This window comes from Rissa tridactyla, chromosome 2 (genome assembly GCF_028500815.1).
Source record: "Rissa tridactyla isolate bRisTri1 chromosome 2, bRisTri1.patW.cur.20221130, whole genome shotgun sequence".
Taxonomy (NCBI): Eukaryota; Metazoa; Chordata; class Aves; order Charadriiformes; family Laridae; genus Rissa; species Rissa tridactyla.
Window position 1 is genome coordinate 78549183 of NC_071467.1, and position 131977 is coordinate 78681159.

A 131977-nucleotide genomic window follows, 5' to 3' on the forward strand; every position below is an offset into this window, starting at 1 on the left:
CAGCAGGAGCAGACATCTGATCCCACATGCATCTCACCACTGTAAATCCTGTCTTCATGCCCAGCATCTCTAATTGGGGGTGGTTAGGGTGAAAGGAGAGCAAAGGACTCGCTCTGCTGTAATGCAAGTCTTTGCCTGCACACCGTGGTTATGTTTGACCTGCAAACTCTAAATCATTTAGATCTCCCATACCTGAAGAGTCTGTCTCTTTCCCTGTAAGATATAATGCCCTCTGTAATGGACTCAGGATTCTGGAGTTCATTGCACCCATGCATTTCCTACAGTTTCAAGCAAATCATACTTTTTTTTTTTTTAAACCCGCTGTGAATATCTCTATTTTTAGGGTTTTCAAAAAAAAAAAAAAAAAGAAGAAGAAGACAGACAAGGGTTGGAATGAGCACAACAGATTCTTTTGTTCAAACACACAGTGGTCAAATTTCTCCTTCACCTGAAACACACAGCTGGTATTTGTTTGGGTTTGTTGGGTTTTTTTCCCTGAAGGTTTGCACCAATGCTCCTCCAATTGCTCTTCCTGGTTTTATAGAAATGGGTGTGGAATAAAACCCCAAAGTAAATCCGCACAGCTGTTGGCTGCGTTTTCATCTGTATGTTAACATAAGAAACAAGATCCTAGGACATGCAAGAGTGCTGTCCCGAGGCAAAATAGAAAGGTATTCTCTCCCAGACAACTACTGACAGATAAAAACCCAGAAAGCCAAGTACTCTGCTGGCATCTAGTGCAGAAGTGAAAGAATCCAATGGAGAGACCACTGGACAGGCTTAAACATGGCCTATTTACTATCACCTGGTACAGTATTTGGAGCGCTGCTGTTAGCAACAGACTTGTCAGAAAGCTGATATCATTACAAATGTTATATTTATGTTGTGGAAAACCTGCTCAAAGCACCTGAGATGACTGATGCTCTGCTTGCCCCCGAGAAGCTGCAGAGGAGACAAGAGGGATGGTGAGGCTCCCCTTTCCTCTTGTGCGGGTCTTGCTGTCGATAGCAGCCTTGTTGAGGGGTTACCACCGCTGTGGGCACCTTGCGAGGACGCGGTGGAAGGGCTCTCAGGAAGGGTTAGCGGAGAGGCATGGTGGCATGGGGCCAGAACAGCTCAGCTCTGCGGGGCCAGCTGTAATGGCAGTGAGGGCTCCGTACCCAGCACCTGCCCTGAGAGCAAGAGGCATCCTTTGGGACTTGGGTGGCTACAGGAGGGGCGCATAGCTAGTCCTTCTCACACAACTTCACTGAAAAGAGAGGGCCTAGTTCATGGGCTTGTAATTTGGAGCTGGGTTTGCAGCTTTTGTTTCTGCATGTTATTCCGATTCCTCTCCCTCCATCCAGTAAAAGGCTGCACTCCTAAACTTATCTACTGAGTCGTCGCTTGGGAGGGAAGAAATATAGTTTAACAAATTTGGTTTCGTTTTCCAGGTTTCTGTCTTCAGTCTCTAGTCAGTGTTTGAATAAAAACACTTGGAAATTGGGCCAGCTCTTGTTATTGCAAATCAAGGCTTGGCGGGAAGCTTACATGTACAGATACTTTCACTGTCATTGGTGAAAACTAGTCTCACACTTACCATCTTGTTCTTTACCATGTACCTGGCGTGGCAGTCTGGAGTTCATGGCTGCCTTTGGCTGGAGCATTAAAAAAAATCTCCAGGAATTCTGTGATTAGGTTAGTAGTGAGCCGTATCCCCACTCTTTCCCATGCTTTCCCATGTGTCTAAGAAGAAAGGCTCCAAAGTCTCTCCTGCGTGGAGTGACCTTATCTGCTTCATCTGGTGTGGCGCGGGGAGGCACGGCCGCATTCCCTGCACCCAGCAGAGCACCTGCCATTCCTCACAGGGCACCTGGACCCAGGCCAGGGCCATGGCTGCTTCTTTGCTATTAATCTTTGCATCTCTCGCCATGCTCCCACTCCCCTGCCTTTTTATTTGCTGCTAAAAATTAATAGACCGCATCTGTCATCATCTCTCCCCTTTGTCCGTCTCCCCTTTGTATCCACTCCCTTTCCTGGCTTTCCACTCTGCTCCATTTCTCTAAGTTATTTGAAGCCACCGGTGTCAACTGGTTTCTGGTTGTCCCTTTTAACGTCCCCCTGAGTGTCCTGCCTTTCTTTTAGGTAGGCCAGGGTCGGCTCTTAGAGCACACAACTCCTTTTCTCCCTAAAATCCAAAGTATGGCTCTGACCCAGGGACAGAAGGATGATTTGCAAAAAATTATTTTAAATAGGTGTGTTGCTAATTTGCCTCTTGGCGTGTAGAACTGGTTGACTCAACAGCTTCTAGGTTTCTCCTGTCTGGTTTGGATTAATTTTTACCTAAAATGTGAATGTTTAGCCTCAGATTTCCTATTTTTGCCGAAAGAGCTTGTGGGGTTTCAGAGGGTGTGTTTTGTGAACTTTATAGAAAAAGGGTGGAGTATAATTTTAATTATGCCAAAGTGATAACAGAAAAACTATTTTAATATTGTGGATGACATGCAAAGAGGCGTATTAAAATTACCTAACACTGTCCAGGTGTTTCTTATTCAGTAGTTCATAATTTATAAAAAAAAAACCCTTTTATTGTAATTTCAGTACAAGGCACATGATTTCAAATATTACAAATAATAATGAATATTAATAGCAAGATATAGGGAAAACTGAAAAGTTTTGGAGCCGTGACTTAAGAATAGGTACTCAAGATCAGAGGCATCATTATTTTTGCACTGAACGCTGTAAATAGACACATGAGCAAGACAATAGAATTAAGATTACTTGGATAATTACATGGATTAAGGGCTGATTTCCTAATCTAAAAACCTGAACATCTATTTTTGCATGATTTAAGAATATGTCTATTATTTTGTATTACCAAATATTTTGTCTTCTTCTCTAAAACTACAAAAAATGTCATTTATAAATGCCTATAAAGTATTTTTCTTTGCAGTTATCCACCTTTCAGAGTATTACCTTCAAGGATGAATTATTCCATATATTTATGAAAGCTGAATTTTGTATGCAGAGTTTTCTCCATAAAACAGTGATTTAAAAATCCATATATTTCATTTGTTCCATGACACAAGTATTTTTTCCTTTTCTTTTTATTTTCTTTTTTTTTTTTAATTTACTTTTCTTGGTATGAGTTGTCTCCTTAGACAAAACTAATGCTTATGTTATATTTCAGGAACTTTCTTGGGTTAATTAGCTGGAAGTGGGACATTTTCTTTGCTTGTAAATAAGGCTGTGTTTACACTAAGATATAAACACAATTTCCTTCTTTAGTACAAATAAGTTGCCTTGGACAAAAAGCTGCACCTTGTGCCAGTAGAATTTACCCCACTTTTCAGAAGAGGCAATTTTCAGGAGTAGATGTCTGACTTCTCCACTGTAAACTCCAAGCGTGCACTTGAGCAGTTTGACTTGCCTGAGAGGTTTTCCAAGAGATCCTATTTAAAGCCAAGAGGATCCCAAAATTTCCATTTAGATATGTTACCCCCATAGACTATACATCTTCTAGATGAACATTTAGGGGTTTTTTCCTAGTTGGAAAAAGGGGAGATGTTTGCTACTATCACTGATTATTGAACAGTTCTGGCAAAAATGACTGTATTCAATCAGTGTTTTAAACTCCAAAATTTTAAACAGAGTGCCAGAAAAAAACCCTTCTTCTTCCCATGTTTGCTCAACTTTAAAAGTCCTGTTTTGCAAACATGTCTACGCATTAGTAATCTTGGACTGGATCCAGGCAGCTCTGGACTGTGTCCCACAAAGCAATACAGATGCTCAAGTGCAACATCAAAGCAGCAAGTTTAAGGAAAGTAAATATAAGAGCTTCTAATTATATTACAAGGTAATTACCATACATAAATCGATTCAGAGAAATCAAGGTACTTTATTAAATATGTTTGCAGAGAGCACCTGTTTTTACCCTTTTTCTAAAGCAACATAATGAACTTTGGCCTAGCAGAAAAAAATTACATTTCAGTGTAATCCTGCAAATGGTTGAGTCCGTGCTGGGCGTGAGTGTGCCTACCCCACAGTCTGTGCCAGTTTAACGAAATCCATTTCTTGGAGCCCCTAAGGATATACTGGAGCAAACGCATAAGGGAGGATCTCAGGAGAAAGGGTCCAGGCAGGGAAGGGGCCATCCCACCACGTGTCTCCTGGCCCTGGGCTGCCCCATGGGCATTACGGGCATTACGTGTGGAAGGGAACGCTTGGGCCAGGACGACCAGCCAGACTGCAGTCACTGGCCGCCCTCTCTGGTTCAGAGAGGACATCTGCTGCGTCTGGCATCATGTGGAAGAGGTTGTTTCCCCCTGCCCACCTGGTCATCATCTGCCCCTGCCCACTGGACAGTTAAAACATTTGTAAGGACTATTTGTGCTGTAGCAGCTCTGACAACAGGGGGAACTCCCAGGCTTGCTCTTCCATAGCTCATTTGTGAGCTGCGAGTTTCAAACTGGAGATTTCAGCAAGGATAAAAGCATGAGCTTAGGCACTAAACTTAGCAGATTTGCTGTTACAGAGATGATATTACCACCTCCAGTCAAGACAATTTCCAGCATACTGCTTCCTTCTGGTCTGAAACAAATGGATCTCAGGTACCTGATAGACCCACAATGAGGGGGCCCATTGTGGCAAGGCAAGGCAAGGCAAAAAGCTTAGGGCCACCTTATGCAATCCTTTGCAAGGTTCCTCTCTCAGGTGTTTTGATTTTCACTTTTTTTTTTTCCCAGAAAGCTATGGAGCCTGTCTGTCTGTACTTGACACAGCAGCTCCTGTAAGTCAGGCCCCTTCCAGAGCCCTGTCTTGAGCTGCAGCTCAGACCTCAGACGAAGCTTGGCTGTTCATTACAGCCTGTTCTTCTGGTTCAGGAGGCAAAAATCAGCCCAAACCTGAAACCCTTCCCCAGCAAGCTGGAATCAAAACCCCAGTCACCTGCCTCTCTTCAAAGAGACCAACAGCCTGTACCACAACTTATTAGCTTCCTCAGTTCTCCCAGCTTGCTCGTAGGTTTGCTTGGGGAGCCAAGATCCATTTTTTTTTTGAGTGAATTCACCGCTTGCCTCTACCAAGCCAGACCCCAGTGGGTTTCCTTTTCTCCTTGTGCAAACCTTCTCATAAGCCCAGATACAAACAATGAACAAGTTCTCCAGGGTGCGGATGATCTTCGGGCTTGTTATCTGGATAAAGCAGGGGGAGGGAAATTAGCCATCTTCTCCGGAGAAGAAATTCACAGTGCGTCTCCGCCATCACATACGCTTTCTCATGAGAGAGTGATAGATTGACATTAATGGGTTAGCATTTGTCTGAATGTTCACACAAAAAAACAAAACTTGGATATAAAGGAGGTAGCAATAACACTGTGGGAGGAAGTCTTGGATAGGCTGGTCCTGAAAGAAGGACCCAGGACTTTCTATCCAAGACATATGCCCTCACTATAGCATTGAAGATTTAAGATAAATATGCTAGGTTAGAGATGCATATTCAGGCTACTGCTCCACCATGCCCATTCGTGTAGAGACTGCCATAACCACATGGCTACTTCTTACCTTCTGTCTTCTCTGGGACACCCTACCTTTGTACAGCCACTTCTGTTTTCACGTAAACAGGAACCAGAAGCCTGATTCCTCTCATTCCAGTCAGATACCAGTAAACTATTAGCTATCCCAACACTCCCTCTCTGATTTTAAGCAGAAGTTGGTGCCTGCTAGTGATCTCTTCCCCTGAAATTTCTTCAAAAGTGGCACCAAAACTGAGTTTCGATCACGTGTATTTTTCTGATGATACGTATTTATCCTTAAAAAAATCACAGCCAGCTCATTTCAGTTCCTCAGAGTTAAAACCCATGGTTCAGCTGAGCACAGCCATTTCTGTATATTATGCAACAATCATGGTAAGTTCTTTCCTGTGAGAAAAGACATAAATGCTAATATTTTCAAACTTAAAGCTCTGAGAGCTAAATGAGTTCCCAGGGACAAACACATATTATGTGAGTTGAGAGCAAATATGGCATGACTCAGAAGAACAGCCATGAAACTGCACATTCCTCAGAGAACTTGTGAATTATGCAAATAGAAAGTCAGAAATTAAACAACAGACTCATGCCTTGGCATTTGTAATTAAGGCTCTTCATTACCACACAAGATGCTTTTATAATATAAGTTTGTTAAAAGGCCTGGTTTATGTTTTATGCTTTGATGGGATAAAAAGGATTTGTGAAGTTTGGGAAACAACTGGTTTCCCTAAATGCAAACTAGATTCTGCACGTTTCACCTGGGTACAGTTCAGAGTAATTTCTCATGTGTTTATGTTCATCTTTCAGGCAGCTGAACTGCTGGCAGTCGTGTAGAAGAAACCTCCCAGAGAATCTGCAGACTTTAGAGGCAGTTAGGAATTCTTTGTATTCTTTAGATACAGTATATTTTTGAGGAACTCTTTCTTTCTGTGATCTCCCAACAGCAGCTGAAAGCCAACAATTATAACATCCTTGTCACACTTGTAACTTTCTTTTCTCTTGTACTAAATGGCTCTCCAATTATCTTAAATACAGATTTTACAAAGAAGAAAGTACATTTTTTTCTGGATTTGTTTTTTCTGAAAACAAGAAATATATGGGTTTTTTCCAGCTTGACTGAGATGCTGAAGAAGAAGCCAAGCCAGTAGAGGACCCAGTCCTACAATGCACACCACTTTCCCAAGGCCCCAATCACTTTATTCCGTGGGTTCCAGGAGGGACTTTGATTTGCCCATGGAGCACAACACTAAATACATATGGTGATTTTGTAAGTACAATGGATTTAGGATGGACATCCGGGTGAGTGAAAATTTGTATCTTTCAGCTTCCAACTTGCATTAAAATATGGTCATATTAAATAACTGAAAATCATTAGGCAAAGAATCTTACTGCGTGTCTGTGATTATATGTGATAATAAAGTGCAGGACACTAGTAAATACCTTTGAGAAGTTGACAGAGATCAACACAGCAACTGGAATGTAGCAGGTAGGAAAAGTGTGACGGAAAAATAGATGGAAAAGTCACTGAACTGTAATTACATTTTAGTAAATGGTTTGTTGGTCTGCATATTATAAATATGGGTTTTCAAAAACAGAAAAAGGTCTTTAATGTCTGTCTTCTCATGTGTCTTTCAGTGACAGTCTAAATTCAACCCTTTTTTGGTCATGATAGCTGATCTGGAATTGATCCTACATCCAAAATCTACAAGCCAATCCAAAGCATACCGCAGGTCCAGGAACATTTCAGATATAACCGTGAAAGATATATTAACATAAATATATCAACATATTTAACATAAGCATAAATTTTCACAATGCGGTTTTGGACTGCAGTAAGAAAATCTAAAACAGAAAACCAAGCGCAATCTCGCATTGCTGTACAGATTTCCAATTCACCTACATTCACTGATCCCCATTGCTTTGACAAACTAAATGGCTCTGCGCCCCCTCTCTCTTGACCTACTTGGACTTCCTCCTGTCATTGCAAGATAAAGGCTGCTGGTGAGAACACATCGATTCACACACACATGCTGCTCAGTAGGGCTGCGCTGACGTGCTGCCAGATTACATCCAATCCTTTATGGCCAGGCTCACACAACAGGCTCCTTGCGTGAGACCATTTGGTCGGTCAGTGTTGGAGCGCTCCCACACCCCTGTCCCTGCCCCCTGCCTCCTTCCCAGTGGGGAGCTAAAGCCCCTCTCTTTCCTCCTGACTTTGTGCTGTTTGATACTGCTGACAGGACATTTTCCCAGGTAGCATTTTCCATGGAATTTCCTAGATTTGAAGCAAAAGTTCACTGAATGGCATGAGGGTGACAGTGACCCCTACCTGGGCCCCCATCAATAAGGTAATTCTTCCCGCATCACCCTGAACAGAGGGACAAGGGCCAGGCCCTGGGGCAGGAGCTGGGACTGCTCCTTGCTGGAGCTCAAGGATTGTAGCACTTTCTGCAGCTGACTGGAGGCAGAGACCATGAGCCATGGGCACATCGCCCAGGCACTCCTGGAGGAAGTGCTAAGTCCTCAGATCTTTCTCCCCAACCACCTTCAGACCCAGCTGGAGCACAGGCAATGACTGACCTGGCTGAAGGGGGTTTGGGAATCGTGGGATATGATCTGGGGGTTATTCTAGTGAAGGTACAGGAAGATACGGCAGCCTGAGGCAGGACAGCAGATTGGCAGCCCCTGGTGACTCACTTGTTCAGTTGCCACCAGTGGTGGCAAGGTGCAGGTCAGCTCTGCAGGATGCTGCTTCAGATGGTGAAGGCTTCAGACACCTGGAAATGCCTGAGGGCGGGGGGGGGGGGGGGGGGGCAGGGGAGCTCTCAGGTATTAGGCTTCATCAGGTGGCAGCATTCCAGGCAATAGGTTTTCTAGCATCTGCAGCTGCTCATTTCATGGCCCATCAAATTGCCAGATGACCCCAGCCAGGTGCATACCACTGTGGTCACTGCCTGGCTGCCCCACTGCAGGCCCTAGAGATCCTCTGCTCCTCTGCCACCCTCTTCTCAAAGTCTCTAGACCACCTCCTGGGGCTGGAGGAGAGGTGCCCTCTTGTGTTACCCGTGGAGCTCTGTCACCTCTCTGGATCTGCCCATGCTCCTGCTCCTGGTTTCCAGGTCTCAGCTACCATGAGACCCTTTCACCCCACGTTCCATAATATTCCTGTGGACCGGGGTTAGGCTGACTGACCTGTAGCTTCCTGAATACTCCTACTTCACCTTGAGGGTGGCTGTGACACTTGCCTTTTCCCGTTTTCCCCCCTATTACCAGTTCTTGATGACTTCTGTTCTCTCTAGCCCATGTCCTCCTAGTCACCTGCACAAATACACCCCTCCCCATTTGCCACACTCATCTTGCCCATGCTATTCACCATAATCCTTTCCACCATGCTTTGCGTCTGTACAGCTCCTGGCCACTCTTCCCACACTCCTGCACGGCAGGGCTCTGATACAGAAGGAGAAAATCCATTTGCCCAGCTTCAGTTTACCCCCATCAGGAGTGAGGTTGGGGGAGGAGGAGAGAGTTGTCCATGAGCCTTTGCTTTCCTTTAAGTGACTGTGAGGTTCAGGCCTCCCAGAGAAGTCCCTGCTCTTTACTGTATAAATTCTCCCCTTCTCTTCCATACAAGCAGGATCAGGAACTGTCTCAGGGGGACCAGGAGTGTGTAAGAAAAGTAGAGACAGTGCATCCCCTCAGGAGGCTGTAAATCATTTGAAGACCCCTGCTTTCCTTCCTGGTAGAAGATTATTACAAGAAGAGAGAAAAGGAAAAAACTCAAAGATAGAGGAAAAAAACTAAAGAGGACCCCATTTGCCATCCTGAATATGAGAGTCCTGACTATAAAATTTGGTTTCTGACAGCAATTTGTGTTCTCAGGGCTCAGCTGATAATGAATCGGAAAATACAGGCTCTCAGAAGACTCTTCCTTCTGAAGTAGGGATAAACTAGACACTTACTTCTGAAGTAGGGACTTTTCCACAGGTTCTCTTTTGAAAAGGACAGATTCCAAATAGGCTAGTTCTCCAGAGCTGAATGGGGACGCTGAGCTGAGGTGAGGATATAGAATCATAGAATCATTTAGGTTGGAAAAGACTCTTGGGATCATCGAGTCCAACCATCAGCCCCACTCTACAAAGTTCTCCCCTACACCATATCCCCTAACACCACATCTAAACGAGTCTTAAACACATCCAGGGATGGTGACTCCACCACCTCCCTGGGCAGCCTATTCCAATGTCTAACCACTCTTTCTGTGAAGAATTTTTTCCTAACGTCCAGCCTAAACCTACCCTGCTGCAGCTTGAACCCATTCCCTCTTGTTCTGTCACTAATTACCTGTGAGAAGAGACCAGCACCAACCTCTCTACAATGGCCTTTCAAGTAGTTGTAGAGAGCGATGAGGTCTCCCCTCAGCCTCCTCTTCCTCAAACTGAACAGTCCCAGCTCCTTCAATCGCTCCTCATAAGATTTATCCTGCAGGCCCTTCACCAGCTTCGTTGCCCTCCTCTGCACTCGCTCCAGCACCTGGATATCTCTCTCGTATTGAGGTGCCCAGAACTGGACACAATACTCAAGGTGTGGCCTCACCAGTGCTGAGTACAGGGGGACAATCACCTCCCTACTTCTGCTGGTCACACTGTTTCTAATACAAGCCAGGATGCCATTGGCCCTCTTGGCCACCTGGGCACACTGCTGGCTCATGTTCAGCCGCTTGTCAATTAGAACCCCCAGGTCCCTTTCTGCCAGGCAGCTCTCCAGCCACACTTCCCCGAGCCTGTAGCGATGCATGGGGTTGTTGTGGCCCAAGTGCAGGACCCGGCACTTGGCCTTGTTGAAGCTCATACCGTTAGCATTGGCCCATTGGTCCAATCTATCCAAGTCTCTCTGTAGAGCCTCCCTATCCTCATGGAGATCAACACTCCCGCTTAGCTTCGTGTCATCTGGAAACTTGCTGATGATACACTCTATGTCCTTATCAAGGTCATCAATAAAGATGTTAAACAGAAATGGTCCCAACACCAAGCCCTGAGGAACACCACTTGTGACTGGCTGCCAGCTGGATTTAACTCCACTGACCACCACTCTTTGGGACCGCCCATCCAGTCAGTGCTTGATCCAGCAGATCGTATGCTCATCCAGGCCATGAGCCGCCAGTTTTTCCATGAGAATTCTATGGGGGACAGTGTCAAATGCTTTTCGAAAGTCAGGTAGACAATGTCCACAGCCTTTCCCTTATCCAATAATCGGGTCGTCTTGTCATAGAAGGAGATCAGGTTTGCCAGGCAGGACCTGCCTTTCATAAACCCATGCTGACTAGGCCTGATCCCCTGCTTGCCCATTATATGACTTGTAATGGCACTCAAGATGATCTGCTCCATGACCTTCCCTGCTACCAAGGTCAGACTGACAGGCCTGTAGTTTCCCGGATCCTCCTTTCTGCCTTTTTTGTAGATGGGCACTACATTTGCTACCCTCCAGTCCATTGGGACCTCCCCAGTTAGCCATGACTTCAGGTAGACCATGGAAAGTGGCTTGGCGAGCACGTCTGCCAACTCTTTCAGCACTCTTGGATGTAACCCATCCGGTCCCATAGACTTGTGCGCATCCAAGAGGTGTAGCAGGTCACTGATCACTTCCTCTTTAATTGTGATGACCTCGTTCAGCTTCCCCTCCCTGTCTCCTAGCTCACGAGGCTGGGTGCCCAGGGAACAGCTAGTTCCCTTTAGTTCCCCTAAAGACTGAGGCAAAGTAGGCATTGAGCACCTCAGCCTTTTCCTCATCCTTTGTGACTATGTTTCCCTCTGCATCCAGTAAGGGAGGGAGATTTTCCCTAATCCTCCTTTTGTTGTTAATGAATTTATAGAAACATTTTTTGTTATCCTTAACAGCTGTAGCTAGGTTGAGCTCTAGCTGCGCTTTGGCTCTCCTAATTTTCTCCCTGCATAGCTTCGCTATATCCTTATAGTCTTCATGAGAGACCTGCCCCCTCTTCCAATGGTCATAGACTCTCCTTTTGTTCTTGAGGTCCAGCCAAAGGTCCCTATTTAGCCAGGCCGGTCTCCTTCCCTGCCTACTTGTTTTTCGGCACACAGGGACAGCCTCCTCCTGTGCCTTTAAGACTTCTCTCTTTAAGTATGTCCAGCCTTCCTGGGCTCCTATATCCTTCAGGGCAGCCTCCCAAGGGATTTTGTCCAGCAGTCTTCTGAACAGGTCAAAATTTGCCCTCCAGAAGTCTAAGGTGGCAGTTTTACTAACCCCTCTCCTTGTTTCCCCAAGAATCAGAAATTCAATCATCTCATGATCACTGTGCCCTAGACGGCCACCAACCTTTACTTCCCCCACAAGTTCTTCCCTGTTCACAAGAAGCAGGTCCAGGAGGGCACCTTCCCTTGTCAGCTCACTTACCAGCTGTGTGAGGAAGTTATCTTCCACACATTCCAGGAACTTCCTGGATTGTTCCCTCTCTGCTGTGTTGTATTGCCAGCAGATATCCAGGAGGTTAAAGTCCCCCACAAGAACAACGGCAAGTGACCACAAGATTTCCCCCAGCTGCTTATAGAAAGTTTCATCCGCCTCACTGCTTTGGTTGAGATGCCTATGGCAGATTCCCACAGTGATATCAGCTTTATCGGCCCTTAACCTAATCCAAACACTCTCCACCCCATCATCAGTATACTTGATTTCTGAGCTCTCATAGCATTCTCTAATATACAGGGCCACTCCTCCGCCTCTCCTTTCCTGTCTGTCCCTCCTGAAGAGCTTGTAGCCATCGATTGTGGCACTCCAGTCGTGTGAGGCATCCCACCACGTTTCTGTGATAGCCACTATGTCATAGTTTTCCTGGTGCATCTTGGCTTCAAGCTCCCCCTGTTTGTTGCGCATACTGTGTGCATTGGTATAGATGCACTTCAGATGTGCCAATGACTCCAGCACCTTTTTGTGAGTGTGGGCCCCATTTCCCACCAGACCCCTCTCGGGTGCTTCCATGATTTCTAAGCGTCTGTCCCTTCTCTCAAATGAAATGGCAGAGTGAGAGTCCTCGCTAGTCAACCATCCTTCAAGCCCTGGCATGCCTCCCTTGGATTTATTCCTGACAGGCCCAGTTATCTCCCCTTCCCCCCTCATATCAGATGCTCAGATACTCTTCAGACCCTCTGAGAACAAAGTCATGAGAAACAAATACCATGCACTGCCATTTCTGTGTATATCATCATCCTTGTGAGATGACTCTTTCTTTAGCACCTTTAGCTAGGCTGAGGCCCTGGCAGAGGCCCATCTGACATCATGACTGCATCGAAAAACAAGTAAAACAAAACATTTAACTGATTCACAAAGAAGAGCCAAGACAATATAGCTTCTGAGTAGTAAATGTGTTTGATGTTCCATGTCAGTCACCGAACTGAAAATCTATTTCACTGAGCCAAGCATTTCGCTCTTCCTGTTAGACATCAAAAGCATTAAGTGGTTTCTTAACAGTACTCCCTGATCCTACAGTAAAGTCTGTACACCCAGCAAATGCATTATTGCCATAGGGAAACAAGCAAATCTGGGGTTTATGCCCAGATTCTCAGTGTGCAAGCTACAGTGAAGTGAAAGTTACTACAGAAATCAGACCTCATAAACCTCATAAAACAGAGGTCATCGACTCCGATCAACCCATAACAACTCTGATCTTCAGACCATAGCTCACTTTTCTCTGCCAAGAAAACGCCCATACTTTTTCCTGTTGCTGAAAATGTTTGAGAAAAAATAACAACAATTCATTAGAAATCTAAACCCTTCTGTATTTCCCTCCTAGTCAGTGCAGGAGAAGCAGAGGCAGTAACGTAGGTGTCATTGTAGAAAGTATCTGTAGTGACTACGTGGATCATTCTCCACAATAGACATGTTTTCTTGTTGGCAATGCTCACAGTTTTAAATGAAATAGAACTGAACCCTGCCCTGAGGAGTTCAATTTAATTTGGTTGGCAGTCCTAACCTCCAATAACATCTGGAAGGTCACGAAAAAGGTTTCTGGCAAAATAATATCGTTCCTGCTAAATACAGAGGATAGTCCCTAACTGCTGGGATCTGTAAGAATATTTTCACAGATGTTTGAAGACATGAGAACCAACATGTCCTCAGAAGAACTTATAAGCGGTCACTTGACAACAGTAATGTGTTTCACACAACACCCTCTATTACCAAGGAGAACAAGAACTGTGAAGAAAAAAAATAAAAAAATCACTCTAATCTAATGACACCATCTAACTACCTAAAAGGTTCACTTGAGGTTGATGGAAGTGTTTTAGGTAAAGAACCATACGTCTCAAATGATACCACAGTTATTAGGCACAGGATATTCTGGAAGACAAATACAGCCCTTTTTTTTTTGTTTTGAACCCAGGAGTCCTTCACTGAGCAACAGCAGCTACAGAGCTCTGAATCCCAGGTAGGTTAACACCTACCTGGTTAATGGCCATCGGCTCCACTCTCGGTGTAACAGTGGGGTCTCACCAAGTTGACAGGGCCTATGTTTTAAACAGAAAATCCACTGCAACGAATATATGTGAAAAGATCCCTGCTGCATTTCAGCAATGTAACTTAGTGATGACCTTCTGCAGATCTTGAGAAGAGTTGTGCAGTTCTGCAAATATTTCTTTAATGCGTGGAAATGGATATGCGTCGATCAGACAAATATTACCTAGCTTCTTGAAATCTAGACATAGAGAAACAGTCTTGATTTTCTTCTCAGTCAAACCTATTCAACAGCGATTTCTCCTGTAATATCATTTTAGACTCGGTTTTTTACACTCTAGCGGAACCTCACCTTTCACCGAAAACGGTAGCAGACATAGTTTCTTTCCTGGTTGAAACATTAATAATCCATAGAACAAACCCTGGTGCGTAGCCAAGCACCTCCTCAGGAATATTTTCTAAAATAAGCAGATCTGGAGCCTATATCATGGCTGTCTCTGATGGTGCTGAGCCATTATGTCCATCCCTAGATGTATGTCTGGTGCAGTACTGCTACACCATTTATAGCATACAGCAAGTGTGCAAAACATGAATCACAAGTCACATTTTCATTCAGGAAGTTTGATTTGTCAGGTAGCTCCTAATCCTAGCCTAGGTTCGATAAGAAGCAAACACCAGCTGAAAGGAAACGCATCGGTCAATACCGAGGCTTCAGAGTCAGTATCTCGCATCAATCCAACGGCCTGGGCCATCCTCCCGGTGCAGCAGTAAACATTATTGCATACGCAGTGCTTTTGAGACTACTTCTCTCTGTCTCTGAGCCAGGAACCCACTGGCACAGCAGCAGCTGCCTGCTAGTTAGGGGCAGCCATATGAGATGTGGTGGAAAAATGGCCAGTCACCAGGGAGCAGGTCCTCCAAAGGCCCTGTGGCTCACAGGGAAGATCCAGCGTGGCAGTGCCTTTTACCATGTGATTCGTAGCCCGCAGACCTTTGTGCTTTCTGGTTATGCCAGGCTAATTTTTCTGTAGGCCATACTTTGTGCTGTATACCAGAGTGCCTGCTCTAACAGCTTCTCTCTTGCCATGGAATCATAGAATCATAGAATAGTCTAGGTTGGAAGAAACTTTTCAGATCATCAAGTCCAACCATCAACCTAACACTGACAAAAACCATCAGCTAAGCATCATCTCTGCCCGTCTTTTAAATACTTCCAGGGATGATGATTCTTCCCTGGGCAGGCTGTTCCAACGCTTGAAGTTCTAGGCCTCCATAGTGGTGGTGCATCAGTTCTTTAGGAACCAGATACATGTTCACCCCAAATACTGCCTGATTTTTTAAGATAAGCTGGCATCTGCTTGGTTTTCCTTAAGAGAATCCATTATGTTTTCCACATTTCTGTAACTTGCTGTTCATAACCAGCAGAACCACTTTTGTGGTGAGAGTCAGGCAGACAGTTGAGGAAAAAAACTAGGACAGCGCTGAAAAAAAACAAGCAACTGGTTAGGAAAATAAATACATTTTGAAATATTCAGCTAAAGAAAAACTGAAAAGCATTAACTTTTGCTGTTTGGCTTTTTCAATGCTCCCAACTTTCAAAATAACTCTAAAAGTGTAAGGGAATAATTTTCATGAAGTAATTTTAAAATGGGAGAAAAGATGGAAATGTCATAGTACAAATGCTGGATAGTTTCAATTTTGCAATATTTATTGTGTATTCTCTTAAGAGAACTTTTGAAAAAATTACCATATATTTTTCTAAGCATTTAAATGTTACAAAACCAAAATATTTTCCCAAAATAAAACCATGTTCAAAAGAATCTTGTCTTTTTTCTGATCCTCACACCGGCTCTAAATATGCCCTTCCTTTTGCCATGACCTTCAGTGATTTGGAGGTACATCTATTTCTGTCTTTGGTTTCCACCTGAAAAATTTCCATATTTCCTCTGTTATCCAGGTAATAACTTATTTGGAGCAGAAGTTTTTTTTCCCAGTATGTTTGTTCAGTGCTTGTGAACTTGATGACAGTCAGAAATGAATAACAATCTCCTAACATTCTCCTCTGTACTGAAAATTAAAAACAACTTAAGCTGTGGGTATTTCTTAGGTGAAGACCACCTATTACCAAATAGATGAGGACTAATAATACGTTCACCAAAAACACCGAGAAGGCTGAAAGAGAGAGATTTAATTTAACTTAAAATATTTATTTTTTTTTCTTTTCTGGCTGGCCTTCAACTCAGGTTTACCTGTAAGCTATTTTGTAGCCCATACTAAAACACTGCACAGAAACAAAATTTTGGCATTAATTCTCTCTAAATGCCGAGAAGATGGTATACATGTAGGGCTTGATAGATAATTTAAATGGCTGAATAGATTGATACAGACAGGAATGAAATTATTCACTGGTAACATATTGCGACTTATTTCAAAAGCTTTCATCTAATTTAAAAAGTCTACCATGAAAGACTGAAATTGGAGAATTATACACATTAATCATGCAATGGCCTTTTTAATGTGAATGATAATTTAGAGACTTTTTACATGACATTTAATTTATATTTATCACAACAGAGTAACAACAATGGTTACATGTTTGGGAAATAAACAGTGGTAATTACAAATATACTTGGAAATTGAAGTGCCATGTCTTGTTTTTTTCATGGTTTTTTTCATCAATTTTTCCTTGTTCAGACAAATTGAATATACTGGCATTTCTCATATCCTCAGTCTATGCTGGCACTTTGTTAATACGCCAGGATAATTTGTCAATTAGAAAGTGAGCTTACTTTTAAAATAAACTGTTTTTTTTTTTAAGTTCTAAGCGGGAGTTTTTTCACCTTGCCTTTCTGAGAGGGAGGACACAGCAGAGCCGAATGTGATATCGTAGCCCGCGTGTTTTATTGCAGCACTTTACTCTAAAGGTGTGGCCTCTGGAGAGCCACACCACACCTTCACATTTCCCTGCATTTTTTGTTTTCCTCATGCAGGCCAGTATCATATATTCCACAAGCAGCTCTGGTGCTTGAAGGTCATCTTGAAGGTACTAACATGGTTAAAGTTGAGGAAAAAAAGAGTTATAAAACTGTACCCTGGGCACGCGCCACCTCTGCACTTTTAATCCAGACTTGAACTACCACCCACTCTACCGCTGACGCCATGGCCCGAGCCTTAATGCAGGGGATGTAATGACTGGTTGGAGACAAACGGTCATATGTCAAAGAGAGCTGAAAGCTGCTACACCTCGTTGATCGACTAGAGGGGGTTAAGATAGCTGCCACAATGGAAAACTAACATAATGCACACGTGCGTTTCATCAAGATAGAATTTCTGTTTACCCTTATTACAATGAACTTCTGTTTTCTTCCTTAATAAGATTCGTGCCCGCTCGCCAGAGACCACCTGAGAACTTTCTGCGCAGCGGGCAGAGTACAAAGTTTCAACCTACGCTGCCTCCACTACTTATGCCAGAGAGACCCCAACACACAAATGATTAAGCTGAAAAGAGATTTCTTTTTTCTGGTGTTTTACCGAAGAGTTTATTAGTTCTGTTGGAAAGGTCAGGCTCGGGAAGGAGAGAGGTGGGATTTGAAGGAGAGGACAGTAATGACTGCCCCCTGAGGAGGAGGAGGAGGAGGAGAAGGAGGAGAAGAAAAAGGAGGAGGCGAAGGAAGAAAAGGAGGAGGAGAAGGAGAATGAAGAAGAAAAGGAGGAGGAGAAGGAAGAGGAAGAATAAAAAAAGGAGGAGGAGGGCTGTTTCTAGGGCCACCAGAAACCCCGTGGGCTCCGGTCCCCTCCGCTCCGCCAGGGGGCGCCCGCGGCGGGCGCGGCGCTCTCTCCCCGCCGCCTCTCTGGTGCGGTCTCTAGGGTGCCGGCGCCGCCGGGCCGCGCGGCCCCGCCCCCCGCGGTCACACCACCCGCTCGGCCGGCGCTGCGTCAGCCCGACAAGATGGAGACCGCCGAGGAAGGTACCGCGCTCCCGCCGCCCGCCTCCGCGACCCGGGGCCGGCGGCGCCTCTGCCCGCGCTGCCTGCCAGGGGGAGGGGAGAGGCGGGTGTTGGGGGCGACGCGCTGCCCGGTAGCCGGTTGGGCTGGGCGGGGGCTGTTTACGCCCGGAGGGGCTTTGCCTTACCGGGGTTGCAGGTGCCCGGGCCCCTCCTCCTCCGTCTCCGCCGGGCCCGTCCGCCACGGCGGGAGGTGCGGGGGGAGCGGTGGGACCGGTGCGCAGGCGGTGCCCCTTACATAACGGCGGCCGTTGGGAGCCGGGGGTGGGGTGGGGGAGGGGAGGGGAGGGGAGGGCGGCGCTGTGGGGACACCCTGGCGCGGGGCTGGCCGGTGCCGGGGCTGGCCTTCGCCAGGGGGGCCCGTCGGAGCCTCAGCCGGCTGGCACCTTCTCCGGATGGGGCTTTGCTGCAGGGGGTTCGGGGGCGAGTTAGGGGTTTTGCGGAGGGGGATCCCGGCGGGGCAGGCGGAAGGCGGGGGGCTTGCACAGAGGAAGGGGCCGTGAGGAAGGGGCCGCCCGGAGTAGGTCCTGTAATATCCACTCCCGCAACTTAGCGACTCTTAAATTTCCACTTTCAGCGGTATAATAATAATAATAGCAGCTTTATCTGCTGGTGCTTCTTTGGCAAGGTTGGCTTTGTTACATATGCTGTAAAAAAATCTATTTGGGAGATTGAAATGGTAAAGCGATGCAGGAACTGGCACGTTTCTCCGTCTCTTCCGTCTCTCTAATACATAGTAACTTACCTCATTTTTAAAAAAGAAGCTGTTAAAGAGATCATAGTCATGTTTTTTTAATGTGTAGTTTCCTTTTCTTAAGAGTATTGCTTTACTGGAGGCCAAATGTGGATATGTTTAATCAGCACTTTTGCTCTGCTCAGATAATGTTGAGGAACTACGTAGCTCAAGCTGATAATGCAGAGCTTTCATAAACCAGGACATCATATTATAGCGTGAACCAAAATAAATAAAGGATGTGTGTTGTGCTATGTTTCTTGCAGTATTTGAGCTTTGTTTGTCATCTTAAGCAATAACTACAAATACATGTTGCAGTAGCAAGGCAGTTCCAAGGGAATTGTTCTGTGTCTTGGCTTTTGTTACTTTGGCATCATTTCGAATGTAGCTTTTTTATCTAAAGGCACTTGACTTTCCGGCTTGAGAGTATTAAAAAGAAAAAAGCTGGAAGAACATGAAACACCAGATGAAATAAGACAGCACCTTTGTAGAAATGTCCGTTGGGTTGTGCTGTAGACGTCTCTAGTACTTGTGAGAACAGATGGTTTAGCAAACTTTTTTTTTTTTTAATCTAACTACCTTTAAAACTGCTTGCTGCCAATCTGTCGTGCCTCTGTAGACCCAACAGTTACTTATACTGATGAAATTAACAATGTCAAACTTTGATTGCTTGGCCTCTGGTTGCCCAGAAAAATCTGGATTGTAGCAAACTGTGAAGTGGATAATCAGAAAAGAGCAGCTGAGTTCCCACCACTCTAGTAGCTGGTAAATCCATCTCAGTGGATTTAATTCAAAGAGCATAGTTGATAATTTGTTACAGGCTGTCAACAGTGGTAGTCTTTGATCATACCTGCTTTTACAGGGCTTAACTTGGTGGACAGAGAGACCAGGAAGAGAAAGAAGAGGGGGCTGTTAGTTACGTCTTAAGGTGTTGTCTCCTTTAACTAAACCTTCATGTTAAACTCTACATTTGGAATTTGGACTTTTCTGTTTAAATAGATACATAAACACACACAAAAACACATGTAGCCTTAGATATTATATTGTAGTCTTATCAATGTTACCCTCGAAAGCTCTGAGTAGTAGGATGAAGGTCTATATGCTCACTTTCCATAAATACCCCTAGAATGTTACAACTTCTTCTACAGTTTCAAACTTCAGTTCCCACTATTAGAATTGCACCACGCTTGCCAGAATGCTGAAGAGACTTCCCAAGGTTAGAAAGCTTTGAACGCTAGCAGCAGCAAAGACTGCGTTAGTGCCTTAAGGAAGAGGAAGTGCGTGCTCTAATAGTACTGTGTGCCTGAATTTCTGCTACAAAGTGTCACATGGGCTTTCCTAACTATTGGTAGCCCATTAACAATATTATGGCCATTGTGTTCTTGTTGGGTTTTGTCCTTGACTGAATTGTATTGTGGAGCTAGAAAACTTAACTGAATGGTGAAAGCTCAGGTAAGAGAGGCAGTTTAGGGTAATAACGATCAGACTGAAGTGGCAGCTTCTTCTCCTTGGAATGAGTGTGAGAGTTGCATCTCTGTAGCACCTGAAAAAAACAGATATCATAACGTAATCTTCACTTTTGGATATTACGGTGGTGAACATCCAGTTAGAGAGGTGATAGGCAGAGAATAATTCTCCAGGGGAACAAAAAAGAACTGTATTGCCCAAGGTCACGCTTTCCAAAACATATGCATGATGAATAGGATGCAAAGTGTGCGTGCAAGTAGAAAAATAGCATCTATTACACAATGACATTACCTCTGAAGATGACAGTAGGTCATAAAGTGCATAGCTTTACATATTGACCCTTAGCAGGGTTTATTGATTTGAAGCTGTCTACTTCTTAACAGTCTAGGTTGTTACTCTTGTATATGTTTATTTGGATTTATAAAACAAGGGTGTCTAGAAGTTCTCATAGCCTTTGAAAAAAATAATATTTAGACTTGAGTTATTTTAGTAAGCTAACAGAGGAAATCCTTTTCCAAACAAAGAATCTATTTGCTTTCAGTAAAGCAAATTATGCTTTCTCCCAACGGTCTTGAGAACAAGTGGACAATCTGCTGTGAAATCCAATGGCCCCTTAATGAGTGGGTTCGGAGAGCTATGGGGGTCTTTCAGAGAACAGTGTGCTTTTAACTTGCTGTCTTTGGTGCCGGAGAGTATTCTTAAAGCAGCCGTTTCACGTGCTGGCTTTAGTGCTTGTCTGACACTTTCTGAGGCTGATCCAGTGTACCAAGTTGCCAGCTTACTGTAATGAAATAGGTGTGTTTGAACGAATGCTGCAGGACGGTGGGAATGCCACAGCTAGTGGGTAGAACCTGCCTGTCAGTTGAAGAGACCTGTCCTGTGCAGCCATCGGGAAATACTCTCTGTGATAAAAGAATCATTTGTGAGATGGAGTAGTGGTTCTGGTCATTCTCATTGGCAGAGAAACCAGGGGTGCTCGGTGTTTGCAGCGATACATCGTTGCTTGATATGGCTGTGATGGAAGTTCTCTTTATGTCTCTCTGTAGCATCATTGTTGTGGTATTTAATACATGTTTCTGTTAATTCTAGGTTTTTGGCCTACACGAGTGAATTCAAATCTCTTATAGATAGAAGATTATTTCTTTTTCTTTGTAATCACTTAAATTCTTATGCTTTATGTGTTAAAATTGTTCTAAGACCATGTGAACTATGGATATGGTCATTTTGTGACCTCTTTATAGAAAAACATTAATATTTTAATGTTTGGTACCTTTTAGAACTTTTTGTAGAAAAACATTAACTTTTGGAGATTTCAACCAAGAAAGAGGATGGGTGATTCAGACTTGAAATTGCATGTTTTCAGTATCCTTACACCCGTTGGTATTTTTCTAACAAAGATCTCTGATGCGTATCTGTTACGCTCTTGCAGGTTTGCTGAGTGGCGGTTGATAGAGAAATAACTAACAAAAGAGAAAATCCAAAACTTAAATCTTCTATAAAAATGGACATTTTATGTTCATTTACTTAATAGAAGTAGGAGGAGGAATAAAGGGAAGATACCATTCATCTGTCAATAAGCAAATAAAATGCTTGATTTTTATTTATACTTCATTGTGTGTTTAAATGCTGTGGATAACTGAATGGTATTAAAGTAGGCATCTCTTCTTTAGAGGGAGAGGTTTACACTCACTTCTTTGCCCACAAGCATCTTGCAGTCTTTAGTTCTCAGAAACTATCAAAAAAAAAGACAATACAGAAGGTGCAGGATCTATTGAAATATTGTTGATATTGAAACTATGAAATAACAAATAGAAAATGTCTTTCCTCTTGTGACTGGACTGTAGACTGCTAAATGGATGGCCGTATTCAGCTCAGGTAGCAAACTCGGAAAATACCTATTTGTTTGTTATGATAGGGTTTTTTCCCTTTCATGTAGAGCACGAACGAACATCCATGTTAGATTCAAGAATAGCAAATGGTGTGTTTAAGTAAACATTAGTAAATCTCTTCTGCTCAGCCTTGCTTTTAACTTCTTCAAAACTCAGATGGAATTTTTTCATTTCAAAGTCTCCAATTCCAGGAAGATTATCCTTAACAATCTATATGTTATTTTAGTGATAACTTATTTAGTCAAAGAACACCTCTGCATGTAGTTTTACTGTGTCTATTTCCTAGAAATCTTAAAAACATAATAAGACATGGTTTGGGGGTTTTATAATGTGACCAGGCAGATAACATTCTTGTTGCTTTTTCTGGTGATCTCTCTGTCTTCATGTCTTGCATCAGATGAAATCTCTCTTTCATGCTCTTTCAATTTATTCTGGCTTCATTTTGCTACATGGCAAGCTTTCTGGAATTTAATTGTACAATTTGTCTTGTAAATTTGAGTTCTTTAAACAGTAGTGTAATAAGCTTTATGTCCTTGTCAGCAGATATATGCAGAGTCTGTCGGTCTGAAGGAACTCCTGAGAAACCCCTATATCATCCATGTGTGTGTACTGGCAGTATTAAATTTATTCATCAGGAATGGTGAGTTCTGTGTTTGTGGGGGTTTTAATTTTTTTAATATTTTTTTTTTAATAAAACACATTAGCATGTTTCTAAAAATAATACGAGTAAGTAGTAAGAAAATCCAATTTTCAGTGGAAATGCGTTAGGGGTTTTGATGTTTTTTTACATGATGGCTCATTACAGTTTAGTAATTATATATGAAAAGGAAGTATTGATAATTGTTTGTATTCAGGACTACAGTTCTGTTTGTATGTCAACTTTATGAAAACTAAGCAGAAAAATCAGTATATTGGGTTTTTTTTCTGCCCACTTATAGTTGTGAATAAAAAGAATATGTAACCTCATAGCAAGAAATAAAAATACCCCAGTACTTTTTGGTCATTTTGAGGTGTATGTTTGATCAGGGAAATGCTAAAGTGAAAACTAATTCTGGTCTATAGCATGCATACCTTTTGATGGTATTTTAATAGATATTCTTTCACAAATAGAAGAGTCTGAATCTTAGCCGTGTGCATATATGTGTCGTATCTTGAAATATTTGTAAGGATTGGGGTCACTAGTAGGTGTCCATCTTGGGATCTGTGCTTTGAGTTATTATTATTAGCCTTTTCAATAATGTACTCAGAGAATGTAATTTATCAGTAATGTAAGTGATGTAATTGAAGAGTCGCTGTTACTCGCAGTCAGCTTACCTTTTTTACTCTTTGAAACTTACTTGATGGCCTAAATGGACTTAATAAACATGCTAATTTAAGTCCTGCTTGATAGTACCGATACCCTGATTTATGTTTGAAAACAGAGAATTGGTGTTTTTTCCATAATGGAGGGATAAGGTGGAGAGGTGTAATACTGTGTATTAATATGATCACTTTTTATTGCAGCTTAGTTCAGTGGCTTAAACACAGCAGAAAAGAATACTGTGAATTATGTAAGCACAGATTTGCTTTCACACCAAGTGAGTATGTTTTACTGCTCCTATCTTTTCAGAATTTTTCTTTTGTTCTGTTGGTATGTATGAAGTGATTACTTTTTCATTCAGCATGATAGATCCATACTTGTGTTTTAATTTCTGTATTCTTGTTGGAATTGCAGTTCTTATGCATATTATTGAAGACTGTGTGAATTGCTTAAAAATGGATAATCTGGTTCTTTCATAATCTTACGTGAGCCATAAAAGAAGTGTTATTCTATACCTTTTCTGACTGCCTCGGTCCCGTTCTTTTGTTAACAGTGTTACGTGTATGGCATGATTTCAGCTTCATTGGTGAATTTGGGTGTTCGGAAGTCTGAATGTTAAGGTGAAACCACAGCAAAATCTGAATTGGAAAATCAGTTTTCAGTTACCTTTGAACTATCCACCTGCACCACTACCACGTGACTACTGTCAGTTTCGATTCAAATGATCTTGGCAGATAATGCAAATTATAATTATGCCACTTGCATTTCAGTCAAGATACAGTAACTACCAAGTATTACATCTCCTTTTATGTTAGACTCAACTGAGTTAGGCAACTTGTGTTGAAGAATGACTGTATTTTTATATAGTTCCCAGAGGATTCTTAATTACATTTTAACCAATAGTAGTAGAAATAAGTGAGGTCCTTCGGCTTGGTGACAGGCTAGGCTCATTATTTATTATTGCTGTTGCCAACGTATTGCCTGTTGAACAGGTAAAGTGGTTCTTGTGCTAAGTATTTTTCTCATTAAATTTGTTTTTGCTGATTAATTCTTCACAGCTCGGTTCTTCATGGTGCAGATATGTAATTTTTTTTTTTTAAGCAGACAACTATCTGCACTGTAGAAGCTGTCTTGAGTTGGGAAAGATAATGAGGTTTGACTTTTAGGTGTGTGGTGCGATAAAAATCAAAGCTCTGTTTCAAGTTAGCTGGTCCCAGTTAGAAGGACAGACCGCTCATCCCATCTCCTACTACCCTTTCACCTTTTTTGTTTTTTGTTTGTTTTTTTTTTACTAGTTTTGTACATTGGTAGGGAAAACTGAGGCTAAGGAGCCAGATGGTTTAGTTCATGTATTTTCTGTTCCAAAAATCTTGTAATTCACCTTCCTTCTGTATATTGAACCTCAGAATTTTCCATTTCTGCCAACAATTAATTAAACACATTAGGCCATTTTTTTAGATGATCAGCAGTGAAATGTGCAATGTTAACTCTTACAACTGTGAGGGGAACAACATATTTTATGTTGATCGTAGCAATGCTTTCATGTTATTTTTTTTTTAAATGCTACAGAGACCTGTATAAGAAATATGAGAGATGTCATCTGCTTGCAGGTTTTATTTGTTAAACCTTTTTATAAAGGCATTACATTCTATTTGGAAGCTTTGCAAATTAAGAGTGATCCCCAATTCTGGAGCTCCCTACAAGCTAATTAGCCACTTTCAAAATTGCGTAATGCTACTAGGTCCTCTGCAGAATTTAGTGTGCAAGACCATAAAACTGCATTTCAGTGGTTTACTAGCTGTTAAAAAGATAGCAGACTTTCTAGTTTGGTTTTTTTTTGGGAAAAAAAAAGACAAAAGTGTATAGTGTTTTCCTTAGGCTATAGAAAAAAGAGGATGAGAAGTTCTAAATAAATCACACTTTATAAGTGTGTTACTGTTGATACTAGAGAGCTTACTCACTGCCCTTATTCAACCCCAGGAACAGAGGGGTTCCTGCAGAAGTTTAATCCCTGACTGACATAGGTGTTACCAGCACAGCTTGTAATGTAGTTGCAGATTACAAACACGTGAGAAAACATAATGGAGTTACTGTGGCTTAAGTTACCATTTGTCTTAAGAGCCTTGAAATTAGTAGCAAGTAAATGTCTTTCTCCCCCATGTAATAGGGTACTTCCTCCACGTTCAGCCTCTAGCAAAGATCTGCTTATCCTCCTGTCACACACTGGCCACTCCCCAGACTGAGCACCCTCAGCTGATAATGTTTTCTTCTTGGCTTTCCACATTGGACAGCATGGTTTTGGGGTTTTTTTCCCTACGAGGCTGCACACGGTGGTAGCATATGTCAGGTACCTAGCACAGGTTCCTCCAGCCCTCTACCCAGCCTGTCTTCGTTTTTCCCTCGCACCCAACACTCCTACAGTTATGGTTTCCTTAGTTTCTCTCATCCCTCTTTATTTGGAAGATAATGTGGATGCTGGATCTGCTTGTGGGAAAAAGTCACAGGTGTTGGAGAGACAATGATATGGCAGAGGTGGGATTGATGTATACGCCAGTCATCTAAAACAAAGTTGGATCTGGCCTATGACCATGCCAGGTTTAAAGCACTTTAAGAAAGTTAACTCACCACAGGATGTGGTCAAATAAATGCATTTACATAATTAGCATCTGTCCTTCAAAAGACAGGCACTAACTTGAGAATAATAGTACGGTAATACCAGCAACTCCTCTTTTAGTTTAGCTTGGTTCGCTTGTTAAGGCTGTTGCTTTCATTCTGTCAAAAATGCCCTTTTGCTAATACAACTTTTTGTGTATAGAGTATCCATAAAATATTCCTAGTGCGTATATTCTCTAAGTCCTTTATTATCTTTAAGTTCTGTAACATCCTGTGACTTCTTTAGCACCTGAACTACTAGGTTAGTTACTGTTTGGAAGGAATAAGAGAGTAGAAGATTCAACTTGCATCTTGGCAGGTGTACAGAGGAACTGATTTTTCTTTTGAATAATTGAATCATTCTCTAAAAATGTTTAGTCACGTAGGCAAATGACTCAATTTTTCAAATGCACACTTTGAAGCTAGATTTTGTATGTTTTAAAATTCATTAATTTTCTGCAGTTCTTCAGCTGCAGAAATTAATGCAGCTATTGAATTAATCCATGAATTAATGCAAATATTGAAAAAGTAGCTTTGGACTTTTTTCTTAATTATGTCAGGGTGCTTGTTCATTTTTAACTTGTATGTTTTCTTTCTGAGTTTTTAAAGAGCAACTACTCTATATTCTTTTCCTCCCCACACATGCACTTTCCTTTGTCATGTGCTAGGATGGACTTTTCTTGATGTCGCACTAAACATTCATAAGCACTGACCCATGAAAGATGGTGACTCTCTATTTCCCATGAGAAGATAGTTTTCAAATCTTCTCTTTTCTGTAGAAGCTAACATTAACATAAATATTTTCAAAAATACAAGTATGGAAGTAGACTAACCTGATCTTTGGCTGGAGGTTGGGATAGGTTCATTCCTCTGCTTCCTAAGCAGCTGTATTGCTGGTAAGTGGTTGATACAACGTCACAAGCTTAGTTAATACAAAGTCTGTAAAACAGAAGGAAGCCACGTGGGTAGGATGTTCTTCAGTTTATAAATTATTACCTGAAATAAGCTTTTGATTTATGCTCGCAAAGTTACTAATTCAAGGCTTGCATGTGCTTGGACCTCACTGTTTGTATTGTTGTGGTTGTGGTTTCTTACTGTTCTTCCTGTTTCTTGTTGCTTGCCACCTTTGTAACTGTTAATAGGAAAGTTTGTTGGATCAGGAACTACTTGTTCCTGTGAATCATTTGGATTGATTGAGCTCCTAAGATATCCTATAGCACACCGAGATTCTCAACATTAAATACCTAAGGTTAGGGGTTTTTTAATTAATCCATAAACCTTGATACTTTTTTTTTTATCTTAAAACCTTCTGGATGCGACTAGCATGTTTAGCTTAATGTGAAAGAGTTCATGGTTCATAGATTTTAAGGCAAAGAAAAATAAGTATCACTGACATAATTGTAAAATATTAAATTATATATTCATATTTTTAAGTAACTTTTGCAAAAACCATTGCTTAGTAATTGCTTGTTTGTAATAACACTTAATTTATTAAGTTCCAAACTTTTGGATCTTTCGTTTTGTACAAAATGTAATTATACTGAGTGACCCATTTTGTTGGGCTCATCGTTCGAAGTAATTAAGGTTTTATTGAAGGATATAATGGGCTGATTTTTTTACTTGTTCATTTTGACAAACTTTAACACAGTAGTTCACAGCCTCAGCATTTCTACAAAGTATAGTTTGGAAAAACATAAACTTCTGGAACAAAATACTGCATGCTGGCACAGAATTCAACATCTCTGCTGCCAGCTCCAGGGTGTGGGGTAAACATGCAGTTGAGATACGTGTGCGTGTCATTTCATATATTTTTGTTTCGTATATTTGTGTGGCTTGCATGAGAAAGGGATGTGTCTTTTTCTCATTTTACCTTAGCAGTCTGGAGCAAAGTCTGTATGTCTGTGAGTGTAAAACATAGAATGGTGTGGATTGGGAGGGTCTTTTGCAAATCATCTAGTCCAACCTAAAGAACAGCTGGCAACCTGTGTTTTACCAAACCAGTGCTTTAGCCCATAAGCTATAAAACACACGCTTTTTACTAATGAGTCATATAGTCTTGTTTCATGGTCGGTGCACAAGGATGATTGAGGTGGCGTATACATGGCTTGCAAGTGTAATAATAAATATAAAATCTATCGATAAGAGGACTGTAAGCGTGGAGATTCTGTGAAGTAGGCGAAATGACAGTTTTACCTAATCAAGGAAAAACAGTTTGCTTTCTTCCACAGTAGGCATGCACCTGTTTAGGTTATGGGCAAATAAATAGGCTGACTTGGATGGGGAAAGAGTGAGAAATGAAATAGGACACAGTTACATTGTGACAGCTGTCGAGAAAAATAAGACTATTAAAAAAAAGTTTGAGCCTTCATAATAAATAGTGGTAGGGATTTTTTGACACAGCATGTGTCAGAACGCTGTTGCTTTTCTAGTGTCTTTCTGCAGTTCTGCTTCCCTCACTGAAAAGTAAGATGATGCATTATAGGAATGGACTTTGTGGGAGGCGCGAAATCTGTTGGTGTAATATAAACTGGGAAAATAATATAGGATCTTCATTTCTTTCTAGGGGGAAGATTTGCATTTTCAAAATGTTACTGGCCAGTAACATGAAAACTATGGATAACTTTCTTTGTATTTTATACTAGTTCATAATGATCATGTATCTGACATAAATCTATAAATGTTTGCATGCTTCAGAAAGTGTCCACTTTTTACCTTGTGGCGGAACTAGCCATAAATGCAGGATATAAACATATTTAAACCTGCACCTATTCTCATTCATTGGTAGTAAGCTCTTAGGAGACAGGGAAAGTCTTGGACCATTGCTCTGGGACCAGTTACATATTGCTGATGATTCGTTGTGGAGGTGGATTTGTACAGGGATTCTACTGCTGGTGTTGGACAGGAAAGAGGAGCAAGAGAATTTCGGGAGGAGGAAGAGCCTGATGTTCTCTCTGTATTGGTCCTTTTTTTCTGTTGTGCAGCTGGCATTTATAACTGCAGAGTGCCTGTGCTCCTGATGTTGCTCCTCCTTTTTTTCTTGTTTTTTCTTTTTTTAATACAAGCAACAAAAGTGAAGTCTGAAACTGTCCAGGTTTGCTAATATTTATAATTATCATTACATCTTATGTTATCATAACAGAACGTGGGGGTGTTCAAAAAGCCCCTGTTACTGCTCAGATACCGCTCTGATGAGAGCTTCTTTCTTTACTGCCCAAGTTATGACTTAATATTGCTCATGTCCCCGTGCAAGGGAGACTGCGGGCAGTATAGTTTTCATCTGGATTAAGTTTTGGTACTTTGAAAAGATTGGGAGAGAGAGGTTAAATTGAAAGTGTTAGTTTGTTTTATTTCTTTGTAAGTTTGGTGGGAATTGTAGCATTCAGGTTCAGCAGATTGTCCCTGTTGTATTTGTCAAAGTACAGTGATGTGATGTTTGTACTAAATAGCCTCTGAGGAAATGGGAACGATGAGAAAGCTTCCTGTAATAAACTTAAAGGTATCACTTTGGAACCTAGAGCACTGGGAACTTTTTTTTTTCCATTGTCCTGTTCTGGATTTTTTTGTCACCTGAAATCTGTTGACAAACTGTTTCCCTGAAAACTACTAATTACTGTCGTCTGCTTTCTTCCTTAGTTTTTCTAGGAGAAGGAAAATTTCTAAAGACAGCCTTGTGTTTTTCCTGCCTTATTTGTGTCAGTGTTTTAGGAGATTTTTGTCCTGAGCTGTCTGCTTTGGAGAAACAGAATTAATATTTGTGTTCCTGAAAAAGTTAGGCCCAAAGGAGGGTGGAGGGGGTAGGGAGGGTGGAACAAAAACCCACCACCCAGCCAAACAAAAAAACCCAACCCACCCAAATCTAGTATTCACAAGTAAAATAGCAATTACACTGCACAGGTGTGACTTGGGTATCCAAAAAGCTTTCTAGTAGTTTTCCTATGGCCTGGACAGCTCAAAGTTGAACTAAAGGTATGAAAGCTCACTTATGCTCAGCCAAAGTCTGTTTGAATTTCATGCTGTAATAGGAAAAAAACCAAAAAACTGTTGCTTTAATTGGCCTCTAGTAGGGAGATTTTTATTTGGAGGAACTGTGGTAAATAATGCAGGAAATTGAGTTGGGAAAGTTTACTAGAATGGGAGTTAGGGAGGGAGGAAGGAAGAGGAGGACAAGTGTGCCTAAGGGAATGAAGAGGATGTGCAGTGCGGTGGCAGGGGTCAAAGTCTCAGGCCTCACAGTGGTAGTGGGGAGTGGATAAAAGGGGGTGGAACGTGGAGAGAAAATGGCAGTAGATGACAGGCACAAATGGGGGGATTAGCTATGAAAATCACTGGCAGCAAGCTTCAGTGTTGCAGTGTGCTTGCACACCAGGGGTTCCTGTCATGCTAGGAATTTTTACATTTCACCTACCCGAATGTTGTAGGACAGAGAAGGGCTTTATCTTATCATCATGGTATAAAGCTTCTAGTGGTAGCAGCTTTATGTTTTGAGGTGTGGCAAAGCAGAGGAAAAACAGCAGTCTTCCCCCACCCCCAGCTCCTGAAATCATCAAAAATCACCAAATTGTTAAAATTTAGAGGATGTAGCTTGTCTTCTGTGAGTAGTAGCTATCTTGTGCATTTATTTGAATGCTCTGCTGTAATCCTGAAGCCTTTAGGAAAATGAGTATGTAGAGGTGCTAACATTGATAACCACTTCAGCTTTACCAAGTTAGGATGGGCATCCTTTTTTGCAATCCTTCGTGTGAGTGTTCAGTGATTCTGAAAGATGCATTTTTTTCAAAAACTTTAACCCTCCCAACTTCCCCCTAACAAATAAACATTAACTTTGCTTTAATGATTTTTCTTGTAGCCTCTGTTGCAATTCCAAACTGATGATCAAAATAAATTTTTTTGTAAATAAGAATAATAAGCCTCAAAGTATCTGCTGAGTTCAGTTATGTCTGACTGATACCATAAATGTGTAACACATATACTCTAGGTAGGTATTCTTTTAGCACTCTTAACAAATGTCTGCTGCTCTCCTCTGATAATTTTCCAGAATGTTTGTTCAGTGTGAGCTGAGAGATCATTAGTAAATCTTCAATTGGCATTTTCTACGGTACTTACAAATTGTATACTAAATCTGTTTCTGTAATAAGAACACCATAAATTGGTAGACAGTCAAAATACATTTGTGTTCTGCTTTCAATTTACTGCTCTATGTTCTTTCAGCTAAACTTCCCTAGTGTTATTTTTAGTCCTTTTTTTTTTTTTCTACAAATTCCAGTTCCTTGCCAGATACCTGACAACTAAGAACCTTTGAAATTTAAAACCAGTTGCTATTTGTCTTATGGTTACTGTTTTTTTTGTTACTTTGTCAAATGTAATCCGCATGTTGAAATGCACCAAACTCTCCACATTCTTTGGCTACTTCTTCATGTTGATGCTGCTTTTCTGTGTTCTTAAGTTCTCTTTACAATACAGAAACTTCGGGAAGTATCCCTGGAGAGTAAAGAGGAGGGTTTTAATCCTGTAGAGGCTTCCTCTCTGAGATTAGTAAATGGATGATTAGGAATGTAGGTGAAGGTAGCAGCGATGTTTATTAGAGAAAAGGAGGGGATGCAGGTAGATGGCATGAAGCGGTATTTCTCAGACTTCTAAGTCAAAGGATTGTCAATGAGAGGGGAGAAGTCTTTTCACTAGTACTTATAAAAATTGAGTTTCATTGTGTAGTTAAAAGTATGTGATGTTTTAAAAAATAGCCCATTAACTAAATGTGTTAAAGTCTTCAAGCTCAGCTGTTTCTAACATAACTGTTAAATATCCAGGCAGCAATGTCTTTGTGCAATTCCTAACTGTAGTTTATCTTATTTATTCAAATCTGTTATTGATACTGTGCATTACCACTTGTTGGCATCCGTATAAGCACGTAGAAGCTAACTGAATATAATGAAATTGTTAGAGATAGATGTTTTCTAACTGTTTGCAAAAGAAGAAGCCCTGTCACTGTTTTTCTTGGCTTTTGAGTAGGGTTGGGTTTATGTAATATATAGGTGTTGAATTTAAAAAGTCGAGAAAATTTACTATTATGAAAATGTTTATATGGGCTGAGAGATTTGCGTTATGTTCTATAATAGCAGTGACCTTAAAAGAAATCTTGCATGGTATGAAATAGGTATCTGTTGAAAGTAAAAGTCATTCTGTGTAAATTTCAATGTTTGTAGTTACTTAATCAATTCCCTTCAGATTTCCTGTCTCTGTAGTGCTTTCATTTTGCTGATTTTTGTATGTGTGTGTGCTCTTGGATAGCAAGTGGAATCTCACTTATCTAGCACAAGCAAATTGACAGTATGCAAAGTTGCTAATTGCTCTTCTTTCTTGAACTAGGTTTATAAATAACAGACAGGGGTGTCTTTGAGGTAGCGCTGAGTGGGAGGGCTACTGAACTTAGAATCTGATTTTTCTTGCAGTCTTGAGCTTATTTTGATATAATCGGAATTTACAATTGATAAATAAAGCTATTAAGAAAACTTCTCTGAGTCAAAAACTAGCATGGAGTTTATTAATTTTCTCATTCCACTCAGTACACAATGTAACAAATGCATCGTTAAGTTGTTTTTTTTATTTGTTTGGGGTCATCTCTTGGGAATCTATAAAATATGCTTATTCTTTTAGTAAGCTTCTGCCAAAAGCAAACATTTTGTAGTTGGCAAGACTTTTACATAAATGCTTCTTTAAAGGAAGAACTGTTTCATAAGTGCCTTTTCTACACAGTTTATTCCCCAGATATGCCTTCACGGCTTCCAATCCAAGACATCTTTGCCGGACTGGTTACGAGTATTGGCACAGCAATACGATACTGGTTTCATTATACACTTGTGGCCTTTGCATGGTTGGGAGTAGTACCTCTTACTGCATGTAAGTATTAATTTTTTGTACTGTAATAATCTTATATGCAGGAAAACATGTCACCTCCTGCAACAAAGTTTTGTGAGACCACGGTTGGTTTATTTAAAAAAAAAAAAAATAATCATAATTTCAAAGACATTATTTCACTGATTTTTCACTCAGAAGTTCTAGCTATTTGACTCTTAAGCCAGTAGTGCAATGCAGGAAGGTGTTAAGAGATAGAAGAAAATGCATAAAAGGGATTTTAAACTTCTTATTCCAATAAAGGGCTTCTTTTCAATCATCTTCTTTAAAATCTACATGGAAGTTTTTATTTGATACCATTTATTAATATTAGGATAGAAGAATTGTCCTAGTTTTTCTAACCATCCATAAATGAAGGGGCAGGCTTTTTTTAGTATGAAAAGTGAAATTCCTTTACAGATGTACTTAAATTGATTAGTAAAACTCCTCTTAAAATATCTTAAACAAAGTAGTAAAGGAATTTAACAGAAAAAGAGAGCACACTTAAATTACTGTAGTGTTCAGTTTGAAATTCACTTTTCAAATACTAATGGAAAGAGAACGATTGTTTCAGCAAGCTAAAAATATAGAGAAGAGGAAAAAAGGCAAAAGGTATATAGTGTTCAGTCAAGGAAATGACTGGAAGTGCATCTTTTTACAAAGAGTAATATATGCCTTGAATAAAAGAGCAGGGAGCTAGTAAATGCATCTCCCTAGACAGTTTCTCAATATGTTCTGTGCTTTTATTTGTAGCTGGCACTGGCTTAGTTTGAGAATAGCACAATACTGGCATTAGCTATAAAAGAGTGATCCTGTTTCTGCAGTCTGTCCTTCCTGTGCAAGAAAAAGAGCTTTTCTGGGCATGGAGTAAACAAGATTTACCAACTGCGCTGCATAAAACTAAAAAAATATTGCAAATTTCTTCCTTGAATTTTTAGATGAGTCTTGGTTTTCTACCGTTGTCTTTCAAAATGCAAATGTTGTATACTTTTCTTACTAAAACTTCTGAAGGACAGTAAAATCATATTCAATAGATTAATTAAGGTAGTTATGTTTCATAACTGTCTGAAAACTTGATGCTGGCTCTTCAGTAATACTGAAATGTTACCAGAAGTCACCACCTACAATTTACTTACGTAAGACTTGATTGGTTGGTTGGTTTTTTTTACAAATGTCCTTTCAGGGTTTTAGTACGCATTTACTAAGCCAATATAACTGACTTCTGATTTTGATTTACAAGTGACTGTTTGTTTTTTTTTTTTTTACTTTGTCTTAATTTCTATCTCATAAGATTGCACGTGTACCCCTATTTGTGGATTCCTTTAAGAATTAATGTACCGTGAAGGGTAACATATTTACAAAGGAAGGTGTCCAACATGACAGGGACATTCAGTCTTAACAAACCCTGAAAAATCCATTTACTTTTGAAATTTGTCAGGATCTGGCTTGTGGATGTAATTTTGTGTAGGTCTTGTTTTCTTACATTAAATGCTTTTAATGTAATCTTTAATTTTCTGTAATATTTAAATATTAATGTAATCTTTTGCCTTCCCTGTTTCTGTCATATGGCTCACATAATGGTGTGTTGCTGGCTTCACAAGAAGTCGTCTTGTTATTTTATGTCAGGAAGAAAAAGGTGCAGCATAAAACACTTGTCAAACATACCAAAGGAGATGCATGGTTGAACAAATCTGTGTTCCAGATTAACATGCTAGTCATGCAGTTATCCCGTTGTGGGATAAATTCTACATTCATTTTTGGCAACTTCACTTTACTGCATACCCATCTTATATGGTTGAGTAAAAGGAATTTATCTGTCTGTGTGTACCCTCAGCCTCATCCCAGCAGGCTGTTGCTATTCTGTTAGCACAAAGCATATTTATGTTAGTGGATGAAAAAAGCCAGTTATACAATTTGCTATGATCTGTTCAGAGAAGTAGGATTAATTGGGCCAATTGAATCTAAAGTGGTTTTATTCTTTGTGATATTTATATTTAATTGCACGGTTCCTAGAATGAAATAGCCAAGGTACCTATGCAGTACACGGGGTAAGAAATAGGTGTGTATCTACTGAGTAAAGTGAATGTGTACACTAATCAGTAGGAAGTGCTAGAGTGGGAGTTGGGTTGTCTGAAGTGCCTCCTTTATCTATAAAACACCAATATAGCTGAAAAGAATGGTTGTATACACGTTTCATGTAATTGTGTAGAGGTTAAAATGGTAGAGATGTATAATAGAACTACTTAAATTGGAATGAGTAAAGTATAAATGGAGTTGCATATGTGAGCACCAGAAGAACCAGCAGAAGAAGGGCTAAAAGGAGTATTTGCTGTTTGCCAAAGAGCACCGTATATGTAATTTCATTCAAATCAGGAGGGAAAACAAACAGACTAAAAATAAGGTGTCAAGAAGGAGTTATAAGATAGATAAGGAAAAGAGGAGAACTGTGAATTTTGCCTCACTCAAGAGGGATGAAAAACAACGGGGCAAAGATTCCAAATGGCATCACCTCAGTAAGAGTATGAAAGGCAAGTCTAAAATCAGTTCATAAATGCCAATCAAGAATAATCCAAGAGATAAGATAAGGATTTACTAGCTGGTGTGCTTTGTCTTGAGTGTTGTCCACAAGTGATCCTGTCCAGACCCCTTGGGCATGTGTTTTAGTGCTTGTATGAGTGGGCAAGTGAAATCTGTGAGGAAAAACAGCTTGCTTGGAGATTAGTTTGCTTAGAGATTTTGTGTAATAAAGTCCCCTCCCTCATCCATAAAATCTCACAGTGAGTTTTCTTACACTGGTTTCTTACCAGTGTAGTGTAATCAGGAGTTGTAAGGCTTGTATTCTTTGACCTTTTCAGCCTGCTAGAGTTCACAGCGGTGTCTTGCCCCTTTGAAGTTCCCCCACCATGTAGCTAGATAGTAGGCAGAGGCAAACTATTGAGTCTCACTGGCAGCAGAGGATCAGTACCATCTTGCTAAATTTGATTTGGTGACTGTTCAATATGAAATATGCAAGTAGTACTGACTGCGGTGAGACTGAATGCTTTCATTAGATCAGCTACAGCCATTGTCACTTTTGTGTTCTAACTTACTCTAGACCTTTGAATTTTCTTTTACTATTTTGTATTATTTTGTGTCCAATGTCAGAACTTCAGCAGGAGGGCTGGGATTGCACTGGGGATATATGCTTTACCTTCCTCCACGTGCTATATTATGTCTTATATAAAAGGCGACCATAAACAGTAGACCTTTTGGGGCATTTCTGGTGGATTGATTCACGAGAGATATAGAAATATAAACTTTCTGTAAATCCCAAACAATTTTATTCAAGAGGTAATAACTGAGCTATTTATTCTAGGTCACAGACACCATAGTGTGCTAGTATATACTTGGGTACCTATGCCTGCCTAGAGGGTAGAATGAGAATCTTAAGAATTGCATTTCTGGGTATGGGTGTCTTAATTCTTCTCTCCTGTTCTGAGCATCTGTCCCCTATGTCATCCTCCTATGGATCTGAAGCTAATTTTCTGAAGCAGCCTTATATACACTGTTAACCTACTCTTAAGATTATGTGCCTGAGGAATCGTGGTAAAAAACTAACTTTAATTAGCATCAAGTACTAATCAATAAAACAGTTAATTAAAATGGATAATGAAATTGTGAGACTCCTTGCTATAATACCAAAAGTTTATGCAGGTTCAAAATATGATTGAACAAATTTATGGGGGGAAAAAATCCATCATGGATTAATTATTACTGAGATATTATGGCACAGGAACTGATCTGCTTTGCTGGAAGCATATAAGAATGTACTGAGGAAGTATTGCTGCAAGTGTCTTTAATCCGTTTTCATATTCTTCCTTAGGCATCCATTGGTGTGACCAGTGCTGGAGACAGGTCTAGATGAATCTTGATTCTAACCTAGTATGACAATTCTTACACTTTGAATATATACTTTATCAAAAATGTTCAGCTAAAATTCAGCTTTTTTTTCCACATGGTTGTATATGGTTTTGAGTTCTGTTAGCTCACTGATAGTTGAGGTATTATTTTTTTTTACTTGTCATAAATTTAGTTAGGACACCAGGTGAAAAGAGGGTACCTATGGTCTTTTCCAAGTGAAGCTATAACCAAAGTTGAATTTATACCACACTTCCATTTCTTCATGCAGGTCGTATCTACAAGTGCTTGTTTACTGGCTCTGTGAGCTCACTACTGACACTGCCATTAGATATCCTGTCAACGTAAGTATTTAAACAGTTTGATACAAATAACTTCTAGTCAGACTACCGTGAAAATGGTTGCTTTGGAACTTAGTGTCCGTTTCTTCCAGCTATGTTTATCTTCCATTATCTTAGGCGAGCAGCTGCCTGTTGCCCTTTGCGTAACGAGATGTATAGCCAACAGTATTACAGTAGAAATCTTTCACTTTGAAGTTCTGTTATTCAGGTTCTTTGGAGATGGAAAACTGACTTTACAAAACGGTCCAGGTTAAAGAAATTTGAATTTGATGTGAAGAAAACTTATGCTGCAAAATTACACTTAATAATTAAATTAATTTCCTACAGTTTAAATCAGATGCCACATAGTAGAATATTCATATATATTGCTAATAATATTAACTTCACATTCTGTTTGCATTGTTACATTTTTATATTTTGAATTTAATTATATCCATCCTGTGTCTCTTATGTGATAGGGATTTTTTTTTTTATCAGATTGCCTTCTAGCTGACACTTTTAATGCTTCAGTCACCATATGCTATTGAATATTGCCTATCTTTGTCTTTTTTAAAACAATTTTATTTAAAGTATCAGTAAATACCAACACAGGGTTTCAGGCTGGTTCTTACTTTTTTCGTTATCTTGAACCTGAGCAACTGAAACTCAGTTTGAGTAGAATCAGGTGCACATGAAGCAAATTTTTGAATGAATGTCCTGTGTGATTCAGCTAAGTCATCTCAGCTGAGCATCGTCATGCTCAGCTAATACATCATCAGATTTGAGACATCAGGTCATGTTACATTTCATTAATTTTTATTAATGGAGAGAGATGCTTGCTTGAGATGAATAACAGTATTTTTCCTTTTATCTACCAGTAAGTGTAGATTTTACTTTTATTTTTCTGAGAAGAATCTGAAACAACTGAACCTAGAGCACCTCTTTTTGCATCTGTTACAGTCTAGGGAGAAAATAAAGGACTCAAGTATGTGTCAGATTTTAATGACGTGGAGCTTTGACATGTATTTCTTTGACAGAGTCAATTTCAATAGCATCTCATGTCGTCTTTTCATTTTGGACTTCTTGTCCCTATGGTATTCACTGTACTCTGCAGACGCAAGTGTTTGTACAGCTGCATGGAGAGCCAGAGTGATACTTCTTGGGGGATGGCAGGGTGCTGTGGTGGCATATTTCTTATTTATTTTAAAGAATGTGTTGCAGTTGGTTAGTTTCCTGAGCAAATTCACTGTGGTCAAGTAGTGCAAGAGTGGAAACACAAGTGGGAAGGGGTACCTGGGATTTGGGATGAGGGTTGCTTAGGCCAATTTAAGTGCCTTTTGCATTGTATGAAACCCTAGTTTCAGTTGGCTAACTGAAATTTGTTTTGCTGCTGCTTTACAGTTATGTATGACTTGATAGATTAGGATTTTTAAAGTATAGAAATGATATCTGGGGTAAAAGACCACCCAAAATGTAGAGCAGTTGAAGTCAAACCCTGCAGTCCCATTCTTTTGGTTAGGGTAGCTCAGCAGATAAAATGTTTTGGTGGACTAGGTATTATGCGTATAGCCATTTAAACAGATCTTTTACTGTAGCAAATCATTTACTTCATGAGTATTGTGTTTCCTTCGCTATTCTTGAAGATTGTTTTTCCTGAACTACTCTTAAAGCTTTTCTTCATATTGAGTCAGATCCTGTTTTGCAGGAATATTTATGTTTAAACAGTAGTAATTTCAGAAACCAAACCAGAAGGAAATAAAACCTTTTCCAAATCATTTAAAATCATTTGTACGTAGGTACGTACAGCCTTTCTAAAAGAAATCCTTGAATAGATTTAAAAAAAGATTAAATAAAAATTACCTCTAGATACTTTCTTCTCCTGGACACATAAATAAATTCAGCTTTTTGCATAAATACCAGTTTATTTGTTGATTTGGACTAGGAGGGCCTGTTTGTAGTAGTTAACAATGACTAAGTTTACTCTTAGTAGTGAAACACATTTGTCATAAATGTGGGTTTTTTTCTTTCTTTAACAGGGAGAACTTACTGGCTGACTGTTTGCAGGGCTGTTTTGTGGTAACATGCACCCTGTGTGCATTTATCAGCCTTGTTTGGTTACGTGAACAGATCGTCCATGGAGGAGCACCACAGTGGTTGGAACAAAATCAGCAACAGCCACTCAATGGTGTTGGTCAACAAAATGAGGTAAAACTTAACTGCTCAGCAGTTCATGATAAATTTAGAAAATGTGGTTTTGTGAATAAATATTATCAGAACCCAACAGTAATGTTATTTTACTGAAGGATATCTTTATTTGTACATTAGCAGAAGTTGAATGTGTGTTCCTGTATAAACTCAGTCACCCCACTGTTACGTTTTTGAAGTTCTGTAAAATGGAGTGTTAATGGATTTATTACACTATCATTTTTGTAAAGTAACTTTAACATTGTTTAGATTCTTATGTTTGTATCTTTAAACTTATTTTAAGATAATTTTGTGCATATAAACCTGAATTGTCAGCCGTAGTCAATGAAGGTGCAGCTTCCCTTTATTTTGTCTTTTTCATAAGTATTTCAGTAGTTCATGAGGTGACAATTCACTGTTCTCACAGCAGTTGGAGCTTTTATTGAAAACTCTGAAATTGGAGCTTCTCTGCCCTCTCCCTGCCCCTCAACACCCCACACACGTGCACCCTTTTAGTGCTTACAGGAGCCTCTTGGGCCAGGAGAAGAGATAAGCAATATGTGCGGGGGGGGCGGGAATAAAAATTTTGTTTTCTTTTGTAATAAATGTCAATTTTTTAAAGACAGACATAGAGATCCACAGCTTGATGACTGACTTGTGTTGTCCTTGCATTATTGTCTATCTAATGTATTGACAGTTTTCGTAAGATTGAGAGAGTTCCCCTCTATTGAGCACTGGTGAGACCACATCTGGAGTGCCTTATCCAGTTCTAGGCTCTCCCAGTACAAGAGACATGGACATACTGGAGTGAGCGCAGTGAAGAGCCAACAAAAATGACTGGAGCATCTGACATAGGATGAGAGGCTGAGAGCTGGAACTGTTCAGCCTGGAGATGAGAAGGCTCAGGGTGGACCTTATCAGTATGTTTAAATGCCTGATGGAAGGATGTAAAGAAGACAGAGCCAGAGTCATCTTCGTAGTGTTGCATGACAGGAGAGCAGGCAGTAGGCTCAATTTAAAATATAGGAAATTCCATTTAGAGAAAAACAAAAACACCCACCAAAACAGAGGTGGGGTTTTGATTTTTTATTTTTTTTTCTGTTAATATAAGTGTGATCAACTACTGGAACAGGTTGCTCAGATTGGTTGTGAAGCCTCCGTCTCTGAAGTTACACAAAAGCCAACTGGAAACAGCACTGAGCAACCTGCAGTAGCTGACCCTGCTTTGAGTAGATGGGTTGACTAGACAATCTCTAGAGGCCCTTTCCAACCTCAGCTACTCTGTGAAGAAGTCTGAATGTTTGTCTTCCCCTTTTAAAAGGTTTAATGGTCCCAAATTTAATGCATATCTAAAAATACATATTTAACATTTTTCTTAATGCTGTTCACTTTTTCTATATACAGGATAAAAGTACAGAGAGAGGTTGATCAATTTAACAGAATACTAAATCCTGTTTCTGCAGGCTCAGGCTGTGGTAAATGGAGGTGTTGAAAATGCTGTCCTTGATCAACCTGCCAACCCAGCTGCTGAGAATGCAGTTGTAGGTGAGAACCCTGAAATTCAAGAAGAACAAGTAGATGAAGAGGAGGAGGATAATGAAGATGAAGAAGATGCCGTAGTAGAAGATGCAGCAGATGCAAATAATGGAGCACAAGGTAACAGGTGACTCAAAACAGTAATGTTCTAGTTCTTTTTAAATATAAATGAAACCACTGAAAATAGAACTGTCATAATTCAAGGAAGCTGTGTAAATTCCCACTTCAGCTTATTTATCTTGTTTTTGCAAATTTCATATATTTCTTTTGAGTGCTGAAGCATGTGCTTGCTGAAAAGCTATCAGCAGTTAAGAGCTGAATGTTATGCGCTTAAGTCTGTTCATTTAAAACATAGCATGGAGTGGTTATGTCTTGGTTTGGATGAGTCTAACAGCTGTAAAAATGGCCATTGTCCCCTCAGATGACATGAACTGGAATGCTTTGGAATGGGATCGAGCAGCAGAAGAGCTTACTTGGGAGCGAGTGAGTAAGAATAATGTTCTTGAATTGAATAACTCGGGCTCATACTTGAAATAATTAGTAGTATTGTTGTGTTAAAATCCATTTGAGATAGTTTTCACACTAGACATCAGTATCCGGATCTATCAGTAAGAGACTTTTGTGACCTAAAAAAATTGTCATATTAAAAACAAAATGTTATGCTACTTGTTAACTATCAAAAAGGCATTTATTTGATTTGAAATGTAGTAGCAGCTTAAAACGTGTTTTAGCACAGACTTCTCTGAAGTCTTCAACTTGGTCAGGCTTAGAAATGAATTGCAGCTTGCATTGAGGATGCTCGGCCAGATTAGGAGCATGTAGGTGTTGCGTTACATATTAATGCTTAAGTTTTGTATTCACGAAAACACTAAAGAAAAGAGAGAACCAGAAATTTTGGTTAATCTACTTTATTTACATACTTCTAAAGGACGAATGTTTTCTTAAAAAATGATGGAGCATTTTAATACAGCATTGCTTCTGTTTTGTTTATGGATCACAAATTCCGTAATTAGAGCATGAGGCGCATGTACACTGCAATCACAGAGTAATGTAGCGACTCAAGAACCTAGTGTTTTGTAGCTGGTTTAGAAGTAGCCAACATCTGAGTTCAAAGCTCACCACATGCAGCAAAACCTACTTGAAGGTAGATAACAGCAGTTTCATGTGAGGTACCAGCATCACTGGTGCCTATGGCAGACAGTCGTAAAGCTTGTCACTGTGTTCTAGGCTGTGATATAGGTGTTACTTTTGATTGCAGTGTAGTAGAAATACAGTTTTCATCATGAGGGACAGGTCTTGGTCTTTGTTTTCTATCTAGTGAAAACTTCGTGGTTTGTTTTGAAAGACATTTGGTGAAAAAGGGCCTAAATTCAGGTTTCTGAACCATTCTACAGTGTATCTCAAGACAAAAGTATTATATTTCTGAACCCAATTTATGTGATGGGAAATGTTGACGTACTCCTATTGAAAATATTTTGATGCCTCTCCATGAGCATAGAAATCAGTGTCGGCAACCTCTCATAACCATTTCCAGTCAAATGTGCTGGCATAGGCAATAGACATCTAGTTGGCATTTAGTATCAAAAGTGAGGTAGGCTTTTCTGCTACTTCATCTTGTGAAAATAGCACGCAAGCTTTCTGAATTTTCAAAAATATTTGCATCTTGGTTTACTTTCTAAGATATGTGCAACTTTAATATGTTGGAACTTAATGCAAAATCCTGGTACAAAATAGCCTTGAACCTAATACTTTACAGTAGTAATCGTGGAGTAGGAGTGTTTGTATTGAAAGAGTGAGAAATCCTTGAAGTGGGGGGAAAGGACAGATTATTTTTTCTTAATAGATGATCTATTTTTGGCTGTTCTGTGGACGCTTTCCGTAATAGCTGAGTGGAGTGATGGAGGATTTGTTTCCTGTCTTCCCTAGCTGTAAACCAGTTCTGTTCTAAACTTTATAACACACAACATAGCAACATTATCCTGTTACTAGTTGTTTTTATACGTTGAAGGTAAAATGCTAACCATTGACTTTTCTCAGTGCGACACAAACTGATACTTAGAAATTAGGAAAAAAACCAAATTGCTCTTGTATTTTAACATCGAGTTGTTTAAACATGTTTTTAAATAACAGTTCAATCACTAAAATCTTTCATAAAGATAAAATCTTTGTCAGAGTCTTCAAAGGCTTGGGAAAAAATAGCCTATAAATTAATTATATGTTTGGTTTGCCATATATAAATACACGTATATTAAGATATTCCACATATATATCACTGCCTTTGATCAACTGAGTATACTGTGTTGAACAAGAACTTAGTTTCTGTCTCAGTCTTTAAGAATTTATGTCCAGGTTCTGTTGGTTGAGCAATAAAAAAGACTCTTTAGACTGTATCAGCCATTAAAAGTTGGTGTGAAAGAGGCTTCTGTGAGGCTTATTTTAGATGTGTGTTGCTTAGTTCTTCTGATGGATAAATAAAATTAACTTTCTTATCTTCACAGATGCTTGGACTTGATGGTTCTCTGGTTTTTTTAGTAAGTGAAATCCTGCATTTCAAGCATTTCTATAGAAGCCACTTTTTTAAAATAAACTGTATTTTTTGAAATTACATCATTCTATTTGAAGTCATTGTTCTCATATATATTCTTTAAAGAGACTTTCATAGGATGTCGTGTTCAAGCAAATTGTCTTAAGAATTTCAGAGTAGTGGGGTGGGTGTGCATCATAAAAGTGGAATTTCTTAAAAGACATAGGTAACTTTGGATGATGTACTGCACTGTAAATAAAAATTAAACACTTTAAAAAAGCATAAACTGAAAGTACATATCTGTTCTAGCCTTAAGTTTTGCTCTTTATGTTATGATTAAAATAGTGTGCTCATTCAGACTTCTCTGATTTGCCTTATTACCACCAGAACACCACTAGTGAATTTTTAGTGTAGACTAGATTTAAAAATTTAAGATCTTCAGTTACATTTCTTGACATAATTTGGGATTTTTTTGTTGTTGTTCCTCCCTAGAATTTTTTCCCCTCTTGAATACTATTTTAATCAATATCAGTATCAAATTTCTATTTATTTATTTTAAATTTTCACAGTAGTCAGTCTGTCTTGTGGAGCACTTATCTTTTAAATTGGTTCCAAAAATCTTTATGATTACGATAATTTAGCAAAGCACTCCTAAAAAAGCTATTGTTTTTTTAACTGTTGACTGTGAGTGAACCCATGTTGGTTTTCACCCTGACAAACTCTTACATATATAATGGGTATCTTCTAGTGGGCTTTTTTATCGTTTATTTAAAGGGCTCTCTCTGCTGCCCGTCCTGCCTGAGCGCTGGAGATGTCTAGCTCTGATTCAGTGCCAGGGGAGAGAGAGTGCAAAGAGTCAATGGCAACAAAACTTTAACCCATCATAACTACATTCGTTGGGTATCATCTGCCAGGTGACTGACTTTAAAAAAATAAGTCAGTCATATTTTAAAGGGAAAAAAGATCTGTGCTCTTTTCCAGCAGGATAAATTTTACTTTATTTCATGTGTGAAAGAATGTGTGATTGACCTTAAATATCAATATCAAAAGAATTAAAGTTTGAGTGTACTTACGGCTGAGTTCATATCTTAGCTAAAAGTAGCAATAAAAAAGAGACGTGCTGTCATTTCTAGAGTGAGAGCTGTCAGTTTTGTTAGCAGATTTCTTGTGATAAAGTCAAATTGCCAAAAGTTCAGATGAGTATTTTTTTTTCATTTATAAAATAAATATCCACATACATTTCATATAATTGTTTTTAAGGGTAGAACTATTAATTTTAAAATAAAAGCTTATCTTTATAAAATAAGGGTGTTAAAGGAAATATAAGTGCTCTTATCTAGGTAAATGTCTGTAAATGTAAACATGATTTCACAATCTGTCCTGCTTGCTTTGGTCTTTGCATTAGAGCAAACTTCTTGGCTCTACCATGAGATGTACGAGTTCTGGTAGTAATAGGCAAATGAATTAAAAAGTTTAGATACAAAAGTAAAGTCACTTATTTAAATGACTCATATTTATGCACTGTTTCCTTGTTGTCTTCCTCCCTCCTTCACCCATATTCTTCACAGGAACATGTCTTTTGGGTGGTATCTTTAAATACGTTGTTCATACTTGTGTTTGGTGAGTATCATTTGCTGTTAGGTTTTGAAAAGATCTTTCTTTGTGAAGTGATAAGAGGGTAATTTTTACGCTATTCTCTCACAATAAATGAAGTTGTGACATCTAAAAATGGAACCACAAACAAACTAGAAATAAGAATAATAAATCTTAGTTGCTTCTAGTTTTGTCATTTTAATTCCTTTAATAGGTTTAAAATAGGAAATCTACCAAAAGCTTAACGATGGCAACCAAAGCACAGACAGTAATATTTGTTTGGAATACTGTTCAATTAAAGGAGGAACCTCCTGGAATTTAATTTATGAGCAATTGCACTACTCTTAGGAATGGCTAGGATATTTTTTCTCCTTGTAGTTTTCCCTAGATACAGTTAAATCACTTTGTACATCAAGTATCCATTTTTGGAGCTCAAAATCATGAGGGGGGTGCACAAGAATGTAGCTGATTCTGTAGAGTTGTCAAGTATACTTTCATTTTCTATGCAGAATTTCTATGGAGCAACTTTCCTTAGCTCATACAACTTAGACTGACTTACATTTTGGAAAATAGTCAATTATAATCAGTGGTGTGTTTTACTTTATTTTCCTTTCTCCTTCATGTAGATGCTAAAGCTGAATTGCAACTTTAAATGTTTGCAAGACTCTTTCTATTTGTAGTACAAGATAGGAATATTTCCATGTTCTGATTCCATGTATAGTTAGCGCTAGGAAAATTTCATGGACAAAAACTTGTCACAGCTTAAAAGAAAAAAAAATAATAAAAAAAAATCCCCAAACTGTAGGTGTATATTTTCCAATCACTTGAACTGTAAAAGAAAAGGTTAAAATACCTACCTTATTGCAAATAGCAGTAAGCTTCCTCTTAAGAGTTTATGAAACTTCTATTTTATATTTACTGCTTATAACATGCAGGGTAAATTTGCATTTCCACTCTGGTTTTACTGCAAAAAGGGAGTTAAAAAACTTAGAAATATTTTTTTTAAGACCTTCTGGAGAGGCATTAGACTGTGATTCAGATATTATTTTTTTGTACCTTACACCTGTTGAGTGACGTGGGAGAATAACAGCTCTTCTCTGTACCTTGATTTTGCCTGTTTAGCTGCTAACAGCAGCTTCTGGATTATGGTGCTCGAGCTCATTAGTGTTGTTAATTTAACACAACTGTGTGCAGAAGCAGCAGCATTTTAGTGACAAGATAGAGCATTTTAGATACTTGAAGAGTTACTAGACCCAAAATTTCACTTGCTCTGAATTGTCAATTTAGACAGAGATTGGTTATGTTGCTCTGTTTTTTTTTGAATGGTCTTTCTTGGCAGAAGAGTTTGAGCTTTAAAAGCTGAAGTCATACTGTAGGTGAGAAAATTGTGCTGGCAAAGTAAGCTCATGATACTGAACCAGTGATTTGAGCATCTGGTTACTGAAACGAATCAGCAGATCGAAAGAAAGTAGAAAGAATCATCATGTATATTTAATTCACAAAAAACTGTAACTGTTCTAATAAGAGTTGGAAAATAATTGAATTATTTCTTTGTGATAATTAGTCTATTTTAATCTCTAGTTATCAGAAGTTAATCAGTTTTTTTAAATTTAGGGCTTTTTAAATAAGTAGATACTAAATATGAAATCTCTAAATCCTTGATTGAAATTCAATAGTAAGTGAGTAATAAGAATAATTAATAAGGTTGTCATATAGATGTGTTTTCAGTGGCTCTAAGTGTGCTTTAACAAGTGGGAAACTAACAAGTAGACATAAAAAGGGGACTGACTTTACCAAGCAAGCGAGCAGTAGAACTGGGAATTTCATTTGTGCCTCTCAAGCCTATTTTTAGTATCTTTCCCATTAAGTAATGCTACCTAATTCACAGCTGCCAAATCCCTAGTTATTTGTAATTACAGTCCTGTTGAGTTGTCCTCCAAATGTCACAGGAGGTACTTTCTAGAAGATAAAACAGAAGGAAAGAATTTGGAACCTTAATTACTGGTACAGAAATTCTCCTATGATATTCTCTAGGACAAGCTAGTTAACTCCAACTTAAAACGAGCTATAGAAAATATGAGTTATTACTCACAGAGGAGTTTGTACTCATTCATGCTTTTTATTAAAAGGGATATATTAGAAATTCTTTTAAAGAAAGTTGTTCAAGAAACATGATAAACTGTCCACTATAATCTCATAAAACACTGTCAAAAAGGTACAACTTTTAAGTCATGAGTCTGATGTATATAGGATTTGAGTGTGATTTTTTTTTTTAAATATTTTTTTCATTTTGCTTTTCTTTCTCTTGTTGTCACTGGGCAGGAAGAGCTCAGGTTCTCTCTTTATCTTTTACATTCTTGCTGTTCCCAGTAACTGCTGATTTCTCTGAAAGGGACATAAATTAAAACTTTCTGATTGTTGATTAGGGTAATACAAGTCCTGCTAAATCTTTTCCTAGTTTTTTTTACATGTTGGTCATATGGAAATGAGGAGGAGAGAGAAAATCATCAGGCTTTTCATTTGAGGGTGTGTTTAATGTACAGTCATCCCCAGAGTGGATTATCATGATACAGTGAAGGCAACATAGGCTGCAGTTACTGCAGCCTCTTTACTTCCTATTGACTCCATCTGCTCCTGTGGGAAAGTGGTGTTGAATTCTGTAGTCCTTCATACCTCGGTTAGGAGACCACAGGGTGAGCTAACTAAAACAGCTACGTGATCCTGTTGCAAATACCCAGATGTCCAAAAGTGAAGAAAATGCTGTGGTTTTTAATTCATTCCTTCTGAGACCTCAGAATTGGCAAGAGCGAGTTCTCAGGATTGGTGACAGTTCTTAATACGTTAATTCAAGGTAAAAGACAACTCAGTTGCTCGTCATCCCTTCACTGAAGCCTCATCTTTCTCCCCCTCATCTTTTCTTCCCTTTGCAAATTTCTGCAGGGCTTGCGTTTTTCACAGTATTCTTAAAGCACTAAAACTGAAACCTTGCTAAAGCAAGTCCCATCTGACCAAGATGTAAAATGGCTACTTAAGTCTTGTGATGCATGAGTGAAGGAGTGAATATACAGAATGGGTTCCTACAGCAGTCTATGAGACCGATAACACCCTCAGTACATAAGACTGAGAAATGGAATTAATTTATACACAGCAAGATGAACTAAGAAGGAAAAGACTGTCCTCTTACTCTGCATAGTTTTGTATTGTTTGTAGAGTTTCAGTGTGAATTCTCATCTGATTTTTCAGTGTTTGTAAAATTATAGAAATACAACACTTGAAATATTTGCACAGAAAGTAGGTTTTTTTAGTTGTTTTCATAAAATTGATGAGAAGTAGAATAATTGACATGTTACAATACACATCCTGCAAATAAGTTTCTGGTTAGCAGTTTTCATGGCCTTTTTTCACTCTTCTTTCTGCTTACATTATGCAGCATTTTGTCCGTACCACATTGGTCACTTCTCCATTGTTGGCCTGGGCTTTGAGGAATATGTAAGTACTGTTTTGTAATTTCAAAAATGTAAAAATTGCTGATATTTAATCACAATATTTTTGTAGCATCCTTCCACTTTTATCTGTGTTCACAAAAGTAACCTGGAGCGTGTCTCATTTTTTTTCCTCCTCAAACCTTTATTTAATCTACGATTAAAAATGTTCTCTCACTGCCTCCCACTTCCTCCATTATTTACATTTCAAGTGAGGTTTCCCCTTTTTACAAAAATATGCATATGTTTTGGGGTTTTTTAACAGCCTCTTGTTCCTCATGTACACTTTAAATTTGTGTACTGAGTAATTTTTGTAGTTGATAATAGGCAGTGAAAGCTGTGAGGTAGTGTAAGGTGACACTTTTTGTTTCATATATAGAGGTTGTTTCATGTTTCAAGAAAGTAATTGTTAGACTTTTCCAATAAATGTAAACATCATCTACTCTTGATGGAGATACCAAAAAAGTAGATTATTAAAATATGTAAAAACTAAAGAAACATGTGATTCTTCTTGAAGAGTTGAGATTTGGAATTTATCTTAATTACCTAAAAATTTTTGAGTGATAAATTTTCCCTTTTTTTCCCTCCCCTCCAGGTTCAAGCATCTCACTTTGAAGGCCTGATTACAACTATAGTCGGATATGTTCTGCTAGCAGTGACTCTAATTGTTTGTCATGTATCCTTTTGTCAGTAGTTACTTGGTTCAAATTTTACATGTAAGACATTTTTCTGGCTATATTTTGAGGAGTCGCAGACGTGATGCAGATGCAATTCATTCACCGTTTTGCTGTGCTCTTTTGGTGAAATTAGAAGACAAGGTCTTTTCTGTTCTCTTGGACACTTAAAAGTTGTCAATGTGACTGAATTCTTCAGAACACTTGCCCATGTTTAACAACACAAAATCATAGGCTTATTTGTGTTTGGTTTTTTCCTCACTGTCCTTACACTATTGCTGTGGGCTACATAGTTGCAGCAGAAAGAGAAATGGGACTATGAAAATATGTAGGGTATGATGGGAAATTTATTCATATCTTTTTGATCCTGCCAGATCTTTAGAGTGCGGATTGTTTTAGTTTCTCTTTGATGTCTCTGAACCACTGAGAGTTTGCAGCAAGGATTTCTTTCGGGTGATAACCCTCGTTACTACAGAGAAAATTCAGTTACAGCAGAGTCCTGAAAGCTAGAAGGATTTGGTCACAAGTAAAAAGTCTGTATTCTAGCTGTGTGTTTTTAAAGGGACTACACCAACTTCAGTTTGAAAGAATATACATTTATTAACAGTTTTCCGTTCAAGAGTACACAAAGCTAACATCAACTTTAGACCACGCTATGCCAATGTGCAGTGCAAATGTGGTAAAGCAGTTGATTGGCATGCCTCTCTTTTGCCTCAAAAAAAAAAAAACCCAAACAAAAAACAAACACCAAACTGTAATATGCATCCAGTGTTTCTTGGAAAAGGTGAGAATTTGCTTTGGACTTCATGAAAAGGAAAGCTGCTGTTTAAAGTAGGCCTTACGTGTTGAAACTTGGCTACTCGGGGCAGATGTTTTCAAAGGCAACTGTTTGTTTCTTGAGAAAACATTTGCATCCTTAATTTCATAAGGGTGGTAGTATTATTTTTATTTATGTATTTATTTACTTATTTTAGATGCATGTTTGCGGGGGGGGGACAGTGGGAGTTATCCAGCACATCAGATTGTGACTTCCAGGGTCACAGCCAATTTTGAAAATAGAGCCCTGATAGAATACATTCTTTTGTATTCTACTTTTGTCTTTCATAAAATTTCCTGTTGCTAAAAGCCACGTAATACAGTGTTTTGTATTAATCAAACTGTGTTATAAAGTATTTTTCAGTATTATTTTCTTGACAAAACTACTCAGGGTTTGGCAGCACTTGTTAAGTTCCAGCGATCACGACGCTTATTAGGAGTTTGCTATATTGTTGTCAAGGTAACCCTATTTTTTTGTGTGGCAAAAAACCCTCTCATTTAAAATTACATCATAGTTTTCTTTGCAATTTCTGTTAAACTAGTGAGGTGTTCTTTTCTCCTTTTCCTAAAGGTTTCCTTGTTAGTAGTGGTTGAAATTGGTGTGTTTCCTCTCATCTGTGGCTGGTGGCTGGATATATGTTCTTTGGTAAGAATGAAATAAATGGGATAAAATCTTTTTTAACAGTGTTTATATTTAAAGGAAAAAAATGTTCTGATAAGAGTTGTTGATATGTGTTTGACAGCACTCTTCTGTTTTTATAAACATACTGTTTCCAGACGGAAAGGGTTTTTTAGGTACTGCTTAATGCTAATTTTGTCTTCCTTTATGTTACTAAATACAAATTAACATGCTATTATTAAAATAATAATTTTTACTGCACTTATTCAGTACACAAGTGGTCTTATAAACTTCTATAGGTAGCCATCTTATGTGAAATGATTTCATATTTTAATAGTTGTCCGGTCTCATTCTGTTTTGAATAAGATACATGCTGTTTATGCTTGGAATTGAGATGGACGGTTTTTCTGTTCTGAAAAATAAGTGATTAATTTCAAATGGAGAAAATTAATTTCTTATAGCCTTAGTAGAAATAGAATTTTACTTAAGGGAGTGCTGCTTTGAACTGATTTATAACTTATGTTGTGTATGTTAGGGTTTGAGTTTACTTCTTTCTTCTTTCTGTCAGAAGAAAGAAATTGATCAGAAATCGATCTTTATTTGCTGTTCTTATTGTAACTTATTCTTTTTTTTCTAATTAAATGTTATAATTATTTGTGTTAGCACAAGGCAGACACTTAAATTAAATGCCTAGTGGTACTATATATGAACTAGGTTAAACAAAATGAGTAATTTGGAGGCTCGACAAACTTTATTCATGTTTGCTTACTGTGTACCTTCTAGGAAATGTTTGATGCCACTTTGAAAGATAGAGAATTGAGCTTTCAGTCTGCTCCTGGTACCACAATGTTTCTGCACTGGTTGGTTGGAATGGTTTACGTCTTTTATTTTGCATCCTTCATTCTTTTACTGAGAGAGGTAAGTCTATAAGAACAACATTGGTATGTAACATAGCTAGAGAAGTTTGCGTGTTGAACTCTTAGTTAAATCTTTCACATGTGTCTGGTACTGTGTTTTGTGCATATCGGATTTCAGCTTTACGTAAAAAGGGCCACACTGGTACTTACTGCAGTGGAAAACGATGATTTAGAGTATATTTTACTTAAAGATTTTTAGCTTATGAGGAGTCCTTAAACACGGACGTTGCCTTCAAACAAATCTAAATACATTTCAGTTGTTTAAGATTAATACTTGAAAATTATGCTTGTAATTGGTTATTGCTTCTCTCTTCTTCTCTATGATAATGCCTCCTGTGTTCTATTTCTGTACCATTTTGTTGAACATTATTCCACAAATGCCCCTATTATGTTCAAAACTTATTTGCTGCAGCAGTGTTATCCAAAATGAAAAACAAATAACACAAAGTTAACTTTCTCTTCATATGTTGTTTTCTATTTCCTACTTCAGGTATTGAGACCCGGTGTCTTATGGTTTCTCAGGAATTTGAATGATCCAGACTTTAATCCTGTGCAGGAAATGATCCACTTACCCATTTATAGACATCTCAGGAGGTTTATCTTATCGGTGGTAAGGACTTCTTTCAAATATATTTATTTGGAAAGAAAATTTCGTACATTAGCTCCCATATATGCTACTGCTTATTTAAGGAAAAACACTTTCACCATGTGAAAACTGATTAGACACCGTATGAAATGATTAGACACTGGAACAGGTTGCCAACTGAATCTATGTCTTTTGAGATACTCAAAACTGAACTGGATAAAGTTCTGAGCAACCTGATGTAACTGGGTCTGCTCAGAGCAGGGGCTTGTCATATTATCACTGTAAGATACTGAAAACAATGAAAGCTTTGTTTTGGTTTTTTTCCTTTTGCTTGTTTGTCTGAAGTTTGCCCAATGTGCAGTAAGGGAATTGTCTCAGGCTATCTTTGTCAACTGTGAAAACTGATATACCATAAACATTATTATTTGGCGTACTGTATTAGTACACCTAAAGTGCTTCAAGCAGTGAAAGCTCATAGAGGGATCTTAGTTCTATTAGAGAGCCTTTCAGTACGTGAGAGGAGCTGACCTGTCCACCTTTCAGAGTATCTTCTCCTTACATAATCATAATTCTTTAGCCGCCTGAAACTTTGTGTTACAGCAAGTGGCCCAAATATAAGCAAAGATCTGCTTGTTACTAAAGGTCTTAGAGGTATGTTCTCAGACTGTGTTGGAACTGGTGGTTACTTGAACTTCACCTTTTGATTTGCTTTGGTAATTAGTTCAGAACTCTTACCAGCCTCATGCTAGAATATGGGACTCAAATGGCGATCATTTACAGCTTACTATTTCAAAAAACAAGTCATACTTTTCAAGTTATGTTTCTTTCTCGCTATTTTTAAGAAATTTCTTGTGTAGAATGTAAACTATTAAGTTTTAAGAAAAATGGGATTTGATTTTTCTTTGTTGCACAGTTAAGCACGTGATTTTTTTGTGTTCTTAGTCTCTAGTGGTGCATTTATATGGCGTGTAAGAATAAGTTTAAATATACTTGATTTTTAATCTGGTTCTTTAAGGAAACAGGTTTTACAAAAGTGCATGTCATCATGCACCTGATCTTCCCTACTAAATTTTGATCTTTCAGCTAATTTAAAATGTGAGAAAATAAGACCCCGAAAGATCTTTTGAGGCTTCTACTAGTTGCATGAAAACTCAGCCACTAAGGAAAGAAAGGAATCCAAAATTAGTAATCCCAGTGCTGGGGGAGGGGGGAAAAAGGTAGAACTGTCTGACACTATTCTAACTGTCAGCTGGCTAGTTAGTGCTTGTTCAGCCGCAGTCCTGTTTGGTGAGGGCACGATAGTGTATTGGTCTGCCTGGGATGGTATTAATTTTCTTCATAGCAGACGATGTCCTTCTGTGCTTTGGATTTTATGCTGAGCATGATGCAGATGGGATGGAATACCCTGTTGGTCAGTTTTGGGTCACCTGTCCTGTCTGCTCCTCCCCGCAGGTGCGACCTCTCTATGCTCTTCTGCTTCCAGCCCTCCAACAGGGCAAATAGTGAAGTTAGCTGACCTTGGTTGTTATAGCAATAAGTGTAAGCAAGAGCCTCTCTGCATACCATTCCTTGGCATAAATTATAAACAATCAGGTCTTATCAGTCTCTGGAAGCGGACAGTGTCTGAACAATATGCAGTTAATTTCAGAGAGTTCAGTTAGAAGAGACTTAGCTGCAAAGGAAAATTACTGAACAGAAAATTGGTTCTGTTTTACCTCAAACCAAGACGTTAACACACAGGTGTTTTGTCTGTAGTTGAATAGTGCTTGCAGTGTCAAGGCTTTCCCTCTGCCCTGTTCCTTCACCCCTCCAGCGAATAAGCTGAGGGGTGGGAGGGGGGTATACGTGGGATGGCTGACCCAAACTGGCCAAAGGGATATTCTGTACCAGATGCCATCATGCTCAAGCATGAAGCTGTGTGGGAAAGGAGGAGAAAGGGGCAGATGCACATGGTTATGGTGTTGGTCTTCCTGAGCAACTGTTAATGCGTGCTGGGGCCCTGGTTTCCAGGAAGTCGTTAATTACCTGACTGCTGATGGCAAGTAAAGAATGAATTCCTCTTCTTGTTTTGCTTGCGTGCACAGCTTTTGCTTTCTCTACTAAACTGTCATTGTCTCAATCCACAAGTCATCTTGCCTTCCTTCTATTTCCTCCCCGTTCAGCCAGAAAGGGGAATGAGTGAGCAGCTGGGTAGGTCTTTGGCTGTTAGCCAAGGCTAATCCACCGCACAGAGGAAACATGTCAGAGATGGGTGGGAAACTAGGTTTGGTTGTTTCTGCTATTTGGACTGACTTGTTTAAATTCCTTGTTGCAGATTGTCTTTGGGTCAATTGTACTGCTCATGCTGTGGCTTCCTATACGCATTATTAAGTATCTCCTGCCTAACTTTCTTCCATATAATGTTATGCTCTACAGGTAAGTATTTAATTTTAAAAAGATGTTTTTGCAGTCTCCCTATAACTAGAAAAAAGTGTATTAGCGCTCTGTGAGCATTAATGTGACATTGTTTGGTATGTTGTTTGTTTTTAATTTATCTAAACTTCATTGTCCTGGAAAAGTAAAAAGATAAAAGATGTAGATACATCATACAATTTGTCAAATAAAAAGCTACAAAGAAAAATAGAAGGTATTTTGTATTACTTACATAATGATAACTCTGGGTTTTATATGCCCTTGAAACACATTCCCCTTCAACTTTTTGATGGTGAAGTGGCTTCCATGTTTGTTTTTCACATTCATTCCTGGTTATCATTGCTTCAAGAATAAAAGGCTATCTGTAACTGCAAGTCTTTTTAATGATAGCATATCTTTCTGTTTCTAAATAAAAATTGAAACAGCAATGATAGAAGCAAATAGAGGAGCAAATATTATTCTCTAATACAATCTTTCTCAACATTTTTTTCTTAAATTTCTTGTGCTCTTGGGTGCCTAAACACTCATGAGCACTTAACCTGTGCTCAGTGTAGTATACAAGGAAAAATGTCTGCAAAAACCTAAGAATTGTTCCTGTTGGCATCCAATTTTTTTTTTATTGTGGTGGTGTTATGAATCAGTGTCAAAGATTACCATCAGAATGTTCCTTATGTTTGACTTCCTGCTCTTGCCATTGTTTCTAGTGACGCTCCAGTAAGTGAACTTTCCCTAGAGCTCCTTTTGCTTCAGGTGGTGCTTCCAGCTTTGCTAGAACAAGGACATACAAGACAGTGGTTGAAAGGTCTCGTACGAGCATGGACTGTTACTGCTGGATACTTGCTGTAAGTATAAAAAACCTAAATCAAATCAAGCATTGTGTCTAGCTTAGCCTTCTAACGTGAAAACAGCATGCTTTCAAGAGAGTTATCCCAACAAGTACCTTTAAAAGCTATTTTACGGACAAATGCATGATGAAAAACTTCTATAGTGATTTCCTATGGAAGTACCCTCTTCTAAGCAGTAGTTGTACCTACTTCTGGACTAGTCTTTGGGAAGTAATTCTTTTGGTACACTATTACAGCATTTGCTTAGTAAAAAAATCTATACAAGTATGGTAACAGCTTGTTAACTTCCTGTTACATGGAAAAATTAGTCATAAGTGTCAGTGGAGCATTTCCATGAGTCATCTAAGTAAAATTCCTGTGCACATCTTGCATTTCTTACTATAAGAAAGAAAAAAATAAGGAAAAATAATTTAGAACGTTAAGCTGAAGAAGTGAATACCTTTTAAATTGGGGATTTTAAAGTTAAAATTTCAGTCTCTAAACTAAGGGTAAAACGATCTTTGTCAGTTGAAGTAAATGATTATACAAAGTGAGGTTCTTTAATTTAGACCGCCCGGCAGAGTTCTATCACTTGAAACTATTTTTCTTTGCTAATGATGCATGCAGGAAATATCAACAGAATACTTTTTAAAGTAGATTGAATCTTTCTAGGACTGATGTTCTTAGAAAGTTGTGAACAGGTTTTGGGCAATTTAGAATCCTCTTGAAAGACTCTGCCTGATTGTACTTTTGAAAACATGTCTATAGCAATAGAGTACCATCCTTGTACAGTTTATGTTTTAAGGCAATTGTTTCCAGTAGAGCTTAGTAGCAGTAAAATAAAAGCTGTCAGTTGAGCTGCCTTTTTACATAAACTGAAATATTGATGCAATTTTCCCTTTAAATGCAAAACTTTAATACTAGGTGTTGTTTTTAAAGGAGTCAAACAGAAAATTGATCTTTATTTGTGGCTGTATTCCCACTGTTCTAATCTGCATCCACACTAGCATTTTTTCTTCTGTATTCTGTGTTTAGGATGACATTGAGTACATTATTAGAAAATGGTTTATTTTACTTTGTCAAGATTCTGCCAGTACTCCTGTATAAGTTTCATACAACTTGTACCCATTCTGAATACACCTATCTTTCTGTAAGATTCTCCTTCATATCAAACAGAACAAAACTGAAATTTTGATTGTTACAGGGATCTCCATTCTTACCTACTTGGTGACCAGGAAGAGAATGAAAACAATGCAAACCAGCAGCCTAACAACCAGCATGCTCGCAATAATAATGCCATTCCAGTTGTGGGAGAAGGTCTTCATGCAGCCCATCAAGCCATACTTCAACAAGGAGGACCTGTGGGTTTCCAGCCTTACCGTAGGCCTTTAAAATTCCCGCTCAGGGTAGGTATATCTAATGCATTAAGAGAAAAGGGAAAGGCATTTGAAAAATGGGTATAAATTTTGGGGGTTTTTTGTAAGAAAGATTTGGCCCACATGTTATCTATCAGAAGTCAAGTGGTGGGTCATGCTGTTCTATGTTCTGTACAGTTTGCATCTTTCTAAAAAGTGAACTTACAGTTATCATAGAATCATAGGATGATTAGGGTTGGAAGGGACCTTAAAGATCATCTAGTTCCACCCCACTGCCGTGGGCAGGGACACCTCCCACTAGACCAGGCTGCTCAAAGCCCCATCCAGCCTGGCCTTGAACACTTCCAGGGATGGGGCATCCACAGCTTCCCTGGGCAACCTGTTCCAGTGCCTCATCACCCTCACCGTAAAGAATTTCTTCCTAATATCTAATCTAAATCGAACCTCTTCAGTTTAAAACCGTTATCCCTTGTCTTATCACTACACTACCTGATAAAGGGTCGCTCTCCACCTTTCCTGTGTTGTTGTTACCAGACTGTGAGTTAATCAAATATAAACTTAACCACTGTAAATGATCTGTGTTTTTGGGTATAACTCAAGAATGGAAGTAACAGTTAAAGTTAGAACAGTGTGGTATTGCTCCTGAAATTTCCTTAAAATGCTTGATCTACCAGAACTTTTTTTTTTATATAAATCTCAACCTAGTAGAACTGAAAGCAAATTTGGAAGCTTCTGGGTGTTTGAAGTTGAGGCTTTTTGGGGGTGAGGAGGTAATTCCTCCACTGCTGTTTTTACCCTCTGAAATGGCTCTCCAGAGGAATGCATGGGCTTCAACACTGTTGTAGAGGAAACAGTGGGAAGAAGCAGCTCAGGGATGAAAATGCTAGGGAAGCAGAATGAACTTGCCCCTCTCATAGCAGCTGCTGCCTCTTCAGTTTGGTCATAACAGGAAGTCAAAGCATGCCCTGACTGAGACCAATTTAATCTAGCATAAATCCGCATGTACTGCTGAAAGGAGTAGTGCTGGTATTCTTTCCATGGTAATTGCTCCTTTCTTCCCTTCTTAGCATGAGTGCCTGTGCTAGAACATACGCGCGATGAGCTGGAACAGGAAACTGGTCCAGCTGAAAACTGAGGTAATATGCAGAAGGCATTACTTAGACATGTTTGAAAGTTCAGCTAAGACTTTATAGTGTTATTTTTAAAGAAAATATTGTACTTGTGACATTTTCACTTAGACTGAGTCAAGTTCAGATGAAGTTCCTGGGATGACAGGTTAACTGTAATTAGTTCCCTGTTTGGCTGCTGAGGAAGTAATTAAAGTGGATTCTTACTGTGATTTGGCAATATATAACAACTGTAATGTGGACATGTTGCTTTCAAGGAAGGGGGTGTTAACCTAGGCACTCATTAAATCCTTTCTAGAACTACCTTTGCATGGGTTATTTTATTTTTGTGCATGCCTCTGGATAAGGACACCTGCTGAAATAGTCTAGTGTAAGCTTTCAGTAATTTGGGGTGCTGACCTTGACCTGGTCATAACTAAGTTTCATATTCAGCTGTCAAAGACTATTTTTTCTGGTCTACTTACCTTCATCTAGACATTTTAAGTTGTTCTTTGGAGAACTCTACAGAATGTAGAAATAAAAAGAAAATCTGGTTTGACTGAATTTCTTTACGTTCTGCAAGTGTTTGTCATATCTCTTGATGAAAACAGTCTCAAACACACGGTAGCTCACTGATATGATTCGGTGTCCCTGGTTCCACTTGCTTGGAATATTTACATAATGTCAGGATCACTGTAAGTGCTTCAGTTATGATTTTTGGTATATTGACCTTGGTTTACTTGGATAAGTTCATCTTAGGAAAAATGTGTCTCCCCAACAGACTTCCACTATGGAACAACACTGTATTTTAATTACTTTCTCAATTGGGATTTTAAGCATTTGAGACAAAAAAAAAAAAAATCTAAACATCTGATCTTTTCTATGCTTTCACTAAGTTTTTTCATTTTAACCAAGTTGTAAGAACCTAGAAGGTGGTGGTTTATATTCAGTTTTTATTATGTACGAATGTTTTCCACTAGAACTCACTCATCGTGTCCATATCGATTGAGTAAGCAATAAGAATTGATTCTTCATTTTGTTTCAGTCACAAATAAGCATCTAAAACTATGGGTTTGATTATTTTTTTTAATTAATTTAAATTATTCTACATAAAAGCCTGTTATCAGTTTTGTCAAGCAACTTGGATAATTCTTCTAACTCATTCCTTTTTTTAAAAAAGATTCTCTTTTGGGGACGTCCCAAAGCCTCTCCAGAACAAATGCTGATGTGTCGAATTTTCCTGCTACTGTCTTGTCTTCCTTTAGCCTTCCTTTCATAACTCGGACTTCCCACAAAGCCTGCATACTCTCTGGCAAGCTTTTTTGGGAGGATTTTTACATTTTATTACTTTATTGTTGATCCTTTAAAAAAACTTCAACCTATCTATAAAAGTAAATTTATCATTACTTTTCATAGTCTTGGTATGTTATTTCTAAAATCCCTTTTGGTTTGTCCTACTGTAGTTTGGAATCTCACTTACCAGAATTCATCTGTTTTCCGGGGTTTTATTCCCCTGTGGATTTATTTCCAGATTCTGGAAATATTTTCTTCTAGAGCCATTTGTATTTTACTGTTTATTATGACAACTTTGGGGAGACTTTTTTCTTCTTTTCCTTTTTTTTTTTTAAAGCCTTATGATTAGTAGTGTGAGTTTGTGCCAAACCTTCACTTCAGTGTATCTAAACACATCTCCTGTGAGCATTTTTCCTTTTGACTACTATTTTCAATATTCTTTCAATAAATGTCCTCACTTTATCTAGCTTGCTTTTTTGAAATAATATCATTGTGGTGGAGATTTTTTTGAGAGAAAAGGGCTGTCCTTGCAAGATCTTTGAGTCTGAATATGTTGTGGTCGCTGTCAGTACTGCTTCTGTGATACAAGTGACTGGCTGCCTGTGTGGTTTTTACATCCAAGTCAAGAGTTGCTCTTCCACTTGTATGTTCTCATGCTCACTGATCCAAGAAGCGGTCCTGTATGGTGTTTAAATCTTCACATCAGCTTTAGTCCTTCATGTATTGCTTATTCCTGCATGGACTGACTTTTCCCCAGCATTCCCTAACTAATTATTTAGACCGAAGTAAGTCACACCATGTGCTTCTCACCATAGAGAAGTTTTTTTGCCTGCAGTTCAGTTGTCAGCTACTATGTTTTTCTTCTTTCTGTCATTTGGGATCCCTAACCCTAAAGAGGATATTCTGTGTGAAAAAGGCTATGTGGTTGTCACCTTGCAAGTAATTGGGTATTCTGGAATCATCCCTCTTCACACAAGCTAATGTCTAAAAAATCACAAGATTTTCCTTCCTTTAAGCAGTACTGAAGATCCTAACCTAGAGGTGAGACAATCTATATTGTCCCCGAGAGTCTCATCAAGGAAAACGTGTATTACAAATTTAACTTTCCCTCAGTAGGCTGTTTTGATAAGGTGTTAGTTTCCCATAGTAAGCTTGCTGCTTGTGTGGCTTTGATTAACGAAACAGAACTTCATAGCACATGATGCTTGAGACATTGAAATATTTGAAGAAGTCAAGTACATGAGAAATCTCTGAGCACTGGAACTGGCTGCACTGAGAAGTTGTGGAGTCTCCTTCTCTGGAGATATTCAAAACCTGCCTGAATGCGTTCCTGTCCAACCTGCTCTGGGTGAGCCTGCTTTGGCAGGGGGGTTGGACTGGGTCTCCGAAGGTCCCTTCCAACTCCTACCATTCTGTGATTGTGTGATAAGATGTAAACCTGGCTAAGGAGCTACCAGCTTTGCTGTCAGCTGCTGGTCACATAAACCTGAGGGCATCTGGAAGAACTTTCTCAGCAAGGTTTTCCGTATTATAAAATCACTGGCTTGCTTATCTGGCATACAGAGCTGGAAACCTTTCAGAGTTAATTGAGAGTCGTGCTGGTCAGTGCAGAAATAAAGAGATTGTTTTTTAAAGTAACATAACGAACTTTAGTTATTCTGGATTCAAACGTTAATTTTTACTGTTGTTACATGTAATGCGAACTCTTCAAAGAAATACACAACACTTTAGGTGTGCAGCACGTACTCTGGATAGGTTTCTTATCGTTGATTTATTTACACTGTTGAAACATCAGTTGGTATTTGAGCCATCCTTTCTAGGATGATACATCTTTTTACATTTTTTTTTTTTTTTGGCTTTGGTTAAGTAACTTTCTTAAACTATTTCTTTCTCCTCTTTCAGATATTTCTTTTGATTGTTTTCATGTGCATAACATTACTGATTGCTAGTCTTATCTGCCTTACCTTACCAGGTAAGTCTATTATTATAAAACTGTAATTAAAAGCAACTCAGCATGTTGCCATGCTCAACAATGGCAGATGTTTTTAAACCATTGTTTAAAGTTAAGAGGAAAAACATGGAAATCTATGTCTTATTTTTAATGGTACATCATCAAATTGTAATTGTCTAAAATCTAAATGGTAGAGGTAATACCCATATTTAAATGGCGGAGATTGCCATTTCCTTTGTTTTGTTGTAGAATAATTTTCTTTTAAGGGCAGGGCTCCAAATGCTGAGACAATCTTTGTAGTAGGATTGAGAGAAAAAGAGAATTGATACTCTTGCACCTGCTTTACGGTTTAGAGAAGGAAAATATATAGGTTGTTACTGGGTCTTCTACAGTATCTTCTTTAATTAAATATTCTGAAGGTGTCGTCATGACAGGTCACTAGGAGACTTTGAAGTGATATACATGCCACTTCGCAAATATGTATGAATAAGTACTTTAACCAAATCAAAAGCACTCTGTAGGGGTTTTTAAATAATTAGAACAGCTTAAGACATGTAAACTCGTCTGAATTTTATAACCTGGCTACCACTGTAGTACCATGTCATTTTTACCTGCTTGTATTAAAGATCCTAAAGTCAATAATGTGTTGAGAGCAGAGTTATGAATTTTGTGATGGTTTTAATAGTAGCACATAAAATGATTCCACTATAATAGTGTTTCTAGTCACTAGCATTAAAAATGAAACGTAGCAAATGAGTCTCCCGTTTATGTTGGAGAGCTTCAGAAGCCCCATGAGTAAGTCTTAAAAAATCATATGAGGCAGTGAAGTAACCCAAACATAGCTCATAAGATTTTTAAGTTCAAGCTTATGCACTAATTCATTACTGCCTTTGTAGTTCTGAAGATTAGCGTTTAGGCTCTGAATAGTACAGTATTCAGGGCTTTGTTTTGCTGTAGTTCAGATCACGTTGCTGGTGTAATGAAATTTCAGGGAAAAAAAAAATCTATGTATTTGGCATCATCTATCTATCTGTTTATGTAGTGCTTCACACATTCATGCCTTATGGGTATAGAACCAAAATCCTGTTTTATGCATAATACTATTTGTGCATTGATATTTAACAATAAAATTGATAAGTATTTTTTTAATAGGCATCCTTCCTTAATACATCAAAAAGCATTACTCTATTTAACAGTGTTTGTGTTTTCAGTATTTGCTGGCCGATGGTTAATGTCATTTTGGACGGGGACTGCCAAAATCCATGAACTGTACACTGCTGCTTGTGGTCTCTATGTCTGTTGGCTAACTATCCGAGCAGTGACAGTGCTGGTCGCCTGGATGCCACAGGGTCGTAGAGTGATTTTTCAGAAGGTCAAAGAATGGTCTCTCATGGTGAGTCTTGAGACAAAATTTTACTGAATTATTGAAAAAGGTAGCTAACAAAACTTGTTGTTTCATTTTTGCTTGCAGGTTTTACTCTGCAATGTATATTATATTTTCCTTTTCAGACCGTTTTGAAGCTTTTGCAGCTTTATTGCATAGAGTAACTGTATTTTTTGGAAGCCATTTAGCACAATGTTAAGCAATGAGGGTAAATAAGTTTGTGTATATATTCTTATATATATGTGTATGTTTTTCTGTTTTCCTTTAAAGATTAATATATTACATTGTATTATCCCATATGTGTTATGTCAGCAAATATATTTACATTTTCACATACAGCTGGAAGCTTAACTATTACTCAATTAGCATTTGTCATTGTCAAACAAAAAAAACACCTAGTAAAGCTGATAGATGATGAACCATATCTCTACAAAGTAGCTTGATACATATTTTCAGACAGATCTTTGTGATTTGTCAGATCTATGGTGTTGAAATTAATATTTTTAAAGAAAATATACTTTTTTATTACCAGGAGTTCAGATTCTCATCATAGCAACAAATTTATATCCCATCTTTTTAGCTTGGTTTTGGTTTTGAGGATTGCTATAGTAGATTTCTTGCCTAAGTATGGTAATTTTAAACATTCATAGCATAAATGGTATCTTGACATACTTGTGTGCTTACTGGACTATTACAGACAGAAGAGCAGTGTTAGTATGTATTTCATGTATTACCATGTTTCCCAAATCCGTCACTTTCATTTAGAAAATCTTAAGCTTGTTTAAGAAAATTCAGAGCTAAAATGTAATGCTTTACTTGTCCTTTGTCCCTTCTCCTGATCATGTTAATTATGCCAGACTAGTTTTGTATCTGATTTTTGGATGATGCATGTAAATCAAGAGAATTCTAGAATAAAGAAAGATTCAGGCATGGTATTCTAACCAAGTGTTTCATTTTTAAGTCAGAAATATTCCATAATGAGTGAATTTTTAAAGTTTGGTTTTTCACTGGAGAAAAATCAGCAGTTTTGGAAAGATTCTTCTCTAATTTTCCAACATACAAGAATTCTCAATGTAATGAAGTGCCATAGTATTCCCTACTGATAACAGTCAAAGGTGGTTTTATGGTTTAAAACTATATGGACACCAGTAGGCACAGTCATGCCCTTTTATGGAGGGGGCATGGAATAGGACCCAATCTTGAAAGCTTACATTGCAAAACTATGTATGTAATAAAAACTATTTCTAAGGGAGTATATGTGTGAATTAAAGGTCTGTATAGTTTTTTTTTTCTCCAGCTTCATCTGTTTGTGTAGCTTGTTACATGTTGAAGTTTAAACAAAAAGAATCCTCTGATAAACAGATGTATTGGTTTTTTTAGATAATGAAGACATTAATAGTGGCTATACTGCTAGCTGGTGTGGTTCCACTTCTGCTTGGTCTTCTGTTTGAACTGGTCATTGTTGCACCCTTGAGAGTTCCTTTGGATCAAACACCTCTCTTCTACCCTTGGCAGGTCAGTCACTTCCATTCTTCTTTGGCTGTTGATACATTTCTTTACTTAGAAGTAGGGGGTGTAGGAGTTCTTGTTTCATGTTGATTCGGTGCTTCAGAACATTTCCCACGTGTTTCTATGTGGCAGAGGAAAGACAGCTAGTCTGGGTGTGAGGATTACTTAAACCAAAAGGTTTTGCTTAGGAATTTTAAGTATGAAAAGCTGAAATTTGTGGGTTGACATCAGAAGATCTTTGCATTTCAGTGATCAGATAGACACTTTTTTTTCAGCAGCAGAATTGTAAAGTTACGTACAGAAGTTAGTATAGCTGTATGTACATATGCACAGATGTACATATTCTGTCTGACCTTTCTGGAAAACTTTCTGCCTGCAGTTACACAGCAAGAGGTTTGGCTAATCTTTTTTTACATACAAGATTTTAAATCAGTGATGATACACGCTGCAAATAAAATTTTGATATGCTTTAGGATCATTCTGGTTTTCGGTTGAGATGTCAAATCATTAATACAAGATTTGGCGGTGGTGGTGTTTTGTTTTTCTTCGGCCAAGCCTCACAGGTTAAGGGAATGAAAACTTTTTTCCTGCAAGTTGGTGGAAGAAATGAAGGTACAGTGGATTGAGTGACAATTGCTTGTATCACCTGGGTTGAATTATGAAAGGATTTGTAACTCAAAGAGAACCTAACTGAGGGAACCATAACTCAACAGATTTAGAATGCACATTACTAAATGACAAGGAAGTGTTTAGGGATAGTGATTTTCGAAGATGTCCACAAATAAGCTTTCATTTACTTTCAGTATCCAAATGCTTGAAAGTCATAATACAAAGAATTTCACTGCTAATTTAAATATTCCATTATTTTATAGTACAGGTATACTTTGGAGATGTCTGTTTAAGTAAATGACTAGTAAGTCAGGACATCATGTGATTGCAGTGGTAGATAATCATGGTTTCCAAACAGTTTTGGAAAGGGTTTGTAGTGCTTGAGATTCTGAAAATTCCTAACTTTTGCATGTTCAAAGTACAAACTTCTTTAAAAGTTTGTAATTAAATACACTAAAAGATTTTATTTTCATGTGGCAGAGTTTCCTCAAAATATCAGGTTAGAGGGATTTGTGACTTGCTCTAAATTAAAAAGGAGCTGTAGAAATTGAGAATAACTTCCATTTTTCACAAAAGACAATAGAACTATACATGCTTTGAGCAAACAGGAAGCAATTTTTAACACTGACATTTTTAGTAATAAGTTCTTAAATTTTTTAATGTATCTGGGGTAATAGACATTAACAAAAGCTGTCTTTTTAAATAATTGGTTAAAGAAAATGTATTTCCCAGAGGTTTAAGAAAGTTAATGCTGTCTTAAGTCTTACCAGTTCTGTAGCTGTTTATTCTGCCTTGTCAGCCTATAGTTTGCATTCTGGTTTTGGTGGGTTTTATTGCAGAATCTCTTACCAAATATCTGTGATTCAGAAAGGACTGACTCGCGATGTGCAGTGTTACTAAAGGCCTGTAGTTATATTGAGTTCTTTTAATTCCATGCTGTAATAATTGCAGTATATGTTAAAGCATAATTTTTCCTCCAAATATTATGATGTTCTTTTGTGAAGAGCATTGCCTTGCTTTGTTTAGTTTTTCTCACATCAGGTAGGGTTTTGTGAACAACTTAAAATTTAAAAGATGAAAAAAACCCTTGTTTCCTGACTTCTGTGGGCATCTTTGTATCTTGTTTCTCTTCTTTTTTTAAGGGAATCAAAATAACTTATTTCTAGGTAAATGTTAGCGGTGTTAATTAGTTTGTACCAGAATGTTAGTCTGTTGCTTTAAGTAAGCTTAAATCTTTGATTTTGTATTTGCCTTTGTGGTAGCTGATTTTATTGGTTCCATGGAACTGAGTATTTTACAGATGTCAGTTAAGCTTGAGGGCATCCTCTTTTTCTTAGGAGTTTGTGGAAGATGTCACCTCTTGTAAACAATGTCCCATGTAAATAGAAAAGTAATTATCTTTTCACTTATAAGTAATAGTAGTAAGTTGCTCTAAAAGCTTTTGGTTGTTAAGCTATTTAAAAAAATATGTTAATGCTAACAGTCCATTTTTACAAAATTAGGACTGGGCTCTTGGAGTTCTGCATGCCAAAATAATTGCTGCCATAACACTGATGGGTCCCCAGTGGTGGCTGAAAACTGTTATTGAACAGGTAGGAAAAAAATTGTTCGTGTGGATTATCTGTATAATAAGTTTTGAACGTTTTTTTGAATGTGTGAGTCAGAAAACATAGTTACTGTTGTAGTAATGGTGTAATTTAAGTAATTGAGTAAAACTCAGCTGGTCTTGTAGAATCCTTTTAAATCGTGTAGCCATTCAGGTACACTTAACAATAAAACAAAAATAAACCTCAAAAATCTGAAATCAAGAAAGTGCTGTTTATACATATATGCAACTTTGTCAGGTTTGTATTAAAATGAGAAATATCATTATTTCTTCAGACTAATTCACACGTGTCCAAATACTGGACACTATTTATGTCCACCACTCAAGAACAGCAAATTTCTGCCTTCTCCAGAGCCGTAGAGACCCCCTCGTTCATAGATGAGTGCACATGAAAGGCACTATTTCCAGTCCCCTTTGATTATTAAGCAAGACAGAAGAGTTTCTGCGAGCAGTTCTGAGTCACATGACCTGTTGCTTTCACTGACGGAAGTATTTTTTCCTTGACTGTAAGCTTTAAGTTCTACGCTTGTCATCTCAATGAATTATCACAGTTGTTTGTCAGAAAGTAACTTTTCAAGGCAGCGCTATGTGAAATGGCTATGGGGTGTGTGCTCACCTCTGTACAAAAGGTGACACACCTCTGCCTCTCAAGTCTAGCACATAGTCCCAGTTATTAAACCATTTACGCTTTAGGTGTCACACTGGAGAAATGTAGTCTTAATTCTGTGAGTACCTTTTGATGCGTACCCTGGCTCTTCCATCCATTTTGAATGCCTGTTTGTTATACAAAGCTCTCCTGAGCCATCCTTAGAGCTGGTGACATCCAGGCTGTTGCGACCAAGGCCATTGTCTAGCTCGATGTGATCGTAGCCATTTGAAATCTGTCTTTTTCCATGATTCGTCTAGTCATGCTGAGACCTTAGTGCTACAAGAATTTAGGAGGCCCTGTCGTCAGGCACAGACTCCACATGCAGAGACTCTGGTCTGTCCAAACAAGTACAAAATAAGATCTTATTTTCTGCCTATGTTACTATATTCAATAGATTTGCTCTATTAGCATAGACAGGATCCTCTTTCAGCAAGTTAACAGCGATCCCAGGTCACCCACAAAGCCACCATCCACAGCTCTAATGATCTTTCAGCTGGTCTCTTGCACTCCTGCAACCAAATCACAACACTATTCCAGATTAAGTTGCTCCCCTGGGCACTTTTTAAATGATTTCCTGGAACACGCATGATGTAGATTGTGACAGAGTTTTTCCTTCTTTGACTGTGGCCTTCATGGTTTCCTTCAAGTTGGGAACACCTGTTTCCTCTCATAAGGAAAATTGTGTAAAACCTTGCAATTATTACTGTAAGTGCAAAGCATGGCTTTCTTGATTGATCCATTCTATTTCTAACTTGTTCTTCTCAGGTATATGCAAATGGGATTCGTAACATTGATTTACACTTCATAATCCGTAAACTGGCGGCACCTGTAATCTCTGTTCTCTTACTTTCCCTGTGTGTACCATACATCATAGCTTCTGGTGTTGTACCTCTATTAGGTATGTATACATTCAGTATACCTCTTTATCATCTGGTGGTTTAGAGCAATGTAAAGATATCTGTGGAAATAAAACTTCAAGCTCTGGGTTATTTAATAAAAAAACCAAACTGGCAAAAAACACACTCTTCTGTCAGCGAATGTTTCTGCTTAAGGATTGCTGTGTCACCATAAAAGTTTGGGGGGGATTGAGAAATGCAATACATTATTCTGACTGGCTTTTTAATGAAGAAAGTGCAGAATACATCAAGAGTATGGGACTGCATAATATCTAACAGCAGAAATGTAGGTATCTAGTTAGTTTGGGAAAGGGATGATTAACTCATTTCTTCTTTGGACAATCAACCTTTAATTTTAGTCTCTCTTTGAGAGTTATACTGAGCTGAGGACATCTTTTCTGATTTGTCAGATTCTAACAGAACCTTACAACAGGTGAAAATACTGGTTTTGTTTTGAGGCTTTCATTCAGTATTAGAATAAAAATGTAAATTGTGAATACAGATAATTTTTTTTCAGACTTTCCTGTCCATTCATAATTGAGGGAGATCATTTTATTAGAAGCAGAGTAGATGCTTTTTCACGAACAGTTGTCTTTGTTGGTAGTTAGTTTTGATGTTAACATGTTCAAGAAATCCTGGTTTATTCTTTGACCTCTCACTTGAATGCAGACTTTTATAGTCTCAATGTTGTTCTGATATGAGGTATACAGAAGTCAATAAGCAACAAGAGCTGATAAGCCCAGGTTTTTTACTGTGGATTTTCACTGTGTTAATGGAAAACTTTCAGCTTTAATGCTCCAGATGAGAAGGAGCAGCAGCTGTCATGTTGGATCTCTGACATAAATGGATGTGTTTTTTATTTCATAGCCCTTCTGAAATTACAGTGTAACAAAGTATAGAAGCAGGTACAGAAACAGAAACGCATGAGTTACTTCAGCAACGTTAGATTACGTGAGGTTTGTGTCTTGTTTTGTAGGAGTTACTGCTGAAATGCAAAACCTCGTTCAGCGACGGATTTATCCTTTTCTGCTTATGGTGGTGGTTTTGATGGGAATTCTCTCCTTCCAAGTCCGCCAGTTCAAGCGCCTTTATGAACATATTAAAAATGACAAGTGAGTATATAGTGTGGGTTTTTTAATTTTTCCACCTTAAATTGTGATAGCAACTTCAGATTGAATTCAGGTGCTGTAGATACTTAGGACTGATAGGGATTTTAAGAAGCTTTCTAGACAAATGACCCTCTGAGGCAGACCTAAACTCTTGGCAAATGTTTTATCTGTGGTTCAGGTAGATAAACACAGGAACAGACTGTCTTTATAAATGGAAGACACTCCCCTATGTCTAACCTGAAATGTGTTTTACCACAAATGAAGCCACTTGCTTGTTTGTCTTGCCCTCTGTAGTCCTGAAGGACAAGTGAATGTAATAATTATGACATATCTGGAAGTAAAATTATGTCTCAATCTGTTGCTTATAAAACCACTTCTCCATCCTTTTCTGCCTGTCTTTCTTCTTCTTTCTACTCGTTAGTCCAATTAACCTATTCAGAATGTTCAGTTGATTTGATAGAGTTTGTTCTTATCAAAGTTTTTACTGTTTTCTGATATCTTCAGTAATTATTACTTTGTATTACTGAGACGCCTGAAAAAATGTTAATTTTCCCAGTGTTTTTTCTGGTTATCCTGCCTAGTTTAGTCTAAGGCTTTTTTGTGTGATTCTTATTAGGGTAACACAAAAAATAAGGTAATTACTTCTGTGTTAGTTACTTAGAAAAATAAATTTTTTAGACCCCAGCAACTAGTCTTCCTAGGCTTCTTTTGTATTGAAAAGGAATAAATGTGTTTGTTGTGTTCATGTCCTGAGTGATCCTAGAACGGTTTTGCTTTCCACTGACTACAAAAGGAGTCAAACCTAAAATAAAGTTCTTTGAATCTTAAATATTAGGAATTGACTAATACATTACCTGTTTGGTGTAAATGTGAAATTAATAGTATCTAGAACTATTAAGAGAACTGTAACTAAAATTAAACTCTCAGTTTATTTTTTAGCACCTTTTATTTGATCAGCTGATTTAAATCCTGTTCCCCACCTGCCTTCATAACATGTTCTGTAATACATATAGCTGGTATTTTTATTTACAAGTGGGCTTTGACCTAAATGCTAGTATCTTTCAGGCAGAACACATATTGAATTGCAACTTGCATTAATGTTACAAGTTGCTTTCTTGTGTAAATAAGGCATAAGGATACAAAGCTTTGAAAATACCTCTAAGTGAAAACTACTTTGATATTAAATTAACTTCTTAAATGTTATATCCATCCTTGTAGACAAAAAGGTTGTACAGCATAAGTTAATGATCTCATTTCGGGCAGTATGCAAACGTCGTCATGCTAGCCAGTAGAGATTTATGGTTTAGATATATGCTTAATTAATTAAGTCTTTCATGTAACAAATATCAAAAGCATATACATGTGTTTGTGACATTCTGAAATGTACAAAAAAATATATGATAGCTGTTTGGTTATGGTACTGTGAGAAAAGGAGCAGTGGTGAAAAAGTTTCTAAAGGAAATGGCAGGTTTCAGGGGAAGAATTCGTAGGTGTATAGGGCTTTTCTGCATGGAGAAACAGCATACAAATAGGAAGCATGGAAAGGAATTTAAATGGCAAGAAGTTGGAGTGTGAAACAATGGTAGAGAAGTAAGGAATAATGTGAAAGGTAGGAAAACTGCTAAACTGGTGAGATGTCGAAATCGAATTTAAATAAAGGAATCTCACAGCCCTTAGGCTTTACATGGGGTAGCATTAGGATATTTTCTCTCCCTTTAAGAAAGATTAAACTGCAGTAAAAGTTTATTCCTTTACAATTTTTACTTTTTTCAACCAGGATGTTTTTCATTGGATATATGAGCTGAGCCTCTCTTACCCAATGCATGTTCTGCATTGTGGCAGGTTCTTTTTTTTAAACTTAGAACCTCATTAGCGTTTTCATTTGGTTTTATATCTGAGTGGTTGTTCCAGATGTTCAAGTGGCAGTGGGCCAAATAGACACTGTGAAGATGCTCTTAAAAGTGTCATCCAGCAAAGCAGCTGGGTATGTGAACAGTGCAAACACGCGCTTTGTATTTCATATCTTCATTCAGCTTGCATGTGTCTGAATTGTGTGACGAGTGAAGTTAAGGCTGTAAACACAAACCTGTAATGTCTGTATTACATTATGAAATGCCTGAATAGTAAGAAAGAAATTGAGGATGGTTGAAGACCATTAAGGGGGAGGATCGCTTGTAGAATAACTTTTATTGAAATGAGAAAGCTAATTCTGCAGCAACAGAGATAGAGTGAATTTCTGTTACAGAATTGTATTAACTCTTGTTAATTTCTCACTGTTTCTACTATAATCCTAGGTACCTTGTTGGGCAACGACTTGTGAATTATGAACGAAAATCTGGTAAACAAGGCACATCAACAACTCCACCTCAGTCTTCACAAGAATAGATGGTCATATTAAATATCTTGACCTTCCCTTTGCCTTTACATGTCTCTTTCATAGACTCTTCTTCAGTCTTTGGATATCTCTCCCAATAATACTCTCAGCAGTGTTTTGGCTTCTGTTAGTAGCATCCAGATAGCAGTTAAGGCTCTCTTCCTTATCTGCATTTTCTGATGTTATCAATGCTGTCTGAGGTCTGTATATGTGTAAATAGAAGTATCCTGACACCCTAAAACCTTGGATTAAAAAGAATGTGCATTGTACATCTTTTAAAAAAGTATATTAATTTATTAAATCTAGTTGTCACTTTATTTTGGACTGCTGTTCTGTTGACAATGTGCCACAAAGCAATAGTGCGAAGAGGCAAGATGTTTTTATAATATTTGGAGCTTACTTTATGGTGTTCATAACAGTTCTTATTGTAGTAATATAGTATGATTTTTCATGAGTGGAAAGGCCACACAGAGAATATCAAAAGTAAATAACTGTCTTACAGTCAGCAATGAAGTGGCCGTGGTGAGAACATAATGAACTATGTATCTTGCTGTCAAGTCTTTTTTATTATTTTGTATAACACCAAAGCTGTTGTACATTTTTCTATTGCCTGATCGTTTTTCATGTGTCTGAGTTTGTAATATTGTACAGTTGCTGTTAAATCAAGAAAATATTTCCTCTTCTGAGAATTCAGATGTAATTGTTGAGGCTCAGCTGGGTTTTTCTGTTTGGTTGAGGGGGGAGGGGGGTTGGCTTTGGGAACCAGCATTTCCTGAATTGAAACAGTAAGTAAAAAATTTACTAAGGCTAGGTGATGGAAGCATTTAAAGGTACCAGGGAAAATTAGATAGGTTCACAACTTAAATTGTAGCTAATTTCTTATCAGTAATAGAATTTTTCAGGACCTCAAGAGGAGGCATGAACCTTATCTGATGTGTTTGCACAGAAACAAAGAGCATAGCGTAAGCAACATTCTGACCTGGTCCTTAATTAAAAAGCTTGAAATCTTTTTTCTCTAAGTTACCAAAGTTGCAAATTGTAGTATGAATTTTATATTGCACAATTACTTAAAAAAGGAAAGAAAAAAAGACCCACAACAACAAAAATTCTCTTTTCTGTCAGAATTGGTCACTGTGAATTTTTATGGGAATAATATTGAGGAAGTGATTCATCATGATCCATTTATTGCCTGTGGGGCAGGGAAATACAGATGTTATTAAACAGGCAAGGAAAAGTTAAGGTATCTTTGCAAGGACACAGTCAAACAAGAGCCACCAAATCAAGTCTGTGTTATTTCTAGATGTAGATGGAGTTATTTTGCAGTAATGTTTGGGGTTTTTTATGTAGATATTTTAAAAGAAAATACATAACAGTATCACAAAGCTTTAAATGGCATCAAACCACATGCTTAGATTGCAGTATCTTTCCTGGATTAAATGGGGAAAACAGGAGCATTGCAGTAATCAGAAAATTGACTGAACATTTAACTTGCTACTCGGTACACTGTCCTTCAGTATTCTGTACTTAAACCTATGTGTATGTAATTAATACTTGAGAATCTGGCAGGTGCTTTGAGAGTGTCATCTCCTTTTGTTGATATTGCATCTCTGATCTGGTGTGTTTTGAGCTAATGTGGTCCAGGCTGTGATGGTGGTAGTGCATTTTTTGGTGTCTGGACTCGTGTTCTAAGGCAGCGAGCACAAGCCAAATGCATCTGAATGTAGTGGCAGGAGCACTGGGCTGTCACTCTCAGAAGATCAGAAAGTATTGTTTTACAGAATTAGTTGTCCTGATGGTTTTGAACCTTTGGAGTGATTTATTAAGAAATTTCCAGTGAAATGAAATCGTAGAAAAATAACCAATATATTTCTCTCTCATTCACTGTTGCTGACTAAATGCTAAATTGAGTATTCGCCCCATATATTTTCGATGTGCATAAATGTTGCATTTGACTATTTACAGTGGTGTACATTGTGGGACAGATATATTTTTCACAAGATTAAATTCACTGGTAACATACATTCTTACTCATGCCAAGATTCCATCTTTTGACATATCTTTCCGTTCCAAAATGGTCTTGCCACTCAAATATTGCGAGCACTACTGTGCATCATGCAGAATTTGCAGTAGTGCGGTTCTTGTAACTTGGTGTTTTTATCCGGACAAACTGGTCTTAACATTAAAATTTATTAAGAAAGCCTTTGTGCTGTTTCTTATTACTGTTATTTTACAAGTTGTGACAGAAAAAAAATGAATCGGGCCAGTCATGTAATGTGAGCTGTAGCTATTTTAATGTAGCTTACATTATCTGTATTCACTCTTTGTTATGGAGAACTGGTTTCGAATCAAACCGTTGTGGTTTTGCACTGCTCTACAGATCCCGGGTTGAAGTGAAGTTTGTTTCTGAAACTGTCCATTGCGACCTTTCCAAAAAAATCTCATCTCCTTATTTCCTTATTTTTACGTGTGTTTTGGGAAAGAAGATGGAGGTTGTATAGAACCAGAATTAAAGAACATTACTTTTATTGTTTTCAATTTTAATAGTTTGCCTTATTGTGCTGTGCGTATTCCTCTGGGATAGAAACTTGATAGTAAGCATGTAAATCAACTGGCTGTTATGAAGACAGCTGATGAGCTCTGTACCAGTGGCTTCCATCTCTGCTAGAGTAATACAGCACGCAGTGGTCTTTATATTACTCTTCAAGTGGGAAAAATTCTGTGTGTGTGTGCTTCCACCACAACTTCTGTTGACTTTGGGTCTTGAATGGAGGGGTAGGAGATACGTTCTGGCTTAATTGTATCCCCTTTGTGGGGTTGAGTACCTAATGCTGTTACTCGTTCTACAGGGCTTCATCTAACAACTGTCACATGCCTCTGTGGCTATCTTGTGCATACTGAAAGAAGTTAATTGCAGCATGGCTTTGACTGTTTTTACACAGATTATTTTATATTGATTAAAAATAATTACAACTCTGTATCCTTTCTCTGACTCCCCCTTCTCCACTGGGTAAAGCCTAAGCTACTTGTTTTTGTTTCCGAGGGCCCTCTGGGGCCTGTGACTATTTTCTGTCAGTAACTTCCTCAGTAAGATGGCAGCTCCAACACCAATTACAGTATTCACATCACTTTTCAGCTGAGTGCATTAATTCTTTCCTTGCTTTCCCCTAAGCTTGAGCAAAGGTCTTCATAAAAATCTGTGCAGCAGTCCCACTGTTCTTCAGAGAAGTCTGTAAAACGCCCTTTACCTTACAAAGCATGGATAACTGATTTGTTGATTCCACTGCCTGGCATGCTGATCAGTGTCATTTTGTTTCCTGTTACTCCATTCTCTGTCCTTTCGTTGTATCTAGATTGAAAATTCTTTGTGGCGGGGTCAGTGTTCTTGTGCTGCTTGCCTTGGGAATGGGCACTGTACAGCCTGAGCAATGCATGGGGTTCATCAGAAATGATGATATGGGCAATACAAACGTTAAAGAGGGAACTGAGTCTTGGCAGTATAATGAAGTTCAGGATGCAAAAAAAAGAAGCCGTCTTCTGAAACAGATAAAAAACTTTTACAAAGCATAATGGTAAGTTAGAGCTCTCTTACTCTGATATTTCAGTTCTTAATTAGATTAGCTGGAACTAAAGAATTGCATAGTTAACAGCAATATTATCAAGTCTATGATTATTCCAGACAAGCTGTGCTGCTGGTTTTAATTTCTTCGTTTAGAAGTCACCATAAATTGAGAAACAATATGCTGAAATCAAGGTTACTCAATAATGGAAATTTTTAGATAACGGTATTTCCGAAGGTCAAATTCTGTTCCAAAACAAACGGAATGTTTTGAACTCAATAGACTACTGAGGGACGGAGCAATCACAAGATTATTTCACGACTCCGCACATCAGTTTTGCTGCTTATTTGCTGTTACCTCTTAGTTTCTGAGTAGTGGTTAATGCTAAAGCTGCATAGGTGCTTTTTTATTTTCCCTGTATAAGGAGAAATCAAACATATCTGGAGTTTTCTGACATCGGGGGGAGAGGGGGGGCATGACACACCGTTAACCTTACTTGTCTGATTTATATTAAATCACTTGGCTTTCAAGGAGTTTCTTTTCCTAGAACAGGAGACTAGTTTTACCTAGAGAGAACAGAATTCCTAGTTGCTTATAAAAAAGAGAGCACTGCAAAGCTCATTATTTATTTATATTGAATAGAATTTATGTATTAAAACCTAGGTAGTGAAGAACTGCATTGGTGGTGTACCTTGTTCAGCAGATGCAAGCTGTATAAAGGCCCTGGTTGAGTTTGGTAAGGAATGTGCTGAATTGAAAAATACTGCTGTATTAGAATGGAGTATATGTGGGATATTTTGGCTGGTCCTGACCAGGAGTCAGGGAAGCAGGAAGCAGCAGCAGAACTTCTAAGCTGAAATCAGGCAATGTTGCTATAAAGCAACAATTACGTCCATGGATGTACTTTTTAATGCTCCTTATATGACAGAGTAATGGGTAAAATGCACAGGGGAAAGCACTCAGTGTCTAGGAAGAATCAGAGTTACTTCTTTCACTGAATCTACCGTGTGTATTTACTACCTGTGTTTTCATAGAGTTTCATCAGCTTTTTCTTAACATAATTTTTTTTAAGCCTTCATAACTTTGGGCCAAGATTCTCAACATGACCCATCAATGTCCCTCTCTCTGTGGCTTTTCTGTGATCTCTCTTTCTTCCTCATTGAAAGGGATTTATTGACCTAACAGCCATGTTACTTACCTGTGTAATCCCAAATTTCCTTACATAACCTTGCATTAACCTGTGTATAATTAGCAACTTGTCACACCACCAACCCTTGAAACTGAAGCTGAAGCCTTCCTCCCTCACCTACCTCTTGATCTTAATTTTACTCACCATCTCAGAACTTGTTCCACTCTTTGTGATTTATGCTGTTTCCTTGTTTTAGTGTAATTACATGTGAAAAGCATGCTGGTTTTAGCTAAAAGTGTTAATTCCCTATAAGTGACTTCTTAAAAAGGGCACAATGATATCCCAATATGTCAACCTTAAGACATGAGTAACTATGCCATACTTTGTGTATTGTTAACACAGGAATAATGAGTAGAAAATGTCCAGTACATCTGGTTCTGCTTATAAATCAGGAGACTGCGTAGAAAGGATGATCATAACTCATGTAACCGCAGTTAAATACATGACGATCTCTGGCCATTCAGGGTCAAAGGAGAAAGGAGAGTAGCACCCACGCTCCTCTTTTTGCAAAAAGCAAGCAGCATATCCCCCAGAGGTTTTTTTTATTACTTGATGAAGTATGTCTTGTTAATTTGTTACATGCAAGCATTTATACAAAGATTACTTTAGTCACGCCTTTATAGATTAAGCATGTTCTGCAGCAGCATGCAATTAATTGGTCTCTTATTTTCCAATTATTTTGCATTCTTCTATGAAAGTTTTAGCCTTTTGCTTTTTCCACCAGTTTGCAATTCATATTTAAAAAAAAAAGTGTTTTAAGAATACACAGTGTTCTATTCTATGAAATAGTCACAGAAAAATTTTCCACTTAAATGCTGCTGTTTCCCATAATGTGGTCTGTCAGCTTTATGCATGATTTCACTGCAGGGGACCAAATAGCTGGAATAGTTGAGGGTATGACACTTACGGTTTGAGCATCTTCAGGATAGTTCCAAGTGTGTCCAAGGACTGCACATCATAGAGAATAGGAAACTTCTGCTCTTTACGTGCTATCCTTAGACACCTTTGAAAAACTGCATTGTGAAATTAATTTAATTTTATTCTGCAAACCCCTGCAGGATAACATTTGCTACAGGTCTTTTTTTTGCTATTGTGTTCTTAATTGTTTTAAAGCCATCTACCCATTTAAAGAACAGGTATGATATGTCTGAAGTTTGCTGGTTTTGTGTAGTTGCAGGAATGTGGGAAGTATTTTGAGGCCCAATACTTGTCCTGTAGCCTCTGCAGAGTATTCATAGAATCATAGGATCAATGTGTTGGGTTGTAAGGGACATCTAGTCCAGCCCCCCTGCAGTGAGCAGGGACATCTTTAATTAGATCAGGTTGCTCAGAGCCTCATCAAGCCTGGCCTTGAATGTCTCCAGGGATGGGGCCTCCACCACCTCTCTGGGCAACCTGTTCCAGTGTCTCACCACCCTCATTGTAAAGAACTTCTTCCTCATGTCTAATCTAAACCTACCCTGCTCTAGTTTAAAACCATTGCCCCTCGTCCTATCGCTACATGCCCTTGCAAACAGCCCCTCCCCAGCCTTCCTGTAGGCCCCCTTCAGGCACTGGCAGGCCGCTATAAGTTTCCCGGCAGAGCCTTCTCTTCTCCAGGCTGAACAGCCCCAACTCTCTCAGCCTGTCCTCATAGCAGAGGTGCTCTGTGTTTTGTGAAAGATTAAACAGTTGTTAAAATGTGTGCTTTTTGTTTTCCAGAGACCACCCTTTTACCTCTGTCCTGCATGGCCTTTCATGTTCATCAGTGGGGACATAAGGTGGATTAAGAAGGGCTGGCTTCAAATAAGACTCTGTTCTCTTTCAGGTTTCTTTGGAGCAATGGCTTGTGAAAGCTTTCTGAAGCAAATAATCCTATTACCAAGTTCATTTGAGTGCTTGTGCTGCTTACAGCCCATGTTAGAAGGGGCAAGAAGGGCATTGCTTTATAAGCAAGGGATGCGCCAGTGTCTTCACAAGAGAACGCCATTCAGATTACCTCCGGTGCTGTTTTTATCCTCAGAGGAAAGAGCAGAGGTCTTGTAGTCTTCCGCCAGGATTTAGAGGTTCCTTGGCGTTCTCGAGCAGTGGGAGAGCCCATGCTGCCCTGTCAGCAGGCGTGGTGCCAGGGTTGGAGCAGCAGGGGCCGGGACCCTGACACCAACCTCCCCGTCCCAGACTCTGCCGCCAACTTAACCGATAAGGCATTTCAGGTCTTTTCAGAAGTTCGCAGAAAAGGCAGCCTTGGTGTTGCTTTCGCATTTTAAACAACGGAGGCAACAACCCTCGTCCCTCGCGTGGCCCCTGCCTTCCCCCGTTAAGCACCGGGCAGGTCTCCCGCCCACCCCGGGCCCCCCCCCCCCCCCCCCCCGGCGCGTTGCCCGGGCAGCGAGGCCGCGGAGCGGGGCAGGTGAGGCGGCCGGCCCGGCCTCCCGCGGGTAGCGGTGAGGGGGGAAGCACTGACGGTGGTGAGGAGGCCGCGCAGGGGCGGCTCGGCCGGGCGCCGCCGTTGCAGGGAGCGTCCGGGGCGGCGGTTCGGGCCGTTGGGCGGTTGGGCTCCCGCAGTCCGCAGCTCTCCCGTTGCCGGGGCCTGTCGGCGGCCTCCGCGGGGCTGCCTCGGGTAACGAGCGGGAAGGCCCGGGAAGAGGGAGAGTGTAGGCAGGCCGCGGGGAGCCGTCCGGCCTGCTGGGGCAGGTAAGGGGACGTTCACAGCCAGCCGGGCTCCCGTTGGACCCCGGGCTTGGCGATGGACGGCTGTCGCCGGCAGCCAGGCAAGTCTGGTCTGCCTGCGCATACCTGTGGGGTTTGGCTTTGTGCCCGGAGCACCTGCGGCTAGTTTTGGGTGCGTGAAGGGAAAAATAGAAAATAAGAGCCAATCGGAGGCGGGGGAGCTCAGATGGCTTTTGTGTTTAGCGAGAGAGTAACAGAGCACAAACAGAAGGTATCGCCATGGGCTGACTGTGAAAAGTTGCAAAGGCTCGCTGGCCGCGCTGCGTTTTTCTTTGCTTATGAGGTGTGTGTGGTTACAGGAGGTTCCCTCTGAACATCAGGAAACCCTTTTCCACTGTGAGGGTGACCGAGCGCTGGCACAGGCTGTCCAGAGAGGTTGTGGCATCTCCGTCCTTGGAGATATTCAAAACCCACCTGTTATGTGGCTCTTGGCAGGCCTGCTCTAGGTAGTCCTGGTTGAGCAGGGGGCTGGATCAGGTGGACCTCCATAGGTCCCTGCCAGCCTCAACCCTTCTGTGACACTCTGATTAATGCCTTACTATAGAAAAGCAGGTCTTGTGCTTTTTTTCCCCCCCTCTACTTTTCTGATTAGTTTTTTATTCTTTTCTTTGATTGCTTGCCAAGGGCACATACACACATGTGTGTATTCCTTCCTCAATGTTTTTCTGTTCTCTAGCTTATCCAGAAATCCCCAACTTTTTGCCTTCAGCTTTGGTCCCTTGGCTAGAGATGCTTTTTTGAATCATTACTGAAAGTGAGTGACCATTGTATTAATTAAATGCACACTCTGAAGTCTGCCCCTGCTGCAAATTTGCTGTGTAGAAGTAATGAAGATGTACCTTGTCTGTGTTTCTTCAGAAATGAAGGTCACAGAATGGTTTGGGTTAAAAGGGACTTTAAAGATCATCTAGTTCCAACCACCCCTGCCATGGGCAGGGATACCAAGTTCTAAGTATGGTTTGATCCTCAAAGAAGCCTTGAGTCACAGCAGTCCCATTCCTCCATAGCTGAGTTTATTAATTTTTTTTTCCAATACTGGAAAATTCACATGACAGAGGCAGAAAGCCACCTGCCAGATACTCTTTTATTTTCACCTTAAAAATAAATCTAAAGGGATAAAACCTGCTGTTACATTGATTCCTTTCTTGATGCCATTGCTTTCACAGCTTTTCCCTTCTGTAGATAGGTGACATGTTTTCAGCTCTTGTTGCTAATTCAACTTAAGTAGGCTGTAGTTTGTCCTTGAAATAATGAGGATAGTGCCCAGATTTCCCACAAAAATGTGCTCCATGGCTATAATGGGAAAAGGACCATACAATAACCTATGTCTGTCCCTTCTGTTGGATCCTGGGGAACGGGATTCCTTGCAACATGTAAGTTACATCCTGAATGAGACAAACCTACTTGTAGAGCTGTATGAGCAAAGCGCAATGCGCAATTGCAGCACACATGAATGTTTTGTTTGTCGCTGATATGAAGTCTGCCAGGAACACAAATTAGTAACTTTTTGCTACTGCATTTTTTTGAATACGTAAACAGAGTAGAGACTTGGTAGTGTGTATACTCTAGCTTCTGTACAGAAATGACAAGACTCTCCTTAGCATGCAGTAGTGAGTTGTCAACATAGCTAGCTTTCATGTTGGCATGTGTGGTGTCACTTGTCTGGACTACCTGTTTTACAAGTTCGTATTGTGGTAGGTTTGAGCAGATTAAAACTATCTAAAAATACCTGTTAAAGTAGCAGTTCTCCTTACCTGGAGCTGTGGTTGGTGTCTAAGCTCCAGTCTTTTACTTGGTGTTGCCATCAAGTTTGTTTTTTAGAATTGCACAGTACTCATCTGTTTACCCTTCGGAGTCTGTCAGTTCTCCAGTAGCCCCAGCTGTCAAGTAGGACAGGAAGGAGTTTGGGTACAAGCAGTATTGGCCCCCATGTGTACACGCAGTTTTTCATTCATATTCTGCATCTGTGAACTGCTGTTTTGTTATTATTTCTTTCAGGCCATTATAACCGAACACAAACAGACCATGCCTCTTCCAGAAACCATGTTTTGTGCTCAGCAGATCAAAATCCCCCCTGAGCTACCTGATATTCTGAAGCAATTTACTATAGCTGCTATTAGGACTCAGCCTCGTGATGTTTTGCAGTGGGCGGCTGCGTAAGTATGATGTTCGCATAATGATGTATGTTTATGCATATGGATCCACAAAATCTCACTGCTCCTCTTTATTGTACAGTGGAGCTGGCTTTGAATATTAAACCAACCTGTATATTGCATACACGCTTCTGTGCATTAATGCAGCATGTGAGCCTTTTAAAAATAGTGTAATGTTTGATTTATTTTCTGTTTTGTTGCAGTTTAGGACTGCATATTTCTGGAATAGTTTGATTTCCATACAGAAAAAAGCATCTTTTTTTAGAGAAGGGCAATGAAGCTGGTGAGTAGTCTGGAGAATAAGTCTTATGAGGAGTGGCTGAGGGAGCTGGGGGTGTTTAGCCTGGAAAAAAGGAGGCTGAGGAGAGACCTTATCGCTCTCAACGACTACCTGAAAGGAGGTTGCAGTGAGGTGGAGGTCTGTCCCTTTTCCCAAGTAACAGGCGATAGGACAAGAGGAAACGGCCTCAAGTTGCGCTAAGGGAAGTTTAGACTGGATATTAGGAAAATTTTTTTACACTGAAAGGGTTATTAAGCATTGGAACAGGCTGCCCAGGGAAGTCGTTGAGGCACCATCCCTGGAAGTATTTAAAAGACGGGTAGACATAGTGCTTAGAGATATGGTTTAGTGATGGTTTTTGTCAGAGCTAGGTCGATGGTTGGACTAGGTGACCTGAAAGGGCCTTTCCAACCTAGATGATTCTATGATTCTATATAATTTTTTTTGTTATTAATTTCTCTGTTCTGAAGACCAAACTTCCCTCCGCCTCCTCTCATGTGGGACTTAATTCTTGGAATTTAAAGGAAACCTAGAAAACAGCTTTCTAATTCTCAAGCTTGCTTAGATTACTTTTTTTTGTTTCCAGGAACAAAATTAAGGAGTCTTCTTAAATGTTACTTAAATAGGAAAAGAGCCTAAAAAGTCACAACTTTTAGGTGATAGTCCGTGTAATAAATCTCTCTCTGTAAAGTTGATTTAAGATGTTTAAATGTTTCTTCTTCTTTTTTTCTTTTACCTCAACTGCTCACTATCATTTTTTCCTGTCCTGTTCTTTGTGTGGACAAGCTCTTGAAAGGTATCTATGAGATGTTCTCAGTTGGACTGAAAAACATCTGTACCGTGTACGTGAGGGTGGGGAGGCTTTTAACAAAGCCGGGCTGGAGTCTGGCTTGTCCATTTAAAAAGAAAAAACCTGAAACTGAATTGCTGCAGCTGCAGTGTTGGAGAAAGGTAGTGGGAACAGCTTAAAACAGCATGGCATTTCTTAGGGATGTGATGGAGGTGGGGTGCGGCGTACCTCTGGGTGATGGATGTGCAGGAAGCTTGCCCCAACCAAGCAGCAGAAGCAGAGCAAGGCTGTGGTTTCAGATGTGCTGCCGGTGTAGTGCTTGTCCCTGTGAATAATCAGATGAGGAAACGGATCCGGCTGAAAAATAGTTCAGGTGTTATATGTACTTACATAGATACTATGCATCTATTTCTATACAGTCGCACTAATTCAGGTGTGCAGTGCTGTAAGTATTTGCACAGCATGGGATAGCTTGGGCATGGACGTGGCTGACCAGTGCGGGTGAGGGAGGAGGACAAGTGGAGAAACCCTTAAATTAGACCTACCACTGACTGAAAAGTAAGTTTTCGTGGCACAGTTCAGATTGCTGGCCAGTCATGGCAGAGGTGGTTGCTTTTATGTCTGTGGCAGCCTTATTATTAAAAGGATGTGCATCTAATTCCCTTTCTGCTCTAGTCTTAAATTTTATTTTGTAGTGGACATAAATAGCAGAAAGACTGATGAGAGAGTTGTAGCATAAATAGGTAGTTGTGCTTTTCAGGTAGCTTGTGAGGGGAATGTTAAACAAATGAGCCCTCAGGTGCTCGTCAATCAAATGGGAAAAGCCTGCGCTTTGGTTTGTGAGCACACTCTAATGTTAATAAATCGCTCTCTGCCTTTGCCAAGAAGGGCCGTGTATATCACGTACAAAATAAGTTGAAGAATTAAAGAATTACTAGAGTGTCATAAAAAGGAGTGTGTAAAGTCTAAAGATTGTGGTTTCCACTAGAAAGAGAGGTGGTATCTGGGCATGGGGAGAAGGGCAGGCAGCCTGCCGAGTGCTGCCACTCCTGCACATGAGCATGCAGATTCATTCACTGAGCTGTAAGAGCATTTACTTCTGTGCAGCTTGTAATGGACACGGGCGTTGAAGTGTGTTTCTCTTCCCTTTTCCTTAGGTATTTTTCAGCCTTGTCAAAAGGCGAGCCCCTTCCTGTGAAGGAGAGGATTGAAATGCCTTTAGCAACGGAGAAAACAGACGCTGGTTTGACTCCAGGACTCCTTAAAATCTTGCACAAACAGGTACAAAACGGCCTTTATCAAATGCACAATGCCATCGAGGAATGCTGGTGTCTTGGTTGGGGAGACTGACTGTCAAGTATTTGATTTATTTTGGGTAGGTTCTTAGTTTCATTCTGGTTTTCAGAGTTCTTACTGTGGTGCCGTGATTTCTTTTAAAGCTTTCTCCCAAAGGCATGGTGAATGTTGCAGAACTGAAGGAAAAATGGAAGCACTTGTGCTTGCCAGAGGAGCAGCTGAACGCTATCCTGCAGTTGGGCAGCTTCGGTGAGGAAGTGGAATGGATGAAGTTTCTGGCACTTGGGTGCAGCATGCTTGGCAAGGTACGTATGTTCACAGCAAGAGCCCTCATATCCAAATGCAAACTGTCTTATGTGATCATATATGAGTTAGACCATAGAAAAATTAATGCAAATGAACTTTGGGGAATGGTGATTGCTTTTGCAGCAGCTGGCAAAGCGGCTTGCATGTTTACTTCTGTTCCCCATCAGCTTTTGGTCAGGGGAACTTAACCAGAAAGATGGCTAAGTCCTCAGTTTACTGGGGTAGTAGAGCAAGTAGAACAGTCTGCAGGGAGCTTGAACCATGAGAAAGAGGATGATAGAGGAATGAAGCGTATGGCATCAGTGTAAATGTTCATGGAGAACTGGAGGGAGAAATTAAAACATCAATTTTTAATTGATTGTGTAGTCAATTAAATTTTCACAGAAGCAGTTAATGTTACTAAATCTACATTTAATTCTTTTAATGTCAGTAATAAAATCTCATGAGAGCATTTCAACAGAATGAGAGATTATAAAATACACTAAGCTGATGTTCTTATGAAGTATAATGCTTTAATGATTTCTACAGTAGGGAAGAAGGGGCAGTAAAAAGAAAATACATATTAAATAATATTTTTAGAATGTTGCAATATGTGGAAGCCCTGAATGTTGACCTGGCCTGGCGTTGCAATTGTGTGCGTGTATATATATGTATTCATTTCCACTGTGTATTTCTTGATTCCAATCCCCCTCCCAACATGATTTTGTAGTTTGGGTTCTTTTCTTCATTTTAAAAAAAGTAACAGCAACATTATTTATTTTAAAAAAATCAAATCAAAACAAAAACAGAGTCTCAGGAACATTATTCTGATGGAGCTAGACAGACTGAATTTACCTCCCTCTATCCTTTCAGATATTAAATGAATGATTTGATTTCATCTCTATATAATGAGACCTAAAGTTCAGTGTCCTAAACCAGCGAGGAAGATGCACACAAGAAATTCACATTAGTTTCCTGCAGCTGCAAATGGTGTTCATAATTGAATAGGGTCAGAGTTAAGATACAAGAGTAGCCAAGTATGAACTTCTTAAGAACACCAGTCATCTGAAGTATCTTTCTGTAAAGCACTGATGTATTTTTACAGCCTTGGAGAAACAGGCAGCATATTAAATTGTCTTTCAAAGGCGATGAAACCAATGTGAATAACTTTGCTGAGTTGAGAGAGAGACAGTGGCAGGAGCAGGAATGGCAGTAGACATGTGGCAAACTGCAGAGGGTAGAGTCTGCCGTCATATAGGCAGCTGCCTCTCCTTCCCCAGAGAGGCCTCCCAGGGGAGGAACTACATTAAGTAAAACAGTTAAAGGGTTATACAATGACGATTCTCTGGCCTGTGCTCTAGATCTTGAGCAGATATGCATTTACTTTTAAATATTGCTGTTCTGCTGTTACTTATCTTTTCAAAAAATCATTGTTTTCTTGTTAATGAAGAGGTAAGGGTAAACCAAAAAAGTTACAGCAAAAATACTAGTACTTGGGTTAAAAAAGGCCTGTGTGCGGGATTCTTCTTTTTGATTGTTGCTTTGTTTTAATGGCATCCAACCAGTCTTTGAATCAATGAAGTTCAATGCAGAGTTTTTCCACGCATTTCCCTGTAATAGCTTAGCAAGCATAGGGCACTGGATAATAGACACTGTATTGAATAAAGGATTTTTTCAAAGTGTATTTGGAACTAATGCTTTGAGGTAGGTTTGTTTTTAAGGGAACTCAGACATTGTTGGGCTTTGACTAAACTGAAATATTCTTGAAATGCTTTTTGCCTCGGGGCTTTTTCTACTAACTACGCAAATGGAACTTGCATAAAAATAGGGAAAACAGTAAATATCAGCACTCCTAAAAATTAATATAATATTTTGTCATAATAAAAATCATCAAACAATTATGAATTTTCTGGGGTTTGTAGATATGTCTGTCTTAACTGCTGCTGAGAATTCATTTAGATTCATTGAGATAATAAATACACACACACATATATATATCTATATCTCACTAGGTATGGTGATGCTGGAGCTTTTACAGTAGCAGAACAGAGTAATTTGGCCACACTGGAGATAGGGCTCAGACTACCCCGTGCAATCTTTAAACATTATGGGATTCTAGTATTTTTTGCTTGTGTCTCTACTAGAACTTCATTACTGTTTCCATCTCTGCACCTGCACCGGAGGGTAAATTTGGGGTTGAAAGCTGGGTAATGATGATAAAGCCTTCATCTCGTTTACATTCACTTTTAGCGGTTTACAGTGTGGATTTTGTCATGGTACGCAAAGAATGTTCATGGCTCTGTTACTGTTCCTCTCCTTTCTTGACTGAACCCCCTGCAGTCCTTACTGAGTTCAATGAAACAAGCCTGTGAAATCTTAACAAGGGACCCAGAAGGTGGAGCAGCCCGCATTCCCTTTGAAACTTTCTCGTTCCTTTACTCATATTTGGCCAGTATTGATGGAGAGATACCAGAAGAGAAAACTGAATCATTCCTCCACGGAATTAAAGAACAAGCGTAAGTAAAAAGTCCGTGCATGGAATTTTAATGTATTGATCACCTCTGGGTTCTCCATAAACCTTTAATTTCAGGTGAATAGTCTATCTTCACTTTGGGCGTAGCCGTAATGACAGGAGTAAAGTTTGACTAAGGTTACATCAAAGGTGTACATAGTTATTTCTTGTTAAGTGGTCAGCCTTGGGGTTTGAACTCTTAAACGGTAAACTGTTATTTATCCATCTTTCTTTGAAATATTGAAGTCCCTATCTGGTGGTGTAATTTTCCCTGTAGGAAGCAATTATATACAGGTTTGTATCATCTGCATGTTACTGGTACTGGAACGAGCAGCATCTTATGGGCTGCTCTTTTGATTTAAGATAGATCATAAACCAGAAATCTCTGGAGAAACTGGGAATTCACACTTGAATTCTGAAGTTTCTATTGTGTTTCTCCTGAATTACTTCTCCTTAGAAATTTTCTTGAGAAAACATCTAGTATGCACCTGGTCTTAAATGGTTTGGCTCTTCAGTTTTTGTAGTGTTAGCTATGGTAAATTGTCCTTGGAATGGTCTTAGTGTTGGTTGCCTTCAGAAGATATAAAAGACAAAGGCAGGACCTGAATACTTCATCCTGTTTTGCTCTTTGTACCAGGCTGGGGTGGTTGGGTACATTTCTAGTCTGTTGTGTTCCTCTTTCTGCTCGCTCTGAGGTGGGTTTATAGTTTGGTGTCAGTAAGCCATGAACTGACGCAGTTCTTCAGAAGCAGGAGACGTGTAGGTTGAAGGTTAAGCAAAAACTCATGGCCTGGCTCTCTGTTTTGCTAACAATGACAGACGTGGTTCAGGTCTTCTCTGTGCTGTTGTGTAATCTTTGGCTTGATTCATAATGAAGAGGCAACCCCATCGTCACCTCTTGACTTCATAGGGTAGTTTGTTAGCAAATTATGGTTTCCCCCAGTATTATTAGGTGCCTTTCTTACAGGATTGGGTAGAGGGTACCATGTTGATGATCGAGCCATTGAAATGCCATTTTCTGATGTGCTGTCACCTTTGTTGCTGCTCACAACTTGTTTGTTCTGACTACTTCTGGACACCTGCACTTCATGATGATCAACAGGGTATTTGCACAGTTTGGCTAACTATTTTCTAGAGCACAGCGACACTATTCTGTTGCTTTAGACTGGTGCTTGATCACATTTTTGTCAACTTCTGCAACAGCAAAAACTTAAAATTCATAGGCTGGTACTAACAGCACTGCTGACAAGGCCTAACTCATGCTAACTGTTACAGGTGAAAATCTCATCTCTAATAGACTTTAGTTGGTTAGGTGAAGTCTTGTGCCCACAAAATTCAGTGTCAAAACATCTTAAATTTTTAGCAGTTGGAGGAAGGATCCATCAAGATACTGCATATATTCCTGCTAGAATTAGCATGGAATTAGCATTAGGAATGTATGAAAATGCCAGTGTCTTCCATCCAGGTATCAGTGATAAACTCTCACTCGTTTTATCCATAGTCACACAAAATGCACTTTATTTTTAACCGATTTAAAAGATCCATAACAGGCTTGTCCTCCTACTGCTGACTATGTGGCATGTTTGCATACAGATACTTACTCTTCCTACCATCTATCTGGAATTGGTGCCCACCAAAGCCACTCTGTCACTCCCCTCCTCAGCTGGACAGGAGAGAGAAAGTATAATGAAAGGCTTGTGGGCTGAGATAAAGACAGGGAGATCACTCAGCAATTACTGTCACGGGGAAAACAGACTTGATTTGTGGAAATTAATTTATTACCAATCAAATCAGAGTAGGATAATGAGATATAAGACTAAATCTTAAAAAAACACCTTCCCCCTACCCCTCCCTTCTTCCCGGGCTCAACTTCACTCCCCGTTTCTCTACCTCCTCCCCCCCAAGCAGTGCAGAGGGATGGGGAATGGGGGTTGTGGTCAGTTCATCACACCTTGTCTCTGCTGCTCTGTCCTCCCTCCTCAGGGGGAGGACTCCTCATACTCTTCCCCTGCTCCAGTGTGGGGTCCCTCTCACAGGAGACAGTTCTCCATGAACTTCTCCAATGGGCTGCAGTTCTTAACGAACTGCTCCAGCATGGGTCCCCCACAGGGTCACAAGTCCTGACAGTAAACTTGCTCCAGTGTGGGCTCCTGTCTTCTCCACGGCTCCACAGGTCCTCCCAGAAGCGGGCTCAAGCATGGGCTTCCCATGGAGTCACAGCCTCCTTCAGGCATCCACCTGCTCCAGCGTGGGGTCCTCCATGGGCTGTCGGTGGATATTTGCTCCACTGTGGACCTCCATGGGCTGCAGGGGGACAGCCTGCCTCACCATGGGCTTCACCACGGGCTGCAGGGGAATCTCTGCTCAGGCACCTGGAGCACCTCCTCCCCCTCCTTCCTCACTGACCTTGGTGCCTGCAGAGCTGTTGCTCACATCTTCTCACTCCTCTCTCTGGCCGCAATTGCTGTTGTGCAGTTACTTTTTCCCCTTCTTAAATACATTATCACAGAGGTGCTACCACTATTGCTGATGGGCTCAGCCTTGGGCAGTGGTGGGTCTGTCTTCAAGCCAACTGACATTGGCTCTATCAGACATGGGGGAAGCTTCTAGCAGCTTCTCACAGCAAGCCACTCCTGTAGCACCCCCCCTCCTACCAAAACCTTGCCACGCAAACCCAATACACTGTCTTAGATTGCTACCTGCTCCATGTACATGGGAGTCAAAAAATGCAGGAGCACACAAATTGAACTGATTTGTTTTGTCATTACTGTTACCAGATTGACCGTTTTTATTAAGAACCACTTTTTAACCACACTGCTCTTGCTTACAATCAATGTAACCCTCAATTGTATCCTGTCCAACACACTTGGATTTACCATGTTAAAGTGTTCATTTAGAACATTTGTTTTATTCCTTTCCAGTGACCAACAAAGTGGCATGGTGCTGCTCAGAAACTTTCTGACCCAGACCTCAACACTGTTTTGATCAAGCCCACTCTTCAACGGCAGGTGAGAGGAGGAAAAAACAAAAAGGAATAAATATAGGCAAGAAAATAATTTGTGTTCAAAGGACCATTATTTGCACATTACAATACAAGCAGATCCTCTTCTCTGGCACTTCCTTTTCTGTATCCCACTCTTGAAATGGCTCTTCAGTGGATGTTAATTGAATACATGGCTATACTGTTCTCCTGCCTCTCCAATACTGATACTTACACCTAGGGAGTGATACCTTCACTCATATGTTTATAGCAAGTAAAAGGTATTTTGTTATGGATCTTCCTATCCGTACTTCGTAAGTGCATTTTACTTCTTTTCTTACAAACAAAATTAAATTTAGAGAAGACTGGACAGCTATCATTGGTGCATTTCTCATTATGCTTCTGGTAGCACCGGCTTTGCCTTTTTTTGACCCTGACACAAAACCAGCTTGTCTTTTGACTACCTTGTCTGCATGATCACACTCTATTAAACAAACAGTTTTACCAAGCCTTATTCAAGAGAACTTCATGAGAACCTTGTGGCTGAGTTAGTAGAAGAAACATCAATTCAAGAAAGGATGGCAATGGTTCCATTTGTTTTCCCTCTAATTAGGAGACTTTCAGAACTTAAATATCTTTTTCCATTCTTAGGTAGACTTGTCTTGTTTTCTGCAGGAAAAGATACTGCATTTGACACAGAGTTCAGCTGGGCTGAGTTGAACAGCTGTGCTAGATACAGAAGTCTAAATCAATCAGAATTAGACTAAGTATTTAGCAACAGGTAATCACATTTAATCGTGGAAAAAATTGAGGTAAGAGACAGGATACTAGTGGCTACAGTAAAACTGGAGAGATTCCATTGAGAGTCAAAGCCAGGAACATATGGAGTGCCCTCTGCTGGCACCTCGATCAAACAGAATGAAGTATTGCAGGAAAGATGGATCTGCAACCTTTTATTTTATAGTTGCTTATTTTGTTAACAAGCTTGGCTGATGATGACTGATCTTGCTGTGTAATTGCGTGAGGAATTAACAGGACTAGAAATTGATAGAATAAAAATCTCACTAAAGTGAGCTATATTCTCATCATCTTTGCCAGTTTACATTGATCCTAAATTTCTTTAAGCATCAGCTTAGGAACAGTAACTTTCCCATTATTGTCCTTTTAGCTGCAGTTGAAGGTATTCTAGCCTGTTGGAGAACTCTGAAATCCGCCCTCTCACCTCTGGTACATGCTGTAACTGGGCAGTAAGTGCTGTCTTTCTGGGACACTGCTCCCAGAGGTGACAATGTCAGGTGGGAGGGGAGCTCTCTTCGTACCTTTTGCATTTGTAATTGAACCCAGACTCCAGGGACTAGCTCTGTTCTAGATCCACTAACTATGGGCCAGGAAGGCAAATTAGTACAGCCTCTCACAGAATTCATTCTTCAGCCTTGTCAGAATAACCTCAAATAGATGAGAGAGATCAATATAATTTATTAACAGATGCACTAATGTTACAGATGTACACATTCTCTGATATATACAGCTTCCATCCTGACAAATCTCAACACTATTTCATTTCTGTCTCCAAGCACAGCTCTGATGCAACACCAATATTTTGCACACGGTGTTACTCTCCCTGGCACAAGAGCAGTAATGGCAGCTCCTGTGCAAGTCTTTTTTTGAACAGCTGACAAACAAAATAATCAGGTTCTTGTTTCTACTTTCTTCTTTTGTGGCTGTGATACTTGTCTTCATCCCTGAAACAAAAACGCAAACATTGTGTGGGCTGTTAGGTTCAGACTGACAGAATCTGAAGGAAAAAAAATACTTGGAAAATGGAAAGCTCTCATTAAATGTAATCATGTCCTCTTCTAAGGAAAAAAAGTAAACTACTTTACTTAAGACAGTTTATTTCCCATGCTGTTTTACTCAAAGCCTTGTCACACAGTGCCATAGTGGCAATTAGTTTAGGATGAATGGCATCACTGTGTAACGAAGCCAATTTTGAGACAAGCAATCATTCCTATCCATACAGTTATCTACAGCATTTCTTCCCTCCACGCTAGGGACAATGCAGCATTTCTTCTGCACAACCGCCTAAGTCTTTGCTCAAACACGGGTGCCACCCACCTACGGTCTTGCAGATGCAAATGTGCCCTTGTTGATGGTATTAGAAGGTCTGGCCTAGATTTGTTTTCTTTTGCCTAAAAATATGTCCAGAACTACTGAAGAGCAACAGCATTGTTTTGAAGCATCTACCATGGAAAAGCTTGTCAAGTGATTGTATGTATATACATATTAGTGAAACAAATAATCCTATTCATCAAGTCCCTAGAGCAGAAATCAGCATTAGACATGACAAGCACACTAAGTTGGTTAAATAGACAGTATGTCCCCCTATGCATATGTTGATGAAGGAGTAAAATAGTCTGCCACAGTACTGTGCTAATCCTGCAACACGCTGGTGAAAGTGTCACCTTTCAGATGTTAGAATAAATTCTCAAGTCTGGATCAGTTTACGATCTCACAGCACATTCTGTTTAGTATTAGTAGCCTCACGCCACTGGCTTGTTATACGGTACGCGAGATTAGTGTAGCTTTTACTTGGACTAGATATTCTGATTCTCGGCACTAAATTATCACAGACAATAGCTACAGCTGCCTGACTCAGAAGCAGAAGTCAGCTGTCACTATGTATGCTCACCTTTCTCTTTTTCTCCGAGAATCTCTGTCTTTGCCTCTTTCACGACTCCTTTTTCGTTTATTTGGACTCCTGCTGGTCTCTCTCCTGTGTCTGGTGCGTTCAGTATCCTTACAGCTTCCTGCAGACTGCCGTGAGTCCACTGAAGCTGACCGCCTGTCTTCCTTTCTGAAAAAAAGTTTATTGATTTTATTCAATAAAAATCGTGTGACAGTCAGTATTGTTTTCAGTACCAGATTTGTAATATAATGACCTACTAACAGTGTTAAGACAGAGGACATATCTTTTATTAAACCTCTCTATCTCCTTAAGGAATACAATACCTCCCCCAAAAGAGGCATAAAGTCCATGCTCTTATATGTGCGCATCTCAGCACACTATTTAATCCAGTTATTTCTTACAAACACTGCCCCTTAGACTTATCACCTCTGCTCATGAAATAGGAGACAGTAGAAGGGGTTTGCTCGGTTTTGCTTTAAATCCCTAACTCTTCAACCACCTGCCTTAAGCTGCTACCTACAGCTGGAGAACCCAGCAAGCCTGATCTCCTGTACGGTCTTTTCATTCACCTTCATATTAATGCTAAAAACAAGCACCTTGAGTGTCACTTTTCAGTTTGTTTCAACGCCATTGTCATCTCAAAGATCTCCTGAAGAAGCACAAATAGACTATCGCTAGCTCATGATTCCATTTTCATTTCAGTGACAAATGTTTGGAAGAGTGTGCAGTGTTGCTTGAGACAGGAAGAAATACGTATACATAAAACACACTCCCAGTTAACACAGCAGCATTCATACTGAGAATTGTAAAGGGTCCCCATATTTAGTAAGTTATGACAACCTTTTCTCTGAGCTATTTTATATTATATCTACCATAGCATTTCCCGTCATGTGGTAGGGAAGGGGAAGAAATTTTGTACTTGGATTTTCATGCATCTTTCTGTCCCCAGCTACGACATACACATGCATTTGGATACAAAGGGAGCACTCTTCATTCCCCAGCTCCACCAGAAACTACCTGTTCACCAGGACCACTTGCAGCTTAGCTCCTTGCCCCTGAAAGAAAGCTAATAATTCATTTTACCTGTCCTTCGTGCAGACAGAGCTTCTCAAGCAAAAGCTTAACAGAATTAGTATAAAATAAACTGTGCATATGTCTCAGCCAAGGTTGATGTATGACCTATTAGAAAGAGGTTAACATTACAGGCTATCAGGCTGCTGACGTTCCTGAGGAATTTGCCAACTGTGACATACCTTCCTGAAGATTTTGACTTTCCTCCTTCACATATCTCTGCATTATCCAACCTATTTTCCTCCTGCCAGTGATTGCTGAGTTCTTCCATATGCACACCAATCACATCCCGAATCACCTGGAGATTTAAGACAGATTAAAAAAAACCAAAACGAAAAGCAGCATGTCATGGCAGTAGCCTGAACTAGCAAATAGACAGCAGAAGTTAAACAGCTCCAAAACAAAGTGTCCCCCCCAAGTGTATATATCAGATATTTGAATGGAAAGTCTTATTTGCAGAAACATTTCATCATAAATTTAAACAGCATTTTAGAATAGACAGTCAACTATAGGTTGCTGTCATTTTCACACTCAAAATTTAATAGTCAGAAACGCTCCTGTTATTTCTAACTTGCTGCGACAAACCAAAAAGATTCCCTTATAGTTTGGAACTCTAATAAGGCAGGGTACAAGAAGCGGAAAGAGAGAGACATTACCTTTGCCTGAAAGGGTGTATCATTGCTTATGCTGATATACAATAAGCACTTGTGTAAAAAAACTATTTTCAGATCTCACCTCAGTGTAAGACTTCTTTGTTATATGAACATTCTTAGCCCTGTATGACTGCCGCCGCCTTTTGTAGTCTCGCATTTCAGCCAGAATTTCAAGATGGGACTTCGGACCTTTCTGACTATCATCTAGCAAAAAATTGGAAGTAAAACAAATGGTCACTAGCACCTGCCAGTATGCAAGTCTGGTGCTATGCTATGAAACATAAAATATATTGTGTTTTTTCTGGTTTCTCCAGTATTCAGTAACTATTATGAATTTAGCGCAAGCTTCCTCTCCAGCCTTCTTGCTGGCTGTTTACACAAGACTAAAAAGCCACCAAGCAAATCTCATTACATGATCTCAGTGTCTTAACAGTGATCCAAATCGATATACAGGCTTGCAATTTGGTCAAACACCTACAAAATTTTCAAAGCCAGTATTACAATAAGAGAAAAAGACTGAGAAAGCCACATTCTGGAAAACATTTACCTGTGTAGGTGACAAACACTATCTCCTACCTCCTAGGCATAGCAGGACCCACAGGATAACAGAGATGCTGATGTTGCACTTGGTATAGTTACAAACTGGCACAACTCAACAGGGATGAGAGACCTCGGTCCAATACACCCATTTGTATATTGCTCAAGAGCTCCATCAGATAACTGCCAACCTTTCTTGTTCAGCTTTTACTCTTAGGTTATCTTTAATCTCATCATCGCTTACAAAAAATACCATTCCAAGCTGTGCAGTAAGTTGGCAACACTAAGCAACCTGAAGTTAGTTGCAGCAAAGACAAAAGATCCATCCACTAAGATACACACAATGTGTGTGCCAAAAGCAGAGCACTGAGCCTTTCTCAAAAGGAAAACAACATAAAGGACACCAAACTAGCGTTTTCTGATGCCAGGCCTTCGTTGTGGCTTTTAAGAACAGTATGCTTTTCCCAATAAAAATAGCACAAGCGATTCCGTTTGGCTTTCGACAAAACTAACTACACAAAGTGGAAGTTCTGAGACATAAATTCAACAATAGATTGTTCTTCAAACCTTGGGTGATTTTTGCTGCTAAATCCACAAAGAGATCACTGTCATTTTCCGTGATTTGGGATCTAGACCTCTGTTTCTTTGTTTCCTCAACAACGTAATCATAAAGAGCAAGGCGATCAGCTTGAGTCAGGTCACAGGTGAAACGCTTGTGATTTTGAGGAACTTCTACAGGCAGTAACGAGTACGATCCTGGAGGTTGAACAGACAGCTGTTATTAGTAAAACAGCGTAATTATACAGGAAAACACTGAGAAGCTCAACAAACAATGCAGTAAACACCCATGCTCTTTTCATCCTTCCTCTATGTATCTGTAAGACGTTTCGTCCTTCGTAATTTGAAAGGATAAAAATTACTCAAAGCAAAAAAAAAAAGGCCCAAATCCCTCCAAGCCCCGTGCAGGCTGAATAACCTCTCTTGGCTGCTTACACTGTTAGTTACAGGTTTCATATGCTCTGAAGAGATTGTACTAGATTAAATCAAAGGGCACTATATTGTCCCATCAATTTCAGTTCTTGGCTTAACTAGTTAAAGCAAGAGAGAGGAGGCTGCAGCTCTAGCTTGTGGGTTTGTCTTACTCCTAAAATTTTGTGTAAAGTACTAGCTGCAAAATACCTGTTGTTCTGCCAACAAGAATGAAAGCTCCTAGGAGACTAGATAACTGGACACTGTGCAAATCACTCTCGCTCACACTGTCACTTTCTCTAAAGAGCTTTTACAATAGACTGCCACAGGCATTGATAGCTAAAAGGGTTACAAAGGCACTTTCAAAATGCTCCATATATTAGTTCAGATAAGTTACAAAAACAGACGCACTGCCCGCACACTCTTTTCTCCCTGAATGATCAGCCTGGTATTCACTCTTCCCATGCCCAGTTAAAACACATATCCTTCGGACAGACAATAAATCCATTCTCAAGCCATTGCAACAGCAGCAAAGTGACTTTCCTAAAAATACAGGATAGGATATTGCCTGCAGAAAAGCATTTTACTCCAGAACATTCAAATTCTCAGCAACCATGGACCTGACCTCCATAATCCTGCTCCGCACAACGCAACCTTCCCCCTGCAAGGCACAATCACACACATACGTACGTCTCCAGGCAGACAGAAGAGCCACCACGTAAGACAGGGTGTATGCAGGAGCCTTCACAACAGCAAAGCTGCTGCTTCTCTAAATTATTCAGCACTTAATGGAAGCCGGGCCAATCTTTCACATCCTGCTTTCACTCAAGACACCATAGAAGAGGAACCACAATAACTCTACAACAACAGGCCTCAAATACAAGATTTCCTCATTACTGTACTTGGAGCCTAAACCAGAACTTTTCTAATCCGAACTAACAGATTTAAACATGAACATTAGAATTTTATTTTTAAAATGCACTGTTCTTACAGGGTCATGGAAGCCCATAAGAGCGCCCTAATAGTTATGTGCTTGTGATTTTACAAGAATTTCACAACTTGTGATTAAGACCAGCTTTCCTGTCCTACTATCTAGCTATTCTAACATTCTAAATATGATTAGAATTTTTTAAAAACAAAGAAAGAAAATTACTTCCTTTGATACAGTTAGTCAAAAGGTAGTTTACAATGAAAAATGCTTTCCATTTGTTTCTGTTGCCAAAGACTTTAAATTAAACAAACAATCCCAAGTCAGTAAACCTTACAAAAGGCTGAAGTGACACACAGTTTTAGTGTGATCTTCAGAGAAATGCGAGCTCGCAGTGAAAATTGGATAGCAAACACTGGCATCTAGTGGCTCACTGATGTACCTCTGCGATGCACCACTCGATAAAGGGTTTATCTGCTTCTCTTCTTAGATGCACTTGTGTCAAATTAATGAGTTACCACTTTCCTCCAGAGGAAATGCACCCAACATGCTCCGAACACAGTGCCCATCGCATGAGAGCTCCTTCCCAAGCAACTGCCTGTTAAGGCTCCATTTGCTATGCCAGAGAAACAAAGACAACATGAAAAACCATGCCTGACCAAGCGCTGCTGTATCTGACTGTCAGGAAAGTAGAACAAATGCACTTTTCCTTCTGCACACATATGCTTACCGAACTAAAGGACTACAGACCATAAATGCTGTATCTTTCAGGTGTTACAGTAATTTCCAGACCATACACTGCAGCTTTACAGTGGCTTCTATAGGCAGCCCTACTTTTCTACTGTCTTGGTCTGAACTCTCAAAGAGAGGTGTAGCTCAGTCTTAACCTGGTCCCCAGACTGGTCACAAAATACACTGAAAAATGAAACATAAAGGAACTAATGAGCTACAAGCAGTGGCAAAGGACAACATCGTATTTGCAGAGGCGTCAGCATATTTCTTATACAACTTCTTACTTGAAACTATCCAACATAAAACACGTGTTGTTTGGGTTTTGATCTGGGGAGTGGTGGACAAGCACATACAGCTCATGGCTAGCAATTATTCCTTAAACAAAACATTACATGAAGAACAAGGCTGGAGGCAGCATTAGAAGAGTCTGGGCCACAAGGAGCAGAAGGATAGTGTCAGAAAACACAGGCAGAAAGTAAAGCGTAGGTAGTCGAATGGGAAGTGAAGGACCAGTGTTTTAAGAAACTCCTAAATTTTTGCAGTGTTGATTTTCCAGTCCTGAAGAGAACTAGAGGTGTGAGCACAACAGACTCAAGTGCTCTCATCTAGCTGCCCCAAGCAGAGAAAGTAGTTATGCTCCAAAATATACACGGGAAGGAATATTAAAAATAAATCAAAAAAATTCCTCACAGCAGTTCACAAGCAGAATGAAGGAAGCTGTGAAGGGGGAGACAAGAGCAGCTCTCCACATGAGAGCTGACGAAGTCATCTTAGTATCTGCTTGCTAACTTACCTTCGCTGTAGCCCGTACCTTCTTTCACACTTTGAGCTCTAGCTTGCTTAACGATGTGAAACTGTAGATCTTTATCTGCAGACAGAGAAGACAAAAATATCGCAGAACTTTCACATCAAGTACTTGGTAGGGTTAGTTTTTTATTCCCCAACCTCTATTATGAGAGTTATGGTATGTTACAGAAAATCGTAGTTTTATTTATGCATAAGGGAAGGTCCGAACTAAAAAAATCATTTTAATCTAGTCCATATTTGAACTGAAGGGAGGAAAAAAAAAAAGAGGGATTTCTGGATTACAGGGATATAGAAAAATAAATGTATGTATATTGCAACTCTCTTCTGTATCATTACTATATCCCTAAATTCTAGGGACAGTTTTTCCACCTTCTAAGCATGTGTTTTAATACACTTTCTGCACTTGATGCAAAGAGAACACATAAACAACTTGGAAAATAACCTGAGAGGAAAAAAAAAGATCCCCCTTGGATCTGAAAACAGCCAAGTGACCCACAGAGCGGAATTACACAGTGACAGAAACATAACATAATTACTGCAAAGTACAACGGTGCGATAATAAGCCTACTGATGGAAACACTCAGGGGCTTTTTTTTAGGAGGCCTTGGAGAGTTTATGGCTGACAAGGCTGACCGGGCTACTGCGAGGACCAGGACTCTACCCCATGGGGTCTCCCTTCAGCCCCTCACCCTCTGTCCCCCCCGAGGGCCTCCCCTCAGCCCCTCACCCTCTGCACCTCCCCAAGGTGTCCCCTCAGTCCCGCCCTCTGCACCCCCCGGGCCTCCCCTCAGCCCCAGCTGCCCCCCCCTCCGCCCCCGGGGGGTCGCAGACGGCCCCGTCAGGCAAAGCCCCCGCTGTCGCTCACCCATGGCCACGCTGGGAACCTTCAGGTTTTCGTAGAAAAAGCTGGAGTCGTACATCTCCGCCTGCGGGACCAAGCTGCTCAGTCAAGACCCCGGGGCCGCCCCCAGCCGCACCGGCCCCGGGCTGGGCCGCCCAGTCGGCCGCAGCCAGCGGGGACCCCCTCAGGCCGGGCAGGCGACACACCCGGGGCAGAAGCTCCAGCCTCGCACCCCCTCCAAGCCCCTCCGAGCCGGGTGCCCCGGCCCGGGCGCTCACCTCCTCCTCGGCGGAGTATCCCATCTTACGGAGCCGGCAGGACGCGGCATGCCTCTCCAGCGACGCCCGGGGGACGCGGTGATGGACGTCGTAGGGGCACGGCACCCGCTCCACCTGCCAGCGGGACACGGCTCAGCCCGCACCACCCCCCCAATCCCCCCCACCACTTACCCCCACGTCCCCGGCAGAGCTGTCGCCGTCTTACCGGGTCCCCGAGCCACACCGCGCAGGGAGCCGCCATCGCGGAGCGGGCGGCGCAGCCGCCGAGGTCCCGTGACCGGGGGGGAAAGAGGAAGGAGCGGAGCTGGCACCATGTTTACTGAGGGCGCTGCGGCGCCATGTTGCTCGGCGGCCGGTTCCGGGGGAAGGGAGGACACGCTGCCGAGGACGTGCGGCGCGGCGGGAAACCCGAGGAAGAGCCGGGCCGGAGGCGGGGCGATAGGGGGGAGAGGTCGCCGCCAAGCGGCGGGAGGCCGCGGGTCCCGAGCGGGGAGCGGCTAGCGGCCAACGCAGGAGGCAGCGCCGAAGTGGTGCTGCGGGGACGTGCCCTGTCTCCGGGGGGCAGGCGTGTGCAGGGCTGAGGCCCAGCGGGCGGGGAGGGCTCCGGGGGCCCGGTCCGGGACCGGCAGCTTGAGGAGAGCGCCCGTCGCCGGACACCCACCCCGGGCCTCAGCAGCGGCGGGCCGGCTCCGGGCGCGCTGCAGGGCCTGGCCCGCACCGTGCGGGCTCCTCTGGGGAAGAGGAGTTTGTCGGCGGCGGTTTTTCCGTGAGGGGGCTGGTCCCTCCCTGCTCCTTTTGGGGCTTTGCGCCACTAAAGAGCACAGTGAAGGCTGAGGGCAGCCGGCTTGTTCTCCACGGGACCCAGGCCTGAGTTGTTCGCCAGCTTTAGCGAGGGCCAGCTGCTTTTCTGAGTGCAGGTTGTGCCTGCCTGGGTGCTTCAGAGCGGGAGCCAGACCCCCCCCGGCCTGTTAGCGCTGGGGCAGGAGGAACATCGGCCTCCTCAGCACCATCGAGCCTCTTGATGCCTGTTCCCTGCTTGAAACACGATGAACGCGGTGCAAGAGGGCAGCCCTGCCGGCAGCCTCCGGCCATGTGAGGGGATCATAGAATGTGTTGGGTTGGAAGGGACCTTCAAAGGTCATCTAGTCCAACCCCCCTGCAGTGAGCAGGGATATCTTCAACTAGATCAGGTTGCTGAGGGCATCATCCAGCCTGGCCTTGAATGTCTCCAGGGATGGGGCCTCCACCACCTCTCTGGGCAACCTGTTCCAGTGTCTCACCACCCTCATTGTAAAGAACTTCTTCCTAATGTCTAATCTAAACCTACCCTGCTCTAGTTTAAAACCATTGCCCCTCGTCCTATCGCTACATGCCCTTGCAAACAGCCCCTCCACAGCCTTCCTGTAGGCCCCTTTCAGTTACTGGCAGGCTGCTATAAGGTTCCCTGCAGAGCCTTCTCTTCTCCAGGCTGATCCATAAGGATCCAGGGATCCATAAGGAGCATGCTAACGCAGGGCTGGGTTCTCCCCAGCCCCGCTCCACATGCACAGGCAGCACATGCGGGTGTGGGATGCATGGCTGCGGCGTACCCCAGGGAGTCCTGCCTGCTACCTGGCCAAAATTAGGAGAGCCTTCCCCTAGAGGCTGAGGGAGCATCAGGACTCAATAAGACCGTAACGCAGGATGAGGAAAGAATTCCTGTCCTAAGGAATAAATTTCACATGATTGACATTTTGTGCTTGCCTATTTTTGTCATCGATGAGAAAAGCACATATGACTAGAAGGAAGAGTGGGTTTAACAAGGTGGGGGGTGGGGGGGAGGCAACATGACAGATGTAGCTGCCAGAATGACTCTTGTACATCTGTTTTCGTTAGGAGATTACAACCCTTTCTTTCCTGCACAGTGAATTTGAGACTCAGATGGGATTTTAGCCCTTTGAGAGATTTACTGTCTCTAGCTATGTTTGCCTGAGGATCTTTGACTTTACACGATACAGAATACTTACAGTGGAAGAGTTCCCAGCTGCCCTTGCAATTTTGTCTATGCTGTACTAGAGTACGCTCGCTAACATTAGCACATTTTATCAAAAGGGTAATAAGAGCAGCTGGGTAAAATTGTTCTGACCATCTCCACTGGAAAGTACCGTTTCTTCAAAATTGCAAGTGTCAAGTTCAAAAAAGTATCCAAGCAGATTTTTTTTTTTAAGAGTAAAGATTAAACAACATTTTGATTTTGTTTACTTATAAATTAAATTGATAGTTAGGAATCATGATCAGAACAGATGTTTTGCCCTACAAAATAACAACGTTTTGAATGATTCAGAATTATCTTAGGGGTTTGCTGAGTAGGGGATGCTGAACAGGGAGGCTGGGGGGGGGGGGAGTCCCAGCACCCTGGTGGCAAGACTGAGTGTGCTCGTCTCAGAGCAGCTCTGCTAGTTTGCCTTTGTAGCGATGCTGCTGCTTCTCCCTTGCCCCTAGAGCCCACTTGTCAAACTCATTTTGTCCAGGGAAGGAGATGTGGTGTCCAGGCTGATAGCATGGGCGTCACTCAGCAAAAAGCTACTGAACTAGAGAGAGATTTTTGTAAAGATGAAGCACACAGGCACTTGAATTCCAATTTTTTGTCATTGTAGCTATTACTCCCTGCTATCTCAGACTTCAGCTAAGACGCCACACTCAAAATCTGTAGCACAGGTTCATCTGAATCAGCTTCATTATCTACAGGGACAGGAAGTGAATTTCTCTAGCACACATGAATCAATTTATAGAAATATTCTTTATGGCATAGGCAGATTTTTCAAAATTCCCTTCACTGGACCCCTGACCAGCATTTAATTTTCATCATTTGCTCTCTCTGTTCTAGTTTTGCTGCCCTTCCAGCTTGTCCCGAAGCGCCAGTGTGGAGCAGTGCAGGTGCTGATGGCACCCAGAGAAGTCAGAGACTGCTCAGACCCTCGCTGGTTCCTCTGCAAGGGGAATGGAGCTGATTTATTCCTCAGCTGTGTATCACCCAGAGCCTGACGCAGGTCCTTGGCTCCTGGATCTTGACGCTTATTCTTTCGTAGTTTAGTCCAGGTCACAATTACAGCCTAAGGTGTATTTTACAAACTGCAGTACACGGGACACTTCCAAATTGACTTACAGCCATCAGCTCTAGCATCTGTTAATGACTTATTGATTCCTCTTTCTGTATCTCCATGTGATCTCTCATGGATTCATCAGATTTAGACCAATTTATCAGGTTGGCATCATCCTTATCTTTGAAGCAGTTGAAAGCTTGATGTTGTCCCCACGTGCTGGATTCGTATGGAAGCTACATAACCATCTGAGCTTAAACATCATGACAAGACGTTTCGCTGCAGGAATATTGACGGAAAACATTCTCACTTGACAGAGCTGGGAATTCATCGTTAAACAGCCAGAAGTAAATCCAGTGTCCTCTTGCATGCTGAACTTTTAATATGTGTGTGGTTCTGAGCTTGCATGGGTTTTTCTGGTTAAGCCCTAACACCCTCACAGTTGCTGCACTGCGATCCTTCATCCCTTGCCCGCTCTGTCTGCCCTTCCTTTGCTCGGAGCTTTCCCACCGGGCAGTGCCAGCTGCCCACTCGGACATGAGGTTCCTCACCTGCCTTTTTCTCCCGGGTTTTTAACGGCCTGGTGGGCACAGTCCGGCATTTGCTTTCAGCACGTTCATTTAGTTAACAACCGTTGTGATTAAGCATAATCCCTGCGAAGAACGAGAACCTCTTGCACACTTTTTGTCACAAATACTGCTGAGATGGAAACCAACTCAACCAAAATGTGGCCAAGGCTCCATAAGTGTGGAAACTGGCAGCTTTTGGCTAGTGACTTGGCCCCTGCTTGCGCCAGTGCCCTGCATGCCACAGGCATGGAGACCCTTCCAGCATGGGGCTGCTTGTGCTCTTTGCCAAGGAAGCGCAGAGGAGCCTGCAGTTTTCTTGTGAAAGCAGGCTATTGATGTCCAATTGATGGCTGCTTGAAATTATGAGGTAAGAATTTACTCATCTGCTTGCTGTTTCCCTGTGTCAGTCTCCTTGGGAAGCCTTTACAGCTCTGTGCTTGACATGAGGCTGTGTAACTTGTCCCAGCCAGGAGGTCGGGTGCTGCCTTAGCTGCATTGTCTCTCCTGGAGATAGCTCCCTGATAGCGAGCGCGGGCTGAGCAAGAGAGCCCACGCTGCACGCTGCTGCCCAGGGCTGCAAAGCCACCCCCAAGGTCAGTCAGCTGATGCTGACAAAGAGGAAGCCCGACATCAGGCATAATTCCCTGCCCATGGCAGAGGGGTTGGAACTAGATGATCTACAAGGTCCCTTCCAACCCAAACCTTTCTATGATTCTATAATGCAGTGTAACCGTCCACGCCTGCCTCAGGCTGCAGCCCCAAAGGCATTGGCCTGAGGGCGGGTGCAGCAGGTTTGGGAGAGGTGCAAGGGAGGCTGGAGCCTCCTCTGTCAACGTCGTAAATCAGGATTTTAGACGAAGGTGCTGGCTGCATTCATTGGAGGCAGTCACTTAGCAGTGCTGCTTCTCTGGGAAGGTCTGAGAGCAGGGTCTGAGTGACCAGTGGGCAGAGGACAGCAGAGGCGACAATAACATGCAGCTACTTTCCAAAAATGTAAGCTTTACTCCTGCTGCTTCATTTTGCACAGTAACAGGTCCCCACCCCGGAACAAGAGCTCATGAATTAAGTATTTGTTGATTTGTTATGTGGCTGAAAGGTGTTACCCAAATTACGTTTCCCTCCCTCTGTGAATGCACCTAAGGCTACAACAGCAGATGAACGCTGCTCCATGCGTCGCTGCCCCAGCGTTCTGCCAGGCCTTTGTCCTTGGGTCGCTGTTGTCCCTGCCTGGTGTGCATTAATAGGATTGTATTTCCTGAGCATGGGGCACCTGCCCAGCTGATCACCTGCCAAAGATCAGATGGAGCGGGCCATCCCCTTGCTCCCCAACCCAACCCTTTGTCAACACTACACATGGAAGTGCCTTCCAGGGAGGGACACCATCCCTCCCTTTGTGCCACCTGCCACCTCTGGAGCACCTCAGGCTGCCCAGCGAGCCAGCTGAGTCCCAGCCCTACATCACTGCGCCACAGCCAGCTGGAGCCCTGCCACACTCCGGCAGATGAACTGCCACATGGGGCAAGGCAAGGGCCGAAATAGCACAGACCTTACAGCACTGTCAGCACTTACACCACTTCAAGAGCTTCAGAACAACACAGAAGTCAGGTGCAGCTGGTTCAGCTGTCGCTAAAGTCTCCCTCGCACTTGCCATGTGGGCATGTCCTAAGTGTGCCTCACTCTGTGCTGGTGCAGGGGACTTCAGCCCCAGTCTCTGGGGGATTCTTGCCTGCGTGGGGCCAGCAAGCGATGTCTGGACACACAGATCAAGCCGCCTGCTTTTGCTGCATCTGCAGACTTGTACAGCATTAGAGGTCGCTTGGAAAATGTGGCCGATCATGTTCAGCACTATCAGTGCAGTGAATAATGATAGCTGTCCCTAGGTGTTGCCATTTCTTCTCATAAGGGCGTGTGAAACAAGCAGTATTACTTTAACCTGAAGCAACATTTCAAAGGAAGTCCACAGGAAGGAGAAACTTACTCACCCGCAACAGTCTCTTTGGAAACAAAAGTCAGCAGATGCAATGACGGGCCAGGTTTTATAACAAGCTTAATATTCTGGGTGTGGATTTGCAAGCGCTGCCTACAAGCATCCTTCCTCTCGCAGGAGGATTAGCACAGGGGATTACAGATGCCCTTTGAAGACACTGGCATGTGCTCAGATGGTCACACCATCTCTGGCTTCCCAAGTGCCTGGGGGCAGGGAGAAGGAGAAAGCGAGCGCAGGAGAGAAACAGAGATCCCACTCCGTAATTGCCAATGGGGAAAGCGCGGTGTGGCTTCAGCTCTCGCAGGGACTCATAATTCAAGATCACCGCATTTGCTGAGCTCATCAGCGATGGGATTTCATCAGGCTCAGCACAAAAACTGCACCCCAGTGGCATCACGTTTGGATGCTCAACCTCTCGGCTGAGACACGAAACAGAAGTGCTGCTTGCTTGTGGTCAGAAACAGTCCTCAGGCACTTGTGCATGCCTAAATTAGCGTCAAACTCCACGTCTTGGACAGTTTCTCTCGACTCTACACACACGCGCCATTACAAGTTTGCAGTTGAAATACTGCACTCACCACACGCATACTGTGGTATCCACATCCCTCCATTCCTCGGTGCAGGCTTCTTTCCAACCTCCGTTACTTCTTTGCAGGCTTTCCCCCATTTCCTCCCCAGACCCGTGGATTTGCAGTCATCCCCACCTCTTCAGTATCCCCACCCATCATGTCAGTAGCTGCATGGTCTTAGGTCTTTCTGATTCTGTTCACTGGTATTCAAAACCTTCATTGAAAAGCAGGAATCATAGAATGGTTAGAGTTGGAAGGGACCTTAAAGATCATCTAGTTCCAATCCCCCTCCCCTCCATGTGACACCTCCCACTAGACCAGGCTGCTCAAAAGCCCCATCCAACCTGGCCTTGAACACCTCCAGGGATGGGGCAGCCACAGCTTCTCTGGGCAACCTGTTCCAGTGTCTCACCACCCTCCCAGTAAAGGATTTCTTCCTAATACCTAATCTAAATATACCTTCTTTCAGTTTAAAACTGTTACCCCTTGTCCTGTCGCTCCACTCCCTGATAAAGAGTCCCTCCCCATCTTTTGTGTAGGCCCCCTTTAAATACTGGCAGGCCGCTATAAGGTCTCCCCGGAGCCTTCTCTTCTCCAGGATGAACAACCCCAACTCTCTCAGCCTGAAGGAACTGCTCCACTCTGCTGTTACAGTATTACTTCTAAACAAGAAGTGTTCCTCAGCCAAGCAAAACGCCCCGTTTTGCTCTTCCGTCATTATTTCTGCAGTCCTGAACCGTCGTGCTGCGTGTCCCCTAGCCCATGCTTTGTTTCTCACAAGAAGGCGCCGCCTTGCAAAGCAAACAGTGGCCTGACTGGAGCAAAAAGGAAGAGCACCCACCCCACCCTCACCCACTTCACCCACCGGGTGCGTCTTCCATCCCCGCACACACAGCACCCCAGCATGCGCTTTCCTACAAGTCTGCATGAAAAATAATGTTATTTTCTTTTAATGCTTGTTTATTCCACTTTCCAGACAGTCAGGCAGAAGCTTGCATGTGCTGTTCTTCGTGCCTGTCAAACACACTGTGCGGTGAAGTGTCTCACCTCAGATATATCTCTTGCCCACCACAGCAGAAGCAATATAGAAACACTAAGAGGACATATCTTAAGACGAGAGCTCCATTCACATCGGCAAAAGCTGTTAGCAAAGGAAAAGCACGTCAATAATCAATCCAGGGTCCAGCTAATACGTACACACAGTTGTAAGCCATGTTAAAAGAGCTGCTTTAAAACTACATCATTTAAACTGCATACTCAAATGTAGGAAAAGCCGGATTTGTTGCTGAGGGCCCATGCACGGTGCTGCAGCCTCTCACGTCCGTGACATGCATGGAGAACAGCAGCAGATCGTACCCGTGTGTATCATTACGTGGCAATGCCCTGGCGGGACAGGCTGAATTGAGATGTAACGCACATGGCTGTGAATTACAAAACTATCGGTAAGGCTGGCAGGCAGCGGGATTACTCTGGTCTATTCCTGGCTCTGGCGGCAAAGTCTTAATGGGTAGGGCTGTGATTACGAGCAGCATAAGTAAGAGCCCATGGCTGGAAGGGCTCCCTCTGAAAATCTCTGTGGCTGCCTCTGGGGGATTTGGAGCTGTTCTGCAAGCCACGTCTCCTGTCCCAAGCCTGGCAGGGAATCCCTCCCTTCTTCCTAAAGTAAGAGGAAGGATATTTGCGTGTCTTACAGGAATGGAGATGCAGCCAGGGAAGTCAGGGTATCTAAACGCAGTCTTGCTTTTCCTAGGCTGTAGGTGGCCACATAGGAAACCATAAGACAAGTCGGGTAGAAACACTGATTTAAACCAGATACTCGTACAAGGTATAGCAGTGTTGTCTCGGCTCTTAAATTCTTCACTCAGCATTGGAAAAAAGCACTGGTCACTGTGTACCATTAAAAAATGCGAGATCCTGCGAAGCAGGCTGGTTTTTTTTTTGTTTGCAGACATAACCCCAGCGCTGAAGATTCAGGATCCCGTTCCCTGATACCTGGGCTTCCCCCTGGTTCCTCATGGCATTGCTCAGGTGCAACCACCCGGGCAGCAGGTGCCAGGCGGGAGGCAGAGAAGAGCTCCTTGGCCACCTCCTCGTTCTCCTTGCCCTGGCGTCTGTCGGGGCAGCGGTGCAGCATGTTGTAAACACGCGGTTTCTGGAAACAGCCTTATCTGTGGCTCCTCTTGCTTATAGAAAGCAAGCCTGGTTAAGTGGGTTGGTGCTGGCTTTTACTGCTTGGCCCGGTGGTGCAGAAGCACGCTTCAGGTTGCACCCCAGGTTTGTCACGCTGATAAATGAGAAGGCCACCACCAGTTTACCCCAGTAAGTGATACTTACTCGGTGTAAGAGCCAAACGCCAATCAATCCTTTCTTAGAAATCCCATCTCCCCACGGCAGCTGCAAAGCTAAAATGTGTCTCGTACCAGCACTACTCCTGGGAAAGGGCCAAAGCTGCCCTGGGCAGGGGGCGGTGGGACTGGCCAAGCACCTCAGGAGGCTTCCACAGGGTTTTGTGTTAAGCACTGAGAGGGGAAGAGCAGGGGGAAGGAAGTTTTGGGAGGCAAACAGCTCTGGAAATGGCAGGCAGGGCTGTGAAAACCGCAGCAGAGCTCTGCACCACCGGTGCGGACACAGGGCCACTGAGGGAGCACCTCCCTCTCCTCAAAGCGTCCATGGCTTTGTCTTGCCACACTGGCTCTTCTGCGTCACGTCCTGCCTGTTGCAGGCAGCGGTAGGGGATCTCGCTGCCTGGGAAAGGCGTAGCAACACAGTTGCAGTGATATTTCAGTAATGAAACAGTTGCACAAGCCCTTTCCTTAGCTTCTGGAGGAGTCTGATGCCTTTCCATCACCAGGGGTAGCCCTCAAACTCCTCCCAGCGGAAATCTGGAGCACGTCCTTCACCCTGCCTTTCCCCATTTTACTTTGGGGGTTTTCTTTCCCAGCCCCACGAGGGACCCTGGAAACCTTTCCTGTCCCACCAGTGACTCCTCTAGCTCGCCCGCCCAGCCTCCCGGAGGCCCAGCACAGGCTCCAGGAGCAGGCAAGGACAGCAGAGGGCAGGTACCTGCGGTGGGCAGGAGAGACGCAGCAGCTCTCCCGAGCCCCCTGCCAAGGGGCTCCCCAGCCAGCCCGAGACGTGCAGCACTCTTCTCCCAGCCAAAATGGAAATGCTTCCAGGCCAGCGTTTGCATTTTGCCTGGGTTTTTCTTCTCAGGGGCTATGAAACAGAGATACTAGAAGATTTCAACTAGAGGAGCTTGTGCCAAGCTCAGACTGGAGGCACAACGGCTGCGCTCAGGCAAATCCCACAGCAGTAACCTGCCATGAGCAATTCTACAAAAACCCCGTTTCCTGCAGCCAGCGAGTGGACTTTTTGTGCTTTGAAAATTAACGTCTCAAATTAAGATCACTCCTGTGCTTGTCAATAGTTTGGCCTATTGCAACGCTATTTCAGACAACACAGAGGATATTAGAACTTGTCAGCTATTCCTTGATCTTTGTTTTTTTTTTTTCCTCTTCTCTGCAGTTTGAAATGTGAATTGTTTAAAGCCCAGAGGACTTCACAGGACTCTGTTCGTTATGTCAAGATGACAAGAGAAGCGAGGCAAGGTTCCTTCAGCTTGGCATTGCTCTTCTGTTTCTGAACTATTGCTTCTAAAAAAACCTTTCCCACAGTAGCAATTCCCCAGTCCAGCATTCTCTAGCTCTTGCTTAGAGTCTGATATTATTTAAAAAAACCCCAAACAATTCCCAGAAACAAAACAGGCCTCCAGGTTCATTTGTCTGGAGATATTTTTCAAGAGGCTCCTAGGAATTTTCTAATATCTCTTAATTTCCCCTTATACTTCTCCAGCCTCACTCATGACCTGTAGGAGTAGGAAGCCAGAGATTTTTAAATTAAAGAGAAAGTCTCCAAGGAAATGAGACAGGCGTTTTGTGGGGGTTTTTTGGGGGGTTTTTTTGGTGGGTTTTTTTTTTTGTATTATACACAAATATGTAATGTTTATTTATTTATTTATGCATACATTTAAAAGGTCATCAGTGTGTATGTATACATATATATGTATGAATGTATGTGCGGATATGCATAAAATGTCAACAGTATGAGTAAAGATATTCTCAATATTTTTAGCTGTTCTAATGAAAAAAAATACTGGAGGTCACCTAGGATGGCAGTAAAGGCTTATAATCATTACCCTTTTCTGCAGAAGGCTTACCTGCAGAAACCTTCCAGCTTCGGAGAAAATCTCCACACACCCTTTTTCTACTAAGCCCGGTAAATTCAACAACGCTCTTCATCATGGGATCTTTTCCATTTAATTAGTGGGGGGGTGGGGGGGAGGCTACTGCAGATTACAGTCTGATTTTCTCCAAACCACCCTAATTTTAAATGAACTGAAGGGCCTGTGTGAAACCAATCAAGGAAAGAAAAAAAAAAAAAAAAAAAGAAAAGTGAGGTGGGTAACAGATGGTCCCACAGTTAGGGGAGGCGCTGAAATGAGCTCAACCAGACTAAGCTAGAAGAGGCTTCCAAACAAATAGGCCAAAATAGCCACTGCTAAATACTGGAATCATTATCAAATATACCAATCTGCCTGCAAGACAATGTTTCTACTGAAAGCAAGACTAAAAAGTACAACCTCCTTAATCTGCATATTTGCCACGAGTGCCTTTATGAAAATCATGCATTGCTGTTTCCTTAACTGCCAGTACTGAGCTTTTATAACATACTTCTCTCTGTCCTGTCAGACCAATACAGGTGTGAAACCAAGAAATGCTTGGTTTATCCTTCTTACTAGGAGGCAGAAAAATCTGGTTGCAGTTAATCTTACTTGTTTTCCTGTATTCACACCTCATCTGAAGACTGATGAAGGCCCCGATCCAGCAAAGCAACAAACACCACGCTTCGCTTCAAATGGGCCTTGCTCTGTCGTTCCAGTGACTTCAAACCCATGGGGAGACACATGCTGACAGCACGTGCTGGAGCACATCTGGGGGCAACCTGCCAAATTCTGCATGTTCTGACACCCTCGGGAGAGCCTCCGGCTGCGCGGGCAGCCAAGGGCAGAAACGGGACCTGGCCACGGCTGACTGTGCCGGAGGATGGACTTTTGGATTTTGAACAAAGTTTGTAGTCACTACTTCTCCCTCCTGCTGTGAACGTAGAACAGCCTGTGCAAGGTGCCAAGTCTTGAATTCTCTTGTTGCATTTTTAACCAGGATGTGTGGTTACTGTGACCATATTCAGCACATCACCGTTTTACCTCCTTCCTCCAAATATACCAGGGGCAGGATTTGAATTCAAAGTTGTAAATTGGAGAAACAGACTGGAAAAAAAAAAACCAAAACACAAGGATGAAGTTTTGTTAAGACAAGTGCAAAGCACTACACTTGGACAGGAATAATCAATTTCATGAGTACAAATTGGGACCAAATAGCTAGGAAGTGTTGGAGAAAGGGTTCTGGGGATTACAGTGGACTATAAATGGAACACAAGCCTGTGGCAGACTGCTGTGCAATAGGTGAGCACTATGCAGGACCATACGAACAGGAGACTACCAAAGAAGACCTACAAGAAATCCTGCAAGTACTTATATTCTGTTGAGTGCTTGTAAGGCCCTGCCTAGATTGGACACTGCCCTTCAAAAATGAAGGAGACCTGGAATAAACCATCAGAGAGGCTGTGGAAACTCCAGTGCTAGAAACTTGTAAGTACGGATTGGCTAAATGCTAAACTGACACAAGTAATATTTACTCCTGCACTCAGGCAGATGGCATACTGGAGTCCATGTCACCTCTGTGGTGACCAACCATAAAACACATGTCGACAGGATGGAGCTTCACACACTCAGGCTGTGCACAGAAGCCTTGGCTTTTATCTCGTGGTCAGAGCACAGTACTTTTGTACCTGCGCGTTTGAACCTCAGAAGACAGTATTATCCAGGTAACTATCATCCTCATGCTTCTGTTAAGGGAGGGTTCAGATGATCTCTTGAATGCAAGAGAAAAGAAACTGAGAGAAGGAGGAAAAAAGAAAAAAGCATAGTCACCAAAAATCTCTCACCTCTTGTAGAAACCCGGGAGCAGCATCAGGGAAGACTCTTACAGAAAAAGAAAGCAATGCTTTGAATCACCTGCGCCTGTTTGGTTTGGTTTTTCTTTTTTCATGGAAAGCTTTTAGACAGTAAAAGCATTCTATGGCGGGCCCCTGTCAGTTCTCCTTTCTCCGTTTCACATTTTTGTGATTTGTAGGCAATAAGGAAGGTAGCTATGCTGTGCCTCTGCGCAGGCATTGATGGCAGGGCTCTTCCCTGAGTTCCCCTGTGACAGGATTCATTGGTCCTCTGCAAAACAAGGTGCAGCAACACAGATTAGCTAATGAGATTATGCTCTTGGTTTCCCTAATGGAGAAGGGTCACGGGAGATTAGGGATGTTCCTGCCTGACCACACGTCACTAAAGAGAGATGTCCACAAAACCAGCAAAATGGTTTCTTAACAACATGCCACCCATGTCCCCCACAGACACGCTTAGCTTTACCCTTCAAATCTTGGTAGCAGGAGGGAAAAATCTGATTGCAATTAATCTTACTTGACAAATAGAGAGTGGAGCCAGAGAGACAGCAGGGCATGCTGAAGGCAGTGATGCTGGGCTGGGCAGCAGAGCCAGGATGAGAATCCAGCCTGACCTGGCTGGGACTCCCCTGGGGGAGCATCGCTCCAGGCGCAGGGGGGTTACACCTCCCCTCGCAGCTGTGAGTAAAAACACCACAAGTATCCATAAAGCAAGCACACTTTTTTCAGTCCTTGCTCAACTCTAGCTACCAACAGTCAATAAATATTCTTATCGCTTTTGCAAATGAGTCAGGTCCTGCGTTACACACTGTATTACAGTGCTGTCAATGTCTGCTCCTCCCATGCTGCTGCACGCAGAGCGGCACTCTGGCTATCTCACACTGAAAAGGAGGTATTTTAGTAGCCAAAGTGAGACTTGGCAAGCAGCACTGCTGTCATGTGCATCAGGCTGGACTGCGGGGTAAGGAGAAAAGCAGCCAGAGGGGAAAGTGTAATATTACACAGTACGAGAAGAACTCTGAGATCTCATCTTCTATATATGTAGCAGTACAAATAACTTTAAGTGTTGGTATGAGAGGAAAAAAATATTCTTTCATATATACATGCATAGAAAGAATAAAAACAACATATCACCATATCACAAAGTAAATCGCACTCAACACAGATTTTATTTTTTTTCCCCTGAGGAAAGAGATTTGTTTTATACCTACACTTTTATTGAAAAGATGATGGAGGGACATACTATTTAACTGTTCATCATGCTCACCTTAAGTGTTTATTCCTTTTATTTTAAATGCACATAGTTTTAAGATGTTACATGTATTGCTTTATGTACTTTTCACTGGTCATGCTGGAAGGTAAACTTGCCCTGGAATAATTGATTATCTCACCTGTAAGTAGCACAAAGGCAATACAAAGATTTTTGCTCTTTTTAAGCTGTGATAGCCAATATGATGGGCTTTTTCAAACTTGCTGTTTTAATGGTTTGAGCTATTTCAAAATATGTTCAACTATTTTGCTGCCTTGTTTTGAAGCTCATTATTTCCCAGCTGGGAGTACAGCAGACTGTGGGCTGAGGCAGCTGGCAGAGGGACAGAGAGGAAGAACTGCCATCCCTCAACAGGCTACACCCACACTTGCTGGGGAATTGGTTTCCTCAAAGCACAGCCCCAATTTAGGTTAGCTGGCAGCAATTGAGTTTTGAAGAAAAGTCTTATGATACCCAGTGTTTAAAGAAACAGTCAGGAGCTCTAAGATGTATTGCTACCTCTAACCCACCTTTAGAGTGGCGAACCCCCCCCACAATACATGCTAGATTAACAAAATCTTTAATCACAAGTGAAGACACTACTTTCCCTCCTCACACTTCATTTTCTTATGTTTTAAGCTAGGCACATTCAGAACTAATGGAAAAACCCACACAGCTAATTTTCATTTTGGCATGATAGCTGTATCAAATGCTTGATACAGGGGAAATACCAGTTAACTCCAGTCAAGCTTGTTGAGGGGGGAAAGAAGAGAGTCCAGGCACTCTTTTAGAGGTCTAAGAAAAGAAGTAGTCAGAGTGGACTTTTGAGTGATGAAACATGGGGATTCTCAAGAGCTATTTTAATTGGTGCTGTCTACCACCACAGCAACAGATAGGGCTTATTCTGATCTTTCACTTCAGAAACTGTTTGACAACGCAGCTGGGAAAGTGAGTTTCTTGTGTCTGTGTGGCTCTGTCTTCCAAAATACACAAGAAAGCGCTCACAGTGCATGTGGGACTTGACTGTGCATTTTTCACACAGGCAGCAAAACAAGGGAGGACCACAAGGCTGGGCCATAAACACCGCTGCTGCTGAGTAAGTGCTTTGCGTTTGGCCGCCATTGGGAACCCTCAAGGGTACCATCCCCCTGGCTCACAAGTGACTCCTCTCATCCCCTCCAAGTGAGCCCTCATTCAGCTGGTGTCAAAGTGTGGTGACAGTCCAGAGAATGGCAATTGCAAGCTTAAAAAAAATATACAAATAAAACATCAGATCACACATGGCAAACTTCTCCTTCTGCTACCACTGACCTTTTAGCATAAAAGAACAGAGTGCTATGAATTCACCAACATTAGCCACTATGGACCAACAAAATTCACTGCTTCTTAGACATTTATCCTGCAGTAAAGCTGGTACTACTGAGTTATGGTTAATTATTTACTAATGACAATTTTTAGACTACTAGTAAGATTGGTAATTTAGGGGCTTGGGGCTTCTGTCTGCCCAGTCAGAGGGCAGAAGCTACAGGCACTTTAGGGGAGTTGTTCTTTTCTCTGTACTCCCAGTGCGGTTGCCAGCTGTAAATAACCATTTCCAAATTAAGGGAAAGGCACAGTATATCCTAGAGACTTTCTGGGATTTACAGAGACTCATTGCAACTGTATTCACTTGGCAATCACAGCAAGTTATTGGAGCTGCCCTACTCTTCCTAAAGTGAAGGCTGCCTCGACTTTACAAGAAAATAAAGTATTAGCTAAATTAAAAAATTGAGCACTGGGTCCTCCCAGCCAATTTTCATTTCTGCTCTAGGATGGCCATAGTCCTGTGACTAACTGCTCCCATGCAACTGATGGTGTTGGTACTGCATACAGATTAAGAAATACACTCATATACCGTGAATTACAGAACTAGAGCCCTTAGACTTTAAATCCTTTGGGACAGGAGACCTCTTTTAGCAGGAGTTATATACAAGGCATAATAAGAGCCCTATGCATAGCATAATAATGGCCTACTACATCTACTCATTATTATTGATGATCATATTATAGTATTATTAACAATTTGCTTTATGCCAAAGTTTCCCCAAAGAGCAGATGGATTGCTGAAGGCACTAAGAAGTTTTCTTTTGCTATCCTAACCTGTGGCAAATACAGAACACAAACTCTGTAAAAAAAAAGCAAAACACAGGTATTTTTCATCCTCTAAAAGGGCACTTCCTTAGGAGGAAGTTAATTATTTAACAAGCATTTAATTCACCCTCATCAACCCACTTCACTTGGTGTTCTGCAGCTGGCTGCTCTGGTCTGCTGTGCCTGCCCCCAGACTGCCAGCTCCATGCAGCCTCAGTGTCCCCAGCTGCTAGAGCCATGGCTGTCACACACTCAGCCCCAGGCACCAGCCCTGCCACTGTCCTGTGAAGCTGCTGCATGGTCCCCAGCCTGTCACTCACCTGCAAGCAGCCAGCACCCATCCAAAAAGCTCCCAGGCGCTGGACAGGTGGATAGGGGACTGCCCCCATCAACAGTCTGGATGCAGCCATGTGGTTTTGGGAGGTGGGAGGGAAGAACTGTATGCATGCACACTGTACCATGCTAGGCTCAGAAAACAGGACTGGACTGCCAGAGATGTTGCTTGTGGGTCTCAGCGCACTGCGGTACTCTCTCTTTTCACCTCTACACATCTGAGTACACTACTACTCTGACTGGAACCCTCATCTTCCCAGATCATAGAATGGTTAGAGTTGGAAGGGACCTTAAAGATCACCTAGTTCCAATCCCCCTCCCCTCCATGCGACACTTCCCACTAGACCAGGCTGCTCAAAGCCCCATCCAGCCTGACCTTGAACACTTCCAGGGATGGGGCATCCACAGTTTCCCTGGGCAACCTGTTCCAGTGTCTCATCATCCTCCCAGTAAATAAATTCTTCATAATATCTAATCTAAATCTAACCTCTTTCAGTTTAAAACTCCCTGATAAAGAGTCCCTCCTCATCTTTCCTGTAGGCCCCCTTCAGGCACTGGAAGGCCGCTATAAGGTCTCCCCAGAGCCTTCTCTTCTCCAGGCTGAACAATCCCAACTCTCTCAGCCTGTCCTCATAGCAGAGGTGCTCCAGACCTCTGATTATTTTTGTGGCCCTGCTCTGGACCCACTCCAACAGGTCCATGTCCTTCCTCTGCTGAGGACTCCAAAGCTGGACGCAGTACTCCAGGTGGGGTCTCACAAGAGCAGAGCAGAGGGGGAGAATCATCTCTCTCAATCTGTTCGCCACAGTTCTTTTGATACAGCCCAGGATGCGGTTGGCTTTCTGGGCTGCAAGTGCACATTGTTGGCTCATGTTGAGTTTCTTATCAACCAACACCCCCAAGTCCTTCTCCTCAGGGCTGTTCTCAAGCCATCCTCTACCCAGCCTGTATTTGTGCTTGGGATTGCCCTGACCCACATGCAGGACCTTGCACTTGTTGAAGTTCATGAGATTTGCATGGGCCCACCTCTCAAGGTCCCTCTGGATGGCATCCCTCCCCTCCAGTGTGTCAACCGCACCACACAGCTTGGTGTCCTCAGCAAGCTTGCTGAGGGTACACTCAGTCCCGCTGTCCATGTTGCCAACAATGATCTCCAGATCTAGGACACAAGTCCTAGGTCTTGAGACCCAGGGCTTTTTGGCTTTTTTCCCCCCTGCCAAGTGCAGCAGAGGGAAAGTCTGCATCTGCACTATGTCCTCTTGAATGACCATTCAAGCAAGCTCTTCGCAGAAGTGGGGGAACGGCAACAGGTATGGCTGCATGTGTCCCACCTGAATCTACCATCATCAACCCTTGCTATAACATCAAACAACATGGCTCTAGGGTCCTTAACAGGAATGGATTTAGGATGATGAAAACTTCCCCCTCTAGCACTGGCTAATGCAGTCTTGTAGTATCGAAGGAGAGGAGAGTAACGGATATAGGGACCCTCATACAGCCAGCTCGGGATTGCATCTGTCCTTATTTAAAAAGAAGCCTCAAGAAAGTGTTTGCATGTAGCAGGAACCTACTTTCAGCAGGTGCCTGTGCTGCCCTTGGAGCAGTGCAGAGACACCACATCATACAGGTGACAGTCAACAAAATGGGCAGATAAAGCAAGAGCGCAGCAATAGCCCCAAGCATGTTTCCGGGGCATGGAACCTCTTCATGGAATTATAGCTCTGCATCTCGCCTGCTGACCTTTCTCCCATCTGATCCTGCCAGCACCTGCTCAGATTTTAAAGTGGTTAAAAAAATTGATCAGCAATTTTTTGCTTTCTCAGACCTCTTTCCTAAGTCTCCCTTCATCAGTTTGAGCAGATCCCAGTTTTGTGACTTTGCTGGGAAAAGACCATTTTTCTAAAGTTTAGAACAACTGTCTTTCCATGGAATAGCACCGTTGGTTCTGTGAGCATTGGTGTTTGTGTCCAGTACAGAGTAAAAAAGACAGATTACGCAAAGGACTGCCTTTCAAAGAGAATCCTGTGGTTTGAAACAGATAAGCATTGAGACCCCCAGGAGCAATTAATACCCAAGCTGAACATAAACACATTTTCTAATCCAATGCACTGTTTTCTACTCCTAAATGTGAAAATTATGGAAAAGAAAAAAAGGCTTTAAACTGCCATTACAGACTGCTAACCATACTGTAGCAAGACAGGATTGCGCCTAAAAGACAACCAGAGTCCTATGAAAGAAGCAAGGGAAAAGTTAACAGCACCAGAAAGAAAACTCACTGCTGTGGAAATTGGTCATTAGCAATATGGCAGTACTGCAGCAGTTCAGCCAAACAGTCCAATTTGACTGTCAGCCTGCTGGTTGTGACCATTTTCAGGATGCAGCTGGTTGTAATAACTCACAATTATTTTTTTTTCCCCCACTTACCACTGTAGGTTAAATCCTGATCACTCTTAATATCTGTTACCAGTAAAGAAATAGCATACTTGAATAGTAAAAATAAACTGTTACTCACAAGTTTGCTTTATGATGGACCTATACATTATTTAGTTACACTTTCAATAGGATCCTGAATTAAGGCTTATATGTTGTTTTTAACTAACAGCATGTTAACTGCATATGATCAGAAGGCTTGTTCAAGCTTAGTAAAAAACAAGCAGACTTGATTAATAAGTGCCCCCTGAAATACTCACTCTAATCAGAAACTTCACATCAATTGTTTTAATACATCAAAGACCAGGAGAAATAGAGATTCACTGATTAGCTTATTAGTAGCATTCAAACCTTGTCTGCTTCTGCACTCCAAACTTTGCTTTGGTAGATTAAAGAATTTCTTGGCTCCTAATCCAGATGTTATTTTCTCAAGAAGCTTTCAGGAAAGGAGGGCTTGTAGCTAGTGGAAAGGTCTTATCTGTATTTCTAAATGGAACATAATTACATTGTGTGAGCTGGGGGAACTCATTATGCTGTTGGTTCCTTCACTTTCCTCAAAGAAGCTGAATACATCTTTTATTTACTGTGGGGATTATTTAGAACCATAGAATCGCCTAGGTTGGAAGGGACCTTTCAGATCATCTAGTCCAACCATCATCCTAACTCTGACAAAAACCATCACTAAACCATCTCTCTAAGCACCACATTTACCCATCTTAAATACCTCCAGGGATGGTGCCTCAACCACTTCCCTGGGCAGCCTGTTCCAATGCTTAATAACCCTTCCAGTGTAAAAGTTTTCCCTAATATCCAGTCTAAACCTCCTCTGGTGCAATTTGAGGCTGTTTCCTCTTGTCCTAATTTCATCAATACTTGTAAACAAAAGACAACTTCAGTGAAAGATAAGACCCAAGTACTATTTCTTTCCTCTTTAGAAAATGTTTGGAGCATAACATTATGAAGTTAAAATTAAAACAAACCGAGTTTTATAATTTTACTTCTGGATGAAGTATATTTTCCTGACTTGTCTCTGTTTGCCAGTGCTGAGCCCATGCGTCAGCCCCGAATTGAAGTAAACTCACTGTACCATTGACAGTATGGCCACATCTATTTTTAGGATGAGTGTGTGCTCAGCCAACATGCTAAGTTAGCCACACATAATGTAAGCCTCCTTTCCAGCTGCTGAATTAATTAAAGTTACATGTATAACGCCCTAAGATGGAGTCCATCACTCTTCTAACAAAGGGCAAACCGCTAGGGCTGCTGAGTGGCTGCCCATTCAGTGCAACGTGACCATCTATAGCACATTACATGTGAGGCTACACCTCTGTAGTAGTGCCGTAATCAAGCAAAGGTTTTTTTAAATGCTCCAGGGACTGTTTTTCAGACACGCTCTTCTCCATACAACTAATGGGCTCAGACAGCTCCATCTGTAACGAGCATATTCTCATTAGAGTATTGTCTCACGGTAGCACTCTGCAAATTTTTTTTCTGATGCAGTCAAAAATTTGAAGTGAAATCAAAGCATGAAATAGCACAGTAACATTTAATACATTTCTAGTCTTGCCACGTAAAAGCCCTGTGGCAGTAACAGGAAGAATTACAGAAGGGCTGAGGTTGGCAGGGACCTCTGGAGATGATCTGGTCAAACCCCCTGATCAAGACAGGCTCATCTAGAGCAGGCTGCCCAGGACCACGCCCAGACAGCTTTTGAATATCTCCAGGAACTCCAACAACTTCTCTGGACAACCTGTGCCAGCACTCAGTCACCCTCACAGCAAAAATTGTCTCCTGATGTTCAGGTGGAGCCTCCTGTGCTTCAGTTTGTGCCTGTTGCCTCCAGTCCTGTCACTAGGGACCACTGAAAAGAGCCTGGCTCCATCTTCTTAACAACCTCCCTTCAGATATTTATATACATTATTGATAAATTCACCCTGGAGCATTCTCCTCTCCAGGCTGAAGAGTCCCAGCTCACTCAGCCTTTCCTCTTCTGGAAGAGATGCTCCAGTCCCTTCATTTTTGTAGCCCTTCACTGGGCTCGTTCCAGTTTACTTATTTCTCTCTTGTACTAAGAAGCCCAGAACTGGACACAACATGCCAGGTGTGGGTCCACCAGTGCTGAGGAGAGAGGAAAGATCACCTCCCTTGACCTGCTGGCAATGCTTTGCTTAATGCAGCCCAGGATACCATTCGCCGCCTTTGCGGCACAGACACATTGCTGGCTCATGGTCAACCCAGTGTCCCGCCCCCCCCCCCCCCCCCCCCCCAAGGCCTTTTCTGCAAAGCTGCTTTCCAGTGGGGTGGCCCCCAGCCTGTACTGGTGCATGGGGTCATTCCTCCCCAACAAGGGGCAGGACTTTGCACTTCCTCTTGTTGAGCTCCAAGATCACCATCAGCCCATTTCTTCAGCTTGTCAAGGTCCCTCTGGATGGCAGCACGACCCTCTGGTGTCTCAGCACTCCTCTCTGTGTGAGGTCATCTGCACTCTGCCCCATCATCCATACTGTTAATGATACTGAACAGGATAGGACCCAGTGTTGACCTCAGGGGTACACTGCTAATTCCTGGCCCCCAACTAGGTTTTGTGCCATTGGTCACCACTCCCTAGTCCCAGCCATTCAGCCAGCTTTTCCATCCACCTCACTGTCTGCTCATCCAGCCCGTGCTTAATCAGCTTCCCTATGAAAACCTTTTGGCAGGCAGCACTGAAAGCCTTACTGAAGTCTAGGTAGACAATATCCACTGCTCTACCCTCAGCTACCAGGCCAGTCCTTTCATCATAAAAGTTTGTCAGGCTGGTCCCATGGTTATAGAACCCAAAACACTGTTGCCAACACCAGCTCTGCGATAATTCTTGACCTGTACTATCAGTGCCTTCCTCCTCCTCATGCCCGTTCCCCTCACCAGAGGTATTAAACACCACCTGTGCACCCATGTCTCTGACTACTGTCCCTAAAGCTCTGTAGTCACCTTTGATACCATGCAGGTTTCCCTGGCAGTACCATTTGTGTCCATACAAAATAACAGCAGGGGACAGTAGTCAAAGGGTTGAATGAGCTTCAGCAGTCTTGCCACAGCACCCCCAGTCCTGGAACCTGGCAGGCAGCAAACCTTTCTAGATGATAGGTTGGGGAAAAAGACAGGTGCCTCTGTCCCCTGCAGCAGGTTCACCTGTTTACATGGACTCACCATTTCTTCCAGGTGGTCTTGCGTGGTTTAGATGAGGTGGACCAGATCCGTTGCTTGCAGGGATATCTTGGTTCCTCTTCAACTTTGAGGGTTGTAAACATGTTTTGCAGTTGTAAGCCCTTACTTAAGTGGGGCAGGAACATTTCTCTTGGTGCCAGAAGTCACCAGCTTCCATCCTTTCCATACACTAGCAGTTGCCATTACCTTAATATTAGGGCAATGCTTCTCTGACACAGTTGGGGTCTGGAGTTCTTCAAGCTGTTGTGTCTTAAAGAAGCCCCCACCTATCTCCCTTTTTGTCCTCTCCAATGCTGCACAGGCTGCTTACTTCCTCCTGTAACTCCTCCACTCAGCAGCACAGTTCCTCCAAGATGGCCCATACCCTGCAGGACAGTAGGCTATCTCTCTGGACATCAGAGACTCCCTGCAGCCCAGGACTCAGAGGGCTACATCTGCTATCTAGAGCTCAGCCTGCATCAAAGCCTCTGCCCTAGCAGGGACAGCTGCTCCAACACCTGCTGAGCAGGGCACCCTGTGGCTTGTCACCACCACAACTGAGACTGTCACAACAGGGCAAACTCAACTGAGACCCCCTTCCTTACACCCTGCTGCACAAACTGCTGCCTCTGGGAGCATAGCCTGGGCCATGGCTCTTATATAGTCCTCTCCTGCGCACTGGCTAAAGGGTGCTTCACCCTCACTAACTGGGGGCAGCTGCAACAAGGCTCCAGGCACCCTGGGTCAAGGGCAGTTGATTATACTCATTAGCAGCTGCTAGAGCTTCCTTGCGTCCATGCCCTGGTGTCTCCCCTTGCCTCGCCCTTGCCTGGCAGCAGCGGGAATCCATCCCCCAGTTTCTCAGAGGGTTCCCAGGTGTACCCAATGATCCTGGACATTGTCCCCCAAACGGCCAGAAGCTCCCAAAGCAGAATGCAGAGACTGCTGCCCAAACAGCTGCCTCTGTTGGCTGCACCTGAGAATATGTTATTAAAATATCCAAACACTTGTTCCTAGAGACCTTTGTGTGCTCTGTGTGTCTTAGCTCAAGTATGCATTTAATCTGTGTGAATAACCTTCAAATGTAGTATGTATACATATGTAAATGTACTTTATATATATATGTATAGATATATTATATACATATATATACACACATATATATGTATATAACATATGTGTGTGTGTGTGTGTATGTGTATATATATATATATATATAAAAATTTCAGGTCCTCTTTGCATTTGAGATGTAGGCAGCCTAAATCACTGGTTGATCTCCCTGGTATGTTGAACTGCCCATGGTCAGAGCTGTGCATAAACATTTCTGGAGAGCCTGCTTGAAGTCTCCTTGTGTTTGGGACCCAAAAGACTACTGGGTATGCCCAAGGTAAAACTCGGGGGAGGTTGAAACATAGCAGCATAAGAATAGCTGCACCCCATCAGACCAATGGTCCATCTGAAAGTGTCCTATACCAGATAGGGGAGCACAGGGTCAGGGCAAGCAGAGGTCTCCAGAGATCTGTGCAGCAGAGAGAGTCTCCTTAACTCCCTTTATAACCCCTCTGCCCAACCGTAGATTCAGGCCGGGATGAGTTAGGATTTAATCACAAAATCAGCTTCTTTGACCACGTGAATCATTCAGGGTTTACTGGCAGCCATTAAAACCAAGTGAGCTAAATGCTTTCTCTTTTAGAGCTATCCTTAGGGTATTTAATTAAAAATAGGCTCCTGACCAAAAGAATTTCATCAGATTATCTTTCATGAAAGCATTACTGTGAAAGAACGTAATTGCTTAGGAAAGACTTATCCCATAACATGTTACTCTATTATAAAAGACATTTCCCTTCACATTCCAGGTATTCTGCCAAGAAACGAAGGACCGTAGCTGTGTATATGGCTTTTTTCCTCTGTATAGTGTTTTTAAATGATTTGATAAGTATTTGACAAAAAAATGTTTCTTTGCTTCTTCATTAAAGCAGAAATTAAGCTCTTGTCTCTCGTGGAAGGCTGTGGTGACCAGGTTAATTCTGAATTGCCAGTCACTTTCTTGAAAACAGAGTTAAAAAAAAAAGACTCAAACTGCTTATACATGTCAGAGTTTGCTTGACTTTTATTATGCTTACTTAACTTAAACATGTAAGGAACACCGTGGAGAAATCCCATTATTGTTCAATTCAAAAAACCAATTGTGTTGTAGGTAGAAAGAGCAGTATTGGTATTCCGCTTCCTTTGAATTCAGTCATTTGTCCAGGAAACTTCAGCATGTCACGTTCATTAATGCATTTCTCCTTTAACGCATCTGTGAATTGCTATTAGTCACGTGTTTACAGCCAGAGAAATGAGGCCTGGAAAAAAGCAAGTGATCCATCTATAGCCACACAAAAAGTGAGCCTCAACTGTAGTCTCAAGCTAACGCGTCAAACTAACCCCTGGGACATCCCGCCTCACCACCCACCGGCCCTGAAAACATCCTCTTACAACTGAAAGCCCAAGCTGCAACCTTCACAGACTGCAGCGCCCGGTTACTGAGACGTTCGACAAATAGAATTTCTGTTCTGCAACGAAATTCTGGCATTTTCAACTTTGATTTTTTATATCACAATCTAATACATAATGAATTAATTTAAAAACATATTCTGATATTTTGATACCACATACAAGTCAAAATAGAATAAATTACAATGGTAAAGTCAGCGAACAATGTGTCTTGTTTTACTTCTAATGGTTTTTGAGCATTATTGAAACATTTTGGTGAGATAGTGCGAGCCATTGTATAGCTTTGCTCCCATCTAACATGCTGTGTTAAACATGCCGCGGTACCGCAAAGTGTCTAAAAAATCTGCATTTTTTCCATGGGAAACAGCCCTTACAAAAAACTTCCTCCGGTGCAAATCAATAAATGAGGTCTTGTAAGCCAAATGTTTTCAGTTGTACTTGTCTCATTGTCTTGTACAATCTCAGCATTTTCCTCCCTGTGATTTGAAGGCTTGTCTGCAGTCGGTTACTAGTGGCATTGCCGGTGTGTAGCAGGACAACCAGGAAAAAGCCCGAACCTTGAGGTCCATCCATAAAGACACAGCAGTCACCTTTGCCAGATGTAATGGGTAGGATGGACAGCAAATTGTAACTGAGAAAATCACAGTGCCGGGCCAATCTGTTTGCGACACACTTCAGACAGTGTTTCTGCCTGCTTCCTTATGTGTAGTCTAATGGTAGCACTTCAGATAGGTTTTTTGCAAGGCTAGCTTTACTGCATGAGTACATCTCAGTAACAGTGACATCCACTTGATGAATTTGGGTTGCCATCAGCTGCAACATGGGAATAAACCCCGCTCACCACCACCACCAGCTCTCTATGTCATTGCGACAATGCGGTATCTATCTGGAAGGCTCTTCTGCCTTCTGCTTCCAGAAGATGCGTTACACCTCTTGGCGCTGAAATCTATATCACTTCTGGTTGGAATTCAGAAATTTTGGGCACTGGTAGAAATTGTCAAGTCTTTTGAGCGGACCGTGTGAACCTCCTCCTGGTGGAAGGCTTTTGCTTACCCAGCCATTGGTCAGTGCTGGCAGAGACTTGGCTGCTGTTGGTGCACCTTTTTTGCTTCCATGTGTAGGTTCCATCCTGGTTGCTTGAGGGGATATGAGTTAATTTGGAAGGGTGATGGATTATTTCTCATCTGACGTCTTCCGCAAATTCCCTGGTGTCAGACTAGTACCATCCCCAGCCTCTCCTCAGAAGAGGCTCTCCAGCTGCAAAAGGAGAGACCCTGCGAGCGCATAAAGGACAAGCGCATGCTGAGACTGATCTCCTCCTCCAGTACTTGAGATGCTCACCCTGTAGCAAAGAAGCACAAATGCCAGAGGATTTAGGGAAAGAAGGGGTGAGGGGGGCCATGAGTCACTTCTTTCATCTCTTTTTGGTTGGAACAATTTCTCTCCATCTGTACATAGCTGGACTACTGTTAATTAATATTCCTGAAGCATGTTTGAACTGTGTGTGCTCTAGAATTGATTAGGGTTTTTTACCTAGTTAGGGGGAGGTTACACCAGCAGTCCAGAGACTGCATCACTTTTATTTGGGGCACAGTTCAATGCAAATTGTCTGGCTATAGGCCAGGCTTCGTCTCCTTAATCCGTAGGTTCTGCCATGACAGAGGAGCAGTTCGAGCGAGGGGATGACTTGTCTTTCCTCCAAACTACTTCAACTGCAGTAGAGTTGTTCAACAGTGTAACTAAAAAAATAATTGGGCAGCGAGGCTAATACAAGGAGGGAAGAGCATTTTAAAGGGGGAGTAATGGGTGCTGTAATTACCTCTCCTCTGGTCCAACCTGTTCGCATCAGAATCTAAAGGCAAACTTGCTCCTTTTCTTTGCACTGGTGTCAGCCTGATAAAATTCATGTTTTGCTTACTTGTTCTTTGACAAATTTCTTTTTGATCAAATAATAAAAAGAAAACCCTGTTGCTCATTTGCCCGAAAATGTCACGGTCCCTGACTAATGAGCTGTTCCATCACCTCTTTTACTGCCTTATTCTCCAACTAAAACTGATGCAGTTTTTCTTAATGGTAAGGGAATCAGTAACCCAATTAAACAGGGGAGCATTTTAACCTCCTGGGGAACATGCCATTCAGAGACAATATTTTTGCCCGAAAAATAATTAACCTCTGTGGAGCACAGAAAGCACAGATCCTATGCACTGAAGCCTTTCTCAGATGTCAGATACTTAGTTTTCACATCCCTTGGCCCTCGGTGCACTTTATTATATAGAGCCCTCTAATAATGCTATTCTGAGACCAACGGGACGTTAGTGCTAACACAGCCTTGCCCTAATGCAGCCTGCGCAGCGAAGAAACAAGACATCAAGACCTTAGAAGTACAATGTGCCAAAAGACACCACACGTCGTGTAACAGCACACCCCTCCATTTAGGCAGCGGCTGACCTGTTCAGAAGGAAAAGGGCAATATACATTCATTGGGAAAAAAGAGTTAAGGAGGGATATTTAAAAGCACAGCACTGGCCTAAAAGGCTGCTCGTATTCAGAGTGGTGGCTGAACTCTCCTACTGGTAGGAGGCCAGATATCCTGGGTGTGGGTTCACAACATTCTTGAAGTGGTCTCCACCTACAAGTCCTAATGCAAGTCTGATTCGTAAGCGATTTGAGACGTTTTGTTAAAACCTCACTCACTCGCTGGGAGCGCTTTTTACTCTTTTCCGATCCCCGAAGCACTGAATACTGACACCAAAAGCACTCAGTCTGCCTGGATGCTGTGATAAAGACGTACGACTGCTGCAGTAAGCACTTTCTTCTTGTTCTCCAGAGTGCAGTATGGTGGCCAGCAGCATAACCAGACCTCCCTCCTGTGTACATCAGCAGCTATGGGTTCAGCCAGGTGACATTAACCTTGGCTTAATCCATCACCATCACTTGAGTAACAGCGCAGTTGTTATCAAATACTCGGTGCGGTCTTCTTTTCTCCTGGAAAGAGATTTTTACTTTCTTAGCTGGTCCCTTGGCTGATATAATTCCGTGAGAGCTTGGAATAATATGCTCCTCACTAAATTTGCCATGTAATAAGCCCAACAACATTGCACCAGATCAATGTCCAGTTTTCCTCATTTATCACCCTAAATCAGTGCCTTTGGGTAAACTGTGTCTTTCATCAATTCAGCATTTGACGACGGTAACTTTATTCACCACACTGAGAAGGAAATATTTTGTTTACTCCGTATATAACAAATACCCCAGAGAATTATTCCTAGATTAAGCATTAGGAAAGAAATGAAAAATCTTGTTTCACTGGACAACTAATTACACTTGCCGGGGATGGCAGCTTAAAGAGTAATGTAAACAAACACAGGGATGCAGTAATTCCCCTCAGGACACGCCATGTGCACTTCTGTAGTGAACAAAGTCAGCTGAGACCCTCTTGGCCAAAATGTCATTAGTGACATTAAGAAAATGCCAGTGCTTGCTGATTTATGCAAAGATGAGGGACTCATCAGAACTAGAGAAAATGTTGCCAGTAAATTTTAAGTCCACCAAAAATGCGGTTTCATATAGTTTTTGCAAGTATTTTTGTCATTCCGACCCTTTATCCTAAAACAAACCAAAAAAATGTTATGATTTCTTACTTGATTCAGCCACTGAACTAAGAATATAATTATTTAGACTGGAACAACAGACTTCACACTACAAGGTTTCTAGAAGATTAAAAAAATGACCTTTTTAAAAAATTTAAATTCCATGTGCCTCTACAGGGAATATCTAGTCACACCAACCTTTCTCATTCACTCACAGTTCGCACGTGTATCCTTTAGCACCTTTCCTCCCTTTCCTGCCCTTAGACGAATCCTGAATAGTTCAGACCAGCAGCAGTCTCCAAATAATTTGTACGGGAAATATGTTATTATCCCTCTCTTGTGCCATTGAGGTCTGCACAACTGGCAGAGCTGCAATACTCGGGCTAACTGCTGAAAAGCTAGGTAGGATTTTTATTCCTTAATTTTGGGTGGCCTTAACTGTGGGTGGTCCCACAAATATAGGTACGGTGCAGTACCTCTGTTTGGGCCAGGTGTAGGATCCACCTGATGCTGTCGGTGGAGACCGGAGTCTCACCTAGTCTCCGCTGCCTGTCCTTGCAAGACTCCGTCGACCATAGCTGGAGCCCGCACAACTGTCTCAGATGTAGGTTCAGGTACCTCATGCCCTTGTGGACACAGAAGAGCATCCCACCTCTCTCCCAGCAGGGTACAGCTATGCTGGGGGCCCCGTGTTCTATCTGACTATGTGTCATCTCAGGTAAAAACCTGAAGTTCTGTGCAACATGGATGTAGGGAGCTCACCGCCGTTTAGGTCACTGACCTGCTCCTATCGCAAAGTAAAAATTTTTTAATGTAAACACAGCCTATGCCGTGTGCTTCCCCAAAGTTAAATAAAAAGTATCCCGTCTGCTTCTGCTCCGTCGATCTTATCAATCACATATAGCCACAAAGCAACCTAGAAAGATTTTTCATGTGTGTTGTTGGAGCTGATTTGTGCCTGCTGTACAGCAGTAGCAGAGATGCTGCAGATGCCCTACCCGCACTAAAACATGCCTATTTGCAATCAGAGAAAATTCAGCCTCAAAACAAATTCCCAAATCTTTAAATTCCTGCTGTAGCCCCGACTCCTGGTCCCAGTTCAGCAGGTTTGACTATCTCACGCACAGCATGACGCTGCTTCGGCGCTGGAGTAGTTCAGCTCTGCACCTCCCGGTTCTGCGTGGCCAGTTGTGGGCCAGCCACAGGGCAAGTGAGACTGCAGCCTCCTGCGTCTGCAAGGCTTTGCCACACCATGGGTGGCAACTCTTTTAGGGGCGCCAAACTTGTCAAAGCTTTCTGTCTCTTTTTGAAATACGCATGGCTCCTGATCCACTACTTTTTTTACTCCACATTCATTGTATTTTTTTGTGACTTCATGTCATGGCTTACTCCTTTCTGCTCTACATCCGGGTGATCCAGTTCTTCACAGATTTCTTTACTTGCCTCTAAATCAACCACTGGATGTCTTACCATACTGTTCCCGCAGTTAACCACACCAGGGACTTGCTGGAACATCTCTTAAACCCCATCCAACCTTTGCACCTGCTTCATTCCTGAAAACAAACAAACAAACAAACAAACAAACAAAAAGTATAGGGGGAAAAAACTGGTGCATGGCTTAGCCCCATACTGGAACATCTGGATCATGCATCCAAACAAAAAAATTCAAAAACACTTCACCGAACTGAAACTCACTGATCCAGTTCTTGGAAGGTTTTCCCCCATCAGGCACTAGAGCTGCCTACTCCTCTGACACAGGTGTCCACTTGCTATAGTAACTGGTACTGAAAGGTCGTCTTTTAAGTGGAGAAGAGAGATCAGTTCCTTACTTGGATACACGCCAAAGGTAAATTGTTTTATTCTCACCTATAAATCGGACCTGAAATGGGGATGGTCAAACCGTTTTAAGGGCAATCCCTTCTTCTAGGAATCTCAGGCCAACACTAAGGCGCGGTGCCTCAAGAACTGGGTACAACGGAGTAGCAACAAAATAAGCAAACTCCACTTACAGCAGCCTTTCCGAGGAGCACAGTCTCTCCAAACAACTTCACAGCATCTAAATATTAACAAGGCACACAACAGAGCAACTCATACACGGATAAAAATCATTTGGAAGACTGGCACCACCAGCCCATATTTGTCTCAACAGTGTTAGCTTCATTTTGTCTGTTCCTGAATCATTTTTCTTTACATCACAAAATCTGGAATGACTGAATATCCTTGCAAAATCTGTGACTATTTCACTAGTTGCTACAGCTTTTCCTTATTTTAAAAAAAAATCCCTTTTTGTTCAGCTTCTACAACTTTAATCAGAGGAACTGCTCTTCTTTTCTTTTTCCATTTTCTTTGAATGGCATTTACCCATGATTCTGTTAGGAATAAAGCATAAGTAAATGAATTTCTTTTGTCTGTGGTTAATATAAGCAGAATTAATATAATTGAGGTGGGAGTTCCAAATCTAACCTGCCTTTCAATTTCTTTCAATTATGTTTCATTAAAGTTACCCTATGTCGTTGGTAACAGTTATGTCAGGTTTACGTGCCAAGGAGAGAAGTCAGCTTCAAATGACAACTTTCTACCGCACCAAAACTGTAACATTTCTGTAACCATATTACTGAGCATCTACATTATTATTCAGCAGATGCAAATTTCTGCATGTCATTCCTGAGTAAATAAAGGCATTATTCCCTAACAAAACTCTTGGATGCGCCTCTTAGTTTGTGCATGATTTGCATACATTGTTTTAACTTATAATCAATAGCCCTCTACATCTTCATATTCAAATGAGAGTCTATTTTCGGGACACAGACAGGAATTGCACATCTCACTTAATTTTACTCTCGTAATACTTGAATCGTTCAAGGGAGTAGGCATCTTGACAAAAACTATGCAAATCTGATCCAGTCGTGACACGAGGAATTCCTTTCCAGAGATGTCAAGGCCATCAGAAGCTGTGTAATTAGCAGCATTGATAATTTTTGGTTTTCATGTTGCTTAGATTTTTATAAAAATCTTTGTAAGGGCTCTCCTTAATCTGTTAGCAAAAGTTATAGGCAATAAGACTGCATAAGAAAATGAGCGTTCAGTTAATTGTTTTCGCTGGTTTTATCACCTGAATCCTATTTCCTATGAATCTTGTGATCTTCTGATTTTATTTACCGCTATGGTAAATTTTCTCTTTTAATTACTTTCTCTCTACATGGCACACAGACATCACTGAAAAAGCTCAATACAGAGAAGCTTTGCAAGCTATTCTAAGAAAAAAAACCCTGAAGGCGATCCGAAATTCAGTGAAGTCTGCGAAAAACCTCCCTCCCCGTGTCCTGTGGGTTGGGTCCCAAATGAGGTGCTGCACTTTTGTGCCAGACTTCCCCTCCCCCCGCCGCAAAGGAAAGCAACGGTGACCTGGCTCCAACTTTTGTTCCTCGGCGTCTCACTCGAGCAGTCCAAACGATGAGCCCAACACGTTTGTACAGGAACGTACGTGAGCACTTATATGCCAGCCCTGTTCTTAGAGACTCTCACTGTTGGAAAATGAGAAAATAAACTACTTAACTGTGCAAGTAAATTCAGCTGGAGCCGATTATCCATCTGCTAATACAGTGCAGCCTGGAAGCTTTGCCAATGACAGATTAAGGTCAAACAAATGATCATTCCTACGAGATACGCTCCTCTTCCTAAACGTATTTTTCTTTCAATATGTTGTGAAACGCTGATCAAAGAGCCTACAATAATATTATACGAGCATAAATTTCTTGCAGTGAAGCTACAGCAAGTTTCTGGAATAACACTGGGCTCTAGACAAGCCAGACAGGGTGTTTAAGGCAGAGACTCTGCTCTGAAGACTTTACAGGCAAAAAAGGCAAAACACAGGAAAAACTGCAGAAAGCAAGTGGTGGTTTTACATTTTACAGGGGCAGAACTAAAGCAAAGGGCTTGTGGGAATGGGGCACATGAGATGTGCACACACTGAAATAACCCTGGCAACTTTAAAGCCTGCATCCAGCGGCAGGGTGGGGCTGAAACTCCCCCCTGATATGCCTAAAAATATTTTGCCCCCCAACTTCAACTTGTGCTGACTCGGTTTTGCCGAAGCACTTTTTCTAAAAGGTTTTTAAACACCAGCTTGAGACAGCTTTGGAAATCCCAACCTGCACAGTTGTGCATACATACACACACACGCACGGACTCCATGCAACTAAAGGCAAGGTCTTCGTACGAAAAGTGTTGAGCAAACCAAGTTATAGGGACTGCTGCTTCTGCAGCCCAAATAAAAGATGTCAGAGACAGACAGGTGATTAGCAGTATTTAATTTTATGACTGGAAGGTTACACAAATGTAATTCAAGCATGTATCAGATTCAGACACGGGCCTTAAATCCTAAATAGGTAAGCCTCATTCACTCAGGCACACTGCTCAAGCGTTTCAAATCTTTGCACAAGCCGCCTTGTCTTGTACCACAGCTCTGCCCACAAGAAAACGCTCTTTCCTCGAAGCCAGACACAGAATATGTAAATTGAGGATGATAACACTTTTTTTTTTTTTTTAGGTAGAGCGCTTTAATACCTACTGACGAGAAGCGCTGCCTGGAAGCTCTGGGTACCGTTACGTAAACCGAGCATCCTCACGGCAGTAATCCGCAGACACCTCACAAATTCTTGTGTAAGGGACTGGCAGGGCACGGTGCGTACGTTGCCTCCCCTCAAAGAAGCTGCTTTGCACGGAGATAAGAGCCTTCTTAGCCTGTCCCACAGCACCTCAGCTCCGACACTGCCCCATCCGTGCCGCTCACGGCACAGGTAGGAAAAACAATCGCGTGTCACTGCTTAATTAGGGATGGCAGCACAACGCCAGGCACGTGAGGCATCATGATTAAAAATGTTTTGAGCAACGCTTTTGAAGGGGGGGGCTGGTGAAAACAGGAGTCTGCTTAAAGTCAAGGCAGCCTGGCAGAAATTCAGAATTTTTTAAGGTAGTTCAGAAACTATTTTAGTCTCCATGTCTCCTTAACTTTTACATTTCCTGGTAAAAAAAAGGGGAAAAAAGGAATGACATGAGAAGTGAAGTAAAGCCTGGCTTTTTAAAGAGACTGGTTCACTGTGAAAAAAAATATGTTGTCACACACTAAAAAAGCTTTTTCAAAGGAGATAAAGCACAGAGACAGGGGTCCTGAGTACCCACTAATTTTGAGTACACTGATGGAGGTGCTTAAGACCTGGATTTTGTCAGTGCATATGAGGTGAACAATTTAAATGTGTTTAAATACTTAACACATACGCCTAATTACCTTCATCTTTGCCTTAAGAATTTCACAGGATGCTCTCTCTCTTTAGCATAGGTATGTTTCAGCTAAAGCAGTGAATGATCAGGCTTTTCGAAAAAAATGGATCAAGGACTTTGAAAAGAAAGAATCAAGACCCTCTGAAAACCAGGAACACACAGCTGGTGATCACTAGTCCGCTTGGTTCAAAGAGCTGAAAGTCGGCAGTGTTGGGAAAAAGGAGTCATCAACAGATTTACGGAAAGTCAACTTTCAAAGAGGACGCCGGAGTTTTTTTAACATGCCAGAACAGCACACTTGTCCTTTCATTTTTTTCTTTCTTGAAAGCAGCAAAACATATTAGGGAAAAAAACCACAAACCCAAAGTCATAAAAGCAACTTCCCTAAAACATAAGGAATTTTGCCTGAGCATTTAAAATGTGATGGATTTTTGAGTAACAGAACAGAGTTCCTTATAACAGGAAAGCGTAAAGCTGCCTTAATTACATCAGGACCCAAGAGGCTGAATCTCTGTTACGGCAGGTTTGATATTGATCACCAACTGCAGAAACTTCTCTCTTAAAGTCCGCGCAGATCTATAGCTAATGAAACCTGCTCCCTGCTAGTG

The 131977-nt window shown here is 41.2% G+C and overlaps 3 protein-coding genes across 13 annotated transcripts; 2 read left to right on the forward strand and 1 right to left on the reverse strand.

The window, feature by feature from the left end:
* Positions 1–17822: 17822 nt before the first annotated feature.
* On the forward strand, positions 17823–73686 carry MARCHF6 (membrane associated ring-CH-type finger 6). 4 transcript variants are annotated; one of them, XM_054192826.1, is made up of 26 exons: positions 17823–17934; positions 22603–22699; positions 23563–23636; positions 32762–32905; positions 37068–37140; positions 39153–39321; positions 40764–40956; positions 41258–41319; positions 43335–43367; positions 44929–44980; positions 48384–48442; positions 49031–49111; positions 50317–50385; positions 50497–50571; positions 51328–51462; positions 51952–52071; positions 54362–54462; positions 55164–55301; positions 56488–56689; positions 60961–61030; positions 62206–62402; positions 63774–63908; positions 66014–66103; positions 67532–67664; positions 68639–68774; positions 71066–73686. In XM_054192826.1, the coding sequence occupies exons 1-26, from the start codon at positions 17916–17918 to the stop codon at positions 71154–71156; spliced, it is 2748 nt and encodes a 915-aa protein (XP_054048801.1). In that variant the 5' UTR covers positions 17823–17915; the 3' UTR covers positions 71157–73686. The 4 variants fall into 4 exon arrangements, with proteins under 4 accessions (XP_054048801.1, XP_054048803.1, XP_054048800.1 ...); XM_054192828.1 differs by having other exon boundaries at positions 62221–62402; XM_054192825.1 differs by having other exon boundaries at positions 17836–17934; positions 22600–22699.
* Positions 73687–73835: 149 nt separating this feature from the next.
* Positions 73836–89272, forward strand: ROPN1L (rhophilin associated tail protein 1 like). Of its 7 annotated transcripts, none has more exons than XM_054192834.1 (6): positions 73836–74714; positions 80599–80756; positions 82981–83104; positions 83263–83424; positions 85745–85920; positions 88838–89272. In XM_054192834.1, exons 1-6 carry the CDS (start codon positions 74712–74714, stop codon positions 88899–88901), a joined length of 687 nt encoding a protein of 228 aa, XP_054048809.1. In that variant the 5' UTR covers positions 73836–74711; the 3' UTR covers positions 88902–89272. The 7 variants fall into 7 exon arrangements, with proteins under 7 accessions (XP_054048809.1, XP_054048812.1, XP_054048813.1 ...); XM_054192837.1 differs by lacking the exon at positions 73836–74714 and adding an exon at positions 78252–78280; XM_054192838.1 differs by lacking the exon at positions 73836–74714 and adding an exon at positions 78285–78338.
* A 1080-nt stretch (positions 89273–90352) lies between these two features.
* SNRNP48 (small nuclear ribonucleoprotein U11/U12 subunit 48) lies at positions 90353–98783 on the reverse strand. Of its 2 annotated transcripts, none has more exons than XM_054192830.1 (9): positions 98604–98783; positions 98399–98512; positions 98145–98205; positions 97284–97340; positions 94411–94599; positions 93389–93510; positions 92836–92951; positions 91586–91750; positions 90353–90638 (listed from the first exon to the last, which is right to left on the reverse strand). In XM_054192830.1, the coding sequence occupies exons 1-9, from the start codon at positions 98637–98639 to the stop codon at positions 90599–90601; spliced, it is 900 nt and encodes a 299-aa protein (XP_054048805.1). In that variant the 5' UTR covers positions 98640–98783; the 3' UTR covers positions 90353–90598. The 2 variants fall into 2 exon arrangements, with proteins under 2 accessions (XP_054048805.1, XP_054048804.1); XM_054192829.1 differs by having other exon boundaries at positions 97266–97340; positions 98604–98782.
* Between the last annotated feature and the right edge of the window lie 33194 nt (positions 98784–131977).

Excerpts from the sequence above, each read along its gene's own strand:
- ROPN1L (XM_054192831.1), top strand. The coding sequence starts at position 79,851 with ATGAGGATAGTGCCCAGATTTCCCACAAAAATGTGCTCCATGGCTATA. Across the intron at positions 79,974-80,598 it reads AACGGGATTCCTTGCAACAT|GCCATTATAACCGAACACAA; the intron begins GTAAGTTACATC and ends TATTTCTTTCAG. Across the intron at positions 85,921-88,837 it reads CACGGAATTAAAGAACAAGC|TGACCAACAAAGTGGCATGG; the intron begins GTAAGTAAAAAG and ends ATTCCTTTCCAG.
- MARCHF6 (XM_054192825.1), top strand. Across the intron at positions 52,072-54,361 it reads GGAGGTTTATCTTATCGGTG|ATTGTCTTTGGGTCAATTGT; the intron begins GTAAGGACTTCT and ends TCCTTGTTGCAG. Across the intron at positions 61,031-62,205 it reads TATCTGCCTTACCTTACCAG|TGTTTGTGTTTTCAGTATTT; the intron begins GTAAGTCTATTA and ends TCTATTTAACAG.
- SNRNP48 (XM_054192829.1), bottom strand. The coding sequence starts at position 98,639 with ATGGCGGCTCCCTGCGCGGTGTGGCTCGGGGACCCG. Across the intron at positions 98,513-98,603 it reads CGGTGTGGCTCGGGGACCCG|GTGGAGCGGGTGCCGTGCCC; the intron begins GTAAGACGGCGA and ends TCCCGCTGGCAG. Across the intron at positions 92,952-93,388 it reads CAAAGAAGTCTTACACTGAG|GTGATTCGGGATGTGATTGG; the intron begins GTGAGATCTGAA and ends TTAAATCTCCAG.